We start from the raw sequence: 127032 nt of genomic DNA, 5'->3' as shown, positions 1-127032 counted from the left end.
ATTATCACAATATCATAATAAACATGCTTTATACAAACTTTATATTTTAATTGTTTTCTCTTATTATTCAATATATAATAAATAGTTTACTGTCCTTGGCTTTTATATGTAATTTTACATAATTCATTGCAAGACGTTAATTGGACTGGAGTCGTGTGGATTACTTGTAGATAGTCATGATTTTATCAGCTGTTTGGAAAAACAGTGAACATGCCAAAAAAAAATAAAAAAATATATATATATATATATACATTGCCTATGTGCACCTTTATCATTAAGTGGATAGATATAAAATAAAATGTTTCAAATGAAGACAGTTCAATAAATACAGTTCTCATTCTGCACATAGAAAATAAAACATTTTTAGTTATATATAGATATATGCATAAGATAAGATAAAGGTGCACATAGGCAATGTGCAGGAAATGTTTATGATGCAAAATTTTTATACAGGTCACTGAAAAGTACCCATCTCCAACTAACTACTTTATCTGCCAATTTTCATCACACTTTGTACGTGACACAAAGCCATACATCTCCGTCTGACCGCTGACAGACTTGCATAGAAAGGTTGTCTAGTCTGAGCATGAAGCAGTTGTGGGCAGGATATGACGACATGAAAAGAAAAAAAAAACTGAATGAATACAATGTGGGCACACTTTCCTGTGCCGTGATTAGCCCTGCCAATTTCATCAAAGAGGAGAATGACGCTGTGCTGTGATGATGCAACTGAGTTGCCATCATACAGATTGAAGATTCAGATATGTGTTAGTGAATGACCTGTTACCACACAAGGGAGAACTGACTCAAAAGCGTTCCTAATGCAGTAAGGAACAGGTTAAATTAGATTACTCAAAATGTTTCCTGCACTAGCAGTGGAGGAACGACAACAACCCACTTTCCACCCAGTCAAAGCCCAGTAATAGCAATATTAGGGGTATTATAGCTCTTTTTACATTTTTCTTGTAGAACTTCTTGCAAATCTGCCTTGTAATTTTTGATAACATACAGTATCTGTGGCAAAAGTAACTGTACCATTAATATGTGCTGTACTGTCAGAAAGACTGAAATCAACACCAGGCCATCTAAGATGTAGTTGAGTTTGTTTCTTCATCAAAACAGATTTGGAGAAATTTAGCATTACATGACTTGCTCACCAATGGATCCTCTGCAGTGAATGAGTGCTGTCAGAATGAAAGTCCCAACATTTGATAAAAACATCAAAATAATCCACACAGCTCCAGTCCGTCAGTTAACATATTTAGAAGACTATAGCTGTGTATGCCACCAGAACAGCGTTAAAATGAAGCAATCAAGATGAAAGTGAAGTGCAGACTTTAAGCTTTAAATCAAGGGGTTGCACAAAAATATAACATAAAATGCTCAGGAATTACAATCATTTTTATACACAGTCCCCCCTTTTTCAGGGGGTCAAGTGTAATTTGACAAATATAATCATAAATAAAATGTTCCTTTTTAATATTTTGTTGAGAATCCATTGCAGGCAATGACTGCCTTAAGTCTGGAACATCACCAGAGACTGGGTTTCTTCCTTTGTGATGCTTTGCCAGGCCTTTACTGCAGCTGACTTCAGTTGTTTGTGGGTCTTTCTGCTTTTAGTTTTGTCTTCTGCAAGTGAAATGCATGCTTAATCGGGTTGAGATCAGGAGTTTTACTTGGCCATTGCAGAATATTCCACTTTTTTTACCTTCAAAAACTCCTAGGTTGCTTTTGCTATTGTCCATTTTGTACTATGAAGCACCGTCCAATCAACTTTGCTGCATTTGACTGAATCTGGGCAGAAAGTATATCCCTGTACACTTCAGAATGCTTCTGTCCTCTGTCACATCATCACTATTTGGGGCATTCTTTGCCAATTGTTGGGGCCTGTCTTAGGTCTAATTTTAACATTTTATGTCCAAATAGAAACTATAATTTTTACTCCACAAATCTAAAATAATAATAGTGTTCACAAATCCCTAATTAACAAATAGACAAACATATATATATATAACATAATACAATGTCATAGATCACTACTTTCCAGAGACTCAAAATTAGATAAATTAACCTTAAACTAAATGATATTCAGATGAAATGACAATATTAAAAACTGCTGAGGTGAGACTTTGTGCCATCTATGGTCAAAAGAAAAAAAATAAGGTAGGGGGGTCACCTTGAGTTGTTATTTGCAGTCATTTCACAAATGTCTCATAAAGAGAAGTTAGTTCTTGAGAAAGGTCTGATATCATTTTCAAAAGCCACTTACTTTGATGTTATGTTTAATGATGAATTAATGCTCAGATAAGAATGGATATCACACTGAAGATCTGTGTGCGACGTTACCTCGATTACTTTCCAAGTTCTTATGGAAAACAGAAAAAGGGAAGTGGTCAAAAAGTTTGTAAAGCATGCATTTGCATTTCCTCACAGTGTTATTGATTTTCCCTCGCAAAATCATGACGTGCAGTTTCAAATAGATTGAGGAATCTGACGTGGGTCAAATACATTTGTGGAATTGAATGTTTTTATCCCTTGTTACAGTTGCAGTTTTGCAATAATTGATCATTTGCAATTTATTAGTTTAGTAGGTTGTGTAGCAAGTACCTTATAGTGCCATATTGAATTTTTGACAGAAATGAAAACAAGGCTGCGAGGGACAGAAGTACAGTGCATACCGACTGTTCAACACTTGTGGAGGTGCTCACATGGCTGCGCATCAGATATTGATGTGGAAGTGAAGAAATTGTTGAATAAAGTCATTGTTTATTTATTTCTTTTGTGCACAAAATTCATTCCCATTGTAAATGTAAGGTTGAACCACTGGAGTCACATGGGCTACTTCAATGATATCTTTATTACTTTTCTGGGCTCTGAAAGTGGTAGTTGGGCATGGAAAGACAGAAAAGTCTCGGATTTCATTCCAAAGATGAAGTCATAAGGGGTTGGAACAATCCGAGGGTGAGTAATTACGGCATTACCGCTCTACACCTGATTGCAAGTCCTGTAAAGTAGGCACAATACTTTTTTTTTTTTTTTTTATGCATTTTTGCCGCTGTGCAGCCTCGTGTATTGAACACAAAGTAGGCTACTTTGTAAAATAGTTCAATAACCCATCTAAACGTCGTGAAATGATTCACTTTTTCGAAGCGCTCGAAACACGATGCGATGCCGACACTTTTTATATGGAAAACAAGCAGAAATGGGTTTTAACAGTGATAATATTAAGAACTAAGCTGTTATTAATAATAGGCTAGACCCTAATTGAGCAACACACAGCATATTTGAATGATTTCTGAAGGATAATGATGCTGAGCAGTTCTTTTAAATATTTTTAATAATATTTCACAGTTTTGCTGTTTTCAATGCAGCCTTAATGAGCATTTTTCCTTTATATAAGTACACAAATGATTACGTTTGAAATTATAGTCTAGTAAAAGAGGAACTGAAAAGGCTTTTTTGTCATCCAATGCAACTGTTAAGTTTACATATTCCAAGAGTTCTGAAGATCAGTGCTAAAAATGACTGACCCAGAAGATATTTTCCAAGAAAACAAACCATTTGCGACAAGAACTGTGTGCTTGGTTTCACTGAGAGTTGGCGAGGGAATAGCACATGCAGATAGATTGCATAAGCTTCCTAGTGTTAGCCTAGTAGTCGAGACATTAGACATTACAAAACAGACGATTCAATGTAACATACGGTAACATACGCAGTGTGTGAAGCTATAAACTTAAGGCTACTAGTAGTTTAACCACTAGGCCACAATACTTAGAAAGCAAAACATCTCCCACGTATATCCTACTGTACTAAGTCTCTTCTGAGCAGCATGGATGGAAATCTCCAACATGTAACTTTGAATGGAAAATGACTTATGAGGAATCAAATACATACTGTATCTCCCACTATATTTCCAGGAACTAATTCCCATGTGACATCACATCTAGGTTATGACAAATGCAGTTACAAAAATTCAACAGAAAGCATGTGAATAGTGACTTTATGTCTGCATATGTATTTTAACGTGTCCTAATGCATTACGTGTTTGTAACAGAGAACCCTATAAAACTAAATTTTTCACCACATTACAGTACACTCACTTTCAAGGCAACATAACACTTAAAGTAACTAAAAGTAAAATCAGGGATTTCACAGATTTTAATCACATTCCATGCAATACATTGTCATAAGCGGTGATTATGAGGACAGGCATCCTGAGCACTTCAGATATACTTATAGCCCATTGCAAGAGTCTATGCATGCATCACATGTTCAATCGATCTCAGGGAAACATGCAAGCATGACCTCTCATGCTTATCAGCCCAAAACCATCCACAAAGAAGATTAAGCATTTTTTTACGTAGAGTTTAATTGAAAGTGTTTGTGTGAGATAACATCCTTAGACACATTTCCTTTCTTGTGACTAAGCAGTCACAGGCATATAAAAGATGGAAAGTTGACAGATTTGAGCATAAAAACGTATCATACTCTGAAGAGTTGCTCTAGCACACAAGAGTAAATCAAAATACTGTGAATTTTCACCATGGAGCTAAAAACAGGTAAGTTAAATCTGTCATTTTTTTGTAGTTTTTTGTCTGTGTTTGCTGTACATGGCATTTTATGCGTGACATTAACCAATGTACTTTTCTTTTCAGGACTTCTGATTTTAATGATGATCCAAGCGATGGCATGCAGACCGAAAAAAAATTGTAATTTTATAAACCTCCTCGATCGCACAAAGGCCAAAATGGAAGATCTATTGAACAAATTCGTAAGTATCAATCTGTTTCTGTATTTGGGATGAGATCAAAATGCACCGAGAGACACTGTAAACATATTTTGAATTGGTTATTAGCTGTATAAAATGAGTTTAAAGATCTTTTACAAGAAAATACTATTTCAGGCTTTCTACTTTAACATTTCATGTTTTATGAAATGCATTACTTGCCTTTTGCTTTGTGAAATTTACATGAAAAAAGTGAAAATTGTTTCAAGTAGCTGGCCACAATTAACAGTGTGTGACTGTCACTGCTTCACATATAATATCTAAACCAACAAATGATGCTCAAAATCTGTTCAGTGACACTTTTTTTACCAACTGGTCTCAATGTGATTTTTTTATATATATATATATATATACTGGATGTATGAATGCAGAGTTTGCCACATGGTTTCATATTTAGTTATCTAATGCAGTGACTTTCATTTTTCATGCTTTACGGTGTTACTGTTTTAGATTTGACTGTTTGGTATTATTGGTGTAAGTTTAAAATTGTGAAAGTGAAATTTTGAAGGGCAGAAATCATATTTTTTTTACTCCAGCAGTCTTTATTTACAAATTAAAACATTGTTTGTTTTTTTACAGTGTATTATGACTATTAGAATTATGGTATGGACTTACAATTTTAGGTGATTAGTGAATAAAATATTTAAGTGATTAGACATTTATTTTTATAAGCGTGCTTTTAATATAGTGCTTTCACATTCCATCTACATGATGATAAACACCAATATGCATCATGTATCACCCAAAAATCTAAATTTAGAAAGATGTTATTTATGCTTTTAGAATAAGAGAACCATATGAGCTGATCAACGCACACAGAAAGAGCACATCAAATATAAGCACACATTTGAGCTTTCATGTTTAATAAATATTTCTAATACATATTGTTTAATAAAATACAGTATTTATGTTGTCAGGACAGAGTGCAAGCATGTGGCTAACAAAAGCTGCCTTTTCATCGAAGCAGAATCATGAATATTTCTGTTCTGGTTAATACGTCTTGGGGAGTAATAATAAAAAATAATAATAATAATCACAGCCTGTAGCTCAAACAGTAGAACATGTGCACCTTGAATAGATAAAAGCATCTGCCAAATTTAAAATTTACTCTATTTTGGTTTCGTTTAAAGTATCAGTATAGTGTATTGAACAAAATTGTGGCAATGTATTGCTACAGTTAGCTGTCAGAAATATATTCTCTCTAGAGTTCATAATTGTTTCTTGATCATTACATGATCATTACTATGATTTAACAGGAAACAGCTTGTAAATGATCATTCAAAGGCTTTCATTTTAATGTGTGAACCATCTCTCGCTCTCGTTCTCTTCAGGTTTCAGAAAACGGAAAGCAGATTAAACCATTGCCGAAACCAATCTCAGAACTTTACTTGAAGAATTTGTCCTGTGAAGAGAAAATACAGAAAGCTCCGTGTGGAGCTGACTTCATGCAGAAGGCTCTTCAGTTGATACTTCAACACCAAAGTGAGATACATGATTACAATAATCTCATTCTTAAAGAAATAAATAATACTACAAATTATCTGTTAAAAGATACCAAGCACTGTGTTGCAGAGCATATACATAAATGCACAAACATACCAAAGCCTGACTTCCCATTTCAAGAGACATTTAAGAGAAAACAGTGGGGCCGCACTGTACTTGAGAACTCTGTAGACTTTCTGGCTGAGCTGGTAAAAACTCCAATATTATGCCAAGAGGCTTTCCTGTACCTAGAGCATAACGCCAAAGTCATGGGTTCGATTCCCAAGGAAAGCAAGAGCTGATAAAATGTAAAAACTGTAACTTGAATGCAATGTAAGTCGCTTTGGATAAAAGCGTCTGCTAAATGCATAAAAATGTAAAAAAAAAAAAATGCAAACGACCCAAATCACAGCATGCTTGACAACCAAGAATTAGTGCATTTCATTTACAGCTAGTTGTTAACTGCATTTATTAATTTATGAAAGTTTATTACCAGATTTTGCAGTATGTTCTCATTTGAATTTTTCCCAACCATTTTTTATATTTATTTGTAACATTTATATTTTTGCACTTTTCAAAATGTTGTATTTTGAGTCGGAAATATTCGTACTATTTAACAAACGTATTTATATTATTGTTAATTCATCCATGTTGTCCTGGGTTGTAATTTATTACAATAAAATGTATGTTATTTATAATATTTTTTGACCTTTTCAGTATTTTGTATTTTGAGAAAAAATATTGTCACTGTTTAACAAAAATATTTATTCCTTTGTATTGGTTTGCATCATAATTTAATACAATAAATTTGTACGAATTTTTGCACTTTTCAATATTTTGTTTTTTGATTACAAATATTGTCACGCTATTTACAAATATTATTTTGTATCATAATACATAAGTTATTTATAATAATTCATAATTTAATGCAATTACATTTTTCAGTATATCGCGGTTTTTTTGTGCTATTGCAGTATACTGTAATTTGAGTAAAAAAATCTTACCACGTTTAACATTACAAATAGTATTTATATTAAAGTTACTTCACACATATTGTCAATAAAATACAACAAATTCTAGGAGCTGTGTGTAAAATCTTTAGAACGTTAATTGTACAAGCAGGAAGCAGGTGTTGACTCGATCTTATTGCTAAGTCTGCAGTGTAATACTATAGTCTCCGGTGACCGTCATTAATCAAACTGTCATATGTGGCCATGAAAAAGCTTGTTAATTTTCTAATTTCAATGCAGATGTTTTTTTTTTCTTTTGCAATGATCAGGATGATTAATTGGTTAATAGTAGGCATGTATCCCCAAGTGGCTTCTTTATTTTGGCTGTTGGCAGTTTGTCTGAAAATTTGTGAAAACTATGTTTACCGAACAGTACACCAGTATTTGGTGGTAAATTTACACTCATATGATTTATTGACATTGTCATACACATTAATGGCTTTTTGGAAAGAGTAAAAGAAACTTTAACCGTGCTTATTCTTGTTCTGAAAGAAATTTAGTAGGCATCTAATCATCTAATTCAAAGGGCGTTAAGCATAAAGCCAAATATGGTAGCATTCGTTCTGATGTGACGTAAGCCAAATGATGATGTATTTCCTTATTTCTACATTCATATTTTAAGATGTGCCAACAAAGATCCCCCTCCCGTTAAAGAGTTATGGGTCATCTCTTAAATTGGAACTGAAACTTGACAGTGATAAGTGAGCAATGGACCGTTTAGTGAATTTATACTTTCGCTATCATAATAAAATTAATTTCCTGTAAAATCTCACATTAGGCCAAATATCAATTCCCTTCAAGAGAGCACAAATGACCTTAAGCCTAAGTAAATTTGAAGGAAAAAAAAAAACAAAAAAAAAACATATAAATCCTGTAAAAAAAACAATTCTAGAAATGCATGTAAAATTTGTGGCATAATGTCATTTATTACTGAAAAACGTGGTTGCTGTAATGTTTCAATCTTGTGTTGGGACTGCTGTTTTAAATGAATGAACGTATAGTTATTTGTCACCAGTATATCATTAGAATCTTCTCTATGCAAAATGTCATTTTTTTATCAATTTAATGGGTTTACAAAGCAATGTTCTTCCTCTGTATTTCGTCTTACTTTCCAGTGCAAATGTCTAAAAATCTCAAGATAGATGCAAACATGACTTATGAATTATGTTTTCTGACAAATTTAGCAAAATGAAGTGTATTATCTGTAAAATATTAAATATCTGCTTGGTCAAATAAATTTAATTCATTTTTAAGAATAAACTCAAAAACACTCCAGATCTTCATTTTGCATCTCATGTAATTATATCCTGGTTTAAGAATATTTATATATTTGTATTGGAAAACAAGACAAGAATACAGACATGTAATACATTGGCTTCCTGATCCCATTTAAGATGGTTTAATTAGTGGAAGAGCAAATTAAAACTTTTTAAGACCCATGTGTGTACCTATTATGCCACAAATGACCTTGTATTTAATCCAAAATGCTGAGTATAATTAGAGAAGTCTGGAATAACAGAAACATCCTTAATTGTAAAGCTACAGAAAATCACATTTACTTTATTAAATTAAACATATAGTAGTTGACATGCAGCTCGCACACATAAATCTGAGTTCACACAGACCCTGGGTGTGAGGGGTGCTGTCAAATCGTCTGAGGTGCTTTCCATGTGTTTCCATGAGTTTCCATGAGTGTTTTTAGCATGAAGCAACAACACAATGACTCCTTCTGGAATCCCACCCAAATATAAAATTAGCCAGTTACCAAAAAAGTGGCCTAATCTTAGCATGACAAGCGTAAAAAAAGAAATGGGCGGAGTCTTTGACCAGATGTTCGCCCCTGATGAGGTAAAAACGGATACTACGCACTTATGAAGTGTCTTTCAAGTCTATATGATTGTGCACTCAGATTACTGTTCATTTATTGGTCCATCGGGGTCCCTGAGAAGACCTACAAGAAATCTCCTTCATTATTCAAAGCCGGATCGCTGGCAAACAGAGTCATATAGGCAGCAGTTCTGGTGGACTCTCGCCATAGCAGTACTTCGCCTGTGGGTTTCTGTAGGTGTTTTCATGTTGGACGCTCTGAAACAAGACAACGCAAGTGTGATTTACTTCTGCCTGCTAAAACATGACACGGTGAACAGCTTTGACTGAGTGGCATGGTCAACATCCATCAACGTGAAATACTTAAGTTTAAGCAAACTATTTTCATGCTTTTCATGTAGTTTGGAACGCCACAAACAAGCTGAAGCTGAAAGGTTCAGAGCGTAAGACGCTCACCTGTGAGGAAGTACGACACTTGGCAAGACACAACTCGAAATGATCTTCCACGGCGGTGAAGAGGTTCTGGAACCCTTCTGCTGCTCGGTTTAGAAAACGCTCCAAAAGAGGTTGCTGATGGGAAGACAGCAGGAGAGAGTTCATGTCAGAGGGGAGTTTCCAATGAAAGTGGCCTAATTTTGTTTCCCAGTTAGGTGACGCACTTTTTATGTTGTTGTCAGAATAGTGTCATCAACATATAAATGCAACATTCATTTATAGCAGTGTTGTCAATCACAGACTTTTACAGATTTACATAATTTCAGCTGCACTCACGTAGTCAAATTCGCTTGTGTCAAGTAAATAGGACTGGCAAAAATCCCCTAATGAAAGTATGGCCGTATGTGTGTGTGTCTATATATGTAAATATATATAACTGCAACTTGACTATATTACATTTAGTTATGTGTAGGATTAAGGGCTCTAAAATATGGTCATGCAGAATAAGGCATTAATATGTGCTTTATAAGTAATAATAAAAAGCCAATAAGCTAGTAATATGCATGCTAATAAGCAACTACTTAATGAGAATCGGTCCCTAAACTAAAGTGTTATAAAATTATAAAGAGGAGAAAACTGATCTTTTCTCCAGAACATGTCGCAACACATTTCTGCTATTTTGCTCACTAAACGGAAAATACAAACCACAATGAGTTGCAATATTTTTTTGAAGTGGCATTTTACCGAAAGACTGAATGCTGTATGAAATTGCAAATTAAATAGTGACCTGTGTGAAGTGGAAGATGGAAAAAATTGTAAATAATTCCATTGTCACCGGAACTTGTGTATATATGTATGTATATGTGACAATGGTAATATATACATATATATATATATATATACATACATACATATATATATACATACATACATACATACATACATATATACATACATACATACATACATACATACATACATACATATATACATACATACATATATATATATATATATATATATATATATATATATATATATATACGTACATATACCAAATTTTCTTACTTCTCCTGACATCAAGTTCATTTTGGACCTTGACTACAATCATTCTAGTAAAAACATTCTAGTCATCCATCACTGTAATCTCTAAAGCTCAAAAAATACCTTAGGACTTAAAGAGGAGCTAAAAATGGGTTAATGTTTATGCGATGTGGGTGTGTATATTTTTGCTATCTTCTTGTGTTTCTTAGCTTGTGATTGTGGAGCACTTTGGGCAACATGAGTTGTATTAAACTGTGCTATATAAATGAACGGACAAACAAACAAAAAATCAATGGTTTGGGTAGGACAAACTTAAATTACACAAATTAACCTTGATTATTCATAACTTTCTTTTTCTTTTGAGTTTATGAAACTAACACATTTTAGGTATCCTGAATTGTTTCATTGGTTTGAGTTTATTCAACATGTTTCTTTTAATTTAGAGAAACATAAAGGTGGGGTAAGTGATTTCTGGAAGCCAGTGTTGATATTTGAAATCACCAAAACAAACACGCCCCTACCCCAAAAGGGTCTCGCCCTTATTTTGATAGCTCCGTCCCACCAGGCAACGATTCGTTATGTGAAACAAAGCAAAACCAATGTTACACCATGTGAGTTGCGTGACAAAATACTATAGAAGTCATTATAATCAGTGATGCTGTCTACACTGGATGCTGTACGGCGCGACAAATCCCAGACAGAAAACTGCTGCCGCGTTCTATTTATGACGTGCTGACACAAATTTCAAATGATTTTCAACAGTCGCTTTATCGCGTCCAGTGTAGGCAAACTTTAGCTGTTGCGTCGCCCTGCGTCCGTTGTAGACACGGTGTTACTCACCTATGGAGAAGAACCAAAGCAACCTCGGCGTCCGATCGCAGGCCTTCCGCTCCTTGAGTTCTCTCCAGCGCTGGAAAGCTGATCCGATATTTACACGGGTCCTACTTCTTGCCTTATCATTCCTCAGAGGTTTTCCTCTTTTGTTTTTTATCCGCCATCTTTATCTTTCTTTCACTCGGCTCGGCTAATGTCTGTCCTGTGCACTGAATGCTCTCTCCTCCACATCATGAGCAGACACGCCCCTTACTGCTGATTGGCTACTAGTTTGTTTTGGTACTCGGCCTGACTCAATTTTTCTAAAGCGTTTTTGAAAAATGACATACCCCACCTTTAAATTTAATTTGATGTAATTATTTATTTAGAAATTTCATGTAAATTTGAGTTCAGATAACTTATTAGGGTTAACAGTGTACTCGAAAATATTTCAAGTTAAGAGAAATTAAAACACAAGTACAACAAACTCAAAACCTCACATTTTTTACTTAAACTATAGAAATGTTTTGCCAGCTTATTTGGATTTACTGTGATTGACAGACTTTTTTTTAAAAGAAATTCAAACAGTTGTGTAATAACAATAAAATAAAGATATGCTGTTTGAAGTACCTTATCTGGTTGGAGGCAGCAGGAAACACAGTACTCATAGACGCTACAGCAGCCATTGGCCAGACAGCTTTTACAGACATACTGGCTTGAGCTGGGAGCATTAACGTTACAACATCCATTCACCAGTAAATCCTTCCTCTCGCACACATAACCTGAAGAGAAAGAAAAGTGAACACTGGTTACATGTGAATACACAAAAAGCATTGTGTGGTTAGAAATTGCATGTCAATTTTGAGATTTTAGACTATTTGGCTTCCATAACTTGTGTTTTCTTTTAAATAGTGGAAAGAAAACAGCTAAAGTGCACATTTAAGTTCTTAATCTAATTTTATTACACGCATGTGTAGATTTCAATTACAATACACATCTTTAAAGGCTATTTTCTCTCATGCACTGAGCAAGACATTTCCACTTCAGCAGCACTTTCATACAGTACACCAAACTTTACGGTTTTATACATATCTATATTCTGAAAGTTTTTACAGAGGGGTTTGTTAATGTATATTTTATCTGATATATACTTGTCAACATTTGAAGTGGATCAAAACCTTTCATCAAAGTTGTCCTAAAACCTAACTGTGTTCAAGTCTTAGGACAACTTTGATTAACTTTTTTGATCCACTTCAAATGTTGACTACTGTATATTGAAGAGTTTATCCCCATCACTTACCCAGTTCATCCGTGAGAAGGCTCTTTCCCTGAATGGAGTTTCTGCACTGTGAGATCTGCCTGCTGCTGTTACCCAGGATGAACTTGACCTTCCACTGGATGTGATGATCCGAGTCCCTCACCTCCAAGAGGGTCCGATCACGGATGGTTCGCTCCTCCTGTGCACAATGTGTCACATAAAAAAATATCATTCCTTTGCCATTATACGCTCAGGTGTGGTGTTAAGCTGTGCAAGAATCCATTGCGGATCAAGCTAGTTAAGAAGCCTGGTGGGAAGGGAACAAATCATGCACAATATAGCACCATATTCATTAGAGTTTTATTACGAGCTGATAAAATGTAAAAACTGTAACTTGAATGCAATGTAAGTCGCTTTGGATAAAAGCGTCTGCTAAATTCATAAATGTAAATACAGGTACATCTCAAAAAATTTGAATATTGTGAAGAAGTTAATTTTTTCTTGTAACTTATTTCAAAAAGTGAAATATATTTTTATATATATTTCTATATGTTTAATTTAATAAATATATTTTAGATTCATTACATTTAAAGTAAAACATTTAAAAAAATTTTTTTTAATTTTGATGATTAGAGCTTACAGCTCATGAAAGTAAAAAATCAGTATCTCAAAATATTAGAATATTTACATTTGAGTTTCAATTAATGACCATCCCTACAGTATAAATCCTGGGTATCTCTTGTTCTTTGAAACCACAATAATGGGGAAGACTGCTGACTCGGCAATGATCCAGAAGACGAACATTGACGCCCTCCACAAAGAAGGTAAGTCACAGCGGGTCATTACTGAAAGGGGTGGCTGTTCAAGTAGTGCTGTATCAAAGCATATTAAATGCAAAGTTGACTGGAAGGAAGAATTTGGGTAGGAAAAGGTGCACAAGCAACAACGCAAGCTTGAGAATACTGTCAAGCAAAGCCGATTCAAACACTTGGGAGAGCTTCACAAGGAGTGGACTGAAGCTGGAGTCAGTGCATCAAGATTCACCACGCTCAGACGTCTTCAGGAAAAGGGCTACCAAGCCACTTCTGAACCTGAGACAACGTCAGAAGCGCCTTACCTGGGCTGTGGAGAAAAAGAACTGGACTGTTGCTCAGTGGTCCAAAGTCCTCTTTTCAGATGAAAGTAAATTTTGCATTTCATTTGAAAATCAAGGTCCCAGAGTCTGGAGGAAGAGTGGAATAGAATCCATGTTGCTTGAAGTCCAGTGTGAAGTTTCCACAGTCAGTGATGATTTGGGCTGCCATGTCATCTGCTGGTGTTGGTCCACTGTGTTTTCTGAAGTCCACAGTCAACGCAGCCATCTACCAGGAAATTTTAGAGCACTTCATGCTTCCTTCTGCTGACAAGCTTTATGGAGATGCTGATTTCATTTTCCAGCAGGACTTGGCACCTGCCCATACTGCCAGAGGTAGCAAAAGCTGGTTCAATGACCATGGTGTTACTGTGCCTGATTGGCCAGCAAACTCACCTGACCTGAACCTCATAGAGAATCTATAGGGTATTGTCAAGAAGAAGAGGAGAGACACCAGACCCAACAATGCAGATGACCTGAAGGCCGCTATCAAAGCAACCTGGGCTTACATTTACATTTACATTTATTCATTTAGCTGACGCTTTTATCCAAAGCGACTTACAATTGCTATATATGTCAGAGGTCGCACGCCTCTGGAGAAACTAGGGGTTAAGTGTCTTGCTCAAGGACACATTGGTGTCTCACAGTGGATTCGAACCCGGGTCTCTCACACCAAAGGCATGTGTCTTATCCACTGCGCCATCACCACCTTCCATTACACCTGAGCAGTGCCAAAGGCTGATTGCCTCCACGCCACGCCGCATTGATGCAGTAATTCATGCAAAAGGAGGCCCAACCATGAACATACTTTTCAGAAGCCTGACATTTCTGTTTAAAACATCTTTTTTTTTATTGATCTTATGTATTATTCTAATTTTTGGTTTTCATTATCTGTAAGCCATAATCATCAAAATTTCAAGAAATAAAGGCTTGAAATATTTCACTCTGTGTGTAATGAATCTATATAATATATGGGTTTCACTTTCTGAAATGAGTCACAAAAAATATTGACCTTTTTCATGATATTCAAATTTTTTTGAGATGTACCTGTATAATGTTACAAAAGATTGCAAATAAATGCTGTTTTTCCAAACCTTCCATTCATCAAATAATCCTGAAAAATGGAAATCCACAAAAATGAATGAAATAAGATTCCAAAAAATATAATGCAGCAAAATCTGTTTGATGATAATAAGAATATCTTTTTATAATTTATCATCAATAATATCTAAGCAGCAAATCAGTATATTAGCACGATTTCTGAAGGATCACGTGACACCGAAGACTGGAGTAATGATGCTGCAAATTCAGCTTTGCATCACAGAAATTACATTGTAAAATATTGCAATAAAAAAACAGTTATTAGGAATTTTCATAGTATATTACTGTATTATTTATTAAATAAATGCACCCTTGGTGAGCATAAGAGACTTGTTTAAAAAAAAAAAAAGTCAGCAGCATCAACAGCATCACTACAAACCTGTTTGAGGGTGCTGGTGAGAAAATAGATGAGCGACAATCCGAACACGACCCCCAGAACCCACCGCTTGCGCAAGAGCCGGCGGAACACCATGGAGGCGTTCTTCTGGATGTGCACCAGGTCCAGGTAGATGCGATGGAGCTAAATAAACAGCACTGGTGATCTCAGACAGAGAGATGCAGCTGATTCACCTAACACAGCATCTCTTGCATCACTGACACTGGCTGGAGAATACGTATATGACACCGTTATCCGATAGAGATCGATTGCCGTCGCTAGATGTCAAACAGTGAGTTCTATAAACATTTAACCCATTTTATGCATGAAATGCTTAGAATGAAGATTACACATTGATATGTCTTATACTGACAGAGCTGCAAAAACAAACAAAACCAGTCAAATCGATTCAAATGGCGTCAATCCAGTTAATCGATTCTAATGTTCGCGATCACAGGTGTATTATGAGATTATCGGTTTAGAAACTGTTAAAATAATAAGTGTTGCAGAAATCAAGCTGCACAACAACAGCTTTCTCCACGCGGAAATGCGGAGCAACGACGCGTCGTGATTGGCTGGCCACCTTGTGTACTTCCGGAAACAAACGGATTCATATCCGCTCGACAGCCTGCATCGTTGAGTGATGCTTGGACATTTTTGAGGTGTGTGTGTTAAACAATATCGCGAAAAACAGCGCTTAAAGATTCAGTTGTAAGCTATGATGAAGGTAAGAGAATTCTGCTCGTTTCCAAGACTTTAGATGGGCGTTTAAATCGGAAAAAAGCACAATACAACATTCAAAGGCTCATGTTCATTCATGACTTGTTCCAATAATGTAGAAATATTATTTTGTCCTACAATAATATAGTTGCCATAGTTATTATTACTTCACCGCTGTCATAAACAATTACCAACAAAGAAAATAAATCTGTGAAACTGTAATTATCACAGTAAAATCTCCTATCTATCTATCTATCTATCTATCTATCTATCTATCTATCTATCTATCTATCCTGTTATAAACAGTTACCATGGTAAATGTTTATATTTTAAAATACAGTAATTTGGTATCTATTTATCTATACACATAGCCTACTTGCATTCATACATAGACACATTTATGTCATGTCTTTCTTACACCCACTGATCAAATTAGTTATCATTTACTCACTTGTGTCTTTTGAAATGATTATGATTTACTTTGTTCTGTGGGACAGAATAGGAGTTGCTCATAGTTGTATGTCTAAGCTGCTTTTTTCCATTAAGTGAAAGAGAAAGGTGACTTTGACTTTTCAGCGAATAACATAATTTCAGGCTGTTGAGATATCATGTGGCTTCGGAAGACTAGGAATACACCCACAAAGCAGTATGGACCACTACTTTTTTAAAAATAGTGTTTAGGGAGTATGAAAACCCCTTGTCACCGTTTCATTGTGTGGAAGAAAGTAGCTCATTATAGTGGCTGGTAAACTTCTCTTTTTGTGTTCCACAGAAGAGATGAAGTCACATGAACACATACATATATGTCTCCAACAATTTCATAATCTAAACATTTCCTATTGCTTTTATTGCTGTCACAATATCCTGTTGTGCTGTGTAATTCCATACAATGTCATTTTGCACAATTACATTTTTATTGCCTTATGTACATTTGCTTTGATTGGCTGAAGTTTTTACAACATTTTTCATAATTCTGTGTTTCAGTTTTGGGGCTCCTGGTGATAAAGTGGGTGCCATGCAGAGACGCCACAGCAGCAACACTGAGGGCATGCCGCCAGAAAGGTTACTCATTTACTCATCCAGTCTAAACATGTTTACATTTTAATTTCATTCCCGTCCTACTGAAAAGAATGATTTATCTGGTCACCAGCATTTGGTTTTAATGTTGGTCGTCCCACCAGGCTTTCTAATCTGAACCAGCTTCACCAGTTAAATCGCTGTAACATGACAAACAGACTGAGGTAAAATTACTGAATGCATGGGACAACCTTGCTAGGCAAGTACACATGGGAAGTAAGAAATTAGATTGATTAATATTATGTTACCTTAGTTGCTCAAACATTTGAAATAATTAAGATTTTTCATGTTTTTGAAAGACATGCTCACCAAGGCTGCATTTACTGTATGAGATCAAAAATACAGTAAAAACATTAAAACTGTTTTCTGTTTGAACTCTATCCTTCAGAATTCATTCTCATATGCTGATTCACAGCTCAAGAAACATTTACTATCAATGTTGAAACAGTATTTTGTTGGTTTCCAGTTATCAGTTTTGTTTATTTTGTCCAATTATCTTTATAAAATTATTTATTAGAATAACACTTTCTTGTAATCACGTTGATGTTATGTAGTTATGAGCTGTATTGGAAGCCCAGCACTCAAAAAAAAAACCTCTGTAATATTGATCCTGCTGAATATATGTCAGAATATCAGACCTGTGCCATTAGGTCTTGCAGTGTAAATGCAGCCTGCTCTCTTGTCTTTTTGCAGGAACAGGAGTCAAACTCTCGGTTCAGAGAGCAGTCTTGATGAAGGAGGAGTGTTTGACTGTCTGAAGCCAGACTCTCCTACGTCGCCCCAGCAGCTCTTCTCTGGTCTGGTGGGCGTCTCTGCTGGGAACGTGTCCTCAGCTCCCTTCCAGGCTGCGGGGCTGGTTCTGGGTTCTCCACCGGACGTCTTTATTCAGATGGCATCTTCATCGAGGGATGAAGGCTCTCACAGGACGGAGAACCCACCTTATCTCCCTCGCCCTCCTCAGCACCATCATCATCACCATCATCATCATCACTCCGGCCAGCACCGCTCTTCTCTCCTGCATGCAGCCACCTCTGCTGAGAGACACGGGAGCAGAGATGATGGAGGTAAGAGCTTCTGTGTTTACAAAACCAGTGAAAACATGATCAAATATAATGTAATGATGCGTACACTACCACTATAATTTACACTACGATAGACTTTTAATGTTTTTGAAAGAAGTCTCTTAGGCTCTTATATGATTTTATTTTTTAAAAACAGACAACGCAAAAAGAGTAATTGTAAATTGTAATTTATTTCTGTGATGCAAAGCTGAATTTTCAGTAAATGTTTATTTTATTTCAAATAACAATTTTTTAGTTTGTTTTAATTTTAGTTTTAGTTAACTATAATAATCCTGTTCTACCATCAAAATGCCATTTACTCTATATATACAGCTGTTTAGAAAAATATGTATATATATTTACAAAGTACTAGGGAGAGAGTCAATGTCACAGGCATGAATTACAGGACACAGGTAATAATTCCTGTGTTAGAATTACACAAAAAAAATGGGCAGTCGTGGCCTAATGAATAGAGAGTCGGACTTGTAACCCAAAGGTCGGGGCTTTGAGTCTCAGGTCCGGCAGGGATTGTAGGTGGGGGGAGTGAATAACCAACACTCTCTCCACCCTCACGACTGAGGTGAGACCCTTGAGCAAGGCACCGAACCCCCAACTGCTCCCCGGGCGCTGCAGCATTGGCTGCCCACTGCTCCGGGTGTATGTTCACTACTGTGTGTACACTTGAATGGGTTAAATGCAGAGCACAAATTCCGAGTATGGGTCACCATACTTGGCCACACACCACTTCCCTTTCCCTTAGTTGTTTAGGCTGGAGATGGCATGGGGGAAAAAAATGTTTTTATGCCTAGATGTTCTAATGCACAGAGATCTGTAGCGTCTGCCGTGTCCAGGGTGAGAAGGGTCTGTGATGATGTTACCTACCCAACCGTCCTGGATGAGGCCGATGACTGTAGTGTCATCTGCAAACTTCAGAAGTTTGACAGAGGGGTCTTTAGATGTGCAGTCGTTGGTGTAGAGGGAGAAGAGCAGTGGGGAGAGAACGCAGCCCTGAGGAGCTCCAGTGCTAATGGTGCGGGTGTTGGATGGGAGTTTTCCCAGCCTCACTAGCTGCTGTCTGCCTGTCAGGAAACTGGTGATCCACTGACAGACGGAGGTGGGGACGGAGAGCTGTGTCAGTTTATTCTGAAGGTTGTCCAGGATGATGGTGTTGAAGGCGGAGCTGAAGTCCACAAACAGGATCCTTGCATAAGTCCCTGGTTTGTCCAGATGTTGGAGGATGAAGTGCAGTCCCATATTGACTGCATCATCCACAGACCTGTTTGCTCGGTAAGCAAACTGCAGGGGGTCCAGCAAGGGACCAGTAAAGTCCTTCAGGTGAGCCAACACGAGCCTCTCAAATGACTTCATGACCCCAGACATTAAAGCAACAGGTCTGTAGTCATTGAGTCCTGTGATTTTTGGTTTCTTGGGTACAGGGACGATGGTGGAGCGTTTGAAGCAGGAGGGGACTTCACACAGCTCCAGTGTGAATATTAAAAAATGAAAGTGAAAGTGACATGACGTGGCCAATTATGGTTACCCATACTCGGAATTTGTGCTCTGCATTTAACCCATCCTAAGTGCACACACACACACCGTGAACACAAACCCAGAGCAGTGGGCAATCATTTATGCTGCGGCGCCTGGGGAGCAGTTGGGGGTTTGGTGCCTTGCTCAAGGGCACCTCAGTTGTGGTATTGAAGGTGGAGAGAGCGCTGGACATTCACTCCCCCCACCTACAATTCCTGCCTGACCTGAGACTCGAACCCACAGCCTTTGGATTATGAGTCCATCTCTCTAACCAGACTTCCCTCCCCCCCGCCCCATTATTCCCCCTATTATTAAGCTACAATGTGGATCAGAAATCATGTTGCTAGTTAAATTTGTCTTAAACGCAGTGGTATTTAGCAATAAAGCCTGAAACGTCTCCCATAACTTCCTGTTTCTAGGTGATGATGCCTCTACACCAGCTCCTGCTCTCTCTGAGCTCAAGGCTGTGGTCACATGGCTTCAGAGGGGATTCCCTTTTATCCTCATTCTTCTCGCTAAAGTCTGCTTTCAGCACAAGCTAGGTATGTTTAATATATTATCAGCAGCCTTTGTTGTTGAATGCACGAGTCAAAATCACAGCTGTTAACACTGAAATTGTTTTTTTTTTTCTGTATGAGTGATATGCAATGCAAAGCCACTGATGTTTTCATGATGTTGGAATGGATATTATAATAATGTTACTGTTCAGAGTCTTTTTAGGAGATATGTGAAATGCTGTGTGCTGAAATATGATTATCTTTGTGTTTCTCAGGAATTGCCGTTTGCATTGGAATGATCAGCACATTTGCCTTTGCTAACTCAACGCTGAAGCATCAGGTGGCATTGCGGGTGAGATTCTTTTCAGTTCATTGGTGTATACTATAATTAAATTATTAACTATATCGGGTCCTGCATTTACCCTTATGCACTACGAAACATTTGCATTTGACCTCAAGCAAGACATATACAGTGCTGCTTGAAAGTTTGTGAACCCTTTAGAATTTTCTATATTTCTGTATAAATATGACCCAAAACATCATCAGATTTTCATATAAGTCCTGAAAGTAGACAAAGAGAACCGAATCAAAGAAGTGAGAGAAAAATATTTTCTTTGTCATTTATTTATTGAGAAAAATGATCCAGTGTTCTGTGCATTGTAAAAGTATGTGAATCTTTGCTTTCAGTATCTGGTGTGACCCCCTTTTGCTGCAGTAACTGAAGGTAAAGTTTCTTGTAAATGCTGGCCAGTCCTGCACAATAACATGTAGGAGTTTTAGCCCATTCCTTAGTGCAGAACCACTTAAACTCTGATGTTGGTGGGTTTCCTCCTATGAACATCTTGCTTAGGTCTTTCCACAACATTTTAATTGGATTGAGGTTGTTGTCTTGCTGCATGACCCACGTTCTCTTGAGACTCTGTTCTTAAACAGATGTCCTGACGTTTTCCTTTAGAATTTGCTGGTATAATTCAGAATTCATTGTTCCATCAAGATGCAGCAAAACAGGCCCAAGCCATGATACTACCACCACCACCATGTTTCACAGATGGGATAAGTTTCTTAAGATGGAATGCAGTGTGTTCTTTTCTCCGAAGATAGCAGCTTCTCATTTAAACCAATACGTTCTATTTTGGTTTCATCCATCCATTAACCCTTTCTCCAATAGTCCTCTGGCTTGTCCACATGATCTTTAGCAAGCATTTTTCTTTTTGGAGAACAGTGGCTTTCTTCTTGCAACTCTGCGATGCACACCATGATTGCTCGGTGTTCTCCTGATAGTGGGCTCATGAACATTAACATTAGCAAATGTGAGAAAGGCCTTTAGTTGCTTAGAAATTACCCTGGTAACTTTCGACCGCTTCTCGGGTGGAGGTAACAGTGGTCTTGAATTTCCTCCATTTGTACACAATCTGTCTGACTGTGGATTTGTGATGTCCAAACTCTTTAGAGAGGGTTTTGTAAACTTTTCTAGCCTGATGAGCAACATCAACTCTTTTTCCGAGGTCTTCAGTAATCTCCTTTGTTCGTGACATGATTCACTTCCACAAACATGATCAAACTTCGATAGATCCCTGTTCTTTGAATAAAACAGGTCACGTACTGACATTTGATAGTCATTGCACTGACTGAAAACACCTCTGCACAGATGGACTCTAATTTCACCTTTAAATCCAAGAGATTCACACATACTTTTGCCACTCACAGATATGCAATATTGGATCATTTTCCTGAATAAATAAATGACAAAGAAAATATTTTTGTCACATTTGTTTGATTTGGTTCTCTTTATCTACTTTCAGGATTGTGCGAAAATCTGATTATATTTTGGGTCATATTTATGCAGAAATATAGAAAATTCTAAAGGGTTCACAAACTTTCCAGCAGCACTGTATACTACCGTTTAATAGTGCTGGGTAACAATTAATCGCACCCAAAATAAAAGTTTTTGAGTACATAATATATGTGTGTGTGCTGTGTATATATATTATGTGTATATATAAATACACACCCATGCATGTATATATTTAAGAAAAATTTTATGTTTTCAAAATATATACTGTATGTGTGTGTCTTATACTGTATGTGTGTGTCTTTTATATATGCATAAAAATTATACACCGTACACATATATTATATAAACAAAAACTTTTATTTTAGATGCGATTAATCGCAATAACTCGTTGCCCAGCACTACCGTTTAAACATTTAGATTCGGTAAGATTCTTTTCTGTTCTTAAAATAAGTTTCTTATGCACAACCAAGACAAAATGTATTTGATCAAAAAATACAGTAAAAACAGTAATATTATGAAATATTTTTTTACAATTTAATATATCTGTTTTCTGTTTGAAAATATTTTAAAATGTAATTTATTCCTGTGATGCAAAGCTGAATTTTCAGCATCATTACTCCAGTCTTCAGTGTCACATGATCCTTCAGAAATCATTCTAGCTGATTTGGTCCTCGAAATACATTTGATATTAGCGATGTTGAAAACACTGAAGCTGTGATGCATTTTTTTCAGGCTTCTTTGATCAATACAAGTTCAGAAGGACAGCATTTATTTTGTAACATTTTAAATGTTTTTATTGTCACTTTTGATCAGTTTATTATGTCCTTGCTGAATAAAAGTATTAATTTCTTAAAAAAAATCTTACTGACCTGAAACTGTATAAATTCATAAGGAGCAGTTGTTCTGTTTGGTACATGCTGTATGTGTCTCATTGTGCATGGATGTATTTTCAGGAGGAGAGGTCTGTGTTTACCACTCTCTGGATTATGATCTTTCTCGCTGGCAACATTGTGTATGTGTATTACACGTTCAGTGCAGAGGAACTTCACAGCAGGTACAGTCTCATTCATTCGTCTCAGACTCACCATCATAACTGATTTTATGTATCAAACATCCATCTGGTTTATGTTCTCTAAGGACATTGTTGTTGTTGTTTTGCCTTATTCATTTGAAGAATTTCATTTACTCCATGTTGTCATTTTGCAGAGTGATCTCTCATTTTATGTTTGTGTTTATCAGCATTTGTGAGTATTTAGTTTCCCCATCATTTATCATTATTCCCATTTGAATCATATCTTAAATCATCTCTTGTTTTAATTTTTAGTTGTTTTTTGTTATTATTTCATTTATATCATTTTGTATTTAAATTATATTGTTATAAATGATTGTAATAAAATAAATAATACATTTTCCCCCAGCCTTATTTTTGCAAAGCCAAACATCAACAGTTTTGATTTCTTTGACCTGATCTGGGCTGTTGGAATAACCGATTTTGTGCTGAAATATTTCACCATCGAGCTCAAATGCCTCATACTGTTCCTGCCTAAAATGATCCTCGCTTTCAAGTCCAGGGTAAGACGACAACCTTCCATGTTTTATATTATTATTGCTTTAGTGTACCATATCAGAAAGCACAGTCCTACAGTAAATATCACTTGCATATTGGTCAACTGATGGTAATTTTATGTAGGATTTACTGTGAAATAATTTTCACTTAGAAATCGCTAATAAATTTCATAAATAATAACGTGCAAATTTGAAATAGGAAGACTGAAATAGTACTTTCTTGTAAAGCATACTCCCAATAATTTTTGTTTTAAAAATAATTTTCGACAGTGTTCAGTCTGATGCTCATAACAATATTTAGAGAAGTGGTCGATATGTTTTAGTCTTTCCACAATAGTCTTGTGATAAAATGCAGAAATGGTTTGTTGATTATATACAGATACAGACTACTGCAAAAACTTTTAGTTTTGTGGAACCTATTCATGTAATTTCTGTTTGTAATGCATTATTTTTAATGGCCTAATGGGCTTCAAATCAATCCTAATGCAAATAAAACTGCCTAAAACATGCAGGTTCATGTATGGCGTCACTATAGTCTTCATGTTTTAGCATGATGAGAGATTGTGATCAGAGAGGAAATCCCAGGGAGCTTCAGTCAGCTCCAAGGCACCAGTTTAAACTGGGTGCAACTGGCAAGTTCAACCTAATAAGGGGGAAAAAACAACAAAATAGTGTGCCGTGTCACCATGCCTTGCGTGGTTGGCTGCTTGGAAGGCAGTATGTGAGCTCATTGGCCCACTGGGGCTAGGATGAGGTCACCTCTCTGAGGAACACACACACACACACACACATATATTCATTGGAGTGACAGCATGGGTCTATTACAGCAGGAGCCGCTCTGTAAACACATAACGCTCTGTAATATTACAGAATCAAACGTATGCAACCCGCTCTGTACCATTTGTTTGACCCAAACACACACTTTCTCCATACCCACCCCCTGAAACCAAACACACACTTTCCACCTCTTGTATCATGCCCAGGTGGCACACTTTCAGGCAATGATGTCATGGTCAATGTGTCAGGCTTTCCGCTGACTTTCCAAGCCCAGCATCACCACAGCTACAAAGACACAACACATACACGTGCATCCATACATGTCGGTATAATCTCTTGCATAATCGCAGCAGCAAGCCTGTGCATGTCAGTATGAACTCATACTGTCCATAACACTTCAGTGCACACGGATATGAGGACTGAGAAACCTAGTGAACTGCCTTGTTGACTACTGCCAATATAGGCACATGATCATTTATTTTATTTGAACTTACTGTTGGCAGAACAGTCCAGTTACTGTTTTTAATAACGTGATGCTTATATCTGGTATGCAAGAATATTTGTTGATATACTACCATTCAAATGTTTGGGCTTAGTAAGAAAGAATTTGTATTTGAAAGAAATGAATGCTTTTATTTAGTAAAGATGCATTAAATTGATCAAAAATGACCAAGTGAAGGCATTCATTTTACAATAAAAAAAAAAGAATCCTGAAAAAAATGTATCATGCTTTCCATAAAAATTTTGAGCAGCACAACTGTTTTCAACAATAGTTATAAGAATAACACTATAATAAGAATAATTGTTTCTTAAGCAGCAAATCAACATATTTGAATGATTTCTGAATCATCCTTTGACACTGAAAACTTAGTAATGATGCTAAAAATTCAGCTTTGTATCACAGAAATAAATTACATTTTAAAATACATTAAAAAAGAAAACCGTTGTTTTCAATTGTAGTAATATTTCACAATATTACAAAACAAGTTACATTTTAAAATACATTAAAATAGAGAAGTTATTTTCACTATTACTGTTTTTACTGTATTTTTGATCAAATAAATGCAGCCTTGGTGAGCGACTTCTTATGTAAACATTAAAAGGTCATAATTCTGAAACTTTCAAGACACCATTTCATATTTCTTTCACTCTTTTTCACTTACTGTCAAAGCACATTTTAAGTTTTAATCATTTTATTTTAAACTTTTTTTTTTCAATTTAGTTGCATTTAATTTTTATTTTGCTTAGTGAAATATCTATACACACACACACCCATATATACATTATTATATTATATATACATTATTATATTATAAATCTATCGTGACGACCTGAAACTGATGGAGACAAGAGCTGGGAATAAGTATCAGATTCAAACCCAAGCCTCCCGTTTGAGAAACAGATGCAAAAAAAGTTTTAAAACTTATGTTGCCTTTTGATAAATTAAACCATTTCCCACCCTAAGGACCTCCTCGTGCGTTCGATAATTGTTTTCTTCATTGTTGTTTTGAAATCATGGACACGGCTGTTAAGACTAAGAGGAAATGTGCTGCTCCCCCATGATGCAGTTGGCCCAACTTTTCAGTTGTTGGATGGATTCCAGCTCCAGTTTGTCTAATCGCTAAGTGTGAGCGAGCACAGGGCTGCAGGGACTCTGGCTAAGATGAATTGCTTGCGTTCGGAGGTTACAGATCTCTGTCAGTCAGCTAGCAAGCTCCCCAACAGGGTGATTAATCGCTGTCAGGTGGAGTCCAACAAGTCATTATGCATTCTGTGCTGTGACTAGTGTCAGGCCGTCAGCACTTGATGTGGGTGATTACGATTTAAGACATTCATCTGGAGTTTCACATGATGATTGTAGAACCAGGATTAGTTATTAACTAGAACTGACCAAACTAAGATACACAGACCTTTGTGAATAATAATAATAATAATACACTTTATTTATTATTCATACACTACCGTTTAAAATTTGGGGTCGGAAAGATTTTTCAGTGTTTTTAAAAGACGTCTCTTATGATCACCAATGCATTGCAGCCTTGGTGATCATAATCTTTCCACTGAAAAAATTGATCAAAAATACTATAAAGACGGAAATATTGTAAAATGTTATTAATATATTTTAAAATGTTATTTATTCCTGTGATCAAAGCTGAATTTTCAGTGTCACAGGATCCTTCATAAATTGTTCATATTATTATCGATGCTGAAAACTGTTGTGCTGCTTATTATTTTTGTGGAAAATGTGATGTATATATTTCTATCAAAAAATCCTAATATATAAAAAAACAACATTTCTTCTATAAAATCTGTTTAGTGCACTGTTGTGCATTTAAAAAAAAAAAAAAAAAAAAAGATTGTCCTTGCCTGTTTTTTCATTGGTTGCTAGGGTGCTCTGAGTAGTTGCTAGGTGATTGATGTCATCCTTGCAACAGTTTAGGGTTTTTTCCCACTTATTTCATCTTTACCAAGCTAAAGATTTTTTTAATTAATCAAAATAAATCATAAATGTAAACAATTATAGATTTAATTTTAAATTCACATCCATTATTGTTTATAAATAGCTATTAATATCATAACACAATAAATGCTCTGCCTGAGTAGTTTTTTAATAATTGTCTGCTCCCTGTGATGGATTATATAGCTCTTTACTGTTTATCATCACAGGAGATATTTTTTGGCGTAATCACTATTTCAAGTTTCAAAGTTATTGGTTCCTACATGATCAGTGTTTTCAGAGCTGATTTTATGCTTTTTGTTCAAAACCCACTTCATATGAGCCACACTCGACTCTGAGACAGCAAAAGCAGAATATGACAGTTACAGGTCATTGTGGCGTCTGCAGAGGAGCCAAACCCAACTAAAGAAGCCTAGAATAGAATATTCTGAAATATAATTTTAGATGACTGTTAAAAAAGAGGGAGCGTTTGGCAATGAATTTTAAATATCTGGTGCATTTTTTGGGGCCTGTTTATGTCTTGATATTTTCTTTGTGCTTCAAGCAAGAAGCATTGTTGGTTATGTATTTGAAGCCTTCTAGTTTTGTGTTGTTCTCTGCATGACGTAGCTCTGCGTGAAAGCATCGAGTGTTGCACTTTGACACTGAAATTAGATGAGTTTTACAGTTATCCTGCTACTTTTCTAATGTTCTGATTAGGGTTTGGGAAGGGTGGGCTTGTTATATTTTATGTGGGTAGCAGGTGTACTGCGTTTCTGCCAGTTTTGTTTGCCATGCGGTGAAATTGCCAGGAGAGCGCAGAGCGCTGGACTGTGGCCATATTTCGGTAGAAGAACACCCCCCTCCATGTCACAGCATCTTTAAAGCTTGAGGGTAATATGTTCACAGTTAATGAACGAACAGATGAGATGAGACTGGGATCTTGTTCAAATGTAGCTACAGGAAGGATGTGTGGATTGTTGCAGTGCTGTCATCTCATGCCGGCGCTTGAGTATCGCTCAGTTTGTAAAGATATTGTTAAACAGTTGGCCGCCATAGCTGGAAGTCTTACAAACATCATAGTAAAATGAGATGATTTGATTTTAGAAACATGTAGCTAATAATAATGAATATTATCATTTGTATTGTATTATTATGATAGCTGTTTTATACAGTGCTCAAAACACATTTATTCCACAAACTTCATGATTATGATAGATTGTATAACAAGTATAGTGTTTCAGATTAATTATGATTTGTCTGTATGATTTAATAAACATTTTCTGGAAAATAGTCATTTAAAATTATTATAGTGCTAGCTGTTTTGTCTGATAAACATTCAGTGGATGTAATAATAGTAATGGTAGTAATAATTAAATTAAATTATTATTATTGTAATGCTAGCTGTTTTATCTTATACAGATTTAATGGATAATAATAATAATAATTAGAATTAGAGTTATATTAAAACATATACACTACTAGTCTGTAAGATTTTTAATGTTTTTTTTTTAAAGAAGTCTCTTCTGCTCTCCAAGCCTGCATTTATTTGATCCAAAGTACAGCAAAAACAGTCAAATTCTTAAATATTTTTACTGTTTAAAATAACTTGTTTTCTTTTTGAATATGTTTTAAAATCTAATTTATTCCTGATTTAAAAGCTGAATTGTTAGTATCGTTACTCCAGTCACATTTTCCTTCAGAAATCATTCTAATATTCTGATTTGCTGCTCAAAAAAATATTTATTGCTATTATGTTGAAAACGGCAGAGTATAATTTTTTCATGTTTCTTTGAAGACTAGAAAGTTGAGAAGAACAGCATTTATCTGATATATGTATGTATGTGTGTAATATTATACATATATGTATATTAGGGCTGTCAGTTTAACGCTTTAACTTAATATGAAAAAAATTACGCGATTAAATTATTTAACACACTGGCCCCGCCCCCAAACCTGTACATCATCTTACATTTCATACTGTTGACTGTTGACAAATATGATGCACGGTAACAACTCCATAAATGCAGTTATTCAAGATATAGGGCAAAAATGCCCCTGTATGAGTTTTTGTCTCATATTTATGTCACATGATCAGCCAAAGCAGGTGTGCAAATGTGACAGCAAATCAGCATATTAGAAAGATTTGTGAAGGATCATGTGACACTGAAGACTGGCGTAATGATGCTGAAAATTCAGCTTTGAATCACAGGAATAAATTACATTTTAAAATATATTCAAATAAAGAAGTTATTTTAAATAGTAAAAAAATATATTTTACAGTATTACTGCTATTGCTGTATTTTGTGAAATGCAGGCTTGGTGAGCAGAAGAGAATTCTTTAAAAAGACAATACAAATCTTACCGTTCAAAAACTTTTGACTGGTAGCGTATTTAGCCCACAAACCTCAAGAATTATGTTTTTTTTTTGTAGAATTAAGTGTATTGTTTCAGATGACTAATTTTTAATTATGGCGAGCCACCTGTATGAATTAATAAACTTTTTTGGATAATAAAAATACTAGTAATAATAATAATAATACATGTATTATTGGAACAATAATTATTATTTAATTATTGAACAGATCTGGTATTGATAGTTCTGATTGTTAATGACAATGTTTCTGGTTTGCTGAACCAGAAATAGAATAGCCTTTCACTTCACAATGATTAGTGATGGTAATTATAGAAATAATCTTTATAATGGCTCTTTTGGTTGATTTGAACCTTTTTAACCTTTGAGGAGAACGTCTGATGTCTGAGCTGCTCTTCCACTGCAGAAGAACTCTTTCATATCAGGCTGGAGCCTCTGAGCCTTGATCAACGGTTAATTTGAGAGGTTTGGATGTAGATCTTTATCTGTGTGTGAATTTGCAGGGGAAGTTTTATCTGCTCATAGAGGAGCTGAGTCAACTCTTCAGAGCTTTGGTTCCCATCCAGCTGTGGTATAAGTTCATCATGGGTGAAGATCCATCCAGCAGCTACTTCCTGGGGGCAACACTGATTATCATCTACAGTCTTTGTAAGGTAGCCTATCTGATTGTATCTCTTCCATTTAATGATTAGGTTTTTTTTTAATGAATTCTTTTTACACCTTTTCAAAAAGTGCCTTTATGAACGCAAGATAAATTTCATGTGGCGTTGCACTTCAGAGCCTTTCAAAATGTCTTTTTCAGAGCTCATTGTTCAGGTAATCTTTTGTGTGTGGCGTTAAATTGGCTATTTTGTTCTGTTCCAGTCATTTGATTTGTGTGGAAGAATATCTGGCATTCGGAAAGCATTCGTCATTCTCTGTAGCTCACAGGTGAGTGCTGTGTTCTCCTAGGAGATATATATATATATATATATATATATATATATATATATATATATATATATATATATATATATATATATATATACAGTGGTAGCCAAAATTATAAGCACATTTGGCATATTTAAGAGGTTGTCAGTTGTTTTTGTTGAATTGGCCATTACAATACCCATAAAACGAACTATTGCAGAACTACCTGCGATGGAAGGAATCTGCTGGAACATTGAAAATGATGGATTGTCCCCCTCAAAGTCCAGACCTCAACCCCATCAAGCAAAATTGGGGCGAGTTGGAAAATAAACTGGACAGATCTGTTGTATATTCAAAGGAAAGCCTTTGGCTTGAGTTGCAGAAAGCATGGGATAACATTAGTGTTGACGTTCTCAGGAAATATATTGACACTATGCCAGAGAAATGTGCTGCTGTAATCGCTGCAAAAGGTGGACATACCAAATATTAAAGTTAAAAGTGGATAAAAAAAAAAGTACAATTCACTTCATCTGATATTTGTTGTGCTCAGAGCAACTATCTGCATGTTTCATGAACAGTATGAAATGAAATCATGCTTTGAAGGCAAAAAAGTGTTAATATTTTCAGATCTGTCAGGTGTTCTAATAATTTTGGCCACCATTGTTTATATGCGGGAAGCATTCGGACACTGACTGAGGTTTTCTGCTTTTGTCTTTATACACCACTGCAATGGATTTTAAATAAAACAAGCAAGATGTGATTGAAGTGCAGACTTTTAGCTAAGGGTGGGTGATATATCGAATGCGATGATCATGCGCATCTCGTCAGTAAAGCCGGTTCCGTGATTAGCGGTAAATCTCCATCACCTGCTTTCAGATGGAGTGGCATTTAATACACAGAGCCGTAGATCACTGACAAGCTACGCAATATGAATCGCCTTCGATAATGAACGCGATATTGTGTAGCTTGTCAGTGAACTACAGCTCTGTGTATATTCTTCCCATCAGTTTGGTACAAGTTAATCTTGGTTTCATCAGTCCAAAGAACATGGAAGGCTTTTTTAGATGTTTTCTGGCAAAGTCTAATCTTGCTTTGCTGTTCTTGAATGTTACCAGTGGTTTGCACCTTGTTGTAAACCCTCTGTATTTACATTCATGAAGGTGTCTCTTGATTGTAGATTTAGACAATGATGTGCCTACCTCCTCCAGAGTATTCTTGACTGTTATGAAGGAGTTTTTCTTCACCAAGGAAAGGATTCTGTGATCAACCACTTTAGTGGTCTTCCAGGCCTTTTGATGTTGTTGAGCTAACCAGTGCTTGCTTTCTTCTTAAGAATGTAGCCAACCAAGGTTTTAGTTATCGCTCTTGTAGATTTGTTGTTTTTTCAACTTAATGATGGCCTCCTTCACTTTCATCAAGATCTCCTTATTGGTAGCACCAGTCAAACATTTTCCAAATGCCAATTTGATATGTCATATCAGCTCCAGGGCCCATATTCATGAAAAATCTTAGTGCTAAGAGTTGCTCCTAGGAACAATATTCTAAGAAAATTCTTAGAAATGTGGGTGTTTCCTCTTAAAATTAAAGAAAAGATCCTAGTAAAGAAAAAAGTAATTCAGAAAGCATCTTTACCCTTAAAAGAGGTCTTAAGGTCCAAAATTGTTAGGAGTACAAACAAGGACTTTTAAGAGGCTTAAGAGTAGTGGAGAAAATGGATGAAACATGAAGCGGGAGAATAAATATGTTGCACACAATGCATGACGGAGAGTTAATAAGACGCTACACATTAGATCATGCAGGGATCATGTTTGTGACCGATCTTATTTGAGACACTCTTAACATCAGAAATGCCATAGCGCCAGAAATGGACGTAATCACTACATTAACATATTTAGCAACTGAAAAATGCAACTATGCAGCAGCGATGATTTGAGTCTGTACCTGACAGCACTTTTCACTTACTGTGTCGCTGTTCATTTCCTATAAAATACGTTAAGAATGACAGCATGGTAAATAAAGAATATATATACATATATAATGTGTGTGTGTGTGTAAGAGAGAGAGAGTGTGAAGGATCATGTGTCACTGAAGACTGGAGTAATGATACTGAAAATTCAGCTTTGCGTCATAGGAATAAATTGCATTTTAAAATATATTCAAAAAGAAAACAGTTCTTTTAAATGGTAATAATATTTCACAATTTTACTGTACAAATAAATGCATCCTTTATGATACATGCATGTGTTTCACAGAGTTACGGTACGAGAGCCAGTGCTCAGCAGTGCAGTGAGGCCGGGGATGTGTGTGCGATCTGCCAAGCTGATTTCAGAGAGCCAATCGCACTGCTCTGTCAGGTACAAGACCTTTAAACTTTGAAATAAAACAGGATGTGATTCAGCACATCAACCTCAGACCACAATGACCCAGATTTTAATGAGGACAGTCACCGTAGTTATTTAGCTGACATATTGATTTGATTCCACTAACATAAGCCGTTCAAAACTATTAAATAACACAAATGGAATTCTAGTAATAATTCCACCACAGATTTGCACACGCTCAACTTCACGAGTAACTTTCAGCAGTATTGAAGGAGTTGCTGTGTGTAAATGTGTCTTTCTGCAGCATGTGTTCTGTGAGGAGTGTTTATGCCTGTGGTTTGACCGGGAGAGAACATGTCCGTTGTGTCGTTCAACTGTGGTCGAAACTCCACGCAACTGGAAGGATGGCACAACGTCAGCACACTTTCAGATCTACTGAATGGAGACCCAGCTGAAAGATGAAGGTTTTCAGGTCCACTTGAATCAGATAAAACTTGTTTACCATGCATAAAATGTTCCTGTTTGTAATGTTATATAAAGGGAAGTGTGACAGTATGTTACGTCATTGAATGTAATGTACAGTTGCACCATTACATGATGTCTGATAACAGAGATTAAGTGTTTTTTGTCTTCTTATACCTGCTTTTCAACACGTAAAACTTGGGTTTTACATATTATTAAGTAGGTATGATAATCGACTGTTTTTTGTTTGTTTATTCAAGCGATTAAACTTAAAGAAACAGTTCATCAGAACAAATTTGGAGAAATTTAGCATCGCATCACTTGCTCCCCATGGATCCTCTGCAGTGAATGGGTGCCGTCAGAATGAGAGTCAAAACGGCTGATAAAAACATCACAATAATCCAGTCCATCAATTAACATGGGGTGAATGTTTGAAACAAATTCCATCATAAAGATATTTTAGCTTTAAACTCTTGCTTCCAGCTGAAATACAAGTCCTTAATATTGCTTTCCGCAGTGAAAAAGTAATCTCATCTGAATTGGGAAAAAAAATCAATACCGTTTTCAAACAGAAACAAATATGTTTGTGGATTTTGATTTGAGAGGATGACAGGAAATGGATTTTTTACTGGAGGTAGTGTTACTTTTATGGACTTATCTTGAGCCAGAAGTAATGGTTTAAAGTTAAAACGCCTTAATGATGGATTTGTTTCTTACAAACATGCAGCTTTTCACTTCACAAGGTGTTAATTGTTGGACTGGCGTGATGTGGATTATTGTGATGTTTTAATCAGCTGTTTAGACTCTCATTCTGACGGCACCCATTCACTGCAGAGGATCCATTGGTTAGCAAGTGATCTAATGCTACATTTCTCCAAATCTGTTCTGATGAAAAAACAAACTCAACTATATCTTGGATGACCTGAGGGTGAGTACAATTTCAGCAAATGTTCTGTTTTGGGTGAACTATTTCTTTAATCTGGCGTCAGTTTTATACATTTTTGTAAAGCTCTAAATTGTTCATTAAAGCAAAAAGACACAACCAGATGACAGAAATTTTACGGCAAATTTACTATAGGTAAGGTAAGCCCAGTTAACTGTGGTAAAATCGCCACTATAATCATCTCATTGGCTTTTAAAAATTGTGACTGCAGTAATATGTTAAAAACATTTGATGTTAAATAAATAATTACATTCATAATACAGAATTTTTCAATCCCATTTCTAGGGCTCTTTGTGTCATAATGCCATTTAAAAGACTTCTCTGTGTATATATTTAAAGCCTTTTATTTTCATAAATGACAAAATTCACAATATCAAAATAGCAGAGGTAAAACATGTTTAAAACACGTAGTAGTAACGTAAACTATAAAAGATTGTAGCTTATGTAAACATCAGTAGCATGCCCTTTGATTCACATTTCGCATGAAATCTCATTCATGTCACATTTCTATATTAACACTGACACAAACAATCAAGCCAGAAGCCCTTTATAAAAATGTCTAAAAAAGATTTGTCTTCATTTGTAAACATCAAGTTCAAATACACTTCAAATCATTCTACAGTATAAATATGCTTTCCATTGAGAAGAGTACAGTGTTAAGAACAAAAGAAGTAATAAATATCTCAAAAAACAACAAAGAAACAAAATCACAGCTCAGATATTGAATGGCATAGTCACTTACAGTGCATTATGCAGAGGAGAGGTTTTGGTAGCAGTGTTTTTGGTATCTCTCCTCTGAAGATTGACCTCGATTGATCGTGTTTTAATCATTTATAGCTTTTGCATATCCAAAGCACCCTCTCAACTTTTACCAATAATGACAAAACTCAACTGTAAGCTCATCAAAGTTGAGGCAAGGCTCCTATTGCCATAGTGGTAGAAAAATTTCCTTGCAAACGCCTAGGGACAATGACATCAGCCTTTTATTTTGAAGAGTTTCCCAGGAGACACGCTGCTGGGTTTGACTGCACTGACCTTAAGACTTCTAACCAAACAAACGTGTACCAAGTGACATCGGTTCGCAGTGCTTCGGGAATCGAGAAGCCTTCGGGATGAAGCATTGGTCGTTATGAAAAGTGATCAGCACACTTGTAATGTACAGCACGGATGCGTCTGGTGTTTGCGTGTTTCCGTTACAACACTCTACTGCAAATGTTGTGATATACATGGATGAGAAAACATCGACCCACTGTTTGCATGGCAAGTTTCTACAGAGTGCAGATGTGACCGGCACCTTCTCCTCTCTGGTAAATCTGGATCAGATCATCCCAGGAGAATCTGAAGATTCATCTAATAGAGGGAAAATGGGAATTATTTATTATAATTGCATTGCATTATGTATCAGGGATTGCATTATGTACCAAAACGGGCAAAAGTAAACTACATTCAGTCATTTATTAAATAGAAATCTTTAATAATATGTTTTTTTACTGTTTTATTTAATGTTAAATAACAAAATATATTTTGTTAAATGAAAGAATATGCTAATTATCAACCAAAAATACAAAATTGAATGCACACAATTGTGTAATTTAATATGCTGGCATTATTATTTAAAAATACACCTTTGAATTATTGCAAAGTTGCATTTTAATTCAAACTCAGGCAAAGTTTTAACTTCTAGTACCGTCCACTTAATGTGTATTTGTTTGAATAAATAATTGATTTATTAAGGATTGAGCGATTTTTGCTTTCCACAATACATAAAAAATAAAACATGCCAAATTACGGCTTTATAAATACTTCTCGTTTCATTTATTTACATTTGCATGAGTTTACTTCTGACAGAAGCCATTAAAGCGAGGAGTCTGTATCACTGATGCAATATGTGCATTTCTGAAAACTAAATCTGATGTCTAATTCTCTTAATTTAGCATATTCAGCTGTACTACCTCCTCTTTACATGTAGTTTGATAACTTAGAAAATACACATTATTATTGCTATTAATACATTTAATCTGTTTTACTCCAAGATAATGTGTTTCGCACAAACATAGTAGCCTATTTCTGTACATATCTCAATCTAAAAGTCCCGTTATCTTCTGTGCTTGAGCTCTTATTCGTACCTGTTGCTGCTGTTGCTGTAGATCAGCAGAGCCTCGTCTCACCTACAGGTGTCGCTTTTTGACTAAAAACACCAGAAGCGTTACTTGAATGACTGTGCACACTATGTGGAAGCTTTTGATGATGCTTTCCCCGCCGCTTCGTCGTCCGTCGTCGGAGCTTTTGTCGTTTGCAGCCCATCTCTTCTCCAGCTGGTCTCCGATCCAGCGCAGTCGGTGCGCAAACGGCAGCGGAGCGCATCCGTGCGCGCAAACGGAATCTCCGAGCGCGCCTAAAGTCTGCTCCACCGGCAGACAGCACATCCTCTCCTCGCTCTCTAGCTGGACTCTTTTCCCTCTGCAATCTTTGTTTAGATGCGGAGAATGCTGTTTTGTTCGGCGGTCGTTGGAACAGTGTGTGTTTGTTTCTGTCGGCGCTATGATTTATTAAAGTGTCACATGGTTTAGGGTTTACATCACCATCTCCCCAAAGACAGCGGTAATGGTTAACTCTTCACTGTCCTGTTCTCTCGCGTCACGCGCTTTGTCTTTTCTGCAGCAAGACATTCCTGAGATGAGTTGCGTTGTTTGTGTTCATTCAGATGTGAGCAGATACTCTATTGATGAGATTTTGAAACATTAGTAAACGTTAAAAACGTCTCAAACCCTACTGAGCTGCCTAACTAGGCAACATTTATGGTGCACATTATTAGAACACAATGAAGCAGAAAAATTGAAAATAATCATTTTTAAATATTTTTTCTCATGCATTTTATAGCCTACATTTAATATTTTTTTATTATTATACATGTGACTTTTTAGACATCATATAAGCACATGCATAATGTGCATAAAAAGTGCATAAATGCACAATTTTTTGTATTCTATTCTAGGGTTCTCGCATTAGAATATCAGTACAATTTAAAACTGATTTACTGTTTTATATATAACTTATTTTTAAATATTACAAAAAAAACAAACAAAAAAAATCGTTTTAAAAGACTGGAAATTACAAGTTTTAAAATTTCCTGACGTTCCAAAAATGTAACAGATAAATAATACTTGACATACTTTTCTCAAAAATAATATTAAAATTGTATTTTATCATGAAGGTCCTCTATTTCAAGTACATTTAGATTTATTTTTACATTTTAACAACATTGTGCTTAGATTTTCTCTGTCACAACCATGTCAGTTTTGTTCTCAGAAATTGTAACGATACTATTTTGAATTTTTACACAATTTACCCAATTTCACCTTGATTTTTTCTAAAAATTTGATTTTTTTAATATAAGGAGACCATATATGAAACCAGTTGCCCCATTTAATTATTTCACTGACAAATGCTGTATGTCATAAGTTAAATAATAAAACAACAAAATATGTGAATTGTTATAATAATATATTTTGTCAGTATTTATAATAAAAAAATCTTATAATGCTGACTAATATTAAGTGATAAAATGGAAGAAGCAGGTGATGCTGAACACATTCATTCAAAATAATTCCCTGATATTGTTTTATTGAAGCCTTTGTCACAAAGCTTATTAATAGTCAGTGATGTAATATAGTTTGGACATCATACACGAATGCACAGTGGAGTAGAATATAATAGAACAGACAACGTGTCCCTTTTATAAGCCTATATGATCAAATATTTCTATAGATTTAATGTTTGTCTTACACACGGGCAGTTTTATGTATTATAGCTATCGCGGGTTCGCTGGGGATGTTCGAAATGCTGTCTATGTAGACAGCTCACTAGTGTCTGAGACACAGCCTTTGTCTTGTGTCGTTAATAATTGTTCGTTTGGAGGGTGAGGAACAGGCGACATGCGGAACGCTTCCGCGGAACACGGTGTTCCAGCCGAGGCTGTTTCGCGGTCGGATCGCTGTTTGTTTTGATGGCAACAGCGGGGTTCCACAAGACTTGCGTTTCTATAAAACGTCTGTAAATATGAATAAAACGCAACGTGATTAAATGGGGATGGAAGAAGACGAGCTTTTGGCCTTCCGAGAGCGATGGAAACAGGAGTTAACGAAAAATACTGAGACATCAAATGAAGACAAAGAGGGATATTTTGGGCATCCCAGTAAAGACAGCTTATCTCTTCACCAAAGCACGAGCTTTTGGGAGAAACAGAGCAGTTCGTCACAGCAGACTCAGCCCACACCAAAGGACCAGCCGCAGTACGTGTCGATCGCCGAGGGTTTGTTGGACGGAAGAAGCAGTCCTCTGCTGGACAGAATTGAGCAGGAGCGAACGCGCAGGAAACGCGCTCCCTTGAGCGAGGCGCTCATCACAGACGCGCCCCCCAAAAAAGTCAACAAGTGCCAGAAACTCCTTGAGCAGTTCCTTCAGGATCTGGTAACGCTTCTGTTATATAGCTGTTCTGTTCATGATATTAACTGTGCTTGTCTTCATAATAAATCCGGATATAATGCGTTTAGAATGAAGTGAATGACATCCCATTCTTTGATGTGGAGCTGCCTTATGAACTGGCGCTCAAGATTTTCCACTTCCTGGGCAGAACAGATCTAGGACGATGTGCTCAGGTAAATATGTATGCGTGCATAATTGCATATTCTATTCTACAGTGACTTCCAGGTGCTATTTTTAATTTATAGTGCTTGAAGTACAATCATTTATGTTCTCTTCATTTTTTTTTTTCTTCCAGGTGTCTAAATCCTGGAAGGTGCTGGCTGAAGATGAGGTCCTGTGGCATAGATTGTGCCTGGAGGAAGGTTATCACAATGGGGCAAGTATCTCTGACTCCCCCTGCTGGAAGAGCACACTTAGAGACTGCCGCAACACTGAGAGTGTGGTGAAGTCAAACTGGAAGGTAAGCACCACGCCTTTACAACCCCAGGAAGAAAAAAAAAAAATATATATATATATATATTTTTTTTTTAAAGTTTATTTTGAATCTTGATCATTCCTAAACAGGAAAATTGATCACAATAGGACTAATATTTATTTTTATGTTAGATGAATTTATGACTTTATTATTAATTATAAAATATACAATTAAAAATAATCTAAAATAAACAAAAATAATAACATAAAAATCTGATATGCAAAAGTTAATTTGTATTCAATTATTTATCATCTAAAAATGTATTCCCTTCTTTCTCCCTCTCTTGTGGGGTTCCTCAAGGGTCTATTTTGGTGCCATTACTCTTTAATCTGTACATGCTTCTGCTCTGTAATATCATTAGGAAATATAACATTTCATTTCTATGCTGATGATTCTCAGCTGCACCTTCTATTAAAATCTAGAGATTCTCTGCAGCTTCTTATGGACTGTCTTGAGGATGTTAAAAGCTGGATGGAAAATAATTTTCTCCAGTTTAGCAATGAGAAAGCAGAAGTGAAAATCTTTGGTCCTTCCAAAACCAGAAATTCTATAGGTAGTTACTTAAAACATGACAATAAAAACATGACCAAATCACTCCAATTTTAGCTTCTATTCATTGTCTTCCTGTCTTTTTTAGAATTCAATTAAAAATGTTGTTGTTTTTAAAGCTCTTAATGGACTGGCCAAATCTTACATTTCTGATCTTATTCATTTGAATTCAGCTCCAAAGTCCCTCAGGTCTGCCAGTAAAGCTCTCTTACATGTCCCACGATCGCATCTTAAATTAAAAGGTGACAGAGCCTTTGCAGTTGCTGCTCAGCTCCACGGTTATGGAATCAGTTGCCGCCTGACATTAAGAGTGCTCCTTCTATAGCCGTTCCAGACTATTAACTTTATTATTACTGTAATTTTTTTTTTATTTGATTTGATGTTCTATTGTATTTTAGAATTATTTATAGAGCACATTTTTTAAATGTGCTCTATAAATTTTACTTACTTGCTTAAAACAATATTTTTACACCTTTTTAACGAACAGAACCGTGTTGGCTCCATTCGCCACCTGCAGTATGAGTTAGGAAAGGTCTTGTGTGACGTCAGTTCCTGTGCTGGTCTTGTAATTGCTGGGTATGTGTTACTAAGGCACATAATTAATAAGGTGTATTTTTTCAGTTATGCAAACACTATGTATCACGTAATCATTGTGTGCGTCTGTTCTATACAGCTACACCTCTGGGGATGTGCGCCTGTGGGACACGCTTCACTGGGACAAATCTTACCTGCACCCCACACATTCCATCAGAGATGAAACCCCTGCACCTTACGTTAGTCATGTACGCGTCAATAAGACCGTAGCCACAGCCGCTTATGAGAATGGTAGGAGATTTGTGTTTTTTTTTTAACCAACTTTTTTGCTGAAGGACACATTTTCTTTCTTTCTGTCTTCATTTCTTTTTAAAAAATCAGTATTACTTTAAATTAAGGTTCCATTTGTTACTATTTGTTAAGTTCTCCAAATAACAAGAACTAACAATGAAAAATCTTTCAGAAGCATTGTGTTTGCATCACATGCTAGAACAAACCATTGGTTCTTGTTTCAGTGGTTTGTATGTGCATCAATCGTTGTTTAGATGTAAGTAAAAGCCTAAATTAAATATGTTCATCATATAAAGTGATCGATTAACTAATGTTGTAAAGGTTTGGAACAATATAGGGTGAATAAACGATGATAGAAACGATGATTTCATTTTTGGGTGAACTGTGCCTTTAGTGTTAGTTAATGCATTAATGAGAGAATTTTGTCATGTATGTTTAGGCTGTGTAGATGTGTGGAGCACTGAAACCTGTCTTGAGCCTATTCATCAGTACCAGCACCTCCAGAGGATTCATGCCCTGGATCTAAGTCCCGACAGTCCGGCTGTGGTCTCTGCATCAGGACCGGCTGTGCGGGTGGACGCCCCAGATGAGCGGGGCTACTGGAGATCACAGTGTCTCGTTCAGTTACCAAAGCCTGTAAGTTTAATCTGAGACGAGCAGAGCAGATGCCAACCATAGTAACAGTTGACAAAATTAATCATGCATGTGGGCACTTTTAGCACCAGAAAGGCATTCCATAGATTCAAGCAGTTTTTTGCATCCACAACTCATGCAGAACACTGCATAGCCACAAACCAATAATGTATTGATCAGAGACACTGTGTTTTGCAGGTAGGTGGGATATTGGTGGTACCAGGGAGGCGGGACTTCCCTTTGGTCACAGCGTGGGCAGATGAGAGTGTTTACGTGCTGGATTCCAGATGGAATGAAGAACAGGAACCAAGAGTTCTTCACTCAGTATATGGCCATCCAGTGACCTGTGTGGACGTGTCACCCGGCAGAGCCGCCCTGGGGATCAAGAGCTGCGGATGGGGCATGAACGACGGGGGAAACAAGGTATCTATACAAAACCCATGGTGCACTTTTGTGCAATGTAATAAATACTAGCAAAAGAGACTTTAAAAAACATTTAAAAAATCTTACCAACCCCTATTATTATTATTATTATTATTATTATTGTTAGTAATAGATTTCCCTTAGATAGATATACTATAAAAGATCTCTCACATCAAAACTGACCATATTTACTTTCTAAACACATATTTCTGGTCTTATTGTGCTCAACTGTGCATCATATTAAAACGACTTCATTATGTTGTCTGACGTCACCAAGCACTCTTATTTTTCAGTACCATTCGGGTATGCAATGCCCACTTTTCGTAATCCAGTGAATATCTAATAAATTAAATCAAGCCCCGCCATACATTTTTCCTGTTGAATATCTTAGTCAATGCAGGAAATCTTGCAGTGCCATATACAGATTAGAGAGACCACTCCTGATAAAAGATTGGCTATTTATACAGAAGGAGGCAAATTACATTTCTTTCTCCATTTCCTGTTTTCAGCTGCCTTTTGTGTTGCATCATTTGCATATCCAATCTGATTGGTCAGTTTATGCATCAGAATTTACATTAGGGTTTTCAAGATTTGATTATTTTAAGCAGTCTCTTACTAGAGTAATGTCTGAAACAACATTTAATTGGTTTATTTTTGTTGTTAAATTTATTTAAAATAAATTGAGGCTTACCTTTTCAGGCTCTTCAGATGTGATGGTGCATTTCAGCAAATGATAGTGGTGGTGAAATATACACTTTGTTGACTTGTTTTTGATTGTACTTGACCTTCAAGCTGACAAAATAGTAGAAATCATGACTAATTTCAAATTTCTATGAAGTTCCAAACATTTCTCCATTGGTTAGACAAGGTACCTCCTAAACTCCATCCCTTGAGTAATATTCAACCTAGTCAGGCTGCTCAAACAAAAAGATCACAATTCCATTTTTGGTGGCACAGAAATAACACATCTCATCTTTTAATTGTGCAAAACTATATTGCATTATGTATTTGCAGATGATGTTATCTAACATGAATGATGGTACATGATTACAGGGTCACTGAGGAGTAAGCTGAGGTTTTGGGCACATAGGTGATAGTTTATGGCTCATCCCAGTTTTTTTGGCTTACCAGCTGAGATCTCAACCCACTGAAGCCACAACACCACATGATGTCAACAAGTGCGGTCTGGTGATCTCATGTGGCCGACCACTGATGTTTACATAATTTGAGCCCACCAGTGAAGTTCAGTGTGACCTTATTCCCAAAGTTATCATAAATAAAAAGTTGTTGTTATCTTAGGAATAGACCTGTTACTTAATTAACCCAACCTGGGGTCCCAGTGCTCCTAAGAGTCCCTAGTTTGTTTCTAAGTCTGGCATGTGAAGCTCAGAGATTCATTTAGAGGCCATAGATGGTGCAAATCAGCATTATTTTAGTATGTGCTATTATAGTTTTGGTTCATATTTTGAATTAAATGTCATTTTTAAATTTTCTGTTTATTTATTATAATATGTATAAATTGTAATTAAAATATATCTAGTTTTTATTACCTTTTAAACCAAACGCAAATGAAAAATGTTTCATTGGCCGCTAGCTGAATTTAGGGTTATTATTATAGTTAACTAAAACCATAAAAAATGTAATTACTTCAAATAAAATAAATTATGACTGAAATTAAATATAAAAAATAAACTTATTTTATTTCAGATAGTTTCCAAGGCAACATCTCAGTTTCATTTAGTTTAGCCTAATGTAAAATAAGTAAAAATAGTAAAAAAAAAAATATATATATATATATTTAAAAACTTATTTAAAAACAACTAATACAAATGACAAAAACGCACAACAAAATTACTCAAACTATAACTAAAATAATACGAAAGCATGAAATATAAAAATCCAATTCAAAATATTAACAAAAACTATAAATCTCAGTGTTGCTAAAATAACACTGGCTGAAATAAAATGATACTAATTAATAGCAATAAGGTATTAATGATTAGAATTATGATTATAAATGATAGTTATTCATAAATAAGAGTTACAAAAAATAAAGTAATTAAAATGTTTTTGTTTTTAGTTTTGATTAACAATAGCGACCCTAGTACAAAGTTCCTCCAGAGATTTGAGTTTGAGCCTTGTACTCATACTCTCCTGATTAAAAGCACAACTATCATGTGAAATAGACCTTAAAATAAACCTCTCCGAATCACAATAGCCTTCACGGCAAGTCCCCAGCGTATTTATGCAAGCGTTTAAATAGTCTGGGGGCAGATCAGCGCTCGAGGGGGAGGGATGGGTTTACTCAGGGGAGGCTGGTAGTTTTTCAGTGAAGCGACAGGCGTAGATGTTGACAGTAATCAGATGAGTGCTTGATAGATGGATACAGATGGTGTCCTGTTGTATCACACAATGCTTTGGCTTGCCTTCTCCACTGACATCACCCTCATTTAAACACTCTCATTAACCAAATGGGCACCGGAGCGGCTGTTTAGAGGCAGCTGAGAGTTTGAACGACAGGACAGTTTGTCAACGTCAGGTTCTACCGGACTGTCTTGTTCAACAAGAATATCTCTTGTTGCACTGATTTTTTTGCATGGCCTAACAAAAAAATGAAAAGTGTCCTCCAAAATGTCTGTAAAACCAGCCAACAGACCCGCTTGACCAAGAGAACAAATAGACCCAGCAAACCAACTTAGGCTGGTTTACTTTTACATTTTTAAATTAAAGGTGGGGTATTCTGGAAGCCAGTGTTGATATTTGAAATCACCAAAACAAACACACCCCTACCCCAAAAGGGTCTTGCCCCTATTTTGATAGCTCCGCCCCACACATACCTAGTAGGGGTGTAAGAAAATATCGATACACGTGAGTATCGCGATATTTTGTTTGGCGATGCTATATCGATTCTCAAAAACGGAATATCGATATAAAAAAAAATATTCAAATAAAATCATACAGGATTCATGGCAGTATGTGTTTTACTTTGAGTTCATATCCCAAACGCTAGAGAGCAGTCTTCATCTCTGAATTTCTGAACAGTGACCGGAAATACTAGCATTAGGGCACGCCACTAATGTTAGCGTTAATATAGTTCGCTGCCAGTAATGGAGGATGAAAGAATTATTCCAGCTCTCATTTCGATGTACAAAGCTGAATTTGGTCATTTGGGCTTTTGTGGTAATGTCTGGCCAGGGACCGCGGCGCGAGCGCCACCTAGGTTCCACCGTTTGCCGTGTCCCATGTTGAAGAGCCTTCATGCGGGGCTCGGCGGGCGGTAGTGTTGCTGCGCGGCTGCAGCTTTTCTCTCGTGTTGGGGGCGTTTTGTGCAGTTGGGGCGGTGCTCGCATCGCGGTCTCGGCGATTCCATGCGGAACATAAATACAAACTGAAAAGCCGGTGAAATCCAAGTTGAAAGGTTCTGAGAATGTTCAACATCTGTATTTATTTTATTGTTTTTGCAATTGTTTTGTTTTCTTTAGGAATCCTGCAAGCACTTTATTTTTCATTGATACTAAGCAGATGTAATTTTTTTGTTCTGATCAAAATGTTATGATATTGTATATTACAATTGTAAACTTAAACTGTGAACCTTTAAAGCAGGGTCTAAAAATATATATGGTCTTTTTTATAAAATACATTTTATACATGCATTTAACTAAAGAATCCTGCGAGCACTTTAATTTTTCCCCCTTGACTCGTACTGCACAAAAAGTGGTTCAATAATTTTGAATGTTATAGGGACTGATTGTTGCAAATGCAGATCCCAGTGTGTTCTGGTTAAACAATTTTTATTTATTTAGTTATTGCTAAGGTTTGCATATTGTGGTGTGCTCTTAATGACAGCTTTCCTAAACATATATTCTATTCCTAAAATAAGAAATATCCCAATATATCGCCTTGCTTACAGTATCGCAATATATCGTATCGCAACCCCTGTATCGTTATACGTGTCGTATCGCCAGATTCTTGCCAATACACAGCCCTAATACCTAGCCTATGCAACCCAGGCGACGATTAGTTCTGTGGTCTACACTAGATGCTGCGCGGCTCAACACGACAAATCCCTGACAGAAAAAACTGCTGCCGCATTCTATTTATGGCGTGCTGACACAAATTTCAAATGATTTTCAACGGTCGCTTTATCGCGTCCAGTGTAGGCAGACTTTAGCTGTTGCGGCGTCCTACGTCCGGTGTAGACACGGTGTTACTCACCTATGGGGAAGAACCAAAGCAACCTCGGCGTCCGATCGCAGGCCTTCCGCTCCTTGAGTTTTCTCCAGCGCTGGAAAGCTGATCCGATATTTACACGGGTCCTACTTATCATCCCGCAGATATTTTCCTCTTTTGTTTTTTATCCGCCATCTCTATCTTTCTGTCGCTCGGCTGTTCACTGAACGCTCTCTCCTTTGCATCATGAGTAGACACGCCCCTTACTGCTAATTGGCTACAAGTTCGTTTTGGTATTCGGCCCCGACCGTTTTTGAAAAATTAGAAAAATTTATTTATTTTGTAAAATTTTACAATTCAGATACTTAAAAAGGGATATTATTATATTGCAATTGTAACAATGTAGCACATTACCCTATGAATGTTTTACTACATAAAATTAAAATCAGAATATGGAAATATTACGCAGAATTTCACAAAATTATGCAGAATGATTTCTAAAGGATCATGTGGAGTAATGCCTACTGACAATTCAGCTTTGCATCACAGGAATAAATGGTTAAAAATAATATTTTGCAATATTATTAAACATAAAGAAGTTGTTCCGGCTACTAGGCTGTCGCATGTGTGGATCCTGCAGGTGGCAGATCATTTAGCCTTTTCTTTTCATCAAATAAATGCATCATTGCTGAGCATAATCTTATCAACCCCAAGCTTTTGAACAGTGTATGTTAATATCATGGTACCTTTTGTAAGTAACCATGTCTAACAAGAAAACAACTGCTTATGTGTTGTTTTCCACAGATGTTTATCATCATTTTACGTTGAAATGTGAAACTGTTAACCTCACTTTGATTTGATGCATCTGTCTTTAGTCTTTCTAGGATCTCGGCACTGTATCTTGCAGCACATTTTGCAGGAATCATACTCTTTGTTTCATGTTGTGTCACTCCGCTGCGAGTTACTCTACAAGTTTCCATTCTACCAATTCATGATTAGCACCTTTCCCGTCCGTGTGATGTCATGTCTGTCAGCCGCGGTGCATGTTGACAGGATTTTCAAACTGCGAGAAGGAAGTCCGAAGTGCCAGAACCGACGCTGGTGAATCCAAGGTGTTTGTGTGGTTATTAAATGAGCAGACATATGCCTCATTAAAACTTGTCAAAAACAGAGTTCACTGTCTGTGAGGTAACAGAGTGTGTCATAGCATGCTTTGGTGCTTATTTTTGAACTTGAGCACCATTCGGACTTGGAATTACTGTTATTACCAATGCACAGCTGTGATTACATACAATAATTAGGATAAGATTGGGATCTCAGCAGTTTTTACCAAGATGTCTAGTGACGCTTTTAATCTGGTTTGTTTTTCTCTAGCTGCTTTATTTAGTGTATGTGGGAGTTATTTGTATTATTTCAGCTTTCTGTTGTCATCGTCTGTTTTTAAGTTGGAGGACTGGAAGCTCTGGGCATCTGTTGTGTATGTGCATCACAGTGTGTGTTTGAAGCGCTGACCCAGACACACACACACTGCGCAGATCATGTTGGCAAACCCTGAGGCGCCACTTTCATGTTTAACAGCCAGATAGGCTGGTGATAATGTGGCACACTGTTGCACCTCCAGGTGCTGAAATTCAGAGATGTGGAGCAGTGTCTCGTGAGATCAGGATGAATCTGTTTAACAAGAAATAAGGGCTTGAAAATCTACAGTTATTCAGAATATAAAGGGACACGCTACAGGGGTAAATGATGATTTTAGTTGTATTCGAGAGTTTTGGTTTCTACGGAGTAAACTTTCTGTTAACTACAAACATTTCAGAAAATATTCAACTATTTTTGAACAGCCAACTATTTTACAGTGCTTTGCGAAAGTATTCATACCCCTTCATTTTTTTCACGTTTTGTTGCTGCTTTGTTAAGCTGCTTAAAATTAGTTGTTTTCCCCCACATCAATCTACACTCCATACACCATATTGACACAGCAAAAACAGAATTGTCACAACTTCGTAAATTAATTAAAAATAAAAAAGAACTGAAATAAGTACGTTGCATAAGTATTCATACCTTTAACTAAATATTTAGCTGAAGCTCCTTCACAGCCTCAAGTCTTTTTTTTGTTTGATGCGACAAGCTTTTCTCATCAGCATTTGGCAATTATCTGCTATTCTTCTCCTCATCTCTTCACCTCTCATACTCTGTCAGGTTGGATCGAGGCAAATGCACATTTTCAGGTTTCTCCAGAAATATTTGATTAGGTTCAAGCTCAGGCTGTGGCTGGGCCACTCAAGGACATTCACAGACTTGCCTATAAGCCACTCTTGCTGTCTGTGTAGGTCCATTGTCCTGTTGGAAGGTGAACCTTCTGCCCAGTCTAAGGTTCGGAATGGTCTGGACTGGGTTTTCATTAAGGCTATCTCATTATTTTGGTGCATTGAGCTTTTCTTCTACTCTGACGTTTCCCTCAGTCCCTGCCACTGAAAAGCAGCCCCACAGCTTGAGGCTGCTACCAGCCAGTGTTGGGTGTAACTGTTTTTTTTTTTTCTGAACTCTTCCCCAGATGTGTGGCTTGAAGCAAACCTGTTTCTGAGCTCTACAGGCAGTTCTTTTGACCTCAGGGCTGTCATCAGCTGTTAGACCTTATATTAAGATGTGTGTGCCTTTCCAAATCATACCCATTCAATTGAATTTGCCACAGGTTAACTTCACTCGAAGTATAGTAACATCTACAAGCAATATGAATGCTCCTGAGCTAAACTTCAACTGTCTCGGATAAGGGTATGAATACTTACGCAATGGAATCATTTCAGTCTTATTTTTAATAAATTTTCAAAGATGTTAAAAACCAGTTTTTTTGCTTTACCATTATGTTGTATGGAGTATAGATTGATGTGGAAAAAAAGTCATTTAAAGCAGTTTAGCATATGGCAGCAGCATAACAAAACATGAAAAAAATGCAAGGCACTGTAATCACTTTTATCATTTCTCAGTTTATTTGGAATTAATGTTTTGCTCCTATGACACGTGTCGTCACAGGGACCAACATTTTATTTTAGATTTTGACATTAATTATTAGTTATTAGTTAGGGGCTCGTTATTATTATTTAATTTTTTACATTTATTTATTTACAAATTTTTTATTTTTTTTTATTTATCAATATATAAAATATTTTTTTGTGTTTATTAAAACAACAAAAGTATATACCACTTCTGTTGGTATTACATGCAAATTTGTGCAGATTGATTTATACAGGTTTTTTTAATAGGAAACTTGAAAAGAGTCACAATACAAAACTTACTTATACTAGAAAATCTTAAATACCAAATCTTTTTTTCAATACACTACTGACAAATATTACTGTTGCAATATAAAATAACTGATTTGTAGAGTAATATATTTTAAAATGTATTTAATTCTAATTTGGTGGTCAACGTTTCTTATTATCAAATTTGAAACTGTTTTTTTTCAGCTTTCAAAAGAACATCATCTATTTGAAAATATCTTTTTTGTAACATTTTAAATGTCTTTACTTTCACCTTTGATCAGTATAATGTGTCAGTGCTGAAAAGTATTAATTTCTTTCCAAAAACAAAATCTGACCCCAAATTTTTGAAAAGTAATGTACATTTTAATAAAGTGAAAATTGAGTACTTTCACATGGCAAAGTTTCATCTTGATACAAGCAAAGGTGGTGATGTGTGTATAAAAATGCTATTTGTGAAATATACTCAAACTCCGCGCAGAAGCTAAATCATTGTTTACTTGTGTAAATGCCTCCATAACCTCCTGAATCCCGTAATGATGAATAAATCCCAAACATAATCCCAGTAGTCTGTCTTCTCTCCAGTGACACATGCACTCATCGCCGCTTCATTCTAATCAGCTTTCCTCCTCAAGTCTTTACATATTGTAGCTTTACATATTGGAAGCTTTTCTCGTGTCTTGATGACAAACTCCGGTTGGCTGTAATTTTTGGGTCCTCTCAAGGATTTTGGCTGGCAGTGCGGTGGCTCACAATTAAGTGTGTCTGGCCCAAACTGGAGGCACTAAACAGCTGGCATGAGCTCAAATCTGACATCATGCAGTTCTTCTCTCTTCTCTCTCTTTTGTTTAACATCTCTATCTGTTGCCTCAATAATTTGCGTCCAATTTGGCCCGTGTCGTTGTCTTTCCTTTGCTCACTGTTTAAATCGCAGCTGATGCAATCAGTTAACCAATCTCTTTTTTTAGGACTGAATTACCTCAGAGATGGCGTTTAACGTGAGTGGATTGAACAAGACCTTCAGATGTTTTAAAGCACCTGGATTGTGGATACAATGGGCTCATAATCAATTATTGAATACTTTGTGTCTTCAGACAAGTTTGATTGATAAAGTGAGGTGGAAGTGCGTGTCAGAGTTTGCAGTTTAGAAGACCTGCTTCTTGATGAACTGAACTGTAGAAAATTATATGAATGCACACAAAAATTATTAGAAGGTAGGCTACTGTTCTAAAATATCAATGCAATAATGTAGGAATTATAATGTTATAAACTGAGTTTTTAGTGACAGACTTTTGTTTTTATAAAATAAAATGTAATAAAAAAATTAAGTAATTTTAATTAAGCAATATTGTGAAATGTTATTACAATTTAAAAGAACTGTTTTCTATTGTAATAGATTTTAAAATGTAATTTATTCCTGTGATGCAAAGCTGAATTTTCAGCATCATTACTGCAGTCTTCATTGTCACATGATCCTCCGGAAATCATTTTAATATACTGATTTGCTGCTCAAGAAACATTTATTATTATTATCCATTTTGAAAATAGCTGTGGAAACCCTAATCATTTTTTTTCAGGGTTCTTTGATGAGTAAAAGTCTAAAAATATAGCATTTATTTGAAACAAAAATGTCAAAGTATTTACTATCACTTTTAATGAGTTTAATGCATGTTTTTTTGAATAAAAATATTAATATAAAAAAAAAGCTATCAATTATCTGTGCACTTATCAATTCAGTGGTCCCTTTAACTGAGAACTTCAAATCCCTTTAGATAAAAGCATCTGCATAATGAGCATCTTTTACATGCTAAAATGCCAGTTAAACAGGTTGCTTCTGATGTTTTGAACTGACTGTGTACCAGAAATGTTAAAAGTGTGTTAGAAGTTCATAAGAAGGCGTGCAAGACTTGTGAAATGTGTTATCGGGCATCTGTGGATGCAAGCTGTGGGCCTGACATTTGAACCTTAGCAGGTGTTACGGCACAATCCTGCCAGTCTTCCATCTCACCAGGAGCAATCGTCCTCTCTCCTCAGATTCAGGTGTACAGCCTGGAGACCAGCCAGTGCGAGCTGACCGTGGGGAACTCGGCGGGAGACTTCACCTGCGTCAACCTGAGAGACAGCCACCCTTACCTGCTGGTGTGTGGGAACAAAGACAGGCGGTATGACACGCTAGCAAACATGTGTACCTCATCTATCATGGTTACGTTCACACACACACACACACACACACACACACACACACACATCGTTTTCGCCTTCTCTCTGGCAACTTAAAGCCTTCTGTGAATTGAGTCTCTTAAACATGGAGAGTTTGATGACTTCCGATGGAATAGTAGTGCTCTCATTTACACCTGCAGCTGGTGTGAATTCACTTATTTTAGGCTGCATTACATTTCCCTTGAGCAGCTAGTTTTATTTTGTAGGATTTAGTGGGAGTGTTTTGAATGGGTTTATCTCATGAAGCCTGGAGACACACACAGCCTTGTATCCTCAACTCATTCTTTACTCTTATCTTTCTGTTGAAACTCACAAAGTATGTTTGCATAAATACAATTATGCCTATTTTTGACCATTAAAACCATGTTTGAATTGTGACATGATTTTCATTTTAGATTCTTCAAATGCTATTGAAGTTAGAAAAGTGTATTCCAATGTCGTATGTATTATGTAACTTTAGAGACGGTCCCTAAATTTGTGAATGTCAAACGTTCAACATCAAGCCAACTTTATTCTAGTAAAAGATCTTGAGGCTGGCGCGACACTCTCTCTATTACAGATTAAAAGTGAAAATGCAAACGATTTGCAATTGCATTTGGATTGTCTATTTATGCATCCACATTTGGAAAACGCGATTGAAAATACAATTTGCAATTCATTTGAAAATTGTCCAGAATATTCTTCCATAAATGAGATTTTTTTAAATGTTAGATAGCTGGTCTCTGACAAAATGTAAGAGAGAATAAATGCATTTAAGAGAGAATAAATGCATTTAAATTAAGAGAGCCACATTTAAATGTGGGATTGTACAGATGTTTCTTGTTAAATTGCATATATGCACTGCAAAAATCCAGATTTATTGGATTATTCTTTTCTTTTTCCCATATAATGAAATGGGTAATTGTGAGATTTTGTTTTTTTGCCTTTTAGTAGTAGTCATTTTAGTTCTCTTTAAATATTAAATATTACAAAATTAGTTTTTCTTGGTGAATTTATCACCATTCTCCATACCCCTGTAGCTTACACTGGAAAGCTCACTTAAAAAAGCTGCTTTATAGTAATGCCAACAGGAATGTTTAGTTGGATTTGAAAATAATGTCACAATACAAAAAAAGGCCTCATTATGTTTTGATTTTGAGGTGAAATCAAAAGTTTATCCCTCAAAAAGTTATAATTTCACACTATAGTATTAGGAATATGTTTTCATTATTTTAGAATATTATTTTAGAATTATTGCTGAAATCAACCTACCTGAAGCTGCCTTGTTTTCATTTTTTTTATGTATTGTAGTACTTTATTTGTTCCATTCACTTTTCCAATTTTCCTAGGAAAACCGATTGTTCAGGTTGCCTGTAATTGTTACATCGAGCAGCATTTTCATTCAATAACCCTGAAATAAAATATTAATTGGAAACTACGTATTCAATGTGGAAATCTGAGGGTGTAAATGAGCTGAATTGACATGAATATGTCTCACTGCAAAAAAAACTGAATGGTCTTAAACACAGTCTTCATTTAGTTCATGCAAATTATAATTTTTGTTTATTTTTCTCTTTGAATTTTGCTAGGAAATGTGACGTGGGCATGTTTTTAAAAGGTTTATTGAGGTTCATCCAGAGATTCATCAGGACACGAGTCAAATTCAAACCTTCCACATGTGCACCACTGCTCAATATCTGAAGGTTGTGCGTTAACTGCTAAACCATAGCTCTGAGAACACAAGTTTTTGTTAAATTGGTGGTTCATTGTCTACTGGCTACATACATCGCTTTTGGACAGAGTTGAATAGATTTGCATTAGATATCCAAGATTAAAGCACTTAGAATAAAACACACCTAAATATGTCCAAAGCGGAAAAAATCATACCCCCCCCCCCCCCCCCCCCCCCCCCACACACACACACACACACACACACAGCTGTGGTCCTTTCAAAGAGCGACGAGCACTCGGGCTTGCTCTCGACTATTTTTGGCTTACCTTGAAAATCATTTTACGGAAAGCATCTGAAAAGATCAGGCACTTATAGAAGTGGGAATGGGAATAATGAAAGCTCTCGGTTTGAAAGGATGGTGTTATTGTCAGCGGTGCATCACTGAGGGCTATTGATTTAGTGGACAAAGAGATGTTGGAGACGAGGAGAGATGCGGTACATCTGCCCAGTGGACTCAATACAGAATCCCGAGCGCGGTCCACATCTGATGCTTGCGTCTCAATTAGTCTTCGCCGAATAAAGAGCCATTTCATTGACACTTGTGACAGCGGGAGCACTATTTTGGCAGGTGGAGAGATGTTTGGCAGGTCTTTGTAAATAAATTCCAACTGCATCTTCGCTCAGACACTATATAGAGTGCCAAGAGGGAGGACATGATGTCTCTCTGGCCAGCTGCGCTCTCTTTTAAAACATCCCTCTTTCTTCGTCCGTCTTTCCACGGTTCCGACAAAGCGAATGCTCTCACCTTTTGTTCGTCTTTGATGAATGAACGAAGCGAAACACTCCACGGAGTGTCATTTTGGCTGTAATGATTTGACCCCATCTGATTCATCTGTGGGCAAAACACCAAGCAGCCCAGAGGAAATGAGGGCCCAGGTCCTGCCCTTTATTAGCGTGGCCAAAGGCCAGGACCTAATGCATCGCTTCTGCTCTCTAATTTGTTCAGCCTCTTTTGCTGTGGAGAGAGAGGAATCTGTGTTTGTGGTGTTGTGCCCGATTGGAAGTGAGAAGGAACCATAAATGATTGGTATGTTCCGCTCCAGGGATGAAAATTGAGAACAGAACGAGGATTGCTGTTGCTTCTTTAGAAACTGAAGCATTTATGATGAGCGTTACTAACATTGCTTCTGCCTTCTGATTTTACTAGTCATTTAAGAACCCTCCTGGCTAAAAACAGCTAAAACCAGGCTAAGATGGAAGTAGCTGGTTTTAGCAGGTCTCCCAGTCTGGCCAAGCTGCTTTTGAGCTGATTTTAGCTGGTTTGTTTGCTAGTTCCCTTCCTGGTAAAGAAGTGGTCAAAACCCCTCTAAAACCAGCCTGTAAACCAGCTTTGACCAAGCTGGAAAACAGCTGACTAGTTTAGGATGGGTTCAACTGTTCCTTTTTTTCTCCATGGCTGCTTTATAACATGAAAAAATTGCATATATATTTGTTTAAATTGCTACAAATTTTATTCCAATTGTTAAAGCAGTTGAAAAAACCTTTAAACCTCTCTTCATTGCTTTTATTATATACTGATTAACGTTAAGTTTAATTTGTATAATTTGCTAGTATATACAGTTGAGGTCCCCATTTCAAAATCTGCAAATTGTTAATTGTTTTACCAAAATAAAGAGGGATCATACAAAATGCATGTTGTTTATTTAGTACTGATCTGAATAAGATATTTAACAATAAATATAAATAATGGTTGAAGTTATAAAAAATGACCCCGTTCAAGGGGGGGGGTGAAAACTTTTGAACAGAATGGAGATTATTCACATTCACATATAGGCACATTTTTACCTAAATATAATATTTTTTTCATTTAGTGCTGCCTTTCAGAGGCTACAAAAGATAGTTGCATGTTTCCCAGAAGACAAAATAATTCAATTTACCCTGATCTTCAAATTCAAAAAGTTTTCACCCCCTGGATCTTAATGCAAGGGGGATTTATTGTGGATGTGTTTAACAATGATAATGCCTGTTATTTGAACGAGTTTAATAAAGGTTTTGAAATTAAAACCTTTTTAAAGAAAAGTAATTTGACGATGGACCCATGTGTGCTATCAGTGTACATGTGCTTTTCATGCCCGTGTTTCCTGTGGTGTTTTTGCTCACGGTTGGTGGCACTGGAAGTGCCTGTGAACAATATTCTTGATTAATTGAAGGAAGCCTGTCTGCTGACAGCTCAGCGAAACTAGATCTTGTTTTAGCATTAGATTTATGACCACTGCAACCTGCCAGTAAATATATTACAGCCTCTTACAAGAATAAATGCTTCGATGAAATTAAAACAGGACAATAGATAGGCACATCCACATAATTACTCACAGCATTAAATCCTGCTTGGCTATGCATTAACGATTCATTCTGACTAATATCTTTTGTCCTCCAAGGGTTGGTTTTTTTTTTTTTGGTCCAAGCAAAATTTAATTTTGTCGATTATCTTTTGGAAAGCACCAGCATAGAGTCATCCTTTGGCTGCCTCTGGTACCATTAAAGAGGACAGATGGAATTGAGCTCCTTTGGGCCTGTAAAAGTCATTTCTTTGTACCAGCTACAAATGTCATCCCACAGTGGTGCTCTGTTAGAGGGGAAAGCTGTCATACTGCTGTTTCTGTAACACATTAGTCTTGTGTAGTCTGACTTTTGACTAAAGTATGGTCCACTTTACACTTTATTCTGCCTAAGGTTTGACCATTTAGAGACTGACCAACCACAGTTCATTTCGTTTTAGCTTAGGGGCCAATATATTTGAAATTGGTTAATACAGTCAGTGTTATTTTAGAATCATTGAGACACTATTACTAGTTTTTGTTCATATTTGGAATTCATTTTTGTTTTTATGTTTTATCTTTTTTTTAATGTTTTTGTCCATTTCTTTTTTTAATTTTTAAAATATGTTTTTATTAATTTTTAGTTATTTTAGTACATCAAATGAAACAAAAATGAAAATTAGAAATGTTTGCCCTGGCAGCTAGCTGAAATAAAATTAATATTTTAATATATTTCAGCTAAAGTATTTTTATTTCCAGTAAGGAAAATTCATTTTATGGTTTTAGTTAACTTAACTCTAATACCCATAATTACAATACTTTGTATATTAATATATTCAAAATGTGATTAATTCCAGGTTTGCTGTGCTTTTTTGTAGCTGCACAGTTTTGTGATTGTATATCAGTATGGTTATAAAATAATATGAAATAATAATCAGTATTAGTAGGATTAAATAAAAATATAAAAAATACATAAAAATATAATATTTCACCAAAAAAAGCATTTTAGACAAATAAAATCATAATTTTATTTTACATTACAACTGTAAAATAAAAATTCTAATATTTATGGATATCTTATTTTATTCATTTTAAATGCTAAACCTTTTTTGACGCAAGTAATGGTGCGTATATTTATTTAAACCGCAATTTCAATTTGATCATTTTTGCACTAAGCCATATTGTGATGATATTAGGTTAATCATGCAGCCCAATTAGACGGTCTGCGCTTGAACTGCTGTCACTTTCAGTGGCTCATAGGTGTAGTGATAATGACATTGAGTTGCTTCTCTATTTCAGAGTGAGAGTGTTTGACTTGCGTACGGGTTCGTCAGTGGTCTCTTTATATGCCCATCACATGGGCGTGACCACAGTCCAGGCAGATGATTGGAAGATCGTGAGTGGCGGTGGCGAGGGATTGGTCAGTGTGTGGGAGATGAGGATAGGAGCCAAACTCTGGGAAATGCACAACAGGTGAGAACGTTCATTTTAGTAACGTTTTTAACAACTGAATGCGTGGCAATTCTGTCATCAAAAAGATAAGGCATTTCAGGCTTAAGACCATCCTGACGACACATAATCATTCTGTGTGTGTGAACAGACACCCGGTTCGCCACATACGATTTAACACCAGCACCCTGGTGACGGCCAACGTCCCTGATGAGAAGAGCCCTCGCGGGGCTTGTATCACAGACGATGACCTCACCGCTCACCGCAGGTAAAAACATATATTACATTGTGCTGTCGTCGCTATGTTTCCACCTGTTTATTCTGTACTTTTATTATTTCTTTAGATACAGAGGGCTGATCAGTCACTATGACTTCTCAATGGACTCATCTACCCCGGATCACGTTCTGCCCATCTGCAGGTCCAACTACACCGAGTCCTCAGGATACAACTATAACATTGGCTTGGTGATGCCGTATGACATACTGAATGACCCTTAGATTGGCATTTGATACTCTGTTCTTTTAGGAGCAGTTGCATTTGGTAGATTGGCATTGCATTTGGTATTTTAAGTTGAACTGGAGTCATATTCTTTAAAAATAATCAATAATTCAATCATAAATTGTGTCATTTCAAAATTTTGCATTTGGATGACCCATTAAAATGTATGGATTATATGGACTAGGATTGCATACATTTATCTTATTATTGATTGTAGATCTTTGTTTTTACACGTGGTGTTGTCATATTCTTCAGTATGCAATATAATAGTAAATCACCATCTGAGAAGATGAAATACAAAATGAAGTTTTGGTGGTTTCATACTTTCTACAGTCAGTAATTCACCACTCAAAGGTAGCATGGTTTATTTATTTCATATTTGAAAGAATTCTCATTTTTATTTTATTTAATCTAAAGTACAATATGTAAATTTTATTTTTTTTAATTGTATAATACAATTTATTCCTGTGATACAAAGCTGAATTTTCAGCATCATTACTCCAGCCTTCAGTGGCACATGATCCTTCAGAAATTATTCTAATATGATGATTTGCTGCTCATGAAACATATTATCAATGATGAAAACAGTTGTGCAGCTTAATAATTTTAGGTGAAGCAGTGATTATATATTTTATTCACAATGCTTTGATGAATAGAAAGTTCAAAAGAACAGCATTTATTGGAAATAGACATTTTTAGAACAAATGTTATTGTCTTTTTTAAAATCAATTTAATGCTTCCTTGCTGAACAGAAGTATTATTTTCATTAAAAAAGACAAACTTTTGAACAGTAGTGTACATTGTAGTCAACACATACCATGTTTACTGTTGCAAGTGAAACTGCATTTAATCTGGTCTTGTTCCTTTTCCCCCCCTTGTAGTTTTTTTTTCCTCCGAGCATGAGGACATTGACCTAATTTGGCATCAACCAAACGTGTAAAAGATGAATTTGCACCAAAATACCACAGAGTTCGACTGAACCCAGAACCTTTGACTAAATATGGTATGGAATGCATTTTATAACCTTGCATAGATACATGATTTCTGACAGAGCGCTTTCACAAAATGCACAAAAGGAAAAAATGCAACTTTTAAAACTATTAATTTTTATTCATTTCAATATAAAGAAACGGATTAGTGTTCGTGCTAAGAGTTTCAATTAACAATAATATACATAACCATACTTTAATATCCTACAGTAAATGCTGTAAGAACTATACACACCCCTGTAATAAATATTAATATATAACTTTGGTGGAAGGAAGCCAGATGGATTAAATATTATTGTAATAAGAGAGCAAACGCACAAGGGCAACAAAACAATCACTCCCTGATGTTTTTGAGGTGAACGATAAGATTCGTGGATTCATTAACTTTGGGTGTGGAGTGTTTCAGCACTGCTTTGATTGTGCTTCCTCCATTATAAAATGAGCACTTTGCTCAGAAGGGAAATTTATGATCACACGGCTCAATTCCACCGTTAAAAATCCAGAATACATAGCATCTGAAAGTATGTATGAATCGAAATGACTTGCATTATACATATATGAAGTCACAAAAATAGCCAGGCTTCATGGGGTTGATAAATGTCTTCCAAATATATATAAATACTTTGCACGTTTGGTTTGCTCCTGACTCTGAAATATAGTCATGTTCACTGCCATCATATCTTAAGCATTTAAGATATTTCAGAGAAAGTCAACTCAATACTAAGAGTTGAATCTATGAGACAAATTTGACATGTTTAGGTCTAAAATAAAGACTGAAAAAGTGCTGCTGTGAAGCAGAAATTACTCATTTCCCACATGGCATCGTCCTGGTGTCCAAGTTCCAGAAGTGAATATTCATCTTGGTCTCGATCTCTAAGTTTTTCAATATCTGTGGGGGAGACGTTCAAGTGCGAGGTATGAGCAGCATGCATGTTTTACAAGTATATTAAATTATAATTCATATTATAAAAGTGCAAACCTGCATGAACTGTTCAAAGGTGATTCCCTCATAAAATTCATCAGGGCCCTGAAACACAAAAAGTACCAGATCAACAGGTTTCAATTAGAACTTTAAAATGTCAAAGCCCATCGTGGATTGCCAGCGTACCATCTGACCCACTGTGACACTCGCCACCTCCAGCATGGCAGCATCTGAAATGGCTTTGGCGGTTTCTGCTCCTATGGTTTCATAGCTGGACAGCAGCTTCTCCACCACCTACAATCAGCCACACTGAGGTCAAACAAGTCATAAATGTGTTTGTAGTTTTATATCAAATAAGAAATGAATCTTACATGTCTGTATTCGTCCAGCGTGATGACGCCATCATTGTCAGTGTCATGCATGTTGAATAGAACTAAAGAGAAGATATACTTTTACCAAGAAGTTATCAAAATAAAAATGTAAACCTCAAAACTATATTTATGCTGAAAGAAGTTGCCAAAAATAGTCTTTAAAAAGTATACACCGTGAGGCTTAACCTAATTGAAATAATTTCAGATATCTGCCAAGGCAACATTTTTCATTTCCGTTTAGTTTAATTACTAGTGTTGTCAAATCGATTAGTCGCATCCAAAATAAACATTTGTTCCCATAAAATGTGTGTACTGTGAATATATGTACATATAAATACACACATATGTGCTTAAGAAATATATGTGACCCTAGACCACAAAACCAGTCACAAGGGTCAATTTTTGAAATTGAGATTTATACATAGCTTTCCATTGATGTATGGTTTGTTAGGATCGGATACAATTTGAAAATCTGGAATCTGAGGGTGCAAAAAAAATCGCCTTTAAGGTTGTCCAAATGAAGTTCTTAGCAATGCATATTACTAATCAAAAATTATGTTTTTATCTATGTAGAGTAGGACATTTACAAAATATCTTCATGGAACATGAAATTGAACTGAAAATTGAAAATGAACATTGTTGGCTATTACTACAAATATGCCCGTGCTACATATGACTGGTATATGTTTATACACTGCCCTCCAAAAGTTTGGAAACACCCCAGGCAATGTGTGGTTTTGTAACTTGACATTATCATTGAAGACCAGCAATAAAACATCATAATGGCAATATATAAAGTCAAAGTCAGACATGCCCCTTTACCAGCTGTGATGCCTGGTTACTGGTTTAAACTTGGCCCAGGTTTTTAAAAGATTTTTGGGTCAGCACACCTTAATACTGTAGCTTCAACAATTGATTTCCAATTCAAAGTCAATGTTTGAATAAACTGACAGCTCGGATGCCCAGATTATGCAGAGCTGTCATAGCTGCTAATGTTAGATATTTTGATGAATCGAAAATTTAACTGTTTATGTAATAAAATATGTTTTCGTAGTTTGTGTTGTCCCTTATCACTGCAAAATTATCACAAATTAAAAAGGATTCATGCCAATATTGTCCAAAACCCCACTTTTCTAGTGTGTTTCCAAACTTTTGGAGGGCAATGTATATAATTTATGTATAATATATATTTATATAGAATATAAAATGTATAATAATTTCTTATACATGTACGTGTGCATATTCATAAATACATATAAATATACAAACATATTATATAAACACATTTTTATTTTGGATGCAATTAATTGATTTGACACTATTAGATACTAAAATAACTAAAAATAAACCAAATATATATATAGTATTTACACATATATTTGAATAAAAACTGTAGATATACACTGTATTAAAAACAATAACAAAATTACTCAAATTTAAAAAATAAAAAGAAGACAGGAAATTGAAAAATAAAAAAATTCTAAATAATAACAAAAATTATAATAGTATATCAATGATATTAAAATAACACTGATATCTGTAAAAAGAAAAAAAAGAGCTGCAATAGAAAAAACATCTGTATTCTCACAGCGTAGTTTCTCCTTCTTGATGTTTTTCATCTCTTCGTCAGCAGTGCGTGGTTTGGGTGGTCTGAAGAAGGACAGGACGGTAACAAACTCCTGAAAACCGATCTCCTGCAGACAGCCCTTCTCTTTTTCACCCAAGTTCCTGGATGAAAGCACACAGACATTATCATTCAGCATGTTATGAAGCATGACAGAATGATTTCAAAGTTGGATACACTCTTCAAATATAGGTCTCAAAAGAAAGGGGGGGAGGGGTTTACAGAGACCACCTGATCACTTGTAACATATCAAAATGTAAACTATATTATCACCCAGCTCTGCTACATGTGACTATAGGGCATGGATATATTAAAAATATTATAATATCAGGCTTTTCTGTCAAGCTGCTTTGAAACTGTGTGTATTATAAAAGGCACTATACAACTTGACTTGATTTGAATTTGACAGGTATTCCAGTGCACACACCTATAGAGTCTCTACTAACAAGCAGATGATTTGAATCAGCTGTTTGACATACAAAATCTGCAGTGCAGGGTACACAAGAAACGGAGCTGGGAAATACTGCGGTAAACTACTCCCTAAGGTAGGGTTATTTCTGAAAGTCAGTTTCTGTATAAGCACTTATGTCTGAAACACTTTCTAGAGTCTCAGCTTTTTGCGCAGAGACTAAGAAATGTTTCTAGTTCATGTTAATTCATGTTTGTTCAATAATAACTATAACTTTTGGCTAAATAAATGCTATAAAGTTTCTCCATTATTATTCATGAGGGACATTCATTAAAGTTCATTAAAGGCATAGGGGGTAAATTGTGACCGCAGGAACTTATGGTTTTGAGAATAAAAAACACAGGATACTATGTATAATAATTTATTATACATTTATTTTAAATATGTTAAAAATATGCCATCTTCCTCAACACATCTGTACTTAAAATGTATTATAGGACACAATTGCTTTTCAGCTAACGGTAAAACAAACATAAAACACAAAATGTTTGAAAAATACCTTAATGTGAAATATAAAATCAATATATAACAATTATTTTAAATAAATGTAATAATTTAAATGCATTTAAATAATTAAAATGTAATTAATTAATTAAAAAAAAAATTAATATGCCATCCTCCTCAATAGGTCTATATTTAAAATGTATTATATGCCACTTATTTGTTTTTCAGCATAATGGTAAAAAAATAACTATATAAAACCAAAAAATGGGAAAGCGCATCTGACGTTCCTCTCAAAACTGAGATATGCACCCATAAGAGTTTTTTTTTTTTTTTTTCTGAACGCACCTTTTATCAAAGAAAGCCTCAATGATCTGTCTTCGGATTGGGTTGAGAGCCAAGTTGTTAATATTCTCAAGGTGTTCACGTCTGAAATGAGAAGAAATGTTTATGCTGTGCATTACACTTCATTATTACAGAAAATTTATTTCATCTGACATCCTTTTCAAAACACACAATTCAATTATACACCTTATTAGTCCTATTCTGTAACGCAGATCTAAAATCAGAAGTGAAACTGGTATAAACAATAAAACAAGCGTTAGATGGAAAATGAGTGTGGTAGATGACTGGTTATGACATTTGTACGCTACCTTAAAGTGTCTTCATCTTGAGTCAGGTACATAAATCTGTTATGGAGGTTATTAATCTGCTCTATGGAAACTAAAGTGAGAAAAAGACAGCAAATTCAGGAACGTTTCACAGATGAAGAAGGTCGCTGTGGTGACAGTCACAGCTGTTCTGAAGGAGTGATGGAGACAGAATGTGTGTGTGTGGGTGAAGCGCAAGACAAGCTGATAATGAATAAACTCATGCAAGGAATGCATGTTTAGTGGGTGGTAACTATCAGAAACTCTAATGCCTCAGATTACATAACATGAGGAGAGGACGTGCACAGATACACTCACAACACTGACAACATGCAACAATACAAACTGTATTTATAGTCGACCTAAATATATGTAATCAATCCCTGATCTTATGACAGCTAGCATCGCTCATGTTCAGTATGTGCAAAGTAAATACAATTAATGGAGTATGTTTTAGAAGAGAATTTCAAAATTGTTTAAAAGTAAATCCTACAGTTTTTTTTTTTACTGTAGATCAGATTTGTTGAAAAATTGATTTTATATAACTTTTTAAAATATTTTATAAATTTTATAAATCATTTTTCTCTTTCTTTCTTTTTCTCAGATGATCCCCTTTGACCTAAAATATTTATTTCAAGTACCCCCTGAAGTTTATAATTCATATTTCAATAATTTAACAACATGCACATATTCACAGTTCTCTGCTGTTTGGTTAAAGGTATAGACATATACATATTTTTAGTAAGTTTTTTTTTTCCCCAGTAGGTTTTATAATGAAAGATCATAGTACAAAAGCTAAAAGGAACATTTGTACCTTATTTACCCTTAAATTTGACATATTAGCTATGTTAATGGTACATATTAGTGCTTTAAAAGTACATAATAGTCCATTTTGAAAGGATGCCGGCGCAGTGACAGATTTGTACCTTTTTTCTGAGAATGTGGAAAGGATTTGAAGTAAATTATAGTTTACTACACACACACACACACACACACACACACACACACGCGAAAGAAAGGAAAAAGACAGAAAAACAAGTAAATCAGAAAAACTCATGTTTAACATAGCAGTGAAAGCTATATGTCTGTCTGTATTGTACATTTGTACTATATCATTACTTCATAAAATTCACACAAAACATTCATTTCTGTATGCTATAGGTTATACAGCAACTTTTGGACAACTTGAAATTGTCAAAAAACCCACCTTGGTATTAGACTACATGTGGCCCATGTTTTTTTTGGTACTATGGCATTTTTTGAAGTTGTACCATGATACAATCTTCTGATATCATCATGTTACTTTGTAAGTGTAAAGTCACATGTTCTAAGCACTTGAGAAAATGTCGCCTTCTACATATTGAAAAGTTTTATGGATACTCACAGCCAGTTTTATCAGCCAGATCTTGGAACATATGCACTCGTCCAGACTGAGAAGCTCCCATGTTAAAGTCCAGAAGAGATCAGAAAGAAAGTCGTGTGACGAATGGTCAGAACTTTCACAAAGTGTCCTCAGACTTTGACAGCAAAGCTCCGCCCACTTATGAAATATGCAAATACGCGTCAGTGACACACCTGAGTCTCTCGTCCCTTTCTGTCTTTATTTTCCTGAGTGCGGGATCTGAATAGTCTTTTGAGCCCAATAAATGGACATTTGAGTTAAAGAAATGTTTCATTGACAAATGAAATTCAAGCACGTTTTAATATTTGATTTGTATCTCGAGCTGACATGACAATCATGTTCTACAGAATGAATGAAGAATATTGCTAAGAGCAACTTGTGCTTCTGCGGAAGCAAGGAAACCTGACCATTTGTATAAAAGGATTTCACATGGTCAGTGTCACATTTGCCTGCATTTGTATTCTGACCTTGAAATCCAATCTAAATATTCAGTTTGCTTAAGAGTAATACGTCATAAAGTTTGGGGAAGATGTGTTCAAATGTTTGCTGATATACAGTGAGGCAAATAAGTATTTGATACACTGCCGATTTTTCCAGTTTTGCCCACTTACAAAGAATGGAGAGATCTGTCATTTTCATCGTAGGTACACCTCAACTGTGAGACAGAAAAAAAATAAAAAATCCAGAAAAATCACATTGTATGATTTTTGAATAATTAGCTTCCATTTTATTGCATGAAATAAGTATTTGATCGCCTACCAACAGCAAGAATTCTGGCTCTCACAGTTGAGGTGTACCTACGATGAACATGACAGATCTCTCCATTCTCCACTGTACCAAATTAATATTTTATTCAGGCAATCTGGAAGGGAATAATGGTTAAATGAGCACATTTAAATATTTAGGTTTTTAAAATCTCTACACTTACAAAACAAGTAGATGTCATAAAAATAAAATTAATAAATAACCATACCAGCAAAGTAGAGCTTATTCTTTTATTTTGATTCATTCTTTTATATTCTCAATACTTTTGTATTTACAACCACTATGAGCCAAGAATTCCTTGAACCCTTGTTCTCTAGGTTTTTTTTTTTATATATAACTTTGAAATAAACATTACAAAATATTTTAAGGTGACAGCTTTAGACATTTGACCTCATGTTAAGTGCATGTTAGTTAACATATTAAAATATGTGACATTAGTGCATTAGTTCAGTGAGATGTGTTATGACTGATGGCATAAGGAACGGGCCTGAAGCTGATCATCGACACATATACAGATATTCAGACCCTCTGTAGTGTAAGTTCACATAGTCTGTACATACTATCTAGAGTATATTTAATATCTGCACAACTACTGTAACTCAACCACATCATTTATACTCAACCACTCAAATACAACACATGTAGTTTCTTTCAGTTTAGACTACATCTGGGTCAAAGTTGCATTTAAAACTAATCTAGGACCAGGATGTTGTGAAATTGGAATGAATTAGAGAAAAACTACTGATATTAGACTGGTTTTGCCTTAAAGGAATTGTTCACCCAAAAATGAAAATGTACTCATCATCAGGCCATCCTGAGTTTGTTTCTACATAAGAACAGATTTGGAGAAATTTAGCATCTCTTGCTCACCAATGGATCCTCTGCAGTGAATGGGTGCCGTCAGATTGAGAGTCTAAACAGCTGATAAAAACATTACAAACATGCAGCTTTTCATTTCAGAAGACATTAATTGATGGACTGGAGTGGTGTGGATTACTTGTGGATTATTGTGATGTTTCTATCAGCTGTTTGGACTCTCATTCTGACGGCACCCATTCACTGCAGAGGATCCACTGGTGAGCAAGAGATGTAATGCTACATTTCTCCAAATCTGTTCTGATGAATAAACAAACTCATCTATATGTTGGAAGGCCTGAGGCTGAGTAAATGTTTAGCCAATTTTAATTTTTGGGTGAACTATTCCTTTAACTAGTACTTCAAACTTCAAATTCAGTCCCTTATCAGTTGTAACAGTTCAGGAGAAAATGAATGACATTACACATCTATAGAGGGGAGGGAGGGAAGGAGGTGGCATTCCTGTCTACGGATCTAACAAATCGTGGTCCTGGAAGTTGGCGGTGGGCTCTGGTGCCTGCCCTGAGTTGGGGTTGAGACCGTGGTAGAGCTCCTCTACAGTCCTGTGGGTCTTGCACATGTCCTCTGGGTAACGCGCCTGGAGCTCTTCGTTAGCGATGTAGTGTGTGTCAGAGAACTCGGTGAAGTAGCGGCCGACCTCAGGGTGAGCGATCTCCAGCGGGGTGGAGTGAGGCTCCAGATTCTCTACAAACGAAAAGAGAAAGTGAGGGTTTCTTTTTTTATTTTGAGACTGCAATTGTCTCGAATCAATTACGACCTCACCCATTTGCCCCAAAAGAAATGATTCATTGATGCTGATGAAATGGAGAGCAATTAGGACAAAGACCTAATTTTCAGATACCAGAAAGTGATAATAAAAGAGTCTCCAAAAGTATGTGCACAACCTAAAACCATGTAAGATTAAAAAGAAATGAAAATCTTGGATCAATGGAAAAACGCACCTTGCGCAGCATATCTACATGTCCCATCCTGCACTAGGACGTTGTAGAATGGCTGATCAGCCCCCTTAGACAGCTGATGGACCCTCATAGTGTTAATCCACTCCTGACTCATGGTGCATTTAGGGTCCCAACCGTAGATAACGCAGTTGTAGCCTGACCTATGAGAGGCAATTTTAAATGTGATCCTGAAGCACAAAAGCAATCATAAGTAGCACAGGTATAGTTGTAGCAATAGCCAACAATATCGATTTTTCTTTTATGCCAAAAATCATTAGGTTATTAAGTAAAGATCATGAAGATATTTTGTAAATTTCCTACCATAAATATATCAAAACTTAATTGTTGATTAGTAATAGGCATTGCTAAGAACGTCATTTGGACAACTTTAAAGGCGATTTCAACATTATGATTTTTTAAGTAAAACTGAGTTTCATATTCCATGTAGTTCATAAGTTTACCCCTCACACAAGCAGGAACCCACCTCTTATGTTTCATGATGAGGCCTCCAGAGTACTGTACGTCTCTGTGCTCAGGCGCGCTGCGTCTCTTCACCTCCGGCTCTACCGGATGCCTCTTATGCTGGATGTGCTCAAGCGTATGTTGCACTAGATACCCAACCGCCCCGTGCTGAGACGGGTCCAGAGCCTGGATATGCTGTAGAATATCCAACACCTAAGATAAAGAGAAAGAGAGAGAAATCAAACAAACACAGTAGTTATACTTTTCTCCCATGAGAATATTTACATAGACGTGATGATCAAATTCACTTATTAGCCTTGATTATTCAGTTCGTATTTTGTGGTTTAACAGTAATATTCACCAGATTTTCAATGCAAATGCAACATATACACTCCCTTATGAGTCCCTTATGTGACAAAAAGTTTAAAACCCATTGAGAGACCTTCCCTTTTTATTTTGTTTACATAGTCAATGCATAGTCATTTTGTGAAAAAGAGTGACATGCTAGAGCTGAACAGGCACTATTTTTGCAATCAGCATCCCAAAGTTAGTTAAATAAAAGTATCGGATGTCATTCAGCAAATATGACACAGGGCGGTGTAATATAGCAAAAATAGCATATTACTTTTGTTTGCACTCTTTGTGAATAGTACCAGTTATACATGGAGTAAACAGTATCTACCTTCAAAATAGCAATTATCTTTTTTTTATACTTGTGTTACTGGTGTGAGAAGTCACCACCTTTATATTTAAAGGCCTTTTTTATGGAATAGCAGAATTGAAAGTGATAGGAAAGTATTGGAACAGAAAGGAGGAATGGGATTAGGAAATGATGAAAGATGAATTCGGGGTTATTATTATAGTTAAACTAAAATTGAATTATAACCACTCATTACTTACTTAAATTATTCATTAATTGAAATAAAAGAAAATATAAAAAATTGATTTCAGTTAGTTGCAGCTAGTTTAGCTTGATTATTAAAATAACTAAAGCTGAAATAAAAATGATAACTCTCTCTCTCTCTCTCTCTATATATATATATATCTATATCTATATATTTAAATAACAAAAACTAAAAAAAATGACCAAAACACAAAATTACTAATAATTTTACTAAAATTAAAATGAAATGTAAAATTTAAAAATCATTCAAAATATTAAAAAAACACTATAATATTATCTCAATGATACAAAAATAACATTGGACGAATTCAATCTAGCGTCCTTATGAGAGTGCATATGTGCCAACCACTGTGCCCGAGATATGTTATCTTTTTGACTATTCTTTAATAAACAAATAGGAGAATTATGGACTGTTACTGACATTCAAGTCTCATCTGTGTGACTGAACTCACTTTCTCAGGCCAGATGCCCAGGTGGAAGTAGAGACGGGCCTGCAGCAGAAGATACTGCACATTATCAGGGCTGATAGTGAGGTAGAGATCCAGCGAGTCCCGCAGGAGCTGATATGATTTCTCATTCCCTTCCCTAGACAAAACACAAATGCAAGCACATTTTGTAACAAACGTGGGTCTGACAACTTCACAAATTCAGCTGACAGCCAATAAAATTTATTTTATTTGCATAAAACACTATCTACAACTGCAGAATTCCCTGACTGGCTTACTAATGAGCATACAAGCAAGTCTTTTAAACACCTCCTTCATTATCTGTAAAACTTTAAGTGCAGAGATTTAAAGAAACGATCATTAGGCAACAGTGCAACAATATGAATATAAACAACATCTCACAACACATTTGTCTCATCTAAAGTAATCAAAATCCATGTGTGATTCTCACCCTCTTTTGCCGATGTTAAGCAGGTTTCCCACCATCCGCAGCAGCAGCTCACTGGTGCTTATAGCACTGTAGTAATCTGCTCCCACCTGGTGTCGGATCAGATTCTCACACTCTTTAGCAGCCAGCTGCTTTCCTTTACCAAACGTGTCAATGTATACGTAGTCGTAGATGTCATCGCTCCTGCAAAACAACTCATTAGTCAACTTATATTGTAGTTTTATTTTTATTGCAAGCACAGCACAATTTTTTGAAAGCATATTGAGATTACAGCTATAAACTATATTATTGCTCAGCAATAAGTTGGATATATAGTACATCCTACTTTACCTCCTTAACAGTATGTTCATGTATACTATGTAGCAAATCTTGGATGCAAAATGTCCAACTTTAACTGCATATACACAGTATACCCACACAGGGCAACATATAGGCTACTATAAAGCAAATCTCAACTGCTTGATTGCTTGCATCATTGCACAATGTAAACTGTATTATCTCACAGCTCTAAATGTGGCAATGAGATGTGAAGATATCATAAACATTAACATCATGATTTTTGTAACAATGTGCATTGTAAACAGAGCTATAACAGAGCTAAATTTGACTTGAAACTCACTGGTATTTGCTTTGTAATTTCATTCTGACAGACTGCAATAGAATGTGTTAAACGCCCACCTCCTTTGATTTTGGCACCAGCGGAGCAGGAAATGGTTGGGGAAGTTGACAGGCTCCAGAGGAACTCCTAATTTCCTGGCCAGAGTCATGTAAAGCACAGAGAGGCTGATGGGAATGCCTGTCCGACGGAGCAGCACCTGACCACAAGGGGGCACATTAAAGTACATTTCTGTCTTAATTTTAAAACTTAAAATGTACACATTCAAAACAATGTTGTTTTTTGTTTTTTTACTTTTAGCACAACTATATGGACACATTTAAATGGGAACATATTAAATTATGTTAGTGCTTTGTGGATTTTTATTTTTTTTGGTATCAGTAGTGTTATATTTTTCTTTTGCTTTAAATAAGTGCTTATCACACCAAAATGCACTAACATTTACATTTTGAGGCCAGTAAAATTTTTTTAAGAAATTAATACTTTTATTTTTGCAAGGACACATTAAATCGATCAAAAGTGACAGTAAAGACTTACATTGTTTCAAAAACTTTTATTTCAAATAAACACTGTTTTACCATTAATTTCCTGTACCATTCATCAAAGTTAAAATCAAATGACATTTAAAATTAAATGACTCATACTATAACAAGCCATAAAATCCTTGCAGCTGTATTCTTTGAATAAATTGTATAATATATATTAGTAATGTTACTTATTTTACAAAAATAATAATAATACAAAATACATGTTACTTGGAAAACTAATTTATGTAATGCATGTTACATAATTATATAATGCATTGCCCCTAACACTAGTTATCCAGACCTGCCTAACTTATGATCCCTATGATATGATATTATACCTGATGTATGTATGAGTTGAGTGGATTGTAGTAGTCTCGCTCATTGCCCTTGTACTGTAGCTGGTCATACAGCACAGCATTCAGAGCACATATGACTTGCCTTTGAAACTCCAGGTTTTCCAGAACAAAGCAGTCACCTGCAAAAACACTCTAGTGAAGACACATATTGGACGCTACAGCTTTAAGAACAACAATGCTATTGTGGTTCCTCAATGCAGTCCAAAGTAGATTAAAAAAATGTTGAAAATTAAACTAGGAGACATCCAAGACATTTATTTTATCAACATTAAGCAGAAAGCTTTTATCGGACAACAGGGAGAACAAAAGTCTGGCTAATAGACCTCATGAGAATAATAAATTGAATTTTCCAGATCTCTCCTTGCGGACTGACCTTGACTGGCTCGTAGACTTGGATGTGTGGCATTTTTTACTCGCAGACACTTCTTCACCTTGTCAGTGATTTCTTCTATCTGCGCAGATATGCTCTCGAGAGTGATTTCAGCCAGAGGGTTGCAATACTGATCGACCAAAACAGCGCCTGGAATTGGAGATCACACAAACGGACGTGTGTTATTTGATGTAAATCACTGATCTAAACACTGTTGAACATCAATCATCCATAATAATATAGTGAGTCGTCGACCTATTCTGTGAACACTGCCTAATTCCATTGTTAATATTGTGATGTGTCTTTGCTAGAATTTTTTGATAATATTGCAAAGCCCAGTATGCAGCATGCATATTTCAAGTTCATCATGCATGTATTTGAACTTTGATTATTATATATGATAACAGTTACAGCACAACAGATATTATCATTTAGCCTTGTCGCTATAAGATAAAGCATTATAACGTAATTATTTTATATTTTTCCATTAAAGGAATAGTTCACCTAAAAGTAGTTTCTTACAAACATGCAGCTTTTCACAAGGTGTTAATTGATAGTCTGGAGTGGTGTGGATTATTGTGATGTTTTTATCAGCTATATGGACTCTCATTCTGACGGCACCCATTCACTTCAGAGGATCCATTGGAGAGCAAGTGATGAATGCTACATTTCTCCAAATCTGCTAAATTTTCATTTTTGGGTGAATTATTCCTTTAATATGAAATAAAACTACTTGTTTTGTGAGACATCAGCTTACCTTCAAGGGCGTATTGTTGTTCTGGTGGTCGCTCAAGGAAAACCTTCAAATTCCTCAGAATGTTCTGCTGCCGGAGGAAGTACAGGATTTTCTTTGCATAGTACTTAAGTGTCAAACATTTCCTGGGAAAGAAGGAAATGCATTAAAACACTTCATTAATGTTAAGAAGAAAATAAAATAGCATAATTGTGAGCTCCTTTCTAACCTTTTGTCCGAGTTCAAAATGCCAAGCAGCTCATCATCACAGAAGTGTTCTGGAGCACCAAGAGACTCGATTTCCGCAAAGCTGTCTCCAAGAACCTGACCAACGCAAGGCTGAGTTACAGGTCTCTGGGTTAGTGACTAAAGCAAATTATTCAATCCAACTTACCGTACAAATATACATGTCCAACCGTAGCGTAATGATCATACCAAAAAGATAACAATTTTTGAGAAAATGATAAACTGCTTTGTAATTTAGTCTCTTTTAAAGCCACTTACAACTTCTGTGAAGAACCTCTTGGAAATGGACTCTACTGTTCTTCGTATCTGTTGACCAACCATGTGCCGGGTTTTGAATTCTTTCAGCCAATCGTATGACTCATTTTGCTGATAAAATCTCTGCAGCCTGGGCCACCTAAAATATTAATGACACAAAAATAATGTAAAAAGGGGGATGGCAAATATGTTAAACCTATTCCTTAAATGGGGCTAGTGTAATGTTGTGTGTCTTATTTAAAATGATATCTGTGTTAATATATCTCCTGAAGTAAAATAAATAAATGCTTTTAGTAGAGGGTACATTTGGTCAATACAGTTTTATGCAAAATCTACCTAAAAGCTAAAGTATCTGCTAAAACACAATAGTGAGTAGTTATTGTTGCTATAATAACTCTAAATGTAATAATCTTAAAACCATACCTCTATTTAAAGAAGCTCATGTTAACTTATGTTTGTAATTCATATGATTTATTATGAGCACATAAGAATATCATGCATTTCTGTGTTCAAGGTCACACTATCAACAATTATAAGTACATTTAGCCCCCCCAACATATAGGAGGTGAGCCTATAACAATGAAGCATCACATGCATCTCTCTGCATGGGCACACAGAATAAATTTGGTGCATCAGCAGAATGAGAACACGATCTGACAGCTCTCAACTCACGCACTGAACGCACGATCAGGGATCAAAAACATTTCTTATGGAGGTTGATGGAGGTATCAAGCTTTAGAAACGTTTTTAATTTATGCCACCTGAGTTTGTACTGATGCGCCCAGACCTTTCCCCTGCCGTGGCACACGTCATGCAGCCTCTTGCACGTGCAGGAAACGTTGCAAATGTCGATATGGTCTAGAACGGGGAAGCACAATATATGCTCTAATAATTCCGCTGGTAAATCGGTTAACTGTTTGGCGAAACTCTCTGAAATAACAGCGTTTGTCCCTAAAACTCGATCTCCCGTGTATGGCGTCGCCATCTTTTCTGTTTACTCCGATGACATCATCTAAGCCCCGCCCAATTGTCAGCGAAAACACGCCCATTTCTGGTGCAAAGGGCTGTACTTTGAGCTTGAAATGATCCGAATATACACATTAAAATGTATTTAAATATATTGAACATTTACTATAAAGAATACACATATTCAATATAGATTACAATCTATTTGTTTAGATAAATACATTTATTTATTTATTTATTCGAAATAGTTGATTGGAAGGTATTTATTAATTAATTAATTTATTTATTTATTTCGTACTTTGCAATGTATTATCCCTGAAAAAACGGGGTTTTAACTCTAGCTGAATGACGCGTGCTATTGCGCATGTCCTCCCGCCTCCTCGTGCACGCGCACGCGAAGTTTCAGCTGTAGTTTTGTTTGTGGGCCTGAAAGAGTCAAACCAGCAGCTGTGTTAGTGTGTCAGGTGTTTAAACGGGCGTGAATCACACACACTGCGGGAAATCAGCTGTTTTTACAGCTCGACAGGTGAGTTAGCAACCAGTTTTCAAACTGTCAGGCCAATTCCGTCAAACCTCACAACAAAAAACAATGAGGCATGAAACCGTTGATTAGCTTAAACAAGCGTATATGAGCACCTAAAATGTTGTAAAGTCGTTTAAAAGTTCCTATTTTGCTACAGCAATGTATACTTAAGTGTTACTTAATAGGTTAATGTTTGTTATCAGATATCTGTTACTTAATAGGTATTTACGCTTATAGTAGTTTAAAAGCAACTTCTTTTGTCTGTTGTTATTGTACATGTACTCAGTTAACATTACCAGCTAATAAACGTGTGCTCTTTTTCCTTTATCTTCTTACAGGCTTAATGAAGCTTTAGAGGAAGTAACTAGGGATAATTAGTTAACGCAGGTGGTTTGACAACGTCCTGCCTTTATATATGCACTTTAATCACATTTTTGTCACATTGGCCAGTAATGCTAAATTGTAGCTTTTAACCAGAGGTCAACTCTATTGTGTTTCATCATAAGCTATGCTTCAGATAGAGAGTTAGTAGACAGGTTTGTTGTTTCTAAAGAGGAGGAAGGTTTCCCATTAGCAGATATTATGGCAAGTGTCCTTGCATCAAAAATGGGTCTCAACTCCTTTCGGAGGAAACAAGCCAAAACCTTCAACGTCACAGTTGTTACAATGGATGCAGACTTGAAGTTCAGCTGTGAGGTGAGTAGCAAGTGCTTTGTTTGTAAGTGGTGAATTAACTTAAAACTGTTTCTGAATGTGTACATATCACCTATACATTATTTTATGGGAGTAAACCTGTTGTAGCCTACAACCAAACCTGCGCTGGCAGTGATCAATGCTGCTCATTAGTAACCAGAGGGCATGTAAGCTTAACTTGGAGAAGGCACCAGACTGTCTACATTTTAACGTCCCCGCTCACTGTTGTTGTGCCCTTGAGCAAGTCACTCAGCCTGACCTGTTTCTCCAGGGGAGCTGCGTCAAGACATCCCTGTCTCCTCGAGCTGCTTTAATGTTTGAACAGAGGCAGTTCAGTGGCCTTAAGGAATAGCTCCTTCAAAAAAATGGAAATTGTGTCATTGTTTATTTCCCTCATGTCATTCCGATCCTGTATTAATTTTTTTTCCACAGTTAAACACAAAATGAGTACAAGCTACAGCTTGCATGCAGCAAAAGTGGATGATGATTTATATTACCAAGCTATTAGAAAAGTCCTATAAAAGTGGTCCGTGTCTTCTTACAAAGCGATTATTTCAATTAAATAAATTTTCATTTTCAATAAGTTAACCCTGTAAAGCTTGAAATATGAAATGATAGTCATAAATATGTAAAATAAAAAATCTTAATGTTTTTTGAGTGTCATATTTTATGGCTCATATGGTATGACATAGTGAGACTACTTGCATAACGTGCTTATAAATATCAGTTGTAAGGAAATATCTCCCAATAACATGTCTTAGTAAGATCATCAAAGCTCTGTAGTTTTTATTGTGGGGGCAAAACATATATTGCAGTGCAATACAATCTTCCAATCATCAGATACACAATCCTCAAAAGCCTGATGTATCATATTTGCTACTTATTTTTTAACTTGATTTTTCTTATATCTACTTAATATTAAAATTAAATGTAAATAACAATCTGAAGGGGAATGTTATTAGAATTATACTAAAAGCCCTTTTACTTGCTAAAAGCGTATGATGGTGTACAAAAGTTTTTTTTTCAGCAAATTTTGATGATGTTGACAATTTAGAGGCCTTGGAAAGTTGTATATGAAATGATACAGTAGGCTTTATAGGGTTAAAATGTCAACAGTAGATCATACTGTTAACAATGCCAAAGTCATGGGGTTGATTCTCAGAGAATGCTTGAACTGAAAAAATGTATACCTTGAATGCAGTGTGCAAGTCGCGATGGATCATTTTATTAGGCATCTGCCTAATAATAAAAAAAAGTAAAATAAGAATCAGTTTAATATCAACAATAAACAACTTAATTTGGTTCAATTCCTCAAAAAAACCTATCACATGACTTCAGAAGGCTAGAAATGTAGTTATGGACCGCTTTTGTTGTCCTTTTTGGAGCTTGGCGGTATAAATCACTATTCACTTTTTTTTGTGTGGAAAACAGAAGCTTGGACATTCTGCCTAACATCTCCTTTTTGTTTAATATTGTAGAAAATAATTTTTCCTTAAAAATAATCCCAAAAAGCTAAAAAAACACTCATGAGTGCTTGCGGGGGAAAACTAAAACAAACATACAAATCTACAAAGCAAGCAGCATCCATGTATGGCAATAATCATCATTCCCACGTATAAAGGTGTTTTGTACAAACTGTGAATCCGGTGGGAGTTCTGCAGGCATACAGAGGACTCCTCTGTGGAGCGGCACTTCATTTGCACATAACATCCACTGAGTTTCTTGAAGGAAGATGCCCTATTTTTACACACAAACCATCTCGGGGAGTGTTTTTGAATTAAGAGAAAACAGATGGTTGTAGGAGAACGGCGTGACAGACAGGGACCATGAGTAAATGTCTCATGAGGCACGGTGGTCCCACTCCACAAGACCCTGTGTACTGCTCTGTGCCTGCCTGTCTGTTTGCCAGTCTCTCACTCTGTTTTGATCTTGCACACTCATTAACAGTATTTCCTATGGTAGTAATGAGGTTCTCAGGGATCATGATTCTAAGGTGTCTCATGTGGTTTTGGATACAATACTAAATGTATATTTAGAATTGAGGGAGCAAGGTATAGCTGTTCTGGTTGCATTTTCCTGAGATATTTTTTTTGTGATATTGATCTTGATCTCCAGAAGCAGTGTTCCAGGTTCAAGCTCTTTCTGAAATATGCAGCTTTAACTTTGTTTTAAACTTATTCTTTTGAACAAAAATGTTATTTGAGTGTATTATATTACAGGTTTTATAAACTAAGGGGTCAGTTTTTTTTGTGGTAATTGACAGCATGTAAGAGATGCAGAGTTTACGCACTAATATTTAACCTAGATATCCCTTTGCATCTGGACCATTTAAAACCATTGCATTTGATTTCAGCATCACTTTGATTATATTTTGGTGATTCTTCATATTTCCTAAGCACCACCACTTGGTGGCAGCATGGATTTGTAAAATAAAACCCATTTCTCCCTCTGCAGTCATTATGATTTTATTGCCTACCATTGAAAGCTGATAATCGCCCATCACTACAGTCATCTACAGGGCTTGCTAAACCACAATTCAAGTTATTTCCAGACGCCTTGGGTATATAGTGATAGATATTATTTCACAATGACAGAAAATGGTCCCTAAACAGTTATGAATAACATCACCAAGATTCTGAAAGTAGTGGAAAAACCATAAAGCCAGTTTTATTTATGTTAGCTCCTAAAATATTTCTTAGCATGCTGTTGAAGTGAAAATGGACCTCGGAAAGATGGTTGTTACAATGCACAGATTCCATATAGATTGTCTCTTAAAATAAAGTGTTTCATATATTTTCTTGTGCTTCAGTTTAAGCATTGTCAGGTGCAACTTATTAGAAGTACAGTGCATATTTTCTATTCAATGTTAAAAACGATTCATTGTATTTTTATTTGCACTATAGGATAAAATTTAGTTTAAGCCATCTCTGTGTGCTAAAGGTATTGCGTGTGGTATTGACCTTATCTAATCTTGTGCTGTGTAAGGAGAAAGACAGTCTTGGTGTAGCTCAGTCAATATAATCTGATTTGGGGTAATAGCCTGGGGTTCAATTGTGGATAAAGACAGGAATTTAACTTTGAGGTTTCTTTCTTTTTTTCTTGCGCTGTTATGCTGTCAAGTTTTCAGTACTTAATTTTTTTTTCTTCCTAAAAAGCCACATAAATTCTCCGCTGAATATTTAGGACAGTGAGTGAACACTTTTCTACACAGACATACCTCATTTCTCTGTAAATGTTTGCACCAGCTGACAGTCGTCCTTGAAGGCAGCCGTCAGCTTTCTAGAGGGGAAGCATCTGCATATTTAATTGGTTGGACTCTGGATGGCAGCATATTGTCATATGTTCTCATACATAAACATTAGGCAAGATGAAACCGCACTGCACCTTGAAAAGCACCTGTCCCTGTTATGCTAATACAGTTTGCGGTGTTGATGATGTTTGCAATACTCTCTGGAAGTTGTCAGTACTTATAACAGCAAGGTTATGTCCTCTGTGTCATAAAATTTAATCATTCAAAGTGACACGTGGCAAGTGTATTGCTCACAAGACAGTAGCATCTAGCTCAGCTGGGTCCAGATGATGCCTAGTACACTTGAATCTTACTAATGACAAGGCTAATCGGGCACAGATGTCTACACAAGTGAATTATTCTCACAACATGAGTTTTCTAATTGTTATTCTGCTTGTATACTTCTGCAGATTGCAAATTCTGGTTTTCGATGTTATTAAATGGACAGTGCTGGGTAGTAATTGATTACATGTAATCTAGATTACAAACTACAATTTGTAAGTAATCTACTTGATGTTGGAAAATAATTTGAACCTTGTTTTCTGGCGAATTCATCAACCAATAAAATGAATGATAAAGATGCCTTATGCAGGTGCTTTTGGTAGTAATAATGAATGTTTTGTTGCTGCTTTATTGATTCTGTTCAAGTATGCAGTATGCACAAGACAATTAAAGTGGTTTTAATGAGAAATACGCAACTTATATGCGTCCACAGTTCTTCTCCAATTGAATATGGTAATTTTTTTCCTGGCCTCCTGATAAAAGATGAACTGATATGTCTGAAAACGAGTGAATGCGCTTGCTGACAGCAGTGACTTTATAATGACGCTCAGTTTCATTTCTCTGCCTTGTGTCCACGTGGTCTTTGGAAATGAGGTTATTCAGGGACTGTCGCTGTTCATTATACTGGAGCTGTTCAGATTTGTGGTCAGTCTGAATTCGATTAGTCTGCCGCTATCCCTAGACAGTTTTTAGGTGGTTTCCTTTAAGGACTTCTTGAAGGGCTTCTTTTTATTATTTTTTTTGTCCTGGCACCAACTTGTTTCGAAAGGAAATATGGCACAGATGGGAATGGATCTTAAAATTGATTAAAATTCAGCCTATGGTTCAGAAAGCACTCCTTTAAAGCTTCATGTTACTAACCTTTTTTTTGTAATCTTTCTTGGGCAGCTGAAGTGGAAAGGAAAGGATCTGTTTGAACTTGTGTGCCGGACACTGGGACTCAGGGAGACCTGGTTTTTTGGTCTGCGTTATGACGTCAAAGACACTGTGGCATGGCTGAAAATGGACAAGAAGGTAAAATGTTCATCTTAAAATTTCTTGTTCTTCAAAATAGTGTCAGTCTGATAAATGCTTGAGCAAATTATTTGGAAACATTATTTCCCTACCATTTATAGTAGATTAGGATATAATTAAATTATAATATACTTATTTTAGGCTTTTAAATTTATTTTTTTACAGATCACATTAAATTGTATTTTGTATTGACATACATTACCTTTAAAAAAACTGAGGTCAGTAAGATGATTTTTTGTCAATAGTTTTACTCAGCTTATGCATTAAATTGATAAAAAATGACCATTAAATATATTTATACTACAAAGAAAAGCTTTGTATTTGCCAAGAATTTTAGAAAAATAATATCATGGTTTCCAGAAAAAAAATATTAAGCAGCACAGCTGTTTTCAACAATAGGGCTGCAACAAACTATTATTTTGATAATTGATTAATCTAACGATTATTAGAACGATTAATCGACTAATCGTCAATTATTTCACTGATTAATCAGTAGACTTTGATTATTCAGCTTTTGCAATTAGTTAAAATATAAAGTTATACCTATTCTAACATAAAGGTCACTTCAGCTTTAGAAAAGCATATTATGTAATTACAATTAATTGGCAACACTTTACAATAAGGTTCATTAGTTAACATTAGTTAATATGAACTAAGAATGAACAATACTTCTACTACGGAGCCCTTTATGGGACATGGTGGTGGGAAAAATTTGGGGTGGGAGGAAAAAATATTTTTCAAATATTTTGCATTCTCTCGCAAAACCAGTTGAGTTCGGACAAAATCTTCCTGTTTACTTGACAGCTTGCAGTGGTTCATACAGCTCCGTAGGTTCACAATGGAGTGGTTCATGTGCTTTCTATGCTTAATGTGGCAAAAGTTTTGCGAGGGAACGCAAAGTTTCATAAGGGAACGCAAAAGTTTTTCAAAACATTTGAAAAATATTTTTTCCCACCCCAAATGTTTCCCACCACCATGTCCCATAAAGGGCTCCGTACTTCTACAGCATTTATTCATCTTAGATAATGTTAATTTCAGCATTTACTAATGCATTTATAAAAACCACAAGCTGTGTTTGTTAACATTGGTAAATGCACTGTGAACTAACATGAACAAACAATCAACAACTGTATTTTTATTAACCAACATCAACAAATATTAATACATAAATGTAATGTATTGTTCATTCATGTTAATTAATACTTTAATGTTAACAAATGATACCTTATTGTAAAGTGTTACCAATTCATTATACAAATAGATGTATTTGGCATACAACATGAGATGACAGAGACACTCTCTCACCATTTAATTAGCTACATGAAAAAGTAACACATCTCCAAACATCTCCTTTTGTAAGACATATAGATAAGAAACAAAATAAAGGTAAGTGATAAGACGCTTTAGATAAACTATTTTATTCACAACATAATGTCTTTAAAATACCTTATAGGGTTATGACAACCAAAACAGTCCAGAGCTAGATCATGCTTTGATCTCTCTGTAAACCAAACTGTCACTTTAACGAAATAATTTTTTTTCTCTCTAATAAAAATAATTTATCATTAGCTAGCTCCACACTGAGCTGCTTTATAACAGAAAATCAAGTTGCAATTCTAACTGAAAGTGACACTGACTCTGTTTTTCATGTTTAATACAGTAAAGCTGCTTGAATTAAAGCTATCTATTGCAGAAAGTACGGACTTTACTGGAGTAACATTACTGAAAAGCAGAGCTCATGCAAACAATAAAAGACTTCTTTCAGAAACATTAAAAAATCTTAATGAGCCCAAACCTTTGAAAGGTAGTATAAAAACAGACTGTCATGAAAACCAAACTCATTACACTCTCAAATAAGTACTGTGGTTTTACCATGGTAATTATGATGATATCGAAGGCTTGATTCATGTTTTCATGGTACCTCAAAGGAGCTATAGTACTACTTTGGTACATGTCCAAAAAGGACATGGTATTACCATTTTTATCCTGTCCAAAAATGTGGTATTGTCTTGCAATTTTTTTTTTTTTTTTTAGTAAGTTATTGTCAGTGTATATAAAGCATACAAGGCACAACACAACATTTGCCATGACTTATCTTTGTAATAGGTTTTGGATCATGATATGCCCAAAGAAGAGCCCATAGTGTTTCATTTCCTGGCCAAGTTTTACCCAGAGAATGTTGAAGAAGAGCTGGTGCAAGACATAACACAGCACGTCGTCTTCCTGCAGGTGAGTCATTGGCTCAGGTGGGTTTAGCTGGACTACAGCTCAAATTAATTGGAATTTTTTGGCGTGTTGCGACTTTTATTGACAGAAAGGACAGGAAATGATGGAAAAAGAGGTGACTCAGACACACATGTCTGCATGGCTTCTGCAAATTTCCTCAAATTAACATCCGTTATTAACCCAGTACTACAGAGCAGCTTTTCATAACCGAAATCATGCTGTTTATGTTCTGTAATTTAACCATTCTTAAACAAGGACTCATTCAGTTGTCACTCACAAAATTTGCAGTGCGTATGTGGCAACTGGGTTGTCATAGTTTTGAATGTTGAATCTTGTTACATTTGAGTTTTTCACATTATCATTTAGTTTAATTTTAGTATTGACTTATTTAATATTGTTTGTTAAAATATTTATTTTAGTTTCACCCAAAAATGCTGTTGATATTTAGTGGCATTTTCATGTGTAATATACATATGTTGTATACAAGTTTCTATAGGTTTCAGGTTTTATAATACACTATATATTGAAAAATTAAAATAATTTGTATCAATTTTTTTCATTTTCAGTTAGTTACAGTCGTGAAAATCTGTTAGTTGAGGTTTAGTTTTTCCCAGTTATAATGAAACAAAGTTTTCATTTAGGTTATTTTTTGGTTTTCCTTAACAATAATAAACTGTTTGGGATTAATTCTGCTACCTTTGTTTTGCAAGCCTAATTCCTAACCCCTTCATGCTCCAAAAGCAAGAGCAGAAAATTGATGCAAAGAGAATTGATTTGATATCTGCATAGTGCTGTACATGATTAATCTAGCTGGACTGTAAGTATTGTTTGTACACAACAGCAGGTGAGGATGTGTCATTGACCCAAACTCGGAAGTCATTTCATTTCAATAGGCTCGGCAGCAGACCTGAGCTCCTGTATTTGGTTTCTAGGTGCAGTTCTGTGTGAGAGAGGTTTGTGGGCTATGCTGTCTGCGGGTTCAGCGCTCTTTCATTGTTTGGTGTGATTGTGTTCAGCCATGTGGAATCGGTGTGCTTCACATCAGGGCTCCTGTCTCTGATTCTATAAGCCCTGGAGAACACCTCCCGCCGTAATACACCTTCATGCCAAGATTCGTTCGGAGCGATCCGAAACCATTAAGCAATAACACCTTGATTATGAGCACATTATCAATAATTTCATTGAGCGAGCTGGTTGCTCGGCATGGGAGGTAAATAAGCACCTGTTTTGCATGCATTAACTTTCAGTACAGTTTTACCAACAATGTTGCGACAACATTTGTTATCTATTGCCCTTCACTTTGCAGTGCTTGTAACAATCTGGTAGATTTAATGCATTGTAAAGGGCACAAGATGAAGATATGAACATTCTCAGAGAGCGTAAGTAGCTTATCTCCACCTCGTAATGGGAGGTAGAGCCGCACCGCTTCAGAACGGCAATGCACTCTGAAAACTAATGTAATGAATTCTCAAAAAATGCTAATGAATTCTGGGAAGAGATGAGAGAACAGTGAGTCTGTACTCTCTTATAGCCTCTGCCCTCTGCTCATATGTAAGCTTGGGATAGAGCCGCGTGTTTGGATGTGCAGATCCTGTTTAAAAACGCTCGCCTGGATGGGCTCTTATCAGGAATGGCCACCCTTCCCAGACTGCGCTCTTAAAGTGCTGTCACATTTGTAAAGCAGATTGAAAAGACGACCTTAATAGCCAGAACATTTTTGACGAGTTATTGACGCATTGCATGCTACTTTTGTGACTGTTTTCAGACTGATAGTCGGGTGACGGATAAAATGATTTTTTTTTTTATATTTGAAAGAGATGATTGGGAAGCAAGTCTTAACATGGTGGTTTACCTGGAAATGAAAATTCTGTCATTATTTAGCATACAGAAAATGACTTTGCTAGAAGTTGAAGTCACCATTTAGAATATTACTTGAGTAAAATTCTTAAAGTATGTCATATTTATTGTACTTAAGTACGAAAAGTGTTTGTTTAATCTTAAACGTACTTAAGTATTGTAAGTACAAGTAAATGCAAAATGGAAAAGAAGCAAATAAATATATTTAAAAAATGTTCAGACACAGCTTGAGTAGTAAGATTGTGTTTAATTTGAACTCTTTCTTCCATTTTCTATTTTTGGGTAAGAATAAGAAGCACTTCATCCGGTACTTAGCATTTAGATGTATTTACACAATTCAATGTATCTCAGAGGGGACATGGATGCATTTAAACTGCAGTTACAGATGCATAAATGGGCCTAATGTTTTGTTTTTAACATAAAACGTTGAATCCTGATATTTGAAATAATTTAAAACATGGAAAAAGTCGAAATGTGACATTAAAACCACCAGTAGGTGGCAGCAAGTGACTGTTAATTAGTGAGTCATTGAGCTTCAACCGATTCATTCAAACGGCTGATTCATTCAGAAACTAACCTTGCCTCCCAATGTGCGTATTATACACTCTATCTGCCCTAAATAGTATTGAAAATGACTAATATCACATTATTCAATGAGTAAACCCAGTCCATTGCTCAGAGACGCAAACAGTGCTGTGATCTTTGTTTGGAACTATTTTCGATGGTAAAATTGAGCAAAAACAAGCAATGTTATGTCTAAAATGTAAGTCACTTATTGCTTCACTGAACTTGTATAAAATTATTATTAAATGTGTTATACTTATCTCTGCAGAAAAACCGTACTCTTTGTGTGATATAGATTAAGTTAACTATATTAAATTATATAAATATAAAAAGCATACAGTCTACAATTTAGAATGCCTGGAATTTTGAGTTTTAATACACTAATAAATTAACTTGCGAGCACTCTGTGTGTGATTTGGTGATATAGCCTACTTGATAATGACAGATCGCACATCATTACAACAACACTATATCGCTGAAGATATACTGTATATCGCACATCCCAGACTCGACTTGAGTGGAAAATTAAAGCATCCATGGTTGTGCGCGCACTTGTTTGCACATGAGCAAAGGTGTTTTTAGGAGTCTGACCACCTTGCAAGCGCTAGACCACCGATTCGTCAAACATGCTTTCGCTGCAGTCTGTGTTCTTTTGACGTCTGGCTATTTTTTTTTATTTTTTTTATTTTTTTGTAGAAACCTTGATTTTGTAAGATTATAAATGCCTTTCCTCTCACTTTTGATAAATTTAATGCAACCTTGCTGAATAATAGTGTGAATTTCTTAAAAAAAAAAAAAAAAAAAAAAACAAATTCTTATGACCTCAATTTTAAATGATAATCTGTTTATTATTGTAATGAATGAAGGAAGTCATGCAGACATAAAACATGTAGTTTTTGAGCAAATATTAATTTATCGATGAGTATTTAAGTGTTTTGTTGTTGTTTTTTTAATAAGTTTGACCTTGTGCTAATTGTAGCCCTGTCATTAAACTTTTTTTGGCTTCTTCTCGTTATCATTAAAAGAGATAATTTTTCTTTTTGCCAAGCAGCTAATGGTCGGCACAGTGAAAAGACGTCGCCTGTGTAACGGTTGTGCATTTAGCAACAGCTCATTTGGTAAGGCAGCGATATTTTAGTCATAATTTGGCACTCGTTCATTGTTGACTATTAAATACTTACCTTTCAGTGTGAACAAACATTTATGCATTAATAAGCTGTGTACATAAACAACCTTTTGTTTTGTTAACCACTTCTTTTGTTCATAAAGGTCAGGGGTCTATTCCTCCATCCTTTATTAATTTTCTCTTTTGATGAAGCATGAAGTCAGGAATTAATTTGATTCTTTGATTCATTCATAAGTCTATCAATTATTTGTTACAGTGCTTGCAAGGCTGCTCTGCATTGAAATTCTTTGTTTTTCCTTTTCTTTTCCACCGGTTTCTGGAATTAGTTCAGCTTGACTTGTTTAACATACAGACTCCATTCAAACCTTTTGTAGATAATACAGCCTCGAATGTGGCATTTTTATGTATACATTCAGTATTTTTTATTTTATTAACAGGTTAGCATCCATGCAACTTTTTTAACCACGTTTCTTATTTACAATAATATTTTATTTTAGCTCAGATGCTGAAATCTTAAACCTACTGAAAACTTTAACATTATTATTTTGATGGTTTGCAAGCATTGCTAGATCCAGGAAATGTAAGGAAATATCTAGATTTATTTATTCATGCATGCAGTTCAAGTCTAGATGATGGACACACAAATTCCATTGTTACAAACAGATATGCAGTGATTTCTGCCAGGCTTAGGAGTCTGCACTTGCAGTCCTTTGCCAGGTCGCCTGTTTTCTCCCTATACAGCCCCACTTGGAATTCATCTCAACCGCTCTGCAACAGTGAATGTGTAACCTGTGAGCCATCTGCTGCTTCTAGAGTTCTTAAAACTGACCCTGAAATATTCTGCCTTTGCTTTGTATTTGCAGCCATTAATGACGTCTGGGCTTTGCAGTCCATAGAGCCGGAAGGAGACAACCTCTGCCGGCTTACTAATGGATAGTTGTGACTAGGATAGCTAAAAAAGTCTCTACTATTATCTTTTGCTAGTAGTTAATAGTACCGCACTTAAATATCTGGACAAGTAACCAAAAGAATGCAGATTCAAACACTGAAGGAATGATCCTACCACCATTGTGCCCTTTAGTAAGCTCCAAGCAAATATCACTGTAATTTATCGTAATGGCATTGCATAAAATTCTTGGTAACGTATTCCCCTAAATATGTAGCAATAATAATAATGAAATACTGCTAACCTTGCTCTCCTCTTCTGATATCCCGCAGGTGAAGAAGAGTATTTTAGAGGAAGAGATATACTGTCCACCTGAGGCTTCGGTGCTGTTAGCCTCTTACGCCGTCCACGCTAAGGTCAGTGCTCTAACACACCTGTTTTTTAAACCCTTCTTTCTTTGATAGACACACAGAAAGGTGTCAGAACAAAACCTTAACCTCCTATTGATGTCCTTCAAGGTCGGCATCTATCCCATTATACTCTTCCCACAGGAAGAAGCAGATTTTATTAAGCAGGTTTCAGTTTGATTGACAGCTCAGGGGCAATAGGAACATGCAATTTATCCAAAAGCCTTGGCTAACTGCACACAGCACAGCTTTAGAAATCACACTCTGTTTCTCTCACGTCAGACACGTAGCATCACTAGATGGCTCTAAAACTGGATTGGAGTCAGCTAAAGCTTATGCTTGCTTTGTTAAAGCAATTTGTAAGCTTCACATGACAAAGCTGTTTGTTTAGCTGGTGTTTGAGCCTTGTGCTGGTCTGCTTAGGTCTTTTGATGGCTTCTCAAGTCTTTGTACAGCAGCTTTGGGAAACCCGTTACTCACAAAATCTACAAAAATTGTAGATCTAACAAAACAAAGAAAAACTTGTCAACATAGTACCAGTATTATTGATCTCTAATGATTTTTTGTATCATTTTTGTTTTCGTTTCCCAGTCTTTGACAGATATTTATAATGTTACAAAGGATTTCTGTTTCTATTAAATGCTGTTCTTTGCCACAAAATTATTAAGCAGCACAACTGTTTTCAACATTGATAATAATAAGAAAAGTTTGAGCAGCAAATTTTCTGAAGGATCATGTGGCACTGAAGACTGGAGTAATGATGCTGAAAATTCAGCTTTACCATCACAAAAATAAATGTAATTTTAAGAAATATTAAAATAACAATTAAATAATTCTATGCAGCCATAGTGAGCATAGGAGACTATTTTAAAAGCATTTTTTTATTATCTTAGCGACCGCAAGCTCTACAAAAATCAAGTACATTTACATTTAGTGTTACCGTTATATAAAATATCTTGTATTGTAATTTTTGTTCATTCTACCAAACGCTACTTGGCCCATTACTATGATTTCAATTGATGTGCAGTTACAGATATGCAATTATTTGGCTTTGAATGCAGCTTGTCCGCAAATATTTATCTGATTTTCAAATGAGAATAGTTGCATGACAGATTTCTGTCTCCATTTAAAACCACCAGGTGCAGGTTTGGAGTTATTTAAAAGGACAGGAAATTAAAGAGGAGTATGGAGAGATATAAAGAGTAAGAATCAAAAAAAGAGGCAGATATACACAAGAAAGAAAGAAAATAGAGAGGAGAGGCTGAGATGGTAGCAGATTCTCCCTTGCTGTGAAAACCTGTTCTTAATGCAGGAGCGAAGCTTTAGACAGCAACCATTCACACAGACAATTTCAAATGGGGATGCTTTCACATGCCAGTCTCCTCACAGCCGAGCAGCGTGAATCTGTCCTTAGAGCTCAAAATGACAAGCCAGCGTGACACTGATGGAGTATTACTGTCTTGCCTTTCTGATTCTGAATATCTGCTTGTTCTTCAGTTCCTTCAAGCAGTCCACAATCTATAATGATGTTTATTTTGGAATAGTGACATTCATATTCCTTGTCTTACAGGAGTATTCTGAGCTATTTTTATGTACTGCATCTGTGGTGTGGTGTTGATTACCACAGACAATTTCCTCAGTGTTTATAAACAAACAAATATATAGACAGTAAATACATTTGTCAATTTCACAGCTTCAAAAGTATAACCATAACATTTAATTAATGTGTTTGCTTCAGACTGGTGTGATATTTGTTATAGCCACTCTCTCAACTCTGACTCTGGGGGAAAAAAAAGAAAGAAAAGAAAACCTGTATATTTGTGCAGGTACCAGAATGGGACGTGGATGAACACAAAAAAATATATCTTACTGGCCTCAAAATTTTAAGAAATTAATACTTTTTTGCACAAGCGTGCATAAAATTGAAAACAGTAGTAAAGACTTTTACATTATTACAAAATATTTCTATTTCAAATTAATGCTTTTGAAATTCAGTTTCCAGAAAAAATATTGATGATAATAAACAAATCAGCATATTGGAACAATTTCAGATGAATTATGTGAGCCTGAAGACTGGAGTGATGACTGTTGAATATTCAGTTTTGCCTAATTTTAATTAATTAATACATTAATACATTTTATCGATTTAAATTTGAAAATGTGTAACATTTTTAAATGGTAATATTTTACAATATTATTAATTTTTACTGTGTTTTTGATCAAATAAATGCAGCCTTGGTGAGCATACACTTCTTTCAAAAGCATTAAACATCTTACTGACCCCAAACATTTGAATGGTAGTGTTTTTTTTTTTTAAATATCTAATTTCTCTAAGGCATTCTGCAGCATTCAAGTCCCATGGTCAATGTACAAACCAACCATTTTGCTGTTGCAACATCTGTGTAAAATGTGCAATTATCTTTCTCTCTCAGCAGCACCTTTTTTACTCTCTACTTATCTTACCCATAATGCCTCTCATAAAAACTCACAGCTGTATTTCATCTTATTTTGATTTGAAAGTGCTTTTATGTTTTACACAACAGCGTATTACTCTATTCACTTTAAGTGAGAGCAGGTGAATATAATGGCTGTTTCTTTATGACAGTGTGAGTCCATTTTTTCCCCCCTCTCTCAGTATTCATAATTGAGCTCATTTTGATTTCTCATCTTGTTTCTGCAGTATGGTGATTATGACCCTCATGTCCACAAGCCGGGCTTCCTGTCCCAAGAGGAGCTGCTACCAAAGAGAGTAAGTGTGATGTTGAGATGGGCGTCGCTCCATGCTAATTATGCTAATTATGTTCGCAGAGCTCTATAACGAGCCTGTAAGGCTTCTGCGGGCTTCCCGTAGGGCGTTAGATGTAGTGAAAGCTCTCGGCTGGAAGCATTCGCTCGCATGTCAGTAAGTACTGAGAAAGAGCGTTTGTTTACTCCACTGGCATTCAAAATCGTCTGAAGGATTTAAATAGTCCCACTTAATTAGGAAATGTCCTTCAGCGCCATTATCCATTGTGTTAACCGTTTTTAACGCTGTTTAACTCTTGGTTTGGTTAATCGTTCTGAAACTGATTTCCTTTCCACCCCTGTTATACATTTTTATTTTGCTCAGAATATTTGTGAAATCAATATATATACCAAAATAAAAACTAGCAGCAGCCGTTTAGCACCTTAGCTAAAGTGTCTCGGGAGAAGAAAAACTTTCACCAGCTCAACACTATCTGGCCCACAAATGATGCAAAGAATGTGAGCTATTTCTTAAAGGTCATTTCTGTGAGGACCATTCACTATAAGAAATGCATTGTGATTGTATGGCATGTAGAATATATTTGATCAAAAATACAGTAAAAATAATACTGTGAAATATTATTACAAATTAAAATAACTATTTATAGTTTAATAGATTTTAAAATATAATTTATTCCTGTGATGGCAAAGCTGGATTTTTACTCCAGTCTTTAATATCACACGATCCTTCATAAATTATTCTAATATATTGATTTGATGCTCAAGAAACATTCGTTATAATTAAGCTAGTATTAATGTTGGAAGCAGTTGTGCTGCTTAATATTTTCTGGAAATTCTGATGTCCTTTTCAGGAAGCTTTGAATAGCAAGTTTAAAAGAATATAATTTATTTGAAGTATTAATCATTATAATTTACAATAATAATGATTTTATTATGAATGTTATATTAGAAATGTTTTTTTACTGTCACTTGATCAATTTAAGGCATCTTTGCTGAAGAAAAGTTTCAGTTTCTTTCAAAAACGTCTTTTGACATGGTAGTGTATGTCATCCACAGTTGTTCACGTCTATTTTTTTATTTATTTATTTTTTTAGATTGAAAGCAGCTTTCATTCCAACAAACAAAATGAATACTAATGTCAAACAGAGTCTGGTGTGCACCAAGAGCTCCGTTATGAAAACCCCCCAGATGAGACAGTTAAAGACTTTATTCAAGTTGATGACTGATCTTCATGTGTCTTTCTCTTGTGCAGGTTATTAATCTGTACCAGATGACTGCAGAGATGTGGGAGGAGAGAATCACGGTCTGCTACGCTGAGCACAGGGGCAGAACCAGGTATTGTACCCTCTAGTCTCACTCTCAGACAGCTTGCCCACGTTTTTTTTCATGGACCGCATGTTGCACACAGAAATGGCAAACGCCTTCTAAAATCAGTCTTCAATCAAGTGCAACAAGCAAACTGTGCTGGATGCTTTGCATGTTGGTCAGAATCGACTGCAAAATTGAGCAGACTTTGTTAATAGTCAACAGTCAGGCTCTGCGATGCTAATAACGCATGCTGTTGCACAGGTGTGGCTTCACTCTGTGTTATGTGCACTTTGGAAAGTCAAGACACTCACAAAATGGAAAAACTGGCCTGCTTCTTTATCCAGAACCAGGCATAGCCCTGCTCAAAACGAGCCCAGATTGGTCTACTGTGATGATGAAACAGACTTTTTGCGTTGCTTCGGAGCCTATTTAGATGCATGTAGGGTGCTTTCTTATTCCACACCTTCTCCTTACATGGTATAGCACTCCGGTGTGTATTCATAAAACACACTCACAAATACACAGTCTGCACATCTTTATCTCTCTTTTTCATACATACACCCAGCTTAATTTGATATCACACCATAGCATTTATTTTTTTCTAGTGAAGTCTAGGGGAAGTCGTGGCCTAATGGTTAGAGAGTCGGACTCGTAATCGAAAGGTTGCGAGTTCGAGTCCCCGGCCGGCAGGGATTGTAGGTGGGGGGAGTGAATGTCCAGCGCTCTCTCCACCATCAATACCACGACTGAGGTGCCCTTGAGCAAGGCACCGAACCCCCAACTGCTCCCCGGGCGCTGCAGCATGGCTGCCCACTGCTCCGGGTGTGTGTGTGTGTGTGTGTGTGCATTTGTTCACTACTCACTGCTGTGTGTGTGCACTTGGATGGGTTAAACGCAGAGCACCAATTTCGAGTATGGGTAACCATACTTGACAATACGTAAAAAAAAAAAAAAAAAAAAAAGTTTGTCAAGGTTTTTTGTACTAAAGCAGTTGTAATATGGTTTCATGTGCCATATTCAGTCCTCCAGGCCATTTAGCTATTGTATCTTTAGGACTTGTAAATATAAATGTACTATGTAAATTACTTCTTTGATAATTGATAAACTTTTTTCACATGTGAACTTTCACTTTTTTCACAAAATTTGCAAATTGGAGGTGTCAACTGATACATTTAAATTGAATCAATGATATGAAAACAAACAAAAAAAAGTATACATTCTTTTTAAAATAAATAGTTTTACTATTTTTTTCATTTATTTGTTTTATTAAATTTGATCTATTTTTCTGTATTTTTATTGTACTTTTTTTTTTATGCATTTTTTTTTTGATTTTGTATAATGTCCAAGGTGGTCTAATGGGACCCTTCACACAGAACATGTTCTTATATTTCATCTGTTTGTTTATTGTACATAATTTATTCCTCATTTAATTTATTTTTTAATATTTAAAAAAAAATCTATTTTTTATTACTTTTTTCTATTTATTTATTTTCTATTTTATTTGTTATATTTTGGCTGGTTTTTAGATGGCATGTTTTAAATGTAGATCAGCTTTGAAATACTGACTGTTTCTATAAGCACAGTTGGACAAGGAATGTTGCATGCAAGACTCACAAGAACATGAAGGTGGCCCTAATCTAATTGTTTTTAGTATGATATTTTTAATTGGTGAGTTTATGGTGAGTATGTGTGTGTTACTGTAAGACATACTGCGTGACCTCTAGTTTCTGCACTTCAAGTTAGTCGAGTCTCATTAAAGCCCTGCGGTGAAATAGATTTTATTTTGTGTCTAATTTATTCGCTCTCCCTTTCTCCCCTTCTGTCTCCCTCCTTTCCTCCCTCCCATGTTTTTGTTTGTTATTGTGTGCTGCAGAGATGAAGCTGAGATGGAGTATTTAAAAATAGCTCAGGATCTGGAGATGTATGGGGTCAATTACTTTTCCATTAGGGTAAGAAATGCCTCCGCTGCTGTACAGCAGTAACAATCTGAGCTAGAACTACGGACAGCCAAATGCTTTTATTATTGTATACCTTTATTATTGTATGTAATCAAACCTTTTATTATTGGTGACCTAGTCACCTTTAGCTTAAATCATCTCACACTTCCTTCGGTGTCCACCCTGCTTGAAACTTCATTATTTCTGCCTTTTTGTTTGAAATATTACTTTTGCCAGCTATGTGATGTCTGTTTCACTCTGAATAGCCATTGTAGTGTTATCATGATAGTAAAATAAATTAGACTGAAGGTCTTTTTTAATATCTTTTTATTTTTCAAGAATAAAAAGGGAACCAGCTTACTGCTAGGTGTTGACGCTTTGGGCCTCCACATTTATGACCCGAGTAACAAACTGACGCCCAAAATCTCTTTTCCCTGGAATGAGATCAGAAACATCTCGTATAGCGATAAAGAGGTACTCATTTTATGAACAATTCATACTTGTACACAAACTGCTCTACACTAAGTGTGGTAATGTTGTTGGTGCGCTGATTTCTGTCACTGTGTCTTCAGTTTGCCATTAAACCCTTGGATAAGAGGGCAGATGTCTTCAAATTCAATTCCTCAAAACTCCGAGTCAATAAACTGGTGAGTATTTTGTGATGTGATCAATTTTAAATTGTTCTTCACAAATCCACTGTGGTGTGGTATGGTGCTTTAAGATCTAGGCTGTTTGCCAGAAGACTGTAGGTTTAATTAATCTTCATACCATTAATCAAGAAATGTTGTCATTTGTTAGTTAAAGGTACCCAGAATTAAAAATTGTCCTCATTTACCCACCATCATGTTGATCTAAACCAATATGACTTTATGTTGTGAAAAACAAAAATAGAAATGTAGCTGATTAAAGTGCTCTTTTCCAAAGAATGGCCGTATAAATCCATACATTCATCATAAAATGGTCCCTACAACCTATATGTGACCTTGGACCACAAAACCAGTCATAAGGGTCAATTTTCGAAATTGAAATTTATACATCATCTGAAAGCTGATTTAAACAAGCTTTCAATTGATGTATGGTTTGTTCGGATTGGTCAATATTTGACCGAGATACAACTATCTGGAATCTGAGGGTACAAAAAAAATAAAAATATAGAGAAAATCGCCTTTAAATTTGTCCAAATTAAGTTCTTAGTAATGCATATTACTAATCAAAAATTATGTTTTGATATATTTACAGTAAGAAATATAAAAAATATCTTCATGGAATATGATCTTTACTTAATGTCCTAATGATTTTTGGCATAAAAGAAAAATCAATAATTTTGACCCATGCAGTGTATTTTTGGCTATTGTTACAAATATACCCCAGCGACTTGAGACTGGTTTTGTGGTCCAGGGTCACATATGCCATGTCTTCTGATGGCTTTAGTGAGACACAGACTGAAGTTTCAGTCATTTAAAAAGTCATACAGGTGTTGAACGACATGAGGATGAATGATTGACTGAATTTTCATTTTTTTGTGAAGGGTAAGTTTTTGAAGCAATTTTCATGTGTTTGAAGATTCTTCAGCTGTGCATCGGGAACCATGATCTGTTCATTAGGAGACGCAGAGTGGATTCGCTGGAAGTCCAGCAGATGAAGATGCAGGCTAGAGAAGAGAGAGCTCGCAAACAGGTCAGGAATGATTTCAGATTAATAGCATCATAGAGAGATTGTTTATGCTAAACCAGGGGTGTCAAACTCAATTCTTGGAGGGCCACAGCCCTGCAGAGTTTAGCTCCAACCCTAATTAAACACACCTGATCCAGCTAATCAAGTCCTTCAGGGTCAATTTTAAAACAAAGTGGTTTGTGTGTTGGAGCAGGGTTGGAACTAAACTCTGCAGGGCTACGGCCTTCCAGAGTTTGACACCCCTGTGCTAAACGAATAAATGAAAACAAACTGTTTCTGGGCTCTGTTTTTCAATTAGATCTTGCCTTACAGGATCAAAAGAAAAGAAACGCAAACAAATTGGAAAGAAAAGAATGAAAAAAAAGCAAGTAGAGAAATAAATAAAAAATAATAAAGCAATAAAGAGAAGAACACAAAAAGAGAAAAAACTATATAAATAACTGATAATTTTTTCCCCTTGCAATGTAGCCAGTTCTAGATGACAATTCTCAATATAGTTGAAAAACAAGCATCCATATAAATTTTTCATAGCTGTGATGGTTCTTTATTATTTAAGTGACACGCACTGTACACTGTAATGACATTAAAAACAGTAATATTGTGAAATGTTATTAAAATTTAAAGTAACTTTTCTTTTTGAATATATTTTAAAACTTATTTTTGTGATGTCAAAACTGAACTTTCAGCAGCCATTTCCTTCAGGAGTCATTCAGATTTGCTGCTTTGATGCCCAATAAACTTTTTTTTATTATTGTTATCAAAAACAAGTAGTCTGATTAATGTGTTTTTTCAGGTTTCTTTTATGAATAGATGCAAAAAACAGCATTTATTTAGAAAATATATCTTTTATTACAAAGTAAAAGTGTTTACTGTTAATTTTGAGCAGCTTGATTCTTCCTTTCTGGGGGGGGGGATTCTTATGGATCCTAAACCTTTGAACAGTAGTTTATGTATAGACATATTCCAATAAATGATTGCAGTTTTGGGAAACTATCATGTTGCTTTGGAGAGCTTGAGAAGTGTCAGGCAAAATCCTTCCTCCCTCTCTAGTAATTTTTAAGACTTCATGGTCACCACATGCATTGATTTTACTGTTGCACCTTTAACCAGGTGCTGGATTTGTGATCCACTAAACCCATTTAGCAGCGCTGCAATCCTGGTGAAATATGGATCAGCTTTTTGCACCTCTCTGTAGATGGAGCGGCAGAGGCTGGAGAGGGAGAGACAGTTGCGTGAGGAGGCAGAAAGAGCTCGTGATGAACTGGAGAGGAGACTGATTCAGTTACAGGACGAAGCTCACATGGCCAATGAAGCACTGGTGAGAAACTAAAGTGTCACCCACACTAAATATACTGTAATCGCTTCAGTGCTTGCTAGAGCACACTGGTATCTATACTTGTCTTATTAGTAACATATTTTGATTATCACTGATAAGCCAGTCATAATTAACCTGCCACAGCATAAAAAAAATCACTTTAAGGTCTAAATCAAAATTATTGCAATTTTTAGGGGGAGGGGGGGACCCAGTGGACCAAAATATTACTAAATGTACTTTATAATTGCATATAATAATATTTCTAAGGCTGTATTTCTGTTTTATCTCTTCACTTTCACATGCCATTTAAATAGTATTTAGTGCACATTCTGAGGGTGTTTTGGCTCTTGCAAACAAAAGAAATTCGGCTTTTAAACTGATATAAGTGCGAGTACAACTGATAAATACAATTCTCCTTATAGTTCACCCTCCGTGCTCAGGATAACGCTAATTCAAATAATCTTCTGGCAGAGCTCTGACTAGCAGAGGTCTTATTATTTTTAATTGGAGAGTTTCATATCCTTGCCAGTCCTATGTTCTCTCTCTCTCGCTCTCTCAAATATTTATGAGGTTTTTTTCACTTTCCTTCCCACAAGTAGATTTGTTTTGAAAGATATATTTGGGAAGAAAAGACTGACCTAGTGACACGATTTCTGTGATGTAAATGTGTCAGACTGAGCTTTATATAACAGTGAGGTGTTACACAAATGGTGTGGAAACGAGTAAAACAGCAAAAGTTAAATCTATATAGAATAATTCAGATTCCTTACATTATTAATAATGCTGCAGTGGTGTAGTATTCTGAACGTTTGCCATCTAATGCTGTTAATCAACTTGGGCATCAAATGAAGCAAATGGCCGATATGCATCTGTGCAAAGCGTGTGGTCTCTGTTCTCAGTTACGCTCAGAGGAGACTGCAGATCTGTTGGCGGAGAAGGCACAAATCGCTGAGGAGGAGGCCAAGCTGTTGGCTCAGAAAGCGGCCGAGGCTGAACAGGAGATACATCGTATTAAGGTTAGTGAGCATTTGCCCACACCAGCTGCTCGTAGAAGATCCTTTAGGAGCTTTGAGGACTGATCATGCTCTGAATTACTCTTTATAAAGGTGACAGCCATTCGCACTGAGGAGGAGAAGAGACTCATGGAACAGAAGATGCTAGAGGCTCAGATGCTTGCACTCAAGATGGCAGAAGAGTCTGAAAGGAGGTAACATCTCTGACACACACACACTCTGCCTATTTATATGGATGTTCTTTCATCAGATGGCTGCTTGACATGGTGATAAATGACATATTTAGTATTTAAATAATAATAATATTTAGCTGTGTATCGATTGCTAATGGATAAAAGATCATTTAATTAATGACGTCTGAAAAGTTATTCTTTTGATTGTCATATTTTAGTTTTTACGTTTCTGTCTCTCTCTATATGAAAAATGTAAAAACATTATTAAAAAGCCTGAAATAATTTGAAACACTAAAATCACTCTTATTAAAAGTCAATTAAAGCCTAATAGAAATATTTAAAAACTAATACAAATGACAAAAGCACCTAACAAAATGAAACTTAATGAAAAAAATACAATTAAAGTGAAAACTGAAAAGATGAAAATAAAAGCTAATTCCAAATATTAATAAATACTATAATATTATACAAATTAAACTAATAATCTGGCCTAACCCACGCGACCACCTAGAAGACCTTAACAATGACATGACAGCATAGCAGCATGGCAGTGACTTTTGATCACTACTCACTTAATACTATATATTTATTTATAGATTTTTTTTTAATACATTTTGTTTTTGTGCATCTATTAAAAAATCCGCTTGGTTTAAAAGTATTGGATAAAAACAAGCAACATCTATGATGTATTATTCAAAACTCAGTATGTGAACACGCATCATAAAAGACGTCCCAGATTTTCCTCTCACAGCTGGATATATTCTGGTGGCCCTTCTCAAACCCATCTGCTCGGGTCTTTACTTGGTATGTGGCACTCTGTTGGCATGCATGCTGGGATAGCTGTTTGATTTGGTGCTTGTGAAAGTCTCAATTTTCTGCTGATCTGAGCATCCATTTTTCCATTTCCAGCTGAATTTGTGCTTTGGAGATCCCAGCACTGTGTCCACTTCAAAGGATTCAAACCTTGAGTGAGTAACCCATGTATCTATTCTCCTCAGGGCGAAAGAGGCCGACCAGCTGAAACAGGACCTGCAGGAGGCAAGAGAATCGGAGCGCAAAGCCAAAAACAAACTACTGGAGATCACCAGCAAATCGGCATACTCGGTAGTCACCCATCTCTTACGAAACGCTCCCCCATGGGGCATTCTGGAACATCTCCACATCAACGCTTGTCATTCTTAATCAGGCTGGTGTCCGAATCCAGTCCAATTTTATCTCTTAGAGAAAAAGGTTTTAAACTCTGCATGGTTATGGGTTTTTTGCGCTAGTCTGATTTAGCCTCTTGGCCATTTGTCAATGTCAAGATAATTTATTTAAACAAAACCATTCCAGTACTCACAAGAAAACTTTCCCCTGTCGTCCAGGGAAACCTTCGAGAGTGTTTTAGCCTCGCAATAACCACCTTAATGCAATCTAGAAGGAATATTTATATTCTCATTAAGCTGTCCAACTTAAAAAAATGGTTAGGCAGCCCTCTAGGGTCCCAGGAATTGCATGACATGGCTGTAATGCTTTTTGGAATTGGATTACAAATGGGTTGGGAAACTGCTAGCGAGAGACCGCAGTTAACTTGAATATCTCCATTAAATGCATTGTGAATATCCACCAGGTTCGTATACACATGATGACTGAGTGCACTTCATATCCGATTCAAATTCTACATAAATGTTCCCGGAGAGGACATTTTTTCTACCTGGAAACCACATTTCAGTGCTATTACGATGAGTTCCCTAATTATTAGCCTAAGCACTTGGGAGCTGAGCTCTTCCGCTCTTTTAAAGCTTTGTGGATACTCTTGAAAATCCAACTGGCGGCTCATCCGCACATTTTACATGTACGGTAAGTTAGGGGTGATTGGGGGTCAGCGTATCATTTCAAACATTAGTTCTCTCTATAGGTGGCTAATGTAAGATCTGTTCAACCACTTAAAAATCCAGGAGGCATTTCAAAGCATTGCCTCTGTCTGGGGGTATTGATGTCTTACCAAGAATTTTGAAGTATGATTTTTTTTTTTTTTTTTTTTTTTTTTTTTTTTTGAAAGCTTCTGAAGCCCTGAAGCTTCCTTTGGTCTTTTGACAAAATTCAACTAAGGGTGGCTAAGGCAAACCGGAGCTTGACTTTGTTTAGTTAAGTCACCCTACCTGAGGCAAATTAAGGCAGTTTTTCTGAAGCTCATACGAGGTGCTTGAATTCCTAGTCTCTATACTGATCGTCAGGTTGACCAGTCAAAAGCTACAGTTAAATGTCTTTTTACAGCTGCTTTGTAGCGGAATTTTGGTTCTGCCTCATTTTTGAAGTTTGCATTATTGATTCTTTTAGTTTAATGTTTCATTCTGTGAAGCTGCTTTGAAACAGTCTCTATTGTATAAATTGCTATCGAAATAAAGGTGACTTAACATGTTAGGCTTACATGAAATCAAAATTGGGGTCACCTCTTTTACTTTCTTAATACATGTCCTTAGTCTAATTCTTCTAGTTAGTGAACATCTTGTATAATAAAAAAAAAGCCTGTTTTGCTTGAACATTTGCTACGTTACAGAAGAAAAATGTTGTGTTGAGTTTAAATTCATTTGTTTCGTCCTACGTATAGTCATTTTGTTCAGAGGTGGTTAAATACAGTACCTTTAAAGTAACTTTGTTTCCTTTAGAAATGTAAGAAATAGTGTCTAATTAACATAACATATAATAGCATTATTGCAATATAACAGATCTGGTTATCTAATATTGTATATATATATATATATATATATATATATATATATATATATGTACACACACATATGTAAACAGAAACTTTTTTGTATGTGATTATTCGCGATTAATCATTTGACGGGTCTAATTTTAATACTGGGATGTTTGGTACAGCACTCTTGCTTTTGTGATATTGCTTAATTAGCCTATTTTTGTACATTGATCTTTATTTAGCTCAGTCAGCTCATTTTATCTTGTTTTTCCTCTTTCCTTCTCTTTCTCTTTCACTCCATAGCCTGTGCCGTTGTCCGCCAACGCTCTTCCTCCTGATGGCACGAACTTCAACTTCAGCATGGAGAACCTGAGTTTTGACTTCAAAGACACGGACATGAAACATCTGTCCGTGGAGATCGAGAAGGAGAAGTGAGTTCAGCCCATTTCAGGCATCAGTCCATCCTGATTACAATGTTGTGAAAAACAAAACACAATGACAATATGAACATGATTTATGAGAGTGTGAGATTCTGTGGTTCTTAAATAATATTGATTGCCCACTTAATCATAATCCTAAAGAACTTTTTGCTAAAAAATCTATGCCCATTTTCAGTGTATAAAATGCATTACTGTTCAAAAGTTTGGGGAAGTTGAAGTAAGCAAGGTTGCATTAAATTGATTGAAAATGGCAGTAAAGACATGCCCAATGTTACAAAAGCTTTCTAATTCGAACAAATTATTTACTTTTGAAATTTCTGTTCGTCAAAGAATGTCAGTTTCCACAGAAATATTAAGTAACACAACTTTTTTCAACATTGATAATAATAAGAAATGTTTCTTGAGCAGCAAATCAGCATATTAGAATGATTTCTGAAGGATCATGTGGCACTAAAGACTGGAGTAATGATGCTGAAAATCCAGCTTTGCCACAGGAATCAGGAATTAAAATTATATTAAGGAAATATCACAGGAATATATTACATTTTGAAAGTATATTAAATTAGAGTTGTTTTGAATTGTAGTAATAATTTTTACTGAGTTTTATAATATAATAGAAGTTTTTACTGAATTTTGATGAGCAAGAGACTAACATTTATCTTACCAACCCCCAACTTTTGAACAGTAGTTTTAGTTTCCAACAAATGCCTGTTCACACCTAAACAAGAAAGTGACAAAGTGACAAAAATGGTGTGAATAGGCCTTAAAACAGATAGAGAGCAAGAGAGCAGCTTTGTTACATAATGCGTCTGTCCTGTTTGGCAGGGTTGAGTATATGGAGAAGAGCAAACACCTTCAGGAGCAGCTAAATGAACTGAAGACCGAGATTGAGTCATTAAAGCTAAAGGAGCGAGAAACGCCTCTAGACATCCTACATAATGAGAACACTGAGAAAGGCACCAGCAAACAGAGCAACTTTAAAAAGGTGGGTTAAATGCATCTTACACAAAGCCAGACATAGTGTGGTACATGTTTTTAGACCATTAAAATTCATGCTAAAGCTGTACTGTACCTAAAAGTGCCATTGAGGTCTATTTATTTATTTATTTTAATAATAGTTGGGAGATGAAAAGAAAGTAGTGGGAAACAGCACTGTCACTGAGCTGTATTAAGACTCTGTAGTTTTTATATTTGTTTTCTGTGTATGATGGGGTAGCAGTTACACATCTGTGGCTGGATTCATGAACATTTTCTTCATATGCAGTAAAAATATAGGTCAAAAATATATAACTTTAGAGGCCTATTCACAATAACTTTTATGAACTCTTTTCAGGAATTTGAATTGTTCTTCAGCATTGTTATGAGTGTCCTTGTTTCAGCAGGATGCTCTACAGTGGTTGAATGATTCCATGTTCATATAGAAGTCCTGAAACATTTGTATTTGTCTGTGTGTGAGATTTTGTAAATTGACATACAGGTTCACTAAGCGTCTCGGTTTTGTAGCACCATTTCTCAGAAGGGCTAGTTTCTATGAATATGCTCTTAATCATACAGTTAGTCATGCTACCGAGCACCAGTAATCCAAAAATAATTTATTCATCATCTTTCTGAAAGGTTCAGCTACGTTTTCATCAAGCCTTATGAAACGGTAGATTAAAAGCTCCATTTTAGCCATAGAATCTTTTCCTGCAGCGTTTGAAATTGTCTCATTAGCGCTATGCTAATTGATTCCTGTTTTGTGATTGGTTGTTTGGATGGATTGAGTGCCCTCCGTGTGTTCAGTCGGTCTGCCTTGATGTGATTGTCTAATTGAAGTGGAGCTTGAGCAAATCAAGCCGGACACTTTGGGGGAACGGCTTCAGTTCTCGCGCTAACAGCAGCTAGAAAATCCAGCTCGGTTTAACACCCTTTGACAGCTGTTGTTTTCTTAGCGGATGTTGAGCCTGCATTAGAAGCCTGTATTGGGACACTGTCCGACTCGTTGTAAATCACCATTGGTCAGGTAGTTTGAGCACTGGACCTTGGAGCAAAGTGACAAGGGTCGCTGAATTTCCAGGTCACACCGGTGGAATGATTAATGGCTGTGGCTGTGCTTTCTCCGTAGCCTTGTGCGTCCTGCTGCTAGCTATAGCCTGAGGGAGAGAGATGTAGTGAGAGTGTCTTAATGCACTGACAGGCTCACCTGTTCCCTCAGTTGTTTATGCAGTAATCTATCAAAATCCCCAGTGAAACGGCGGCACGTAAGTGTCCAAGCGTTCCTTTGTTAATTGTTCTGAATTATGGATAAGTAGAAGTTAAAAGTCGATTAACCTGCAGAGACCCCGAGCATTGATATTGATGTATTTTTCTCTCCTTGAAAGTGTTTTTAGGAAGCATCCGGTTCTAAAAACATTTTTACTCAATTGGGAGAGGGATTTTGAAAAGAGAGTGCAAAATTGTGATGCAAATTGTTTTTAAAAGTTAAAAAATTTCACACATTAAACACTACCATTAAAAAAAAAAAAAAAATTTTATCCATTAATACTTTTCAGCAAAAATGCATTAAAACTTGATCAAAATTGACAGATATTTAGTAAAGACATGTTGCAAAAGATTTCATAATAATAACAAAATAAATACTGTTATGTTGAACTTATTATCATGGTTTCCACAAAAATGTTAAGCAACACTTTTTCAATGTTGATAATAAGAAATGTTGTTTGAGCACCAAATTAGTATATTAGAGAGATTTCTGAAGGATCATGTGACACTGAAAATTAATCTTTACCATCACAGAATTTAAATATAATCAAATAAAAATGGTCAGTTGTAATTATATTTAAAATGATACTGGTTTTACTGTATTTTTTTAATCAAATAAATACAGCCAAAAAAAAATCTTTCCTACCCCAAACAGTATGATAGTGTACAATTAATGTCCCCAAAAGTATTGGACTAAGCCACAACTAAATATGGCTAAATGTCATTGCATTTGATTTTATGCAAAATATAAAACCAAATGGCCTTTGCAAAAAAAACAAACTAAAAGGAGTCTACATCACTTTTCTGATTTGGACCGATATGACCTAAAGGTCTCAGATTCAAACTCTGGTAGGGAAGCTGTATGAATTGGAGAGCTGCACAGTTTCTCCAACAGTGACCGAGCCGATTGTTCCTGTAGATGGTGTGCTGGTAGTTGCTTTGGATAAAAAGTGTCTCCTAAAAAAATAAATATGACATGCTATTTACAGCGTTCTTACCAACAGTGATTAAATTGCTGGAGGCCATCACGTTTCTGTACTTTCGATTGCCAGTAGACGTTCATACTCCAGCCGTTATCAGTGGATTACGAGCTTCACTGTCTGTACTCCTATTGCACTTTTCTCAGCCATTTTTGCAATTACTTCTAACCAGCTGGTCTCGAGGTGTTTTTGGTGGATGTTGGAAGTCAGTTCTCCTTAAGCTCACACAGTTGCCCCAGCAGAGCAACCACCGGTGTATTCGTCACATTAACCATGAACCTGATCCACTAATGCTTTAAAACCACCAAAAGTCCAAATACTTATGTCTTCATTTCGAACAGTACATTTATAACTCATGTCAGATAACCACTGAGCAGATTGGGGTATTTCAGGGTGAGTCCTCCTGCCTTAAATCCCTGCAGAATGATTCATTAATAAAGCAGAAATGTACCATCGTCATATAGCATTAATTTAATCATTTTCCCATCTCTGTATCTCTGTTCCGTCTCTTCTTGTTTGTATACACCAATTTTTCATGAGGGATTCTGTCTTAAAGTGTCTTTTAACATCACTGTCAGTGAGTTCACACAGACTAGTGACAGCTGATCAGAGACACACATGCTCCCTCTGCGCTCTCTCAATTTCACTCTCTCTCCCTATGAATTCTTCATGACTCCGAGGTATTGCACGTCATACATGTCCAGTACTTCTCATGGCATGAGCATAAATAATTGAAACTATAGGTGCCAAAGTTAAAACAGTAATATATAGAATATACAAGGGAAATCGTAATAAATGTCCTTTTAGGATTCTTTGATGAATAGAAACTTAGTTATATTACAAATGTCTTTGCTGTCACTTTTAGTAAGTTCAATTGATTCTTACTGAATAAAAGTAATTATTTTCTGTATAAAAAAAAAAAAAAAAGTTACTGACCTCAAACATTTGAAACGGCAATGTGTGCATTTGATTTATTTACTGTAATTGTCACTTGATATACATGGAGATCATCAGTTTGGAGCTGAGCACAATTGTTTACACCTCAATCTTCAATCTGTCTCCACAGCTCACTCTACAGAGCACCAAATCCAGAGTGGCCTTCTTCCAGGAGCTATAGCCATCCAGACACATTGGACTAGTGTTTGAATGTGTGAATGATGTCTCATGTGTTTTTATCACATTCCCGACAGGCTGTGACCCATTCCTGTATGATCCTAGCACATTCTGGTGATGAAGAATATATTTGTGGTTAAAGTTTACATTACACTAAGAGGACCAAACTCTCATGTAAACAGAACTACAGAGGGAAAGGAGCTACACGCACACTAACAAACTCATTCACATATAGAGATGCACTACACGTTGTTTCCCAATATCCTTTTGTCTGCAGGAGGTCAAAATCCCATTATGAAGACACTACGGTTAAGCAGTGTACACACACTGACTACATATATCTCTGCACTGCAACTAAATTCATCTCTCCAGCTGCACAGCAGAAATCTCGGTCTCTCTCGATCAATGTGTCAGAATAATTGGCTAAAGCATTGGTATTGCACCCTTGTGCCGGATTAGTTCGGGAGTTTATTTTTTGGGGTCCAATATGGAGCTGTCTGGTCGTTCATAAAGGTTGTATTAAACCTAATTGTTACAGCATAAAAGAGTTTACTTCCTCTCAGAGGATAGTTTAGCACAGGATATTTTAGGGAAAGAAACCCTTTGGGATCACACTATTTGGAAGACTATTACATATGAAATATTTGGATTTTTTTTAACCGTTTACTCTGTTTGAAATGTTTTACAATGCTTTAAAGAATTTGTATATATTTTTGAAAATGTTTTTGTGCAGAGGAATAAATGAATGGAAATGATCTTAAATATTCTTTTGCTGTTTTTTTTTTTTTTTTTCGTTGAATTACTCGTTCACACTTTGCTTTGAACATCTCTCTAGTATTGCACTTTAGTGTGCGAACCGACCTGCACCGACTGTGCATAATACCTCAAATCATGTGACTATTTTTCAGTGATCAGATGTACAATTTTCACCTGGCGGGCGATAAAACAGGCAAAACAAAACCTGTATTATGGCAATAAGCATGGTTCAGGATAAAGCGCAACAGCGACTGTTCACATTATCAGCAGTCCCGGTTCCAGAAACGTTTTTTGCGTTCATTTTCTCCATTGGGATTTTTGAAAAATATATTCAGTATTAAATAAAAATAAATTAAAATTGAGGCACAAACAAAATCTATGAAAAAGACCAAAGGACCATTCTTTAAGGCTTTTCTTTTTGGAATGAACAGCATAGCGCATGAAGTATTATGAAAGATGTGATTGTGTTTATTTCAAAATAGATTTTCCAAGATAGATTTGATTTTTGCTGAGGTTCATGGGAGTGGGTGTTTGTTGGATGGTTGTCATTTCTATGCTGATAACTTCAGAAATTCCTCTGTTTTAAAAATTATATTGAAATCTGAAGTGACTTCTACAAATGCATATATCACCACTTAACAACTTGAGAACATTGTACATCTATCTTGAAAAGTTTTGTGTGTTATTGTTAAAAATCTATTTCTGTATGGAGAAACTGAATGAAATGTTTACTCCCAGAACTGTTAAGCTTCGCTGTGTTTTGGGATGGTTTTTTTATGTGTCTTATGTGATTGTGTTTGTGTGTGGATATTTGAAAGTACAGAAATGCTTTGAGAATAGCGATCAAACAGCAGGCCGTTGGATTTCCATCTTCCTGGGGTATGTTACGCAAGGTAAATCAATATAATCAGCCTAAAAATTAACCATTTGTATTTGTTACATGAAAGCTGCAACTATCTCAATTATAGCATGAAGGATTAGTCAGTAAATTAGAATTCAGTATGATGATTAATTCATTAGTTGAATAGCTCATTAAACTCAAAGCACTAAATATTGTGGAAATATGCACAGTTTATGCATTTTAGTCTCTTGTAGTTTTGTTCACTAATGGCTGTATTTGTATTACTTGTTACCAGTCAAGACAATAACTATAATTTAGCTGGGCAGATGTCTAAGATGTTTGCTTCATGTATCATACTTCCCATAATCCTCATTATCATTATCACAGCCTGAGACAAACTCCCCATCACTCATCAGTTTCTGGCCTTCCTCAATACAATGTCTGCATGTCTGGACGAGTGACAGCTTGATTGACAGCTGGTTCGAGGCATATTGACAGGCTGTCGCGGTCAAGAGAGGGATGGGCCTTAGGAGGTGACCGTGTCACTATGCGTCCCATCAGTCCTTGGGGTGGCAGATGGAGGCCTTGGAAGATAAAACAGCATCTGTAGGTGGTACCAAGGTGAAAAGAAGAATAGCTACTTTACTGAGGGTAAGAAAATCAGAGGCAGTGATAATCAATGGTGGCTTTTTGCCTTGGGAATTTATTATAGTTTTTGATTGCAGCTTACTTGGATTACACAACATGCAATTTGATTGCCCAGACTGTTCTCTAAGGGCAAGCTTGGTTTTTGATCTCAAGATACCCTGGCTTTAAAGGTGAAATGTGTTGTTTTGCTTTCTTCTATTCCAGTTTTATGTGCAGAGACTTCAATGAGGCATTTGTAAGTTGACTTGTTAACACTGGTGCTTTTTTAACATGATTTTACAGGTACATGCTCAATCTACGTGCACTTCGACTGCTTTCTAATACCCTATCTGTCCTGCAGAGGACAACACCAGGTTGAGTGCAAAAGCAAGTATCTTCTGACCTCCAGATACATCCATTATTGTAGTTTCCAACTTCATCTTCTGTTGCTTTATTGGCATTTTTCACCTTCTTTGACTAGTTCTTAAAGGGATAGTCCTGGTTTAATTCAAGTTAAATGTAATGTTGATTAGCATAAAAATGGGTTCACTTCGTCTAGTGTGGTTTTTCAGAAAAATATGGTTTCCAGGGAGACACTTAGAATGGAGTTAAATGGAGCCATTAAATGTAAAGGCCAGTATCAGTCTTAATTTAATATTATTTATATACTATTATAGTATTTATTAATGTTTTGAATTTGCTTATGTATGTATGTATATGTGTATATATATGTGTGTATATATATGTGTATGTATATATATTTTATTTATTTATTTATTTTATTTTTTTCTTCATATATTAAATCATAGATTAAATATTTGTATTTGTATTCTAGCTATATTTCAGTTACCAGAAAACTAGTTTCAAGTTTGTTAAAATAACAAAATAAAATAAAATAAATCAAATAAAATAACTGCTTATAATTTTATAAAATCACTTGCATCGATTCTTCTGTTGAAAATTGTGAAATATTTGTGCTGTAAAGTTGTTTACATTGAATAATGTAAACACGCATATAATGTTACCAAACATATTTTGTGGCTATACCTAAGTTAACATTTATGAATTTGGCCTCTTTCACTGTAACCCACATTTTTTTAAGAGAAAGAGAGACAAGTGGAATTTTTTTTTTGTGGTGATCAATATATTATGCCTTATATTCTGTTGTTTCAGCTTAACTTGAACGTGTTCTTTCAGCTTTAACCACCTTAGCAGCTAACTCACCACATCTTACTAGCAACAGCACAGAAAGGCACATATTACTGTATTCAAATTTCTCAAGACTTGTATAACCTTGAAACTTTAAATCTTTCTTGAAACTATTTTAAACTTTCAGGAAATGATTTGTCAAGCCAGCGCTCCAACTTCACTTTTCTAGTAATTCTTTCTGGTGCTGCTTGGGCTGCAGAAATTACACACTTCACCTTTAATCTTCATAAAACATTATAGAAAATAAACTTCACCCTTCGTCACTGAGGTACTGTAGTATTGTAGGCCGACTGGATTGCTGATTGGATGTCAGCCCTTGTTTTTCACAGAGCTGGTTCTCCATGTTACCTGAGATGCTAATGAATGACATTGAGTTCAGTGATTCGTTTCTCTGCTTAAATAGTTTTAATAGGCTTCAGGTGACTTACAAATACCCCTTGACAGGATGGAAGAAAGCAGTGGGAGAGGGTGTGTGTGTAATTATGCTTTGCCCTCACGTCCATGCAACGCCTGCTTTGTTTTATATTTGCGTCATTGGAAATAACAATAGGACATAACGGTTATCTCAAAGGACTGCCTGCAAAAAATCACTACCTGCCTTTGAGATGATGATCAATGGGGAGCATCAAGCCTGAGCACGTACACTCACACACTCCATAAATTTATGCAAATCATATCCATGCGACAGAATATGTTTGAATGTGGCGTGTGTTGAAATGTCAGGGGGTGTATAATCAGTTTAGCTCTTTTGTTCTCATTTGCTTTCGGTTTATTGAACCATTATATCAAACTATGGTTGAATGCATGATTCTGATTGGGTGACAGATATTCCAGGGTCTTGATTAGTGTTCTGAAAATGTTCTGTAATGCTATATTTACTGACCAAATTATAGTTCTGTATCACGTTGCTGCATTCTTTGTGAATTAACAAGACTTCAGTTAGGCAAGAGTATGACTGTTTACTCTGAAATGACTACTCAACTTGTATAGTTTACTTTTTTCTGTGGAACAATTTTTTATTTTTATTTTAAATTGGGAAGATACAGTATTGTTTGGACTCTTTGTCATTCAAGTTTGGAATGAAATGAGTTGATCAATACTAAAACACTTTTAAACTTCTAATGGACCCATTTCACAGACTGTCATGATGCATTTCCTCATTTATTAACGTCATTAATCTAGCAAAGTTATTTATATTTTCTGTTTTTTATAACGCTTTTCTTTTTTTCTTGACATATTTCAGAAAACTAGTTAATTGAGCTGCATGAGGGTTTCTAATACATTTCCCCTCTTTTGGAAAGTTATAAAAAATTATATATTTTTTTTTTATCAAACGATAACACAAACACAAGTTTGTTGTATTTTCCATTCACTACTATAAAAACAACTAAGTTCAACTACTAAACTACACTATTATTCACTAAACACCCAACTATACTGACTTCCACTTCTGATGACCTTGGAAATGTGAAAAGGATCCATAGCATCTAACTGTAGGCAGGACATTTTGTCTGTGGTTTAAGAAGGCGGTTTTAGGATAATGAAAAAGTCTTGAAATGAATAATATCACCAGTGGAATGCAGTAACGTTTTTTTTTTTTTTTTTTTACTGAATCCAGACCTTCGAATTATTGAAAATGTAATGCACTCTTGAAGTGTGACTCACATCAAAGCCACATTACCACCAATGGATGTGCATTAATTTTCAATACTTTAACATTCTGTTGTCAGTTGATGTCTTTACTTATATTTGCTGTCATCTTGTTTCTTCTGTGTGAAGTCATGAGACAAATGAGACACCTGAATGTGATCTGTATCTGATGATCTGAGACTTGATCATGCATTGGTCACATACACACTAGCAAGGTTTAGGAGTGACACTGTATTTATTTGCAGACGTTATGTGTGTTTGTGGAGTGATAATCATAGGGTGTGCCTCATTCCACTTGGAGTACGGATTAATTATTTGTCAAGTATTTATCAAAAACACAGCTATATAACATGCTGTAACTGATTATCCTTCTTGTATCATTTGTTGTGTTGTGCATCTTTAGCTGGTATGTCATCGTGTATTACATGTTTACATATGCTTACATTTATAGTTTATAGTTTAGTAAATAATAATAATATAAAATGCTATTAAATTCATAATTGTAAGAAATCAGATATACGTATAATCATATGCACTACTGTTCAAAAGTTTAGGTCTAATTTTTTTTTAAAGAAATTAATATTTTTTAATTAATATCATAGCAAAGACGCATTGAGTTGATCAGAAGTGACAGTAAAGACATTTAGAATGTTACAAAATTTATATTTCAAATAAATGCTGAACTTTGTTCATCAAATAATTCTGAAAAAAGTATCACAGTTTCCACAAAAATAGTTTTCAATAATAATAATATGTAATATTATTGAGCAACAAATTATATTAGAATGATTTCAGAAGTATCATGTAACGCTGAATACTGAAGTAATGATGCTGAAAATTCAGCTTATTTTGTCAGGAATAAATTTGATTTTAAAATATATTAAATAGAAAATTGCTTTAAATGTTGATGCTTCTCAACAGTTTATATATATATATCTTTTTTTTTTTTTTTTTCCCATTTATCTTTTTTTTTTTTTTTATCAAACTCAGGCTTGGTGAGCATGTAAAACAATAATAATAATAATAAAAAAAAACTTGACCAACCCCGAAGTTTTGAGCAGCTAGTGACTATAAATATCTACTTGGGCACTGATGCACACTGGTTTTAATGGGTATTCTGGGAATTTGGAGTGTATGATTAATTTCACTAAAGCAATTTTTACACTGAGACAGTCTGGTGAGACTCAGGGCAGTGTGCTTAATACTAAACTAGAAAGCGCAGTGAGAACAACCCAAGTTTTGCTAGTTAAGCTGCAGTTATATATTATTATTTAAAAATTTGTGTTTTAGAAATTTTTGTAGGAACATTTTGGAAATTATGTACTACGTTAAATGTCCATATTTAGGATCATTCTGTGCACATCTTTATAAATGAGGCCCTGGTTTTTAAGCACTCGGATGAGGAGTGACAGCTATATTTATCTGTGTGTTTAAACGAGTTTGAGAATGAATTAGAGAGTGTTTGAAACTATGACAGCCTCAAATCATTCAGGCGCTGACTCAAGCAGAGCGTTTTATCACTGTCTCTTTGTTCCTGTCTGGCATTGTATTATCTTCCCCATCCTCACGTCTTGCCCGTCTAGTGCGGTGTCTGTCCGCCAATGGGTGGTGGACCAGGGGAAGTATTACCTGAGCTGAGGCTGTCCAATCACTGCAGGGTGGCCAATCAGTCTATTTTTAGCCCACAGTTTTGCATTTCAGCCCATCAATCAAAAACAGATGCGGTCCACGCAGACGCTTTTCCTAAGCTCTAAACAGTCGCGAATTAGAAAACTCAGTAACTTATGTTGATCTGTTAATGTATCAGCAGGGAAAATTAATTCATGAGGCAAATGAGATTTAATATGCAGCCCAGTATTTAGCACAGTAAGACTCCTGCAGAGTTTTGAAATTATTTATATAAACCGCAATTAGCAGAGAAGTTTTTCTGAATTTCAGTATTTTAAATCTTCTCAGTTATTTCCATGTCCATTAATGCACTTATAATTTTTTTTCTTAATAGTTAATTCTAGTAATGGTTAACTGAGTCTTGCCCTTTTTGCATTAGACTAAATCTCACCATATTTTAATTGCTTTTTATCTTTACCTAACTTCCTTTCATGATCATGATCATCTTTATAGAATATAGAGCAAGGAAGTTGAGCAGCAGTGCCACTAACTGAGTCTCAGCATAACATCTGATCGATACTGTAGTTCATTGTACAGTACAAGACCGTCTGACTGGTGTGCAGGGCAACCAATAAAAGTTCATGTTGGGTTTACAGGATCTTTAGTGGTACATAAAAGATCAGTTCAGATCAGATTTCATGACAGTGGTGGTTAAAACCAAGCTGCCACAGCTTTATTTTTTATATGCACAGTATTTGAGGAGAATCTACATTTATGTAAGAGTCCTCTAAAATTTAATTTTGGAATTCTGTATTATTATTATTATTTTTTACTGCTCTGGTTCTGTTCTGTGTTGATTAATGTATTAGTGAAACACCCACCATTCAGTTATGTGTGTGCATGTCTACGATAAATGTATTATAATTTCTGCCATTAGCTGCCACTAAATTAACAGAGAAGTCTGCATCATTATTACACTGTTTTCATAATAACATGAGTTTCAGTAATTAAATTTAACCATGAACCCTTCTCTGTGGTAGACTGTGTGCTCAGAAATACCTTAGGATCTGCATAACCCATCCAAATCTGAAATAGAGCAAAGTACTGCACTGGGTCATGGGTTACTGTAAAGGTCATATGTATCCATAGAGCTGATTTAAAGACAGATGCTCAGTTTTCAACATTGATAATAATAAGAAAATGTTTCTTGAGCAGCAAATCAGCATATTAGAATGATTTCTGAAGTATCGTGGAGTAATGATACTGAAAATTCAGCTTTGCATCACAGGAATAAATTATAATTTAAAATATATTACAATAGAAAAGTTATTTAAAATTATTATTAATAATTGACAATATTACTGTTTATACTGTTTTAATTTGGCGTTGTGTATGATATATATATATATATATAATGGGAAACACTGACCTAAACAAAACTGGTTTTAACATTAAGATGATTTTTCCTATAAGTTAATGCAGTGTTGTTGCACTGCTGAAAAAGTAGGACATCGAAAGACTCGTGATTTTCTGTCAGTTCATTGTGGTCTTTTTGACTTTCAAAACTCGTACGCATGCTCTGTCACAACTGTGATCAATAGCACAGAGAGAAGATGGCTAATCAGAATCCCAAGCGTTTTGCTTCTTCCTAAAAAAGCGTCTCTTTCTCTCTTTTTAACCCCTCAACGCAGTGGTTTTCTTGCCACATATGCACTTGTCTTATCAATGCAGGAAACAGCGCTCACGGTGTCACTGCTTGTCAGTATTTTCACCTCTCTATTTTTAGAGAAACGAACGACATATAAAAACCACCGAGAGCCTCTCTTGCTTTATTTTGACGGCCTTGTTTTCTTCAAAAACCCCCACTCTCTCGCTCTCTCTCTCTCTCTCTCTCTCTCTCTCTCTCTCTCTCTCTCTCTCTCAGTCCTCCTCATCCTCTCATCCTCAGCTAACTTGCTTTTCTGTCACACTGTCTACCTTTCATCCCTTGTGTTCCCCCTCTCTTCTCCCACCCTCCTTTTGTCTTTCTGTATTGAGCATGACTCCTTGACTTCCTTCAGGCAGTGTTGTGGCAGTCGTGTCATTATGTTTGGCTTGACAAATACAACATTCTGCTATTGTACATGCTGCAATTAAACCCCTGATCCCTTTATTCCGAATTTTCTATCTATCTTTCTATCTGTCTGTCTGTCTATAATTCTATTGTTGTGTTACTCTGTCATTCTGTCATTCAATCTACAGTGGGGATCGAAAGTTTGGGAACCCCTTGCAGAATCTGTGAAAATGTGGATAATTTTACCAAAATAAGAGAGATCATACAAAATGCATGTTATTTTTTATTTAGTACTGTCCTGAGTAAGATATTTTCCATAAAAGATGTTTACATATAGTCCACAAGACAAAAAAATAGCTGAAATTATTAAAATAACCACATTCAAAAGTTTGGGAACCCTTGGTTCTTAATACTGTGTGTGGTTACCTGGATGATCTACGACTGTTTTTTTGTTTTGTGATGGTTGTTCATGAGTCCCTTGTTTGTTGTGAACAGTTCAACTGAGCACTGTTCTTCAGAAAAATCCTCCAGGTCCTGCAGAATCTTCAGTTTTCCAGCATCTTTTGCATATTTGAACCCTTTCCAGCAGTAACTGTATGATTTTGAGATCCACCTTTTCACGCTGAGGATGATTGAGGGACTCAAACACAACAATTAAAAAAGGTTCAAACATTCACTGATGTTCCTGAAGGAAACATCAGTGAAATGTGCACAAACATCTTTGTGCATTAAGAGCCGGGGGTGAAAACTTTTTGAATTTGAAGATCAAGGTAAATTGTACTTCATTTGTCTTCCAGGAAACATGCAAGTATCTTCTGTCACGTCAGAAGGGCAGTACTAAATGGAAAAATATAATATTTCAACAAAATAAGAAAAATCCTGTTCAAAAGTTTTCACCCCCCGGCTCTTAATGCATCGTGTTTCCTTCAGGAGCATCAGTGAATGTTTGAACCTTTTTTAATTGTTGTTTGAGTCCCTCAATCATCCTCAGCGTGAAAAGGTGGATCTCAAAATCATACAGTTACTGCTGGATTTATCTATTGTTCTTTTACTCTGTTCTTTTGTACTATAAAACTATGACTCTATCAATCTATCATTCTGCAATTCTATCTGCCGTTCTTTGCATGCTATTGTTCTATTTATCATTCTATTTATGGCTCTATTCATCGTTCTATCTATAATTCTTTTGTTCCATCCATCGTTCTGTCTATCATTCTATTGTTTTGTGTATCTTTTTTATTATGGTTTTCATATTATCGGTGTATTGTGGTTTATCATTCTTTTGTTCTATACAGTGCCTAGCAAAAATGTATACCCCTTCATTTTTTTTTCTTTTTTATGTTGCAGTCTTATGTTAAACTGCTTTAAATTACTTTTTTCCCCCACATCAATCTACACTCCATACACCATAATGACAAAGCAAAAACAGGTTTGTAACAGCTTTGGAATTTTTTAGAAATAAAAAACTGAAATGATTCCATTGCATAAGTATTCATACCCTTTTCTGGGACACATGAAATTTAGCTCAGGTGCATTCATATCACTTGATGTTACTACACTTTGAGTGGCGTTAACCTGTGGCAAATTCATTTGAATGGCCATGATTTGAAAAGGCACACAGCTCACAATAAAATGTCTAACAGCTGAAAATGCATAGCAGAGCAAAAACCAAGCCCTGATGTCAAAAGAACTGCCTGTAGAGCTTAGAGACAGGACTGCATCAAGCCACACATCTGGGAAAAGGTTTAGAAAAAAATTCTGCAGCATTGAAGGTTCACAGAGGAACGTAGCCTCCATTATCACAACTAGGACTCTTCCTAGAGCTGGCCTCCAGGCCAAACTGAGCAATTGATGGCGAAGGGCCTTGGCTAGAGTGGTGACCAAGAAGCTGATGGTCACTCTAGTTGAGCTCTATGATCATATATGGAGATAGGAGAAACCTACAAAAGGACAAACATCACTGCAACACTCCACCGATCTGGTCTTTATGGCGGTGTGGCCAGATGCAATCCTCTCCTCAGTGTATGCACATGAAAACCCACTTTGAATTTGCAACAAAGCACCTAAAGGACTCTCAGATTGTGAGAAACAAGATTCTCGGGTCTGATGAACCTCAATTCCAAGCATCGTGTTTGAAGAAAACCAGGCACTTCTCATCACCTGCAGAGTGCCATCCCAAAAGTAAAGTGTGCTGGTAGCAGCCTCATGCCATGGGGCTGTTTTTCAGCAGCATGGCCTGAGAGACTGAGTAGAAGGAAAGCTCAACACAGCAAACTATAGAGATAGCCTTAATGAAAACCCAGTCCAGAGCATTCAGAAACTCATACTGGGTAGAAGGATGACCAATGACCCGAAGCACACAGCAAGAGTGGCTTATAGACAACTCTGTGAGTGGCCCAGCCACAGCCTGAGCTTGAACCCAATCAAGCATTTCTGGAGAAACCTGAAAATGTCTGCCAGCCCCCATCCAAGCTGACAGAGCTTGAGAGGTGAACAGATGAGTTGAAGAATTGCAGATAATTGCCAAATGTAGATGTGCAAAGCTTGTCGTATCATACCCAAAAACACTTGAGGCTGTAAAGGTGCTTCAACTTAGAGGTAAGGGTTTGAATGCTTATGCAATGTACTTATTTCAGTGTTTTGTTTTTAATAAATTTGTAAAATTGTCACACATCTGTTTTGTGGTTTGTCATTATGGTGTATGGAGTGTAGATTGATCTGGGAAAAAAAGTAATTTAAAGCAGTTTAGCATAAGGCTGCAGAATAAAATGTGAATACTTTTGCAAGGCACTGCTTCTGTTATTCTATTATATCTTTCTGTCGTTCTTTATATCGTTTTTTAAACTTCTATCATTCTACCTATCTTTTGTTCTATCTATCGTTCTATCGACTCTTCTATCGTTCTGTCTATTGTTCTATGGTATCTTGCTCTAACTTGTTCTATCATTCTATTATTCTCTTTGTTGTTTTATCACCCTATCATTTTATCTATGTATTGTTCTAAATATTATTCTGTCTATTGTTTTATCTATTCTGCCAGTCGAGACAGGGGTCACCTACCAGTGCCCTATAAACATGTAGAACAACCTCACAACTGCCTAGCAACACCCTAGCAACCACCCAGGACACCCCAGCTACTACCTAGCGTTGCCCTAGAAACATTTAACAACCTGTATGTTTCTGTAAGGCTTATATAAAAAGTAAAAAAGTAAAGTAAAGTCGTGAATTATTGTCAAGTATGGTGACCCATACTCGAAATTGGTGCTCTGCGTTTAACCCATCCAAGTGCCTTCAATCTGATACATTTATTTCTCCATTTACATGTATTCTCTTTTCTGTTTCTCCAGTTCTTTCATTCCTCAGTTTCATCATTTATTCCTTCCTTCCCTGCTTTCCTTCCTTCCCTCGTTTCGGTATGATCACTGGTGATGTTTTCTGTGAGGGAGTGTGTCAGGCTGCTTACTCACTGGAAAAAAAAAGGAGGGAAAGTTAGAGTTTGCTCCACTTTTCCGTTTGCCAGTCAGGGAACTCTGCAGCTTTGACCTGGATTCTGCACAAGAGCCATCCACCAGGCTTTCACAACTCCGAGAATCATTAGATAGAGTCTCTCGCTCTTCCTCATTGTGTCTGCGTCTGTCTGGACTCTTGTTTTATTAACTGTGCCGTATCCATTGAGAAAACGAATAAAAACCTCAGCAATTAATATTAAATAAACACATGAAAGGCAAAGGATTTCATAATTCACCAACATTCTCTCTGTCCTCATAGAACATCCTCCGCAGAGACTCCCGAGGCCAAGGATGGTGAGCCAAAACGCAGAATATGCATAAGTGTGCTGTTATTAGCACCTCTCCTCATCATGTATTAAGGCCTAATTAGACGATCACAGAGTCAACGCGTGTCGCGGGGGATTATTATGTCTGCCCTGATTCAGCGTCTTGTTTATCTGGATTTTAAAGAAGAGCATGTTTATGAATCCATCAATGCAGCCTTTTCTAGCTGTGTGGGCAGGACGCATTGTACAATGCATAAGTTTGGCTAATGAATATTAATTAGCTGAGTTGGTAATAGGCCAAAGAAGTCTACCTGAAGAAGGCTGTTCGTTAGCGGTTGCTCAGCTGGTATCGAACTCCTTGGAAGTCTTTTTATCCTTTATATCAGACTTTAAATGTCATAACGGTTAGTCGATACATTGCCAAAAACAGTGATGCCACTGTGTATGTCTTGACAAATGAATTTCGTTCTGCCAATAGTCCATTGGGAGCCATAGAGAAGACTATTCCTCCACTACTGCTTAGTGGAAATGAGAAATATTGACTGTAATTGCCAGTGTCTCCCAGTGGTGTCAGTGCCCTGGCGAGGGACATGGGCCGACATTTATTTTGAACGCATGAGTGGCTTTAATTATAACGCCATTTCATCAAGGCCTATCAGTGGCAAGACTAGTCAGGCTGAGCTTCAAACCGGCATGATTAACACACTCTTGTAAGGCAGTGTTTCTCTGCCAGCGCACCACCAAAACTTTGCTCAGACCTCATTTTTGGAGAGTCCTCTAAAGCTATGGTTATTGTCAGATATTTTTATTGTTTTGGCTTTTTTTTTTAAATCAAGCTATCCATCTATCTATCATTCATTTTTCATTTTATCTATTGTTCTATAGTCGTTTCTAGCATTCTATATCTATTGTTCTGTCATTTGCTCCATCATTCTGTCACTCTATCATTCTATCTCTTCATTCTATTATTTCTATCTCATCATACAATCATTCTGGCTGTGGTTCATTTATTCATTTGTTCTCTTTATCTAGCATTCTATCATTGTTTCTAGCATTCTATATTCAATGTATCATTTGTTCTATCGTTCCATCACACTATCGTTTATTATTTTATCTGTCTGTCTGTTTGTCTATCGTTCTGTTATCTGTCTGTCTATCTATCTATCGTTCTATCATTATTGTTGTATCGTTCTATCTTTTGTTCTATCGTTCTGTCTATCTTTCGTTCTATTTATCTTTCGTTCTATCTCTTTCATTCTATCTTTCTCTTGTTCTATCATTCTATGTATTGTTCTATATGTCGTTCTATCCATTGATCATTATATTCATCCTTCTGTCCATTAGCCCACCATTAAGTCTGTTCGTCCATTTTTCTACTCTTCTACTCTTCTATCGTTCTACACTTCTACCCTTCTATCATTCTATCTATGAAGAATAAATTCCGTATCTAAATTGGTGCACATGAAAACAATGCTGTGAGATATATGTCACGAATCCTGGCCATGAACTTCCATTCGCTCACCACCAGAGTTCACTCACTCACCACAGGGACTCTTGCACTACACTAACTGTTGCACGCCACCTCAGACTACAATTCCCATCATCCATTGCACTGACGACACACACAGCTGATTGCACTGATCACACACCCTACATAAACCATGGACTTCCTCTTCCTCTCTGCCGAGTATTGTTTGGTGTATATCCTAGCGATAGCTACTCTACGGAGCCCACTCAGTTGTTAGTCTTTCCTTGCTAGTTTTCTCATGTTTTGATTCCTGCCCGTGTTTCCTGGATTAACCCTTTGCCTTGCCGTTCGGACTGTGTTTGCCCCTCGTTTGGATTATTGCTCGTGTACCTGGATTATCTCTCTGCCTTGCCCTGTTAGATATTGTTCGCCAATCGTCGACCCACGCTTGCCCTAGGATCACTCTTGTGTCATGCCCGTGCCATATCTGTTTGCCGTTGTTTGACCCTGCCTGTGTATTGACTGTGTTTATAAATAAAAGTTTGCACTTGGATCCGCACACCTCACGTCTCGTTCACCCTGTTACATATAAGTACAATTTGCACTTTCTTAATTGTTCGGTCATGCCTAATGTTCTCAGTCGATGTTTAGTGGAGTTTTTTTTTTTTTTTTTTTTTCTCAATAAATGGAAAATATCTAGAAATATTTTAAATGATCAGCACCAAAGTACACAACAGTATATCTCATTGAATAGACTCTGTCTCATCATTTTCAATATCAACTAAAGACATAACCTCTACCATAAGTCCTTACTCATTTTAAAGAACAGTAACATGAACATTGTAGTGAAGGGTCCCCAACAGGAGGTCTGTCTATCAGTGTTTGCTCTTAAAGTAATTGAGCATATTAGTTTATATAGCATACTTATATTCTGGGAAAATGTGTTAAACTAAAATACAATATGAAGTTAATTTCAAACAAAGCACCAGCCTGAATTAGGTTGAAAACTCCTGCTGATTTATTCTCTTTGGCCAGTGAAATTACTTTCAGTGCTTTTCAAATGAAAGAAAAGTTTTGCAGCGTTTTATTAAACTTTGTGAGAGAAGGACGATGTGGGCTCTGGAAAAACGCATTTCATGCTCTCTAGCTTCTAGCCTGCCAGGTAAAACTTCAGTGTGGTTTGCAATTACGGCTGTAATTCAATTGACACTTAATCACCCGCTGCAGAATGTAGCAATAGAGTTTGTGCTCTAAATCTGCAATCAAACCGCTGTGATTGTGAATTATGCAACATAGTACCACTAGAGCTGAACTCTCTTGAATTATTAGAGCTTGTCCTCCAAGCACGGTAGCCCGACACAGGGTATGAAAAGCCTGTTTTTGAATTTTTGCCTGTGTATTAGATCAAATAATGTAACTGAGCACTGAGAAATATTGCATTTGAGACACTTGCAGCTTTCTGCTGTCTGTCAAAACAAGTGAGAGAGTGATAGCTCATGCTTTGACGTTGCGATTGTATGACTGCTTCTCAAAAATTGAAAAGATATTCATGGTTTGCAGAATGGACCGTCCTTTCCTTTGAGAATCTTTTGCTCTCGGCTTCATTCAGACTTGTATATTCAGCTGTCCAAATCTAATATTTGTTTTGGAAAAACACCATTCTTTTTCAAATATGTCTTGTCTTTATAATATTCTTCAATGAAACATTTTAAGAGTAATTCAAAGCGCTACACTCATTTATGTTCTTATCCGCAGTTTCGGTTACTTTCTTTTCTTGTTTGAAGAAGAATTATTATGTGAGCTCTCTCTTTACCCACACACACATACTCTTATCCACAAATGTAGGTGCGAAATCAAATGCAAATGTAGCCTAGTTGAACATCCTCCCAAACTAATCGGAATATATTACTTGTAATATATTCCAATTTTATCACTTGAGGTTCTCCCCAGCCATTTCAATGACCATAACTGGATCCAGCACTTTTTTTTTTTGCTAGTTCACCAAAACTTACTCTATTTCTTGATTCACTTTTTCATTTTCATTTCAAGACAGGCTTGAGACACATCTAGAGGTAGTTAAGTAAGATCTTCCTTCTATGCTAGCGATAAAGACCTTGTGATTGCATTTTTTTATCTTTTAAGACTTATTGAATATTACAGCGTATACCGTATTTAATCATGCACTACTATATATACATGTATACATTTACTATATACATTCTATACTGTGTATACGTATATACATATAATGTCGCATGTATAAAATGTACACAAACACACACATGCACTACCAGTAAAAAGTTTTTGAACAGTAAGATTTTTAATGTTTTTTTAAAGAATTCTCTTCTGGTCACCAAGCCTGCATTTATTTGATACAAAATACAGCATATTAAATATTTTTACTATTTAAAATAACTGCTTTCTTTTTTAATATATTTTAAAATGTAATTTATTCCTGCGATCAAAGCTAAATTTTCAGCATCGTTGCTCAAATTTAAGTTTTTACTTTTTTTTTAAACTGCATAATTCCAATTCTTTAATTTTTATTTTTTGATAATTTGACTATTATTCTTCAATAATAAAGAGTATATATTTTTTAAACTTTTGACTAGTAGTTAAATATATTAAATTTTATTTCATATTACTTATATTATTAGATTTTTATGCACCCAGAATAAAACCAGACAAGATTTGCAACATACAGTGAGTGCATTCAGAAAGTATTCAGACCCCATTCACTTTTTTTTTCAATTTTATGTTGTAGCCTGATACTACAATTGCTTAAATTTATTATTTTTTCTCATTAATCTACACTCCGTAGTCCGTACCTCATAATGACAAAGTGAAACCAGAATTTTAGAAATGTCTGTAAATTTATTAAAAAGAAAAAACTGAAATATCACATTTACATAAGTATTGAGACCCTTTGCAACAGCACTTGAAATTTAGCTCAGGTGCCTCCCATTTCTCTTGATCATTGTTGAGATGTTTCTACACCTTGACTGGAAATTAAATTGATTGGAAATGATTTGGAAAGGCACACACCTCTCTATAAAAGGCCTCACAGCTGACAATGCATATCAGAGTGAAAACCAAGCCATGAGGTCAAAAGAACCACACGCCGAGCTCAGAGACAGGATTATATCGGGGAACAGATCTGGAGAAGGCTACAAAAAAAATTCTGCTGCACTGATGGTTCCAAAGAGCACAGTGGCTTCCATAATTCTCAAATGGAAGAAGTTTGGCACAACCAGGACTCTTCCAAGAGCTGGTCGCCTGGCCAAACTGAGCAATTGATGGAGAAGGGCCTTGTCTAGACTGCTGACCAAGAGCCTGATGGTCACTCTAGTTGAGCTCCATCATCATATAGCAGATGGGAGAAACCTACAGAAGGACAAACATCACTGCAACACTCCACTGATCTGGGCTTTATGGCAGTGTGGCCAAACTCAATCCTCTCCTCAGTGAAGACACATGAAAACACACTTGGAATTTGCAAAACAGCACCTAAAGGACCTTCAGACTCTGAGAAACAAGATTATCTGGTCTGATGAGCCTCAGTTCTAATCATCATGTTTGAAGGAAACCAGCGCTCAGGACCTCAGGCTGGGCTGAAGGTTCACCTTGCAACATGACAATGTCCCCAAGCACGCAGCCAAGGCAACACAGGAGTGGCTTAGGGACAACTCTGTGAATGTCCTAGAGTGGCCCAGCCAGAGCCCTGACTTGAACCCTATCGAACATCTCTGAAGAGACCTGAAAATGGCTGTCCACCGATGGTCCCCATCCAACTTGACCAAGGTTGAGAGGATTTGCTAAGAAGAATGGCAAAAAAAACAATCCAGGTGTACAAAGCTTGTTGCATCATACCCAAATAGACTCGAGGCTGTAATTGCTGCCAAAGGTGCTTTAACTAAGTACTGATGTAATATTTAAGTTTTTTCTTTTTAATAAATCTACAGACATTTCTAAAATTGTTTTCACTTGGTCATTATGAGATACAGAGTGTAGATTAATGAGAAAAAAATTAATTTAAACGATTGTAGTATAAGGCTACAACATAACAATTGAAAAAAAAAATGAAGGGGGGCTGAATACTTTCTGAATGTGCTGTATTTTATGCACTGGCTGGATCATGAATAATAAATGGCTGTGATATTACTGGTTTACGATTTGTATATTTAAAAATCAGTGCTGTTTGCCTGGAGTGTTTTGAATGACTGCAAGACATTGCTATGCCCTTTAATTTAGTTTTTTTTTTGTGACAGGTCAGTAGGTCATGTAAATCCAAATATGGATCTGAAAATCAAGCAATCATACTCTTAATGTATACTCTGAATGTCACTGCCTGATATTGCTGAAAGTTAAACTTTAATCCATCAGAACAGAAAGGCCAATTAATTCCATAACTGCAATTAAAATAACTGCCGTTTTCAACATTTGCTAAGTATATAATTACCCTGCATTGCTGAAGCCACAAAACCAAGTGGGCTATAATGGTTGTGATAGCATATTATGTAAACCGGATTGGACACTTACCCAAACCTGTGTTTGTAGTAGTTCAGAATTTGCAAAGAGGGGTTAATTGCCACTTAATAACAAATGATATCTATCTGCATAATGTAACGTGGGTGATCTGAAGCCCAAACACCCGAACCAATCTCTACCTGCTTGCCTCTCGAACACAGTGGGCCTGAACTGCATTAACCTCTCACTGATCCATCAGCAAGAGACCCGATGCATCCCACACGAGCGGGAATGTAATGAAGTCCATGTGAGCGGCTTTATTTATCGTTCGGCTCTTCTTAATCGCTCTTAAAGCTGATGACCTCTTATGTGTGATGCTGCCGCTGTTGTAACCCCAATGCAGGTAATGAGTATTTTTTTGAGGCACGGTGAGGAAGTGATTTTGGTTGATGGTGTTCAGTGTCAAGGAAAGGGTCAGAATTGAGTCGTGTCAAGGATAGAGCCTGTAAACAGGTGTGAATCGTGAGTTATGACATCTAAAATGTCATCTTGTCTGTTTAAGTTGCAGCGGGGAGGTGGTGGGGCTGTTGTGATGGGTTTTGTCAGAGGATGTTATTGAATGAGATGTGGAAGCGAAGCACATCATGAGGAAATCCCTGTCTGTGGCGTTCGGGTCACATTGATGCATTACTATTCTCCTCCAAAGTGCATCTGCCAGTGTTTAGGAATTGCATGTTATAATGTGCTTTCTCTCTTTCTCTTTGTGTAACGTTCTCTTTGGCTTCCTCCTACGGCTGTATAAACATAAATAAATTGCGGTGCACAATGCAGGAAACTGTGTCATCTCTGTAAAGGTCAGCCGTGTAAAATCAAACCGCTTTTTCCCAGAGAAACATAATGGGAATGAAACAAGCAAGAAAAACCATACATCTCTCTTTCTGTGTATATCTCCCAAAAAAAAATTTGTGTTTAGCATGCTTTTGCCTGTGGTTTAATAGTTGAGTATCACACACGAGGACTTTTTGATGCTCTGGTGCACTTCAGATTCAGTTATGATTCTTCAGATAGAGCGTATATATCCTCTAGAGCCACATATATCAAAATTACCATCACAGGAATTTATTAGATAGGCTCCTGTGGTAAATAGTTTGCTTTGGCCTCGCTTCGCTTGAGCTTAGTCTGTGGCAGGCCGAAGTGTATGAGGAATGATCAAAGCAGACTCCTTTAGGATGCAGTTTAATGTGTTTAAAGAGTTAGCATGGGTTTTTATAATTGATGGATATTATGCATAAGGCTGGATATTAAAATACTTTTTGCACATTTTTACTTCAGTACTGCTGACTATGTAGAAATCAACTGCCACTTTGCAAACATAATGTAATATTTTCTTGTGAAATGCAGTATTCAGATGGAAATAATGTTGAGTGGATATTTATTTTATTTTATTCATCAATGTCAGGCAGTTATTATTTTTCATCATTGTCAGTGACATTATTATTTCCCACCATTGTGGTTATTGTTAACTAAAATTACTGAAATATATTTGAAATCAAATCAAATATAAATATTAGATGGAAAAATGATTTAATGATAATATAATTTGAAGTTGAAGTATTAAAATTACTAAAACTAAAACTGAAATAAAATTAATTAAAGCTAAATATAAATATATTTAAAAAAATAATCCAAATGACAAAACCCCATAACAGAATTATTAAAACTTAAAAAAAAAAAAAAAAAAAAAAAAAAGGGTTCAAAAACTAGTAGCCTTATAATAGCAGAGGTGGGGGACTCGAGTCACATGACTTGACTCGAGTCTGACTCGAGTCACAATTTGCAGGACTTGCGACTTGCTTGATTAAAGTATGAAAATGACTTGACTTCACTTTGACTTGAGAGCAAGTGACTTGAGACTTGACTTGAGACTTGACTTGACTTGAAGTGGAAGACTCGACAATGACTTGAATTTATAATAAACAAACAGCAATAAAATTCGTTTTAAAAAATAATTATTGTGACGTCAGCACCAATCAGCGTCTGTGCCTTTAACGCTGCACAGTAGTCAAGCTCCACAAATAGTCTCGTTTGGCTATAAGGACTTTGAACTGGACCGTGCCAATAAAAAAAGATTTGCCAGATGCAGAGTATGCAACGCAATAATATCCGACACGACAACCACAACTTCAAATTTTATCCGACATTTCAAGAACCACAAGGAAAGTCATTTCTTTTTAGTCAGTAGCCTAACGATTAATCTAATGAATTAATAATTTATGTTTGTCATAATTTGGCCTTGGTTGCATATTATGTTTTATTTTTTCTTATTAGATGTGATCATTATCATCATTGATACGTCTTGTAGATGTGGGGAATTTGACTATAACAGTGGCGTAGCCTGAATTTTAATGTTGAGGGGCATCTTAAAATGAGCGGGCATGTAACGTAGGCTATAATTCAATATTAAATATGCGCATTTTCAAGTGTTTGTGTGGACTGCGTGTGGAAGCTGAATAGCAGTTCGCTTATACTGCATGACAGGCTAACATGGAGGCGCTGGTGTGATCACTTGCACTTAAAAAGTTTTTTTTTTTGAACATACAGACAAGAATAATTACATCGTTCGAATCTGTTAAGTGTCTACTTTGTGTGTGTGTGTGTGTGTGTGTGTGTGTGTGTGTACACTCACAATAACAACAAAATGTTGTGCACTGTAAAATAATGAAAATAAACCAAACATGATAAATATATAGAACGTGAAATGTTTTTATAATGAACCAGTTCAAATAGAAAACAAATATTCTCGGATTATATAATCAGTATGAAACGTGTATATTACGTGTCCATCGCAGAGATGACGATTAAGCGTCATAACTTCTTCGTGAATGGGCTATTAACATACATATTCTGCTGAAATGAACTAAATGACTCGAAAAAAGATCCGTTCATTTTGATTAACGAGATTCAAAGATACACGTCAGTAAAATGATCTGAGATTCCCATCACTAGATGTAAAAGAATGGATAAATTACCTATACGATGCCCTATAATGGACAGCGCATGTTTTACGGCCTTCATATAAAAAAATATACATATATGTGTATATATATATATATATATATATATATATATATATATATATATATATATATATATATATATATATATATATATATATATATATATATATATATATATATGTGTGTATATATATATATATATATATATATATATATATATATATATATATTAGGGCTGGGTAAAAAATATCGATTCTCCGATTTTAATCGATCTTCAGTTTAACGCAACGATATCGATTCGGGAAATCCCCGAATCGATTCTTAATGCGCGTGCATGAACGTACGTGAAGTAAGAGGATATGAATATTCACCTCTCGTCCTGAAGGTGTCACCATCTATAGATATACTTACCTGGCAGGGGAGACACCATGATCAAGAAGGCGGTTCACCCAGAGCGAGGCTTGGCCATTGCACTCCGAGTATGGGTCACCATACTTGGCTGAATGTCACTTCACTTATCTTTCGAATTGCTCCACTAAAAAAAACAACTGTGTGCACCCTATTATTAATGTAGATGTGTATTTCAGTAATAAACTTAAGTAGGAGAGTTTCAGTTACCAGCATTTATATCAAAATATGGATCCCATGTCTGCAAAACTAACATTTTAAATGAAATATTGATAGCTAATCGATATCGAATCGAAACCATAAAAATAAGAATCGAATCGCAGAATTGGTCACAATACCCAGCCCTAATATATATATATATATATATATATATATATATATATATATATATATATATATATATATATATATATATATATATATATATATGCCTATATATATAGGTATATATATATAGCTTAGTGCTAACATCTTGGCAAACCTTATTTTCTGTAAATGCAACACATTTTAGACAGTTTCAATTAAACTGAAATAGACAGATTGGATTATACATCTTAGATTGGATTTTAAAAGTTTTGTGTAAGCAACACAATTTTATTTCCAGATATTAATGTAGCACACATATGCATATAATTCATATATAGCAAATGTATAATGAATAAGATACATAATATATGCATACAAGTTAATCTTTTCTGTGCAAAAATAAATATGTAACGAAAAAATTAACCTCTATTTATTGTGACTTGACTTGACTTGAAACTTATCACGACTCGACTTGACTTGCTTAGGGTGAGCCCTTGACTTGACTTGACTTGCTTGATTTGTCTGAACTGTGACTTGAGACTTGACTCGAGACTTGATGGTTAAGACTTGAGACTTGCTTGGACTTGACCATGTGTGACTTGTCCCCACCTCTGTATAATAGTATATAAAAAGTGTGTAAATAATACTAAAATAACACTGTTCTCCACCTGCATGGTCTTTGTTACAGTTTTTGATTAGATTAATTTAAGGAAAGAATAAAGACAATGTATTTTGTTCCAAACCTGCGGTCATGTTATCAATCAAGATACATAAAAACCAATGACTTTGGTTCAACAAGGTCAAAGAATGGACTACAAAATGGCATGTTGATGCCAAACGCCATGGCTCTCATGTTTTTGTGACCAAATGTGTGTTTTTTTTTGTAAAACATTTCCCCTTAACTGTATTTATCCTTGAAAAATGTTAGATTTGTGTTCCACAGAAAAAGAGGCTTGTCGAACCATCCCTTTAAAAAGTAAAAAGTTGTTCAATATGACCTTTTTAAGCCACTTTATTAGTGCATATGTGTAGCGGTGCAGGGATCACACCTCATTTCTTGATGTCAGATTGAGGTGATTTAATCTTGCCCCTGGCAGAACGGTCAAACGGTGAGGACTGTTTAATGCGCCTGGCACTGCACTGCAGGTTTCAGCCGCCTCTCTGAGGTAAATCGACAGGACAGTGAACAAAGATTGAGAAAGCGAGACAGGAGGAGAGGGTCACAGAGATGGAGCGAGAGGGTAAAGGCATAAGAAGGTGGACAATGCGATAGAGAAAGACGTGGCGAGGGAAAGGCAGAGCGATAAAGAAATGCTTCTGATGCGGCAGCGTGTGAAGGCTTAGGCTGCCTGTGGTGGAGAATGTTAATGGGAAAGCAGCTCCGTTGCAGATATTTTCCACTCAACCCCTGAGAGAGCCGCCTGACAGGAGAGCTAACACACAAACAAACAAACACACCCGCAGAAATTACAACCAAGGGAGCTCCTCGTAAACAGCATGCGGGAGAGACAAATTCATTCGAGCCTAAACGGCAGCGGTATGCGAATGCATACAAAACGCACAAAAATGCTCGCTCAGGAGGAGATAACAGTTCAGATTAAACGCCTTCGAGATGAATAAACAACTTTGAACGCTGATTTTCAAGTCGTTGATTGACAGGAATATTGTGTAGTACATAAACCCAGAAGGAGAATTTATTTACAGATTGAATTACATTTGTCATTCAAAGGCCTTTCACGCCATGAAATGACAGCCATTGTAAGTGATGAAATATTCATTGTACGGTATGTCACTGTATTTATGTTTGCAAATGGATCACTAGTTGAAGGGATAATTCACCCAAAAATTAAAATGTGCTAATTTACATACTCTCAGGCCAGATGTAGGTGACTTTT

At 35.9% G+C, this 127032-nt stretch overlaps 6 protein-coding genes across 10 annotated transcripts; 3 read left to right on the top strand and 3 right to left on the bottom strand.

Moving 5' to 3' along the window:
• Positions 1 to 8181: 8181 nt before the first annotated feature.
• LOC306870649 (SREBP regulating gene protein) lies at positions 8182 to 15854 on the bottom strand. Its single transcript, XM_079418043.1, has 5 exons — positions 15268 to 15854; positions 12698 to 12854; positions 12028 to 12179; positions 9562 to 9675; positions 8182 to 9363 (listed from the first exon to the last, which is right to left on the bottom strand). The coding sequence occupies exons 1-5, from the start codon at positions 15358 to 15360 to the stop codon at positions 9280 to 9282; spliced, it is 600 nt and encodes a 199-aa protein (XP_079274169.1). The 5' UTR covers positions 15361 to 15854; the 3' UTR covers positions 8182 to 9279.
• LOC306870647 (E3 ubiquitin-protein ligase RNFT2-like) lies at positions 15852 to 33994 on the top strand. 2 transcript variants are annotated; one of them, XM_079418040.1, is made up of 11 exons: positions 15852 to 15926; positions 16969 to 17046; positions 17755 to 18125; positions 20072 to 20194; positions 20425 to 20501; positions 22898 to 22998; positions 23363 to 23516; positions 29602 to 29751; positions 29963 to 30028; positions 32260 to 32361; positions 32633 to 33994. In XM_079418040.1, exons 2-11 carry the CDS (start codon positions 17000 to 17002, stop codon positions 32765 to 32767), a joined length of 1326 nt encoding a protein of 441 aa, XP_079274166.1. In that variant the 5' UTR covers positions 15852 to 15926; positions 16969 to 16999; the 3' UTR covers positions 32768 to 33994. The 2 variants fall into 2 exon arrangements, with proteins under 2 accessions (XP_079274166.1, XP_079274165.1); XM_079418039.1 differs by having other exon boundaries at positions 15862 to 15991.
• A 1963-nt stretch (positions 33995 to 35957) lies between these two features.
• On the top strand, positions 35958 to 57478 carry fbxw8 (F-box and WD repeat domain containing 8). Its single transcript, XM_079418038.1, has 11 exons — positions 35958 to 38203; positions 38287 to 38391; positions 38514 to 38678; positions 39730 to 39818; positions 39916 to 40067; positions 40507 to 40703; positions 40899 to 41123; positions 50585 to 50712; positions 56039 to 56212; positions 56340 to 56456; positions 56533 to 57478. The coding sequence occupies exons 1-11, from the start codon at positions 37817 to 37819 to the stop codon at positions 56684 to 56686; spliced, it is 1893 nt and encodes a 630-aa protein (XP_079274164.1). The 5' UTR covers positions 35958 to 37816; the 3' UTR covers positions 56687 to 57478.
• LOC306870648 (calcineurin B homologous protein 3-like) lies at positions 57338 to 63664 on the bottom strand. 2 transcript variants are annotated; one of them, XM_079418042.1, is made up of 9 exons: positions 63538 to 63628; positions 63080 to 63125; positions 62157 to 62226; positions 61852 to 61932; positions 60558 to 60697; positions 58970 to 59031; positions 58785 to 58892; positions 58656 to 58703; positions 57773 to 58565 (listed from the first exon to the last, which is right to left on the bottom strand). In XM_079418042.1, exons 3-9 carry the CDS (start codon positions 62186 to 62188, stop codon positions 58482 to 58484), a joined length of 555 nt encoding a protein of 184 aa, XP_079274168.1. In that variant the 5' UTR covers positions 62189 to 62226; positions 63080 to 63125; positions 63538 to 63628; the 3' UTR covers positions 57773 to 58481. The 2 variants fall into 2 exon arrangements, with proteins under 2 accessions (XP_079274167.1, XP_079274168.1); XM_079418041.1 differs by lacking the exon at positions 63080 to 63125 and having other exon boundaries at positions 57338 to 58565; positions 63538 to 63664.
• Positions 63665 to 64536: 872 nt separating this feature from the next.
• LOC306870956 (F-box only protein 21-like) lies at positions 64537 to 72521 on the bottom strand. 2 transcript variants are annotated; one of them, XM_079418565.1, is made up of 12 exons: positions 72259 to 72521; positions 71501 to 71636; positions 71226 to 71335; positions 71021 to 71142; positions 70267 to 70413; positions 69876 to 70012; positions 69073 to 69209; positions 68398 to 68577; positions 67953 to 68085; positions 66619 to 66809; positions 66138 to 66295; positions 64537 to 65880 (listed from the first exon to the last, which is right to left on the bottom strand). In XM_079418565.1, the coding sequence occupies exons 1-12, from the start codon at positions 72480 to 72482 to the stop codon at positions 65642 to 65644; spliced, it is 1914 nt and encodes a 637-aa protein (XP_079274691.1). In that variant the 5' UTR covers positions 72483 to 72521; the 3' UTR covers positions 64537 to 65641. The 2 variants fall into 2 exon arrangements, with proteins under 2 accessions (XP_079274691.1, XP_079274692.1); XM_079418566.1 differs by having other exon boundaries at positions 71226 to 71320; positions 72259 to 72507.
• Positions 72522 to 72563: 42 nt separating this feature from the next.
• Positions 72564 to 103719, top strand: LOC306871045 (merlin-like). Of its 2 annotated transcripts, XM_079418715.1 has the most exons (18): positions 72564 to 72989; positions 73325 to 73682; positions 78139 to 78264; positions 80371 to 80493; positions 85256 to 85339; positions 88011 to 88079; positions 89328 to 89410; positions 91257 to 91332; positions 91660 to 91794; positions 91893 to 91967; positions 92884 to 92997; positions 94190 to 94312; positions 95209 to 95325; positions 95416 to 95516; positions 96494 to 96599; positions 98482 to 98609; positions 99444 to 99603; positions 102906 to 103719. In XM_079418715.1, the coding sequence occupies exons 2-18, from the start codon at positions 73569 to 73571 to the stop codon at positions 102954 to 102956; spliced, it is 1785 nt and encodes a 594-aa protein (XP_079274841.1). In that variant the 5' UTR covers positions 72564 to 72989; positions 73325 to 73568; the 3' UTR covers positions 102957 to 103719. The 2 variants fall into 2 exon arrangements, with proteins under 2 accessions (XP_079274841.1, XP_079274842.1); XM_079418716.1 differs by having other exon boundaries at positions 72850 to 73682.
• Positions 103720 to 127032: the final 23313 nt, after the last annotated feature.

Source organism: Barbus barbus (genome assembly GCF_936440315.1).
Source record: "Barbus barbus genome assembly, chromosome: 6".
In the NCBI taxonomy this organism is placed as follows: Eukaryota; Metazoa; Chordata; class Actinopteri; order Cypriniformes; family Cyprinidae; genus Barbus; species Barbus barbus.
This window is presented reverse-complemented; position numbering and strand designations above follow the sequence as displayed.

Excerpts from the sequence above, each read along its gene's own strand:
- LOC306870649 (XM_079418043.1), bottom strand. The coding sequence starts at position 15,360 with ATGGTGTTCCGCCGGCTCTTGCGCAAGCGGTGGGTTCTGGGGGTCGTG. Across the intron at positions 12,855-15,267 it reads TCACCAGCACCCTCAAACAG|GAGGAGCGAACCATCCGTGA; the intron begins GTTTGTAGTGAT and ends CATTGTGCACAG. Across the intron at positions 9,364-9,561 it reads AGTGTCGTACTTCCTCACAG|AGCGTCCAACATGAAAACAC; the intron begins GTGAGCGTCTTA and ends GTCTTGTTTCAG.
- LOC306870647 (XM_079418040.1), top strand. The coding sequence starts at position 17,000 with ATGCAGAGACGCCACAGCAGCAACACTGAGGGCATGCCGCCAGAAAG. Across the intron at positions 29,752-29,962 it reads TCATCTACAGTCTTTGTAAG|TCATTTGATTTGTGTGGAAG; the intron begins GTAGCCTATCTG and ends GTTCTGTTCCAG. Across the intron at positions 30,029-32,259 it reads TCATTCTCTGTAGCTCACAG|AGTTACGGTACGAGAGCCAG; the intron begins GTGAGTGCTGTG and ends TGTGTTTCACAG.
- fbxw8 (XM_079418038.1), top strand. The coding sequence starts at position 37,817 with ATGGGGATGGAAGAAGACGAGCTTTTGGCCTTCCGAGAGCGATGGAAA. Across the intron at positions 40,704-40,898 it reads TCGTTCAGTTACCAAAGCCT|GTAGGTGGGATATTGGTGGT; the intron begins GTAAGTTTAATC and ends TGTGTTTTGCAG. Across the intron at positions 56,457-56,532 it reads GACCTCACCGCTCACCGCAG|ATACAGAGGGCTGATCAGTC; the intron begins GTAAAAACATAT and ends TTATTTCTTTAG.
- LOC306870648 (XM_079418041.1), bottom strand. The coding sequence starts at position 63,598 with ATGGGAGCTTCTCAGTCTGGACGAGTGCATATGTTCCAAGATCTGGCT. Across the intron at positions 62,227-63,537 it reads TCTGGCTGATAAAACTGGCT|TTTCCATAGAGCAGATTAAT; the intron begins GTGAGTATCCAT and ends TTCTCACTTTAG. Across the intron at positions 59,032-60,557 it reads CAAGAAGGAGAAACTACGCT|TTCTATTCAACATGCATGAC; the intron begins GTGAGAATACAG and ends TCTTCTCTTTAG.
- LOC306870956 (XM_079418565.1), bottom strand. The coding sequence starts at position 72,482 with ATGGCGACGCCATACACGGGAGATCGAGTTTTAGGGACAAACGCTGTT. Across the intron at positions 66,810-67,952 it reads TGGGCATCTGGCCTGAGAAA|GTGTTGGATATTCTACAGCA; the intron begins GTGAGTTCAGTC and ends TCTTTATCTTAG. Across the intron at positions 65,881-66,137 it reads ATGTAGATATGCTGCGCAAG|AGAATCTGGAGCCTCACTCC; the intron begins GTGCGTTTTTCC and ends TTTCGTTTGTAG.
- LOC306871045 (XM_079418715.1), top strand. The coding sequence starts at position 73,569 with ATGGCAAGTGTCCTTGCATCAAAAATGGGTCTCAACTCCTTTCGGAGG. Across the intron at positions 88,080-89,327 it reads AGGAGCTGCTACCAAAGAGA|GTTATTAATCTGTACCAGAT; the intron begins GTAAGTGTGATG and ends TCTCTTGTGCAG. Across the intron at positions 94,313-95,208 it reads ACATGGCCAATGAAGCACTG|TTACGCTCAGAGGAGACTGC; the intron begins GTGAGAAACTAA and ends CTCTGTTCTCAG.